At 41.9% G+C, this 123,283-nt stretch overlaps 13 protein-coding genes across 21 annotated transcripts in view; 6 read left to right on the forward strand and 7 right to left on the reverse strand.

Moving 5' to 3' along the window:
- Positions 1-5,842, reverse strand: part of ube2ib (ubiquitin-conjugating enzyme E2Ib) — a 9,869-nt gene extending 4,027 nt beyond the window's left edge. Inside the window, exons 1-2 of one of the 2 annotated variants that reach the window (XM_065007982.1) lie at positions 5,704-5,842; positions 163-296 (exon numbers count right to left, since the gene is read on the reverse strand). In XM_065007982.1, coding sequence (XP_064864054.1) covers positions 163-235 — 73 coding nt within the window. In that variant the 5' untranslated portion in view covers positions 236-296; positions 5,704-5,842. The remainder of the gene's footprint in view (positions 1-162; positions 297-5,703) is intronic. The other variant, XM_029629401.2, reaches the window with a different exon arrangement.
- Positions 5,843-9,834: 3,992 nt separating this feature from the next.
- On the reverse strand, positions 9,835-43,928 carry kctd5b (potassium channel tetramerization domain containing 5b). 4 transcript variants are annotated; one of them, XM_029629404.2, is made up of 8 exons: positions 43,443-43,926; positions 27,234-27,342; positions 26,989-27,080; positions 23,500-23,595; positions 23,209-23,313; positions 16,492-16,617; positions 15,151-15,218; positions 9,835-14,550 (listed from the first exon to the last, which is right to left on the reverse strand). In XM_029629404.2, the coding sequence occupies exons 1-7, from the start codon at positions 43,662-43,664 to the stop codon at positions 15,174-15,176; spliced, it is 795 nt and encodes a 264-aa protein (XP_029485264.2). In that variant the 5' UTR covers positions 43,665-43,926; the 3' UTR covers positions 9,835-14,550; positions 15,151-15,173. The 4 variants fall into 4 exon arrangements, with proteins under 4 accessions (XP_029485264.2, XP_029485266.2, XP_029485265.2 ...); XM_029629406.2 differs by lacking the exon at positions 23,209-23,313 and having other exon boundaries at positions 43,443-43,928; XM_029629405.2 differs by lacking the exon at positions 15,151-15,218 and having other exon boundaries at positions 43,443-43,922.
- Positions 43,929-44,526: 598 nt separating this feature from the next.
- Positions 44,527-56,747, reverse strand: pdpk1b (3-phosphoinositide dependent protein kinase 1b). Its single transcript, XM_029629403.2, has 14 exons — positions 56,609-56,747; positions 50,239-50,511; positions 49,948-49,990; positions 49,637-49,774; positions 49,342-49,486; positions 49,021-49,118; positions 48,808-48,883; positions 48,578-48,646; positions 48,329-48,425; positions 47,972-48,145; positions 47,565-47,788; positions 47,318-47,375; positions 46,901-47,053; positions 44,527-46,709 (listed from the first exon to the last, which is right to left on the reverse strand). Exons 1-14 carry the CDS (start codon positions 56,630-56,632, stop codon positions 46,596-46,598), a joined length of 1,686 nt encoding a protein of 561 aa, XP_029485263.1. The 5' UTR covers positions 56,633-56,747; the 3' UTR covers positions 44,527-46,595.
- An 865-nt stretch (positions 56,748-57,612) lies between these two features.
- Positions 57,613-65,584, reverse strand: tsr3 (TSR3 ribosome maturation factor). Its single transcript, XM_029629408.2, has 6 exons — positions 65,183-65,584; positions 62,709-62,919; positions 62,278-62,471; positions 58,815-58,982; positions 58,529-58,583; positions 57,613-58,408 (listed from the first exon to the last, which is right to left on the reverse strand). The coding sequence occupies exons 1-6, from the start codon at positions 65,301-65,303 to the stop codon at positions 58,240-58,242; spliced, it is 918 nt and encodes a 305-aa protein (XP_029485268.1). The 5' UTR covers positions 65,304-65,584; the 3' UTR covers positions 57,613-58,239.
- A 28-nt stretch (positions 65,585-65,612) lies between these two features.
- Positions 65,613-72,946, forward strand: gnptg (N-acetylglucosamine-1-phosphate transferase subunit gamma). Its single transcript, XM_029629409.2, has 11 exons — positions 65,613-65,775; positions 68,375-68,429; positions 68,537-68,604; positions 69,566-69,620; positions 69,835-69,918; positions 70,051-70,144; positions 70,330-70,444; positions 70,560-70,642; positions 70,932-71,057; positions 71,224-71,305; positions 71,452-72,946. The coding sequence occupies exons 1-11, from the start codon at positions 65,709-65,711 to the stop codon at positions 71,532-71,534; spliced, it is 912 nt and encodes a 303-aa protein (XP_029485269.2). The 5' UTR covers positions 65,613-65,708; the 3' UTR covers positions 71,535-72,946.
- Positions 72,947-74,138: 1,192 nt separating this feature from the next.
- On the reverse strand, positions 74,139-90,078 carry LOC115106559 (uncharacterized protein C7orf50 homolog). The gene is made up of 6 exons (XM_029629414.2): positions 89,978-90,078; positions 89,490-89,640; positions 89,229-89,363; positions 76,342-76,571; positions 75,979-76,060; positions 74,139-75,603 (listed from the first exon to the last, which is right to left on the reverse strand). Exons 2-6 carry the CDS (start codon positions 89,622-89,624, stop codon positions 75,433-75,435), a joined length of 753 nt encoding a protein of 250 aa, XP_029485274.1. The 5' UTR covers positions 89,625-89,640; positions 89,978-90,078; the 3' UTR covers positions 74,139-75,432.
- Positions 76,996-89,227, forward strand: LOC115106557 (G-protein coupled estrogen receptor 1-like). Of its 2 annotated transcripts, XM_065007984.1 has the most exons (3): positions 76,996-77,862; positions 80,874-84,135; positions 84,617-89,227. In XM_065007984.1, the coding sequence occupies exon 3, from the start codon at positions 86,418-86,420 to the stop codon at positions 87,429-87,431; it is 1,014 nt and encodes a 337-aa protein (XP_064864056.1). In that variant the 5' UTR covers positions 76,996-77,862; positions 80,874-84,135; positions 84,617-86,417; the 3' UTR covers positions 87,432-89,227. The 2 variants fall into 2 exon arrangements, with proteins under 2 accessions (XP_064864056.1, XP_029485270.1); XM_029629410.2 differs by lacking the exon at positions 84,617-89,227 and having other exon boundaries at positions 77,697-77,862; positions 80,874-82,363.
- Positions 90,079-90,570: 492 nt separating the features above from the next.
- LOC115106564 (ubiquinol-cytochrome-c reductase complex assembly factor 4) lies at positions 90,571-92,044 on the forward strand. Its single transcript, XM_029629425.2, has 2 exons — positions 90,571-90,762; positions 91,170-92,044. Exons 1-2 carry the CDS (start codon positions 90,674-90,676, stop codon positions 91,495-91,497), a joined length of 417 nt encoding a protein of 138 aa, XP_029485285.2. The 5' UTR covers positions 90,571-90,673; the 3' UTR covers positions 91,498-92,044.
- Positions 92,045-93,929: 1,885 nt separating this feature from the next.
- h3f3d (H3 histone, family 3D) lies at positions 93,930-96,357 on the reverse strand. The gene is made up of 4 exons (XM_029629423.2): positions 96,281-96,357; positions 95,021-95,162; positions 94,769-94,922; positions 93,930-94,381 (listed from the first exon to the last, which is right to left on the reverse strand). The coding sequence occupies exons 2-4, from the start codon at positions 95,146-95,148 to the stop codon at positions 94,253-94,255; spliced, it is 411 nt and encodes a 136-aa protein (XP_029485283.1). The 5' UTR covers positions 95,149-95,162; positions 96,281-96,357; the 3' UTR covers positions 93,930-94,252.
- Positions 96,358-96,459: 102 nt separating this feature from the next.
- Positions 96,460-99,382, forward strand: lg23h8orf33 (linkage group 23 C8orf33 homolog). The gene is made up of 6 exons (XM_029629418.2): positions 96,460-96,788; positions 97,446-97,559; positions 97,669-98,177; positions 98,267-98,357; positions 98,520-98,666; positions 98,966-99,382. The coding sequence occupies exons 2-6, from the start codon at positions 97,532-97,534 to the stop codon at positions 99,187-99,189; spliced, it is 999 nt and encodes a 332-aa protein (XP_029485278.2). The 5' UTR covers positions 96,460-96,788; positions 97,446-97,531; the 3' UTR covers positions 99,190-99,382.
- Positions 99,383-99,761: 379 nt separating this feature from the next.
- On the forward strand, positions 99,762-104,631 carry anks3 (ankyrin repeat and sterile alpha motif domain containing 3). Of its 4 annotated transcripts, none has more exons than XM_029629416.2 (16): positions 99,762-99,864; positions 100,182-100,396; positions 100,484-100,682; positions 100,827-100,948; positions 101,041-101,122; positions 101,252-101,369; positions 101,498-101,653; positions 101,803-101,928; positions 102,090-102,205; positions 102,315-102,482; positions 102,610-102,734; positions 102,913-103,054; positions 103,155-103,425; positions 103,547-103,618; positions 103,726-103,829; positions 103,948-104,631. In XM_029629416.2, the coding sequence occupies exons 2-15, from the start codon at positions 100,224-100,226 to the stop codon at positions 103,806-103,808; spliced, it is 1,953 nt and encodes a 650-aa protein (XP_029485276.1). In that variant the 5' UTR covers positions 99,762-99,864; positions 100,182-100,223; the 3' UTR covers positions 103,809-103,829; positions 103,948-104,631. The 4 variants fall into 4 exon arrangements, with proteins under 4 accessions (XP_029485276.1, XP_029485275.1, XP_029485277.1 ...); XM_029629415.2 differs by having other exon boundaries at positions 103,726-103,817; XM_029629417.2 differs by having other exon boundaries at positions 102,315-102,449; positions 103,726-103,817.
- A 219-nt stretch (positions 104,632-104,850) lies between these two features.
- On the reverse strand, positions 104,851-116,080 carry wdr24 (WD repeat domain 24). The gene is made up of 12 exons (XM_029629427.2): positions 116,025-116,080; positions 115,444-115,545; positions 115,072-115,133; positions 114,396-114,879; positions 113,162-113,339; positions 110,907-111,579; positions 110,671-110,780; positions 110,471-110,586; positions 110,234-110,338; positions 109,561-109,901; positions 109,069-109,253; positions 104,851-108,729 (listed from the first exon to the last, which is right to left on the reverse strand). Exons 4-12 carry the CDS (start codon positions 114,874-114,876, stop codon positions 108,561-108,563), a joined length of 2,358 nt encoding a protein of 785 aa, XP_029485287.1. The 5' UTR covers positions 114,877-114,879; positions 115,072-115,133; positions 115,444-115,545; positions 116,025-116,080; the 3' UTR covers positions 104,851-108,560.
- Positions 116,081-116,104: 24 nt separating this feature from the next.
- On the forward strand, positions 116,105-118,428 carry zgc:112496 (uncharacterized protein LOC541336 homolog). Its single transcript, XM_029629428.2, has 6 exons — positions 116,105-116,204; positions 116,520-116,692; positions 116,910-117,003; positions 117,199-117,358; positions 117,682-117,834; positions 118,074-118,428. The coding sequence occupies exons 2-6, from the start codon at positions 116,559-116,561 to the stop codon at positions 118,247-118,249; spliced, it is 717 nt and encodes a 238-aa protein (XP_029485288.1). The 5' UTR covers positions 116,105-116,204; positions 116,520-116,558; the 3' UTR covers positions 118,250-118,428.
- The last annotated feature ends 4,855 nt before the right edge of the window (positions 118,429-123,283 follow it).

The following is a 123,283-nucleotide window of genomic DNA, read 5'->3' on the forward strand; positions in this document are numbered from 1 at the left end:
GAACCTTGTGCTGGAGACTACAAAATGCCATTATAGAATGTGCAGTTGCCACACAACACAATGCCACAGATGTCTCAAGTTGAGGGAACGTGTAATTGGCATGCTGACTGCAGGAAATTCCACCAGAGCAGTTGCCAGAGAATTGAATGTTCATTTCTCTACCATAAGCTGCCTCCAACGTTGTTTTAGAGAATTTGGCAGTACGTCCAACCGGCCTCACAACCGCAGACCACATGTAACCACGCCAGTCCAGCTTCTTCACCTGTCAGATCGTCTGAGAAGAGCCACCCTGACATCTGATGAAACAGAAGTATCTCTGTCATGGCTGTGCCCCTGCCCAGTCATGTGAAAACTATTTAATAGGGCCTAATGAATTTATTTCAATTGACCGTTTTCCGTATATGAACTGTAACTCAGTAAAATTGTTACATTTATAGTTCAGTATAGACGCTGTAAACAGGTCAATCGAACTAGACCAAAACAATGGAATTACCTTGGAAACGTGTCGGGGAAAGATCACGAGTTTCCTTATTGTCCCCTGAGCAAAATTTGCCTAAATTTGGGCTAATGTTTATTTCACACTATTTTGAGGTATAAATCAGAGTACAATGCTTGTATGGAGGTCAACCCCAACACATATTCATGTCATACTTACCAATTAACTGCATTACAGTCAAATTTAATTTGACTACCACCACCACTGATTTCTGTATGCTTGCTATACTAACCAGCTTATACGAGCGGAGTAAGAATTTAGGAGTCACTTCTTCTAAACCTGAAAAAGGGACTTCTACATGCTATGCAGCAAGAACAACCAAATATATCCAAATTGGACTTACAGTGCAAGTATTCAGGCCCCTTGACTTTTTCCACTTCGTTACATTACAGCCTTATTCTAAAATGGATTAAAAAAATAAATAATCCTCAGCAATCTACACACAATAGCCCATACTGATGAAGTCAAAACAGGTTAGTAGAAATGTTAGCAAATGTATAAAAAAAGGAAAAAGTAAGATAAGTATTCAGACCCTTTGCTATGAGACTCAAAATTGAGCTCAGGTGCATCCTGTTTAAATGTATCATTGAAGGAATTGTCCGTAGAGCTCTGAGACAGAATTGTGTCGAGGCAGAGATCTGGGGAAGGGTACGAAAAAATGTCTGCAGCATTGAAGGTCCACAAGAAAAGCATGGCCTCCATCATTCTTAAATGGAAAAAGTTTGGAACCACCAAGACTCTTCCTAGACCTGGCCGCCCGGCCAAACTGAGCAATCGGGGGAGAAGGGCCTTGGTCAGGGAGGTGACCAAGAACCCGATGGTCACTGACAGAGTTCCTCTGCGGAGATGGGAGAACCTTACAGAAGAACAGCCATCTCTGCAGCACTCCACCAATCAGGCCTTTATTGTGGAATAGCCACTTCTCAGTAAAAGGCACATGACGACTCGCTTGGAGTTTGCCAAAAGGCACCTAAAGGACTCTGACCATTAAAAACATGATTCTTTGATATGATGAAACCAAGATTGAACTATTGGCCTGAATGCTAAGCATCACATCTGGAGGAAACCTGGCACCATCCCTACGGTGATGCATGGTTTGTGGCAGCATCAGGCTGTGGGGATGTTTTTCAGCAGCAGGGACTGGAAGACTAGTCAGGATCGAGAGAATGATGAACGGAGCAAAATACAAAGAGATCCTTGATGAAAACCTGCTCCAGAGCACTCAGGACCTCCGACTGGGAGGGGGGGGCGAAGGTTCACCTTCCAAAAGGACAACGACCCTAAGCACACAGCCAAGACAATGCAGGAGTGGCTTCGGGACAAGTCTCTGAATGTCTTTGAGTGGCCCAGCCAGAGCACGGACTTCAACCCGAACAAACATCTCTGGAGTGACCCGAAAATAGCTGTGCAGAGACGCTACCCATCCAACCTGACAGAGCTTGAGAGGATTTGCAGAGAAGAACGGGAGAAACTCCCCAAATACAGGTGTGTCATATCCAAGAAGAAGACTCAAGGCTGTAATTGCTGCCAAAGATGTTTCAACAAAGTACTGAGTAAAGGGTCTGCATACTTGCGATTCCCCCCCACCCCTTTTGGGAAAAAAAAAAAACACATTTAAGAATAAGGCTAAAACATAACGTGGACAAAGTCAAGGGGTATGAATACTTTCTGAATGCACTGTAAGTAACCACATTGGGCTGGTTAGCCCACGTAAATCATGACAGGTTTGACCAATATCCACTTTGTTAGATCAGATTTGTTGAATGTACGACAATCTGGTCAATGGAATGTCTGTGGATAGGTTAATATAATAGTTTAAACTGTTTACATGCTTTGCAAGAAGAACAATTTCCTTAATAATCCTGGCTACTGATGGGACTTCTGATAAATGCAGAAAATGTCCAATCAAAATAAACGTTCTACTGCACTGACCATGTCATTTTTGCGAATACTTTTTGATTCTGAGTTTGGACATATAAATCATTTCACAGTCGAAATGTATAAGACGCATACTTCCAGTTTCTCAAACTCACTTTACTTGCGCATAAGAGGGAGGCTTGCGCTACCCGGTGCCAGTACATGCACAGATCTAATAAACCACTGGAACATTGATTAAATATCCTAATACTTCGAAGGCCTCCCGGGTGGCGCAGCGGTCTAAGGCACTGTGCCACCAGAGACTCTGGGTTCAAGCCCAGGCTGTGTCGCAGCCGGCCGCGACCGGGAGCGTTGTCCGGGTTAGGGAGAGTTTGGCATTTTTTAATAAAAAGCCATGCAATCTCCATAAACAAAACATTGGCAGTTGAATAGCCCTTACAGAGCTCAGTGAGTTTCAACGTGGCACCTTTCCTACAAGTCTATTCGTTAAATTTCTGCCTTGCTAGAGATACCCCAGTCAACTGTAAGTGCTGCTATTATGAAGTGGAAACGTCTAGAAGCAACAACAGCTCAGCCGCGAAGTGGTAGGCCACACAAGCTCACAGAAAGGGACCGCTGAGGCGCGTAAAAAGCATCTGTCCTCAGTTGCAACACTCTACAGAGTTCCAAACTGCCTCTGGAAGTAACGTTAGCACAAGAACTGTTCGTTGGGAGCTTCATGAAATGGGTTTCCATGGCCGAGCAGCCGCACACATGCCTAAGATCACCATGTGCAATGCCAAGGTGTCGGCTGGAGTGGTGTAAAGCTCGCCGCCATTGGACTCTGCAGCAGTGGAAACGTTCTCTGGAGTGATGAATCACGCTTCACCATCTGGCAAGTCAGAGAGATTAATCTAGGTTTGGCAGATGCATAGTGCAAACTGTAAAGTTAGGTGGAAGAGGAATAATGGTCTGCGGCTGTTGTCATGGTTCGGGCTAGGCCCCTTAGTTCCAGTGAAGGGAAATCTTAATGCGACAGCACACAATGACATTGTAGACAATTCTGTGCTTCCAATTTTGTGGAAGGCCCTTTCCTGTTTCAGCATGACAATGCCCGTGCACAAAGCGAGGTCTATACATAAATGGTTTGTCGAGATTGGGGTAGAAGCACTTGACTGGCCTGAACTCTGAGAGCTCTGACCTCAACCCCATCGAACAACTTTGGGATTAATTGTGACGCTGACCGAGTCAGGCCTAATCACCCAACATCAGTGCCCAACCTCACCAATGCTTTTGTGGCTGAATGGAAGTAAGTTCCAATAAATGTTTCAACATCTAGTAGAAAGCCTTCCCAGAAGACTGGAGGCTGTTATAGGAACAAAAGGGTGGGTGGGACCAAATCCATATTACTGCCCATGAGTTTGGAATGAGATGTTCGACAAGCAGGTGTCCACCTACCTTTGGCCATGTAGCATAGATAGTTTATCATTTTGAAGTAGAACATTTGTTTGTGTCGTCTCTATTTTTGCGATTGTCCTGGCTGGAAGAAGGTTCAGTGAATGTGTAAGTCCATAGTCAAGTCAGTCTAACTAGGTAGTCAGGAAGAATTGGTAGCTAACTAACTACAGAAAAATGTACATCTACCGCGCATAAGTCATTTGCTAGATTAATACGATTCACATATCTAGCTGATCATTATCAAGTAAAATGTTTGCTTTGTGTAGATCTGGTTTAGTCTCTATTGTTACCAGTGTCCTGGCTGGAAGAAGGTTCAGTGAATGGGGAAGTGCAGTTTGAGGTAATACAGTAGGGCAAATGCTTCTCAATTGTAATGTTTTAATGCGTTCTCCACACACTCGTCCTCACAAGAACACGCTTGTCCTCACAAGAACATACTCAAGAGAATGTCCTTGGAGCATGAGTGTAGAGCAGAGTAGTCTGCATGTTACCATCTATGCCCAAAGCATGCAGGAGCCTAGACCTGCAAATTATACAACTGAAAATGCAAAGAATGATTCTACAAGCTTCTCGTTCACCATATGGGGCTTATTGAGCTGTCATTTGTGACAGAATTGTAAAAGTGTGCTTTAAAACTATTTACATTTGTTGATTACTATATACAAATAATACGATTTCTTGATACATTTTAAACAAGGTTTATTTGTGGCAGCAATCGGACTAGATTGTTAACGACTCGTGACGGAATGCATTGCTTGATTTGCGGTGACGGTGATAAACACAATATCATTTGCAATCTGCAACACACCAAAACGATTCATTTCGGATTTATTTTGTTGTTGCAGAAACTCATTGTATGCATGTTTCAGTTCAACAAAACATTGAATAATTAATGAATTGCATTTATTCTTACACATGAGATAAATTAACAGTTATTACCATGTATTTTTATTATGTTATTGCTGCAGCATGATTTCGTATATAGACTTGTTTCTACTGTATGTTTTTTTTACTCCATGTGTAACTCTGTGTCGTTGTAGGTGTCGAGCTGCTTTGCTTTATCTTGGCCAGGTCGCAATTGTAAATGAGAACTTGTTCTCAACTTGCCTACCTGGTTAAATAAAGGTGAAATAAAAAATATTTTACAGTTGTTTGGTCGGAGCATGTCTCCGGAGCCGCTGAGCCGGGGGAGCGCGTATTAAACATATTAGTCATAACGGCCAGCAGATAAACGAAATCCAAAAGGATCGATTCACTCAAACATCATGACACGTCAGTAAAAAAAAAAAGTCGTAAAAAAAAATAACGAATCGTCGAATAGTTAGCGAACTGCACATCACTAAGTTACATCATAGCTACTAGCTATTAGCATAACATCCGGCTGTTCATCTGTACCAGCAACAAGTCCAGCATGTTTGAGCAAAATCTCTCTGGTCCGCTTGTGGCTAAAACACGTTAGAAGGTAGCTAGTTATGTCAGCGACTATAGTCACGTAAGAAAGAAATAACTCAGAGCAAGTTCCAAGACAGAAACTGGCCAACAACATGCGCAAGTACCCTGGCTATTTGTGGCGCGCGGCTGGCAAACTGAAAAACCATAGACTTGCGCACTTGTCGTTGATTTTACACGTCGTTGTGGCAACGAGACTCGTTCTTCTCATCTGAAGCCATACATATTAGTTGCCATGTTGGTCCGCTTGCTTTGGCTTAAAGCGGAACCTCACACGAATTTGCAATACCACCCATGACTGAGCAGGACAAAGAACCTAGGGCTTCCCAAACTGGCGCACATTTACGCATCAACCAACTAGCGAAAATGGCGCAAACTCAGGCAGATAGTAAAGCTAACCTTGTATTGCGTAAATACAAAATTGTTGGGCGACATTCGCTTACCTTGCTGTATGGCTATAATGACTCGTATTATTTAACTGTATGAATGAATCGTCTTTTAATCAAGAAAAACCCTGGTGAAGTTTCCCTCCTGAAAAAGCACCCGTTCCTGTCCGGGCTAAATAACAGGACCAGTGACATAGGCAACCTCCCAACCGCCTGAAAATATTTATAATTAATTGGGGGTTATGGAGAGATTGATGTACCATCATCACGTTACTAGTTTGTGTTAATTGAAATAACTGACAATTAAGTGGCTACAACGTTCACAATGTGGTCTGCATTGATTTGGGCACAATTTGCATTCTTAAACGACAGTTGATGAACATGCATTTATTACTATGTTCCATCGTGTAAGTTATTCAATATGTGCACAGGAATTGGATAATAATTTTAGACATAGTCATATTCAATGTAATATAACAAATAAGTGCAAACAGGCAATTTTGTAGACGACTAAAAATTTAAAGGAGCAGCACAATTTTTTTCTACCTGTTGCCACAGCCACAAGTCAAAATTGGCTACATCCTAAACATTTGAGAGAGATCGTTGAAGATCCGACATCGAAATTGGATGTCTATGTCCTGAGGACCCCTTTTTAAAATTATTATAAAAAAATAAAACCATTTTTTAGCAGACGCTCTTATCCAGAGTGACTTACAGGTGCAATTTAGGTTTAAGTACCTTGCTCAAAGTCACAGCAACATATTTTTCACCTAGTTGCCTCTGGGATTCGAACCAGCAACCTTTCGGAGCACTATTACCATCAAGTAGGATTGGGTTTTGCTAGGTGGCAGATTAGTGAACTCTGGATCAGAAGGTTGCATGTTCAATCCCAGTCGGAACTGTTTTTAAAAATATTTTTCACACTATCCCAAACCTTAACCATTCAGAATGAGGGTGCAAATGTAACTCTTAATTTAGAAATAGGGTTGCACCAACATGGATTAACTCTTAAACGGGATTAAATCAAGGTGTATTTTTTAATCTTGTTGCACCAAATGTTAAACCTAGTTTTAAATTAATCCTAGTTAAATAAAATCCTAGTAAAATCCTAATTTAGTTTTCACTTTAAACCTAGATTCATTTTAAATCTGTTTCTCAATTAATAAAAAATAAAAAAAACATTTAGATTGGAGATTAATTCTAAACTGCCACTTTAGGTGGTTTAACTGATTAAATGGCAGCATGTCTACTGTGGAGAGACCAAAACGAGTTCCTCAGAGAATAATTAGTGACAGGTTGAATCCTGTTGAGTTTTATGATAATTAACTCATTATTAGTAGGCTATTTACGTGCCCATTTTGCACAACAATTGAATTGGGGTTAATGATTTGCCCATTCTTGGTACGAATGATGATGTTATGCAACATGTAACGGGGCTGATAACAAAAACATTGTAGTGAAGTAACGTTAGCATGAACGTTAGTTTTAACGTGCATTATAGGAATTTATATTTACCAGTTATTTATGCTTACTAAATATTGGTTGGTCAAATTGTCCGTCGTCATCATAGGGGATATGGAGAGGGGCAAACTGCTGGGGAATCATCTCGCATATTTTCTGGGCGATAGGATGAATTCCTTTGGACAGGGGCCCCCCTCCGGGTCCGGTCTGAAATAGCCCCCGCCTCACCTCTGCCGTATCCTTTCTCACTTTTGCTTTAAAAAAAATTCCATCACGCTTTCATCCGATTTGGGTCCTTCTCTTTAATCCGTGTTGAGCCATTACATTTGTCGAATAAAATGGCTCAAGTGTCTTCCTTCTTTTTGACAGTCGTGTTTGTCTGTAATTTTATCCTCCAGTACGTTACAAAATTCCTCCATCAGCTCCGACAACTGTTTTTTTTCTTCATAAAACGGAGAAATTTGAACTTCTTTGACGTGCCCCGACCAGGTGGCTAAATAACATGGCTAAATAACGTTAGGTAATGACAATAATACAGATTGTATGCTAGCTAGCTAAATTTATAAACTAGCTAGCTACAGGAGCTAACGAATTCGTTTTCTGTCTAGTACTGGCAAATAACGGATTTTATTTCAAATCAGCCAACCCATGAGAACATTTCACGGTGGAGTTGCAGTACTTCTAACGTTACATTGTTAGTATTTTATCAAGGAACAGCAACTTTGTGGCCTCATTTGTCAAGTAGGGTAGCTACTTCGTTTCAACTCACGAAATACCTCATATATTGATGTAACATGTCACTAATCATAGTTTAAAACCGTACTGATCCAGATTTAAATTTAGTGGTGAAGTGGTGCAACCCGTTTGGAGAACGTGGATGAACGTCTAAATTGTGCAAATTCATGAAAACAACAATTAGCTTTTTGCTCTAAATTGAAGATTAGGGTTAGGCATGAGGTTAGCAGCGTGGTTGGTAAAATTTGTTTAAAAAAAATCAGATTGTGTAGAAATAGACCGGGTATATGACTTCGTGGCTGGGGGAACTAGTGACGACACAGTACCAGCATTTTCAAATGAATAACACTAGAGGGCGCTATTTGTTTACGTTTACTGTATCAGTTCAATTTGGTAAGAGTGACCAGCAGGTCTGTCGTCTGTTAATAAATGTGAAGAGGCCGTCATTACATGAAGTTTGATGATTGCTCTTTTGAAACTATTGGCTTATTTGAATATGATTACAACATAAGGTGCTATGAAGTTTGGATGATCATTATTTTCCCTCTCCAGGTAAAACAGACATTGTGCTTTTGCACGGTGCCTAATTTGAGTCAGATTCTGCCCGAACAGCATCCGGCAACTCTGTTTTGGACAATGTCCTTCCGGAACCCATTTTCTAGGACCCGGTACCTCTTGTGGCATGAAAAATAACTATCACTTTTGGCAATGTACAAATTATAAAATCAGAGTTAGGCTAATTCAAGTGGACTCCTCCGTAATTCTCCTGGCAGCCCCCTAAAAAACGTTACGTAGAAGCGCGCCTGTACCTCACACAGGAGTATAATGAAATCCACTTTATATGATCTCGTTGTACTCTGATAGACTTGAGCCGCAGAACCCCTGATAAAGTGTAATACATTTACCAAAGTCACACAATTGCTCCTGCTTGTTCAGAAAGAAATGCAATAATTCGGACTACTACACCAGGAGTAGGCCTATAGTTTAGCCACAGATGGTCAAGCTTTTTTTGATTCCCTGTGCTGTGGATTGTGTAGCCCAATCACGAGTAATGCCTACAGTCGGGAACGTGTGACAAATATGTCAGTGAACAACAGGCCTTTCGCAATATTTCAAATACAGTCGCGGGAAAACAGTTTGGACAGCAAATTGATCCTGCTGAAAAGAGAAGACTAATCTGTCAGTAAGGCCATTCTACTGCCAATGCTTGTCAGTTTATCAACTTCCAAATTGGCCTATTGAGCGAATAGCATTGTTTTACCAAGTAAAACAAGAGAGATAAGCTTTTGGCACGAGCGCATCGGCAATCGCCGGTGAATGAACTGAGCTTCATTGGGTGAGTCAGTGAAACTGGAAAGCTTTAGAAGACTAATTTCCTCGTACTGTACAATGTGTGTCTCTCCACACACGCCTAAGTCCATGCTATTGATGGATTGAAGGACGATTGTATTTATCTCAGATTCTGTTTGTCAGTGTTAAAGTAGCCTGTCATTTCGATATTTTGTTAGGTATAAAATAAATATTCTGCTAAAGTCTCCAGGTATTTAAAATGTAGAATTGTACGAAATGCGTTTATAAAAAGGCCACATTTTCCCCGAACACTAGGCTACACATTTTTACCCATGTGTGCAACTTCCACAAGCGCCTCTACTCCACTGATCTACGCCAGTACCAAAAAATATGAGAAAAGCATTCAAAGCTTTATTATAAAAGGAGATTTTTCTTTTCTTCTCATGCGCACTGGAACCTCAGAGCACTCCGGCTCATTTTTTGTTCCAGCGCCTCCAAATGTACAAATTAAGCACTGCTTTTGCCACTAGTGACAGTGTTAGATACATTTTTGGACTCTTTTTGTTGCCTCGTCTTGTCCCATTTCCCCCAACGATGTAGTTTTTAATTTGAGCATTTTATTGAAGTATTTATGTACAAAATCTTACAAAAAAATCTGAGTGCGCTGCTACAAACTGTATAAAAAGAACAGAGATACACATGTGAAATGCAAACCATTTTATTGAAGTTAACCTATGCAATACCATACATCTATCCCAGTAACATTTTTACATTGCATAAAATCATGGTAATAGTCAGAAGTGACAGGTGTAGTGATATAATTATCTTCGATATCAAGAGCATTATAATTCTGATTATGGAACAAGTACATTCCATCTCCTCTGGAATAATAGGCCTGTGTGTGACTGTCTTCAATCATGCGTTACAGTGGACTGTGATGAAGTAACCAGCTGACTCTTCCCAATATACTGGGAACTTGCACATCTTACAGTAGACTGGAGACATTGGTGCACAAAAAGTGAAAGTTAAATGATCATGGAATGTAGTCGAGCAGTGTGTAAAATGGTGCTGCTGAGGAGGTAGTGCAGCCAGCTACTGTGATACAGATCAAGACCAAAGTACACAGACTGCTAAGATTAAGATGGAACCAAGCTAACTAAACAAAAAAAAGTACAAATCTCACAGCAACAATACTCATGAGACCAACACTAGTCTCCTCAAGCTGACTGAGCTAGTCACCATTTTCACAGGATGACTTTCACAGGCGGAAAAAACAAGATTGTCTCCAGCACTTTCTCAGTTAACCCATAACTAAATTCTTAATGTAAATTGGTCAGTACCATTAACAGTTGAAGTCGGAAGTTTACATACACTTAGGTCGGAGTCATTAAAACTCATTTTTCAACCACTCCACAAATTTCTTGTTAACAAACTATAGTTTTGGCAAGTCGGTTAGGGCATCTACTTTGTGCATGACGAGTAATTTTTCAAAAAATTCTTTACAGAGAGATTATTTCACTGCATCACAATTCCAGTGGGTCAGAAGTTTACATACACTAAGTTGACTGTGCCTTGAAACAGCTTGGACAATTCCTGAAAATGTTGTCATGGATTTAGAAGACTGATAGGCTAATTGACATAATTTGAGTCAACTGGAGGTGTACCTGTGGATGTATTTCAAGGCCTACCTTCAAACTCAATGCCTCTTTGCTTGACATCATGGGGAAAAAAATCAAAAGATCAGCAAAGACCTCAGAAAAACAATTAGACCTCCACAAGTCTGGTTCATCCTTGGGAGCAATTTCCAAGCACCTGAAGGTACCACGTTCATCTGTACAAACAATAGCACGCAAGTATAAACACCATGGGACCACACAGCCGTCATAACGCTCAGGAAGGAGACCCTTTCTGTCTCCTAGAGATGAACGTACTTTGGTGCGAAAAGTGCAAATCAATCCCAGAACAACAGCAAAGGACATTGTGAAGATGCTGGAGGAAACAGGTACAAAAGTATCTATATCCACAGTAAAACAAGTCCTATATCGACATAACCTGAAAGGCCGCTCAGCAGGGAAGTAGCCACTGCTCCAAAACCGCCATAAAAAAGACAGACTACGGTTTGCAAATGCACAAAGATCGTACTTTTTGGAGAAATGTCCTGTGGTCTGATGAAACAAAAATAGAACTGTTTGACCATAATGACCATCGTTATGTTTGGAGGAAAAAGGGGGAGGCTTGCAAGCCGAAGAACACCATCCAAACTGTGAAGCACATGGGTGGCAGCAACATGTTGTGGGGGTGCTTTGCTGCAAGAGGGACTGGTGCACTTCACAAAATAGAGGGCACCATGAGAAAGAAAAATTATGTGGATATATTAAAGCAACATCAAGACATTAGTCAGGAAGTTAAAGCTTGGTCGCAAACGGGTCTTCCAAATGGACAATGACCCCAAACATACTTCCGAAGATGAGGCAAAACGGCTTAAGGACAACAAAGTCAAGGTATTGAAGTGGCCATCACAAAGCCCTGACCGCAATCCTATCGAACATTTGTGGGCAGAACTGAAAAAGTGTGTGTGAGCAAGGCGGCCAACAAACCTGACTCAGTTACACCAGCTCTGTCAGGAGGAATAGGTCCAAATTCACCCAACTTATTGTGTGAAGCTTGTGGAAGGCTACCCAAAACATTTGACCCAAGTTATGCAATTTAAAAAGGCAATGCTACCAAATACTAAATTGGGTGTATGTAAACCTCTGACCCACTGGGAATGTAATTAAATAAATAAAATAAATAAATTACTCTACTATTATTGACATTTCACATTCTTAAAATAAAGTGGTGATCCTAACTGACCTAAGACTGGGAATTTTTACTAGGATTAAATGTCAGTAATTTAAAAAAAATGAGTTTAAATTTATTTGGCTAAGGTGTATGTACTATTCCGACTTCAACTGTATGTTTACGTAGTCGGTCCACGAGAGATTACCAGCTCTAACATTGACGTGGTAGCAAACCACTTGGAAATGTATATGTTAACATAAATTAAGTTAACTATTTACATGCATTTAAAGTCTATCTAGAGTGGGGCGTGCTTGTTCCCTTTTCTCCAGTTAAACAAGTCAATGTTTAGGTAAGTGGGGAGTGCAAGATCGCTGGAAGGCTTCAGAATACTATAGCAAATGTAAACATAGCCTAGCTCTGTCAAAACACACTTATTTAAATTGAACCTCTTTGCAGATTTCATAGTTTCCACTTTAAAAGCCCTTGCGTGCGAGTGTATGTATGTATGTATGTATATCAAAAACATGCATCCATCCAAATCACCTTTAATGATATAAAACTGTTTGTTACATGGAAAGAGTGTGTGTAAAATTAGTTGTGGGTCAATATGCGTTTCCTGCTGCACATACAGGGTACGTGTGCCTGCAACCAGAGTTCCAAAGTTCATGTATAAGCGGCACATAAGACATTGGATTTGGTCATCACTGGGAAAAGGAAACACTATCAAAAGTTGAGCAGTACCGCATCTCCGGTCAGAAACAATTTTTTGGTATAAAAAGTCTCCTGAAATGCAGCATTTACCCTTAAAACGGTGTTGCAGTGTAAGGAAAGCAATGTACACATCCTCCAACTAGAGCTTGGAATGCTGTGGTCTACACAATACAACATGTCTCAAATAATGTGTAGCCTTTCAAGACCAATACATCTTTTTACAACATAACAGTCAATGTCTGAGCCCAGGTATATTGCCCGTGTTATTGGATATCAAGAGATTTCAGGTGTTTTCTAAGTAAAACAGCGCATCAACCATTTGAACCTCGATTTACAAGTCTTAATATGCAGAGACCTATGTACAAACATTGCAAAACTCAAGTTATCAATTTAAATTGTCAAGACTTTCTAGCTATGATCCAGTACAACAACTTACATTTTAAGTTGTGTTTAACTATACAGTGTACAAAACGTGCAGTTTAACAGTTAAATATTAAATGGACTTTTTAGATTATGCACATCAACAAACCTAAAGATATTAACATATATTCCTTCACCGTTACCTTCAAAACATTAGCAAACCCCAACCTTCTCAAAAATATCTTAAACCCACAAATAAATGCTTTAAACAGAAAGTCCCATCTAAAATACAGAGGACACACCAGAAAAGGAAGCATTAAACTCGTTTGAAAACAAAATTAAGAATCCCGGTCTCTTTTGCGACAAATTTCTCAATAAGTATGCATAATTACCTTCTACTACTACTAGTACAGTACAGGTTTTTAGCAGTTTATGCTTGATAATAGATTGCTCATCATAAACCCTTCAGATCCTGGAGTGAGAAGGTAACAGAAACTCAAAAGTAGCCCCTGAGTGAATCATTGGCCGTGTATGACCATGGTCATGTTTTATAGCATAAAACATTATAATTCATCACTTTTAGTTAGAAGAAATTCGCCACTAATTCAAAAATGGTCCAGTGTAACTGTACAGGCAAAGACTCATATTTACATTATAAAATAAAATGGGAGGAAAAAACAAATAAACGTACGTCCCTCTTAACTGTCTTCTCCGTTGTGTGACAGGTTCTTCCTTGTCAAGGATATGTTTGCATCGTTATAGAGCCCCACAGTGGAGGTGTCATAATACCCGTTAAACAGGGAAATGGTTTCAAATCGCTTTCACACCAATCAAACCATTTTCCCCCATAGGTGATTTTAGAAACACTTAAAATAAAGGGCCGTGTTTTGTTTAGGCTTGATGTGATGTTTTGATGACCATGTAAATCCCTCTCGGACAAGGTGACTTATCAATGTAGTCGGTTCTATTTCCTCTCATATTTAAAAAATGCTAACTAGCATCAGAGTAGACGACATGCAAGACTACAAATCCCTACAAGCTCCTGCACGGCATCTCTAGCTGAAAACCTTTGCTAAACAGGTATTGTGTCAATTTCAAAAACTTGCACAAGACAGTTCACAGAATAGTCAAGTTTAAGTCATTTTGCCAATTTATTACTACATTTAGCCATCATTAGATAGTTCATCCAGAGCCTCTTACCGTTGCCTCGATTCAGCAGTCTCATCCAGATCCCCATCGTATTTGTTCTTTATGATAGCGACATTAGTAGTTAATTCGATTAATATTTGTGGGTAAATATATTGATAAAAAAGTCATCTTGTCCTAGAGAGACTTACACGGTTATCAAAACATCACCCCCAGGGTAAGCCTACACAAAACACAGCCCTTATTTTAAGTGTTTCTAAAATTTCCCCTATGGGAAAAATGAACGGTGGAAAAACAATTGTAACCATTTCCCTGTTTGACTGCTAGGTTTTATGGGCGTTATGACTCACACGATTGTACTCTATACCTGGTGCTTGTAATACTGATCATTCACATCCTGGATCCCCTCTCCTGAAGAATCTGCAAAGGGATTAATCAGTTAATGTTAGAACATATAGTAAAATATCCCTGGAACTACACAGCAGCAAGCTCAATCTTTGAGTCTGGTATCTGTGAATGGGACAGACCTACTAAATCTGAATATCAATTTATTGTACTATTTTTTTTGATGCATTTTTGTTTAATTTTCATTGAGAATCTAAAACAAAAGTCGACATGATTTGACCTCTTTCCTTCCCACACACAATGATCCAAGCAAACGAGTACATGTAGGTGCCACACACACACACACACACACACACACACACACACACACACACACACGAGGATAGGATGAGGGGTTTTCTAAGAATGCATGCACTTGGTTTCCATGCCAGCAATACAAAGCAAAGATTTGCTCATTGCTAAAAAAGTAAATAATGACAATTGCAGCCAACCTTAGTTCTAGAGAGACAGCGTTTGAAAGACTTATGAAGTGGTTGAAAGCCTTACAGGACCAAAAGCCCAGACATAATCAGCTTATTGATCAGGGTTGCAAGCACCAGGGCAAAGACACATGGGGGAGTCGTGGAAAGGTAAGATGGAGGGAGTCGAAGGAATGGAGGGCAGCTGAGCGCTCACCGTTGAGTCATAAGTGCTCAACCCTAATCAGAGTCATTCATTTCATAATCCGTCTCTTCGTCCTCGCTCTGAGCAACATGCAGCATGCAAATGGGACAGGAAAAAGACAAGACAGGCAAGTCTTACAATAATGAAAATGAAAGGAGAAAATGTCAGGGGTAAAGTGGGGTATAAAACAACAAGGTTGCGTAAATGTTACAAAACATTTACCTTCAAACCAACATCAGTCAAATGAAGACTCAAACAGGGGATGTATCACCAACTATTACTACAACTAATTGGGACTTGATTCTCAAAAGGGGTTCACTCACATTTCAGGTTCAAGACATGATCACAACAGAGGTACATTGAAGGGTCAGAGGATGGACTACCTTTCATATCTACTAAGACTCACTTGCAATCGATCCGAGCCCCCCCCCTTCTCAAGATGTCCGTTTGTGATTGCTTTGCACCTTAGTCCATTTAGTATACAGACGTACTGTAATAGGTGTATCCAAGTCTGTTTAGAACTCAAGCGAAAAGCCTCTGTGGTGGAAATGTACTGAAATTCCTATCAATAGGAAAATAAATCTAAAACTGGTTGTAACTAGACTACATCCATGTGACTTCTAAAACCACTGACAGAATACAAGACTTAATGTCAGCCTATTAGCAATATTTCAATAGAATTACCAAGTCTGGGACTAGCTAGAGTGTGAAGCAGGCCCCGGAGGACTGGGCCCACATGGGAACCAGCAGATGGGACTAGTAATTCCCACTGCTAGGCCTGCTGCTCTGCTCCCAAAGCCCTCAGAAAGAATGACATTCTCCACTAATAGTCCCAATAATCCTCAAGGCTATGCTCTTAACCTTCTAATGTGGATTCAAATGTTTCAGTTTTTCCAGTGTAAGGTCAAATCTAACAACTTCAATCTTGTAAAGCTGGATTAATGGATTTAGGCCTGCGTGTGGTCTGACTAATAACTGTACACTAAATGACCGTACTGTCCTTTTGATTTTAGATACAAAATGGTTGACAGTTCATTTGTAATGCTATGAAATGTATTTGTATTGGATTAATTGGAGGCTAATTCTCAGTAAATTAACACTAACCAAAGTCAATTACTATTTTTTTTTTTTAAATGTATACTTTTCAGAAAATACCAAATTCATCAACTAATTACTCTGTGCAGCAGTCCAAGCCTATCTGCTTCAAAATGGACTCTTCTATGAAGGTAGACATCAGTAAACAGGGGATAGTTAGTAAATGTGTTGCATTTAGACATTAGAACAATCCACCATTCAGACAAGCTTGTCATTGGGCTTACTTTCAGTGTACACACATCTTAGGATGGGGCTCACCTTGGCTTTCTCACTGGGCTCACTGTTTGGGCCATATGATTGGTTGTGCAGCTCCTTGGAGACGACACACAGGAACTCAGATTGGTCCTCGTTTCCGTAGTTATAAGAGGATCCAATGCTGACCAGCTGGGGGGGGAGAAAGAGAGTTAGCTTCAGAGAGAGAGAGAGGAAAGAGGATTACAGTGTACTTCGAGCAGATGTGAAGAGTTTGAACAGAAATGAAAAGCATTAGATAATACGTAGAACATACATGAGACAGAAACAGATCGGAACACAAAAGATGAGTTGGCTACAGACTCCAAATATGTAGAAAGTAATTCATGTGTGTGTGGGTGGGGGTGAGGGGTCATATTTGCTTCCTTAAGATGTTAGTTCCTTTTTTAAACGGACACAAAAACAGACAGGGATACCAGGACATTAAACAAACATGCAGACGGTGAGGTGATACGATGTCATGCAAATACATATTTGACAAGGTCAGACAAACACAAAAATGTTCCTCCACTCAGTCGAATGCTTTTAACTTTAGTGTTCAACCAGTCAGCGTGCGCACATACACTATATACACACACACAAGTATGTGGACACCCCTTCAAAAAGATGTGTGGATTCAGCCGTTTTAGCCACAACTGTATTAAATCGAGCACACAGCCATGCAATCTCCATAGCTTAACATTGGCAGTAGAATGGCCTTACTGAAGAGCTGTGATTATCAAAGTAGCACCGTCATTGGATGCCACCTTTCCAACAAGTCTACCCCAGTCAACTGTAAGTGCTGTTATTGTTGAGAAGCAACAAGTGGAAGGCCCCACAGGCTCACAGAAAGGGACTGCCGAGTGCTGGAGCGCGTGAAAATCATCTGTCTTCAGTTGCAACACTCACTACCGAGTTGCAACGTCAGCACAAGAACTGTTCGTCGGGGGCTTCAGGAAATGGGTTTCCATAGCCAAGCAGCATCACACAAGCCTAAGATCACCACGTGCATTGGCTGGAGTGGTGTAAAGCTTGCCGCAATTGGACTTTGGAGCAGTGGAAACACGTTCTCTGGAATGACCATCTGGGTTTGGCTGATGCCAGAAGAACGCTAACTGCCTGAATGCATAGTGCCAACTGTAAAATCTGGTGGTGGAGGAGGACTAATGGTCTGGGGCTGTTATTCATGATTCGGGCCCCGTTCCAATGGAGGATAATCTTAAAGCAACAGAATGCAATGACATTCTAGACGATTCTGTGCTTCCAACTTAGTGGCAACAGTTTGGGGGAAGGCCCTTTCCTGGTTCAGCATGACAATACCCCCTTGCATAAAGTGAGGTCCATACAGAAATGGTTTGTCAAGATCGGTGTTTAGAACTTCACTAACCTGCACAGAGCACTGACCTCAAACCCATCAAACACCTTTGGGATTAATTGGAACGCCGACTGCGAGCCAGGCCTAAACAGCCAACATCAGTGCCCGACCTCACTAATGCTTGTGGCGGAATGGAAGCAAGTTCCTGCAGCAATGTTCTAAAATCTAGTGGAACAACTTCGCAGAAGAGTGGGAGGCTCTTGTAGCATTAAAGGGGGGGGACCAACTATTGATGCCCATGATTTTGGAATGAGATGTTTGACAAGCAGGTGTCCATATACTTTTTGTCATGTAGTGTATGAGAACTTAACAGTGTACTCTGTAGGTGTGTATGTCTCAACATACAGACTCATTAGCCACTTCTGCAGGAGCCCTGTTGTTGCCAAGAGACGTCTCACACAGGAGGCAAAAGTATTAGGCTACTCTATAATCAATGCTAAACGTTAAAGTTAGCAGGTACTGTACCACACCTCCAGGTTTCAATCTGAATAATAATGATATTTTTGTTGTTGTTGCAAAACATTCCCCAATGAACACAAACCAGGACTGGGTGGCTCTGAAAGTAGGGCAATAGGTTAGCGGAGTGCGTATGCCCAGATCGCAGGACTCGCTGCTGCTGAGCCTTAAGCTAAAGGTCGAAGTGTTTTAAGGGGCTTCCCATCGGGAACCCTATAAGAAGATTAGTGAGATTCCTGCTCCGAGGGAGATCCAGTGTTCGTTCTTACCCCCCCAAAGGGATAGTGGGGCCAGGGGAGATTCAGAGCTTATCCACGCACACTTACAGCCTGCACACAAACCCCCTAAAACCAAAACCCTAAAAGTGCTGAATTGGGTCATTGCAATTACCAACTCGGAGTCAAAACAGACTGTCAAGCAGTAACTGGTGTTAATTCCCCAAAACAAGCATACATTTGAACATTACACATTTAGTCAAATTTGATGTTTTATGTTTGTGTTTTGAACAGTTATTTTTCTGCTCAATTTCATTCACAGCAAATTTTCATAAACATTTTCTGTTATTCAAAGATACTCAGAGGAATAGGAGATTGAGCTAAATTGGACATGGCGTTATGACCTACGTTTTGTTTTACACTTGGTCCCTTTCAGAAATTGTTGGTGAGCTCGGTTTGGGTTAAAGTTTGGTGCAATGCGAACGCTCCAAAATAATTCAGATCCCTCAAAAGAGCCCCTGGAGCGAGCCAAACTGAATCCATCTCGAGAGGTGGTCTGAGTTCGGTTGGTTTGAAGACCACGGTCCGGTTCTCTTTTTTAGTGCAATGTGAACCCAAAGCTCTCCAGGCTCGCTTGTCATTGTTACCACACCATGTAGTAGGCTACTGCAACACCGTTGTGCAGGTTGGTGGGGGAAAACATGCGTGCCGTTCGTGGACATTAGGCAGCAATTTAAGGATTCCAAAATAGGTATGTAGTTAAACAATGTTTAGATTTAGAGCGTTAGCTCTAAACATTTTTTAAAAGTTTGTTTATTCGATTGTGGGGCTTGAATAAAGTAACATTTAATAAAAACCACACAACTAGATTACAAAATCAACACAAGCTCTTAAAGGGGCAGTATCCTACATTGCACATACAATTTTCAAATACAGCATTCAATCTGCAGTTAATATTCTGCCATTTACCCTGTTATTTACCCTGTTATTTACCCTGTTACCAGTCATATTTACATTAAATATAATCATCTTTTGATTAGAATGGTCTTTGATGAACTAAAATCTATTATCTTCCAACCGGTTCTGATGGTATGGCTTGTCCTAAACATTTACCCATAGTGGATTGAGTCGATATTGGAAGATGAGCTTGGTTCATTTCTAAACACAGCAATGTGAATGTAAGAGTACTCTGACCACAACTGTTGAAGTAAACTGGCAAGAGAGCAGAGTACTCATTCAAAAAGGCAAGGGCAGTGTGAATCGTTTCGTTCTAAACAGAACCATTACTCTTTTAGTTCCATTCCACTGTTCCGACTAGCAAAATAAAGTTCTGAACCGGTTTGAAAAAAAAACCCAGAAGAAAAATACCCATTATGGTTTATATGGTTCCTTTTTAAAACCTCAAATTTACATTTAGCTCAACACTAAATGACGTCGCCAATCAGCGCAGATAGAGCAGCTTGCTATGGAGCGGGCAAGCTATTTTTATGCATTGGACCGACAAGTGTAGGGCGCGAGACGTGACGCGTAGGGAGAGGGTGGAGGCTTGAAGCACTGGCCATCTTGTTGTTATGACATGCATAATCTGAATTAGGACAACAGAATTATACCTACGGAGGAGCGGCTTCTATTGAGAAACTTTGAATGTCTGGACCAGAGCTGGCTAGCGAGCTAACATGCATGTGTGTGCAGCACCAGAATTAAAATAAAAACATCTTACCTTTTTGTAGTTAATACATCCACTGAATTAACTATAGTATCCTTACCTAGCATTGAAAAGGTTAATCCATTCTTCTCTATTAAACCCCCCCCCCCTAATTTCTGAAACACACTTGTAACATCAGTAGGCTATACTTTGAGGGGAGGGGCAGGTAGCCTACACATTTTTAGCTGGCAGGCAGACGCTGGAATAAGTTTAAGTGACAGAGTGAGGGCTTTGCATAGGCACTTTGTTGTGTTTGTGGGGGTGAAAAAAAAGCCTGAAAGTTAGAACTGTTATTTTAAAAGCATTGGAACTGGTTATTGTTCCGGGAACAATATAGATCACTTTCGTTCCCAGGTTTTCAGTTCTGTTCCTTGAACCAGTTCCAACCCCTGGTGTGAATAGAGGACTATATGTGAAAACAAAGATGTCTCCAGAGTGGCCATCAGACATTTAGTGCCAATTTTGCATTCGAAAGATCAATGTTTTCTATACCAAGTTGAGTGGACAGAAGCTAAATATGTATTAAAATGTTTGAGTTATATTTGTTTTAGTGGCTGCCAAAACCCCTAAAAGGCCAAATCTGGATGGCTCCATATCTCTTCAGGGTACATGTAGTACATCTACCTCTGTGCCAAATATGGTGCTTGTATCAAAGTGCCCTATTGAGTCAACATTTTCTGTTTAGTATACAAAATATTACTTTTCCTTCCTCCTGGAAATCATGGTAAGTTGTGTTTTTTTTGTCAGTTACTAATTGCTTGACAAAGTCCAAACATTTTAGGAGGCTAAAAAAATTTCACAAAATTGATTATTTTGACACTTTGGGGTCAAAATGGACTTTCTATCCACATTATTTAACCTGGCAACAAAGGCGCAGTCAGTTTGTTGCCATCGTCTTCCAACTTGAGACCCAAGAAAAAAAATGCAATATTTGACCATTAACATACCTACAATTTCAAGAAGCTATTTGGAATATATTTTCCAGGTCCTAGAATGTTCTGAAATATTCAGGGTACATTGATGTGAGTTACTGCTCACCTCAATGTACCCTACATGTAAAATAATTACAATTGGCAAAACATGTACTTACGGAGGTTTTCATCAGACAGCAATGACATACTAAAACATGGATGTTAGCTAGTTAGTTGTGTGGCACAAGAGATCGAAAACAACCTAATGTTATCTGCAGAAAACCCTCTTGGCACACATGCAGTAAAGAGATCAATGGAAAGCAGACCGTCGTGGCTAGAAGGACGCTGTCATTGGTGCCCAATCAAAAACAGTCAAATCCATCACGATTTGTGTGTTCTAACAGGCCCACCGTGTGGTTAGTAAAATCCGATTAGGATACATTTGGCTGTTTTCCCTAGATAATATTTAGAAGTCGTCCTTTTCGGGTTTATAAAAAAAAAAAAAATCTCTGCTAAATACTAACTCCCGTTTTTTATAAGCTGGTAGCAAAGCTAGCGATATAGAAAAATCGGTGGTGGTAGTTGAATTCGTTTGAGTGTAATGCAGTTGATGACATGAACAAGTTTTGGGGTTGACATTCACACAAGCATTATACTCAGATTTTTACCTCAACATAGTGAAATGCATAAACAATCTAAATGTAGGCTAATTTTGATGGGCGGCAATGAGGAGATTCTGGATCTATCCCCAAGGGGAACTCATGGGTAAGAGTTTGTTTTTGTCAATCTATTGTGTCTGTCTTTTGTCAATGGTATTCGTGTCTAACATAGTCATCCTTTCAAGTATTGCTCTGAGTGAAAAGGGAAATAGCCTGTGAGGATAACGACCATTATATAGTTTAAATACGCTATCTAGCTAACCATCCATGTTGAGTCTATGGGAATGCTAACTGCACAAATGTCAGCGTTTAAATGAAATGTAAAAAAGTGTATATAATTTTCCTCATGTTAATAAATCAATCTTTCAGATTCTATGCAGTTTGTTGAATAATTCGGAAAAGTGTGATTTATATTTAGCGACTGCTTCTTTGCAGTGTGTCAATGGGCCAGAATAGGCCATAAGGTGGAAGACAACAGTGTTCAATCAGGAACTGGGTCAAGTGGGTGGGGCTACATAAGTTGAATAGCCTAATCAGGCTTCAATCTCTTCCTTCTCTCATCAACTAGCATGGGTTAAAATCAGCCATACATCCCTTTGTGACAGGGGGAATGGCAGCTTGTTGTGTGCAACAGGGGGTGGCAATTGAAACATTTCTAGCCTGCCTATTTATGAGTCACAGGGTTGACGCGTTTCTCTCATCCTGCTCAGTTTTCCACCACAAAACACTGGAAAATGTCCAAAGAGTAGAACCAGCTCACCTGCTTTTACAGTAGGATTTGACTATTAGATGTTCAAATGTTAGATCTTTTTTTTAAAGGAATAGTTTCATCATTTTAAAAATGAGAGTTCAGTTCACGTAACAGGGTTGACCTTAAAATGAGGGACAGACGTAAATGAATCACTAATCACATGAAATAAATAATCTTCAGAAATGACTGTCAAAGCAACAAAATAACTAGGGCTTTATTTTGGGGATTAAGTGGGATAAAAATCGTCCTAGAAGTGACACAGGGTTGAATTTTTGCACTTTAGCAAGCCTTTTTTCATATAAAAAACTGATTTAATAAATTCTCGATGTGGTCTATATTAAAAGGGCACTTCATATAATGTAACAGGGTTTTAAAATACCATATTGCCACACAATGTCTATAAAAATAGCAATAGATCTTTGTGGAACAACCTGCATATCACCAACAAACTGAAAACAAAAATGTAAAGGGGGAGGGGTTAATCAAACAGACATAGAAAGGGTGCTGTGTTCACTTGGGTCCTTTGTTGAACAGTACACATCTTAAAATTGAAATCAACTCAAAATGGCTGCCTACTGTTCATAGAGTTGGGACAGAGGCCAAAAGGGTTGTGAATGGGTACATAGGGGACATGCAGTGACCAGCCCGTGGACGGAACATTGTGGGACACACCTCTCCGCTGTGGCTTGGGAAAGTAGACTCCTCCCCCTTCACCTCCCTTGACACAATCAGCAGAAACTCTGACTGCTGGGCCCGCCCGTAACCTATACTGACAAGCTGCAACAACCAAATCAGAGCACAGAGGGATGCCCGGATCACGTATAAGACACAGAAAATATAACAGTTTTTTTATGTTAATTTCCAATTCATGAATTGGATTGTTTGGGCGTTGAGGATTATGGGTCGAGGGAAGTACAAATAAAAGGAGGACATTTGGCTCCTCGTGGTGAGAGGCATCGTTACCTGCTCAAACTTCCAGCCGTCAGACATGGTGGACACCATCTGGGTGAGCTCCTCCTCCTGGCACTGCAGCACCCGGTACACATGTTTCACTGGAGCCTGGGGAGAGAGCAGGGAGATGAGAGGGTATTCGAGTTGAGTGAATTCTGGCTACACACACGATGGAGCAGGTGCATTGATTAACAGTGCACTCACAGCCAAAGGCCAGCAATCCCAAAGGGTGGGGTGGGGGTTATGATTTTTCAACGCCGATACCGATTATTGGAGGACCCAAAAAAGCCGATACCGATTAAAAATCAGCTGATTTTTATTTATTTGTAATAATGACAATAATACTGAATGAACACTTATTTTAACTTAATATAATACAATAAAAATCTATTTAGCCTCAAATAAATAATGCAAAAACAAAGTGTTGGAGAAGTAAAAGTGCAATATGTGCAGTGTAAAAAAGCTAACGTTTGAGTTCCTTGCTCAGAACATATGAAAGTTGGTGGTTCCTTTTAACATGAGTCTTCAATATTCCCAGGTAAGAAGTTTTAGGTTGTAGGACTATTTCTCTCTATACCATTTGTATTTCATATACCTTTGACTATTGGATGTTCTTATAGGCACTATAGTATTGCCAGTGTAACAGTGTAGCTTCCATCCCTCTCCTCGCCCCTACCTGGGCTAGAACCAGGAACACATCGACAACAGTCACACTCGAAGCAGCGTTACCCTTGCAGAGCAAGGGGAACAACTACTCCAAGTCTCAGAGCGAGTGACGTTTGAAACACTATTAGTGCGCACCCCGCTAACTAGCTAGCCATTTCACATCGGTTACACCAGCCATTAGGCTGATAGGCTTGAAGTCATAAACAGCACTGTGCTTGTGAAGAGCTGCTGGAAAAACGCACGAAAATGCTGTTTGGATGAATGCTTACGAGCCTGCTGCTGCAAACCATTGCTCAGTCAGACTGCTCTATCAAATCATAGACTTAATTATAACATAACACACAGAAATACGAGCCTTTGGTCATTAATATGATCGAATGCGGAAACTATCATTTCGAAAACAAAAAGTTTATTATTTCAGTGAAATACGGAACCGTTCTGTATTTTATCTAACGGGTGGCATCCACAAGTCTAAATATTATTGTTACATTGCACAACCTTCAATGTTATGTCATAATTATGGCAAATTAGTTCGCAATGAGCCAGGCTGCCCAAACTGCTGCATATACCCTGACTCTGCGTGCAATGAACGCAAGAGAAATGACACAATTTCACCTGGTTAATATTGCCTGCTAAACTGGATTAGTAGTTATAACTAGTGATTATCATTGATTGTTTTTTTATAAGATAAGTTTAATTCTAGCTAGCAATTTACCTTGGCTTCTACTGCATTCGTGTAACAGGCAGGCTACTCGTGGAGTGCAATGTTTAGACCGTTGGACTAGTTAACTGTGCGGTTGCAAGATTGAAACCCCTGAGCTGACAAGGTGAAAATCTGTCGTTCTGCCCCTGAACAAGGCAGTTAACCCACCGTTCCTAGGCCGTAATTGAAAATAAGAATGTGTTCTTAACTGACTTGCCTAGTTAAATAAAAAGGTATAATTTTTTTTAAATTTTTTTTTTTTAATCGGAACTCAGTGCCCAAGAATATCGATTTCCGATTGTTATGAAAACTTGAAAATCGTCCCTAATTAAATCGGCCATTCCGATTTAATCGGTCGACCTCTAATTCAGCCTAACTAATGCAACATAAAACTTGACAACTTTTTCCCTCTGGCCTCCGTTGATTTAGTCACCCTAATTCTGGCCATCCTACAAAAGGGTACACACACCAATAACTTTTGAATGGATTATGATAACCAGTGGTCCAAACCTCATGTCTATCTACATAATTAACAAACCCAGCAAAAAAATAAAAAGGTCCCTTTTTCAGGACCCTGTCTTTCAAAGATAATTCGTAAAAAATCCAAATAACTTCACAGATCTTCACTGTAAAAGGGTTTACACACTGTTTCCCATGCCTGTTCAATGAACCAGAAACAATTAATGAACATGCACCCGTGGAACGGTCGTTAAGACACTAACAGCTTACAGACGGTAGGCAATTAAGGTCACAGTTATGAACATTTAGGACACTAAAGAGGCCTTTCTCCTGACTCTGAAAAACATCAAAAGAAAGATGCCCAGGGTCCCTGCTCATCTGCGTGAACGTGCCTTAGGCATGCTGCAAGGAGGCATAAGGACTGCAGATGTGGCCAGGGCAATAAATTGCAACGTCCGTTCTGTGAGACGCTTAAGACAGCGCTACAGGGAGACAGGGCGGACAGCTGATCGTCCTCGCAGTGGCAGACCACGTGTAACAGCACCTGCACAGGATCAGTACATCCGAACATCACACCTGCGGGACAGGTACATGATGGCAACAACAACTGCCCGAGTTACACCAGGAACCCACAATCCCTCCATCAATGCTCAGACTGTCCGCAATAGGCTGAGAGAGGCTGGACTGAGGGCTTGTAGGCCTGTTGTAAGGCAGGTCCTCACTAGACATCACCGGCAATAACGTTGCCAATGGGCACAAACCCCCCCCCCCCAATCGCTGGACCAGACAGGACTGGCGAAAAGTGCTCTTCTCTGACGAGTCGCAGTTCTCTCTCACCAGGGGTGATGGTCGGATTCGCATTTATCGTCAAAAGGATTGAGCATTACACCGAGGCCTGTACTCTGGAGCGGGATGGATTTGGAGGTGGCGGATCCATCATGGTCTGGGGCGGTGTGTCACAGCATCATCGGACTGAGCTTGTTGTCATTGCAGGCAATCTCAACGCTGTGTGTTACAGGGAAGACATCCTCCTCCCTCATGTGGTACCCTTCCTGCAGGCTCATCCTGACATGACCCTCCAGCATGACAATGCCACCAGCCTTCCTGCTCACTCTGTGCGTGATTTCCTGCAAAACAGAAATGTCAGTGTTCTGTCATGGCCAGCGAAGAGCCCAGATCTCAATCCCATTGAGCACGTCTGGGACCTGTTGGATCGGAGGGTGAGGGCTAGGGCCATTCCCCCCAGAAATGTCTGTGAACTTGCAGGTGCCTTGGTAGAAGAGTGGGGTAACATCTCACAGCAAGAACTGGCAAATCTGGTGCAGGGTCTGTGAGGAGGAGATGCACTGCAGTACTTAATGCAGCTGGTGGCCACACCAGATACTGACTTACTTTTGACCCCCCCCTTTGTTCAGGGACACATTATTCAATTTCTGTTAGTCACACGTCTGTGGAACTTGTTCAGTTTACATCTCGTTGTTGAATCTTATGTTCATAAATATTTACACATGTTAAGTTTGCTGAAAATAAAACGCAGTTGGCAGTGAGGACGTTTCTTTTTTTTTGCTGAGTTTATTTTAACCATTGGCCAAAAGACACGTATCCTTACAGAAGGGATAAGAGTTTTGAAGAAATACAAAAATCAATAGTGTGCGATTGGGAAGTTCACCTACCTGTGATGTTTTGCAGTCTCGTTCCCTGATCTTGTCCTTGAGGAGCTTTATTAATGATGTGATATTGTAGAATTCGGCTTCCTCCAGGACACCTTCAAAAACACACATTAAGAATCCATTCTGGCAGGAATGAGCAACATCATAAAAACAGACTGCAACAGAGGATACTTAAGAGCTGACGTTGGAAACCAACAGCTTCACTGTGCACATTAGTAGCAACATTCATCTCATATGTCTAGTCTTACCTTCCTCTGCCAGCTCCCTGTTGAGCACCAGCTTGCCATGCCTCAAGTAGTTCAGTACCGGCCCAAAGTATGTGGGGTCTCTGTCTATGAGATAGGCACCAGTGTCATCCTGTAAATGGAACAGATAGAAAATAATTAAAGTCAAGATTTACAGTTCACCATTGTCGGACGAAGACCACGGAGTTGAGTGAAGAGAGGAAAACCACTGGACAGAAGTTAGAACACACGAAACCACACTGCATATATCAGGAAACAGAAACCCCAACATAAGCCCATATGAATGATGGAGGAAGCTACTGGGCTCATAATCCCTGCAAGTGTTGAGGAGTCACACACACACAGCCGTCAACGATCACTCTTAGCCTTTATTCCCAGAAGCACTCAGAGTTTGATCCTCTTGAGCTCATAACCAGTGGGCATTCCCATATTCCAGTAAGTACTGTGAATAGAATATCCTGCCTTTATGTACATATCTACCTCAAATACATTGTACCCCTGCACAGTGTTATGATACTGGTACTCCCTGGATATAGCTATTTTCTGGTATTTTATTCCTAGTGTAACCATTATTTTTAAACTGCATCATTGAGATGGGCTCATAAGTAAGCATTTCACAGTAGTCTACACCCATTATATTCGGCATATGTGACAAATAAAATGTTAAATACCACTGGTTACTAGTGATAAGTACTGCGATTAAAAAATATATATATAAAAAAATGTATTCAAAAATCTTTGTCTCCTGGGGAAATGAGTTGTTGAAACAATTAGAGCAGAACAGAATGAAATTTGGAACAGGAGACTGAATCCACAGAAGGGACCAAGAGGGAAAACACGAGTACACAATCTTCAATGCAAAACAAGACCGAACAAATTACACAACCACCCTCTTCATTCCATTGAAAAACACAGAAGTCATTGAGATAGTTTGTCAGCAATCTGCAGTTAACACGAGTCCACCAAGAACAGGGGAAAAATAGATAGTTCAAGTTACAATTAAATGGTGAGTGAATGTCATTCACCAAAAATGAGAAGGGGGGGGTGAAATCCAAAACAAATGTAACGCAAATCTCGTTAATGCAACAGGATGTGTGAGTTTGCATACTTTTTAGTACTTGGCCTCAGCGATCTAGACAAATTAGCTGAGGCATTGAGAGCTGGCAGCTGTCCCAACATAATTTACACAACACACGCTTCATTTTCATACTTTCCAGGCCTTGGTCAAACAAAGCTAGGCAAAACACACACCTCTTCCTTCGCCATTGATAGACTGCCATCCAACGTTGTTAAACCCATTAGGTCTTTCCAATAATGAGAAACTGTCTCAGAGCATTCTCTAAGGTGCTGAACCTGAAGATTTGTGGCTGACTAACCTCCTTTCCACGGCAAAAATACCCCACTGGACCCCCATGGGTTATGAACTAGTCCAAATGCTCTGCATATCAGTTCCTTAATATTCTTCTGCACACATTCATTTAACCATAGTTACAGGTGGAAAGTACAGGAGAACAGAAATAGGTCAGTTAATAAGACTCATTTTCTGGTGTAGCGGCACCTAAAAAAAAATCAAAAACTCAAACTTAAGTCCTGCTAAATTAAACAGATGCAAGTACACAGTGAAAACATTACTGTGCCATGTTTGTACTTTGTGTGCAGCAATGAAGGCTCATAGACAGTTTTAAGGACAGGCCACCTAGATTTAGAAGCAGGCCTCTGTGTTGCCATATCTGTACATCGTTTCAGTCTCTGGTTGATGCGTCAGCTCTGAGCTGAACAAGTGGCCTATCCTAGTGTTACGCACATGTCAAGAGTGTGCAAAGCCGTCATCAAGGCAAAGGGTAGCTACTTTGAGGTACCTCAAATATAATTTTGATTAGTTTAACACTTTTGTTGACTACATGATTCCATGTGTTACTTTATAGTTTTGATGGCTTCACTATTATTCTACAATGTAGAAAATAGTTTTGTTTTTTTTAAATAAAGAAAAACCCTTGAATGAGTTGGTGTGTCCAAACTTGACTGGTACTGTGCGTGTACATATTTTCGAAGAAGTCTGACCTTTTAACAGTTTCCCCGCCGGCCCCGCTTCTTCTACCACCATTTTCAAGGCACACATTCACTAGGCTCACAGCCGGTGCGCATTTAGCTGAACAATTTATGATGGATTAATGTCTCAAGTTCTAAAATGAACAACTCCTTTTAGAAGCCCCTGAAAGCTTTCCCTTCATAAGAGGCAGTTAAAGAGTTCCATCATGGCTGGGCTGGCAAAGGAAAAAAAATCACTCCTGTCCAAAGCACTCTCTGGGTGGGGAATATTCCTGTAGAGGAGGAGAAAACAGGAGCAACGTAAAATATTTACTCTGCCTCGGAAACCAGCAGTCGACAGGGAGACCGAGACACAGCTTACTGCTTCTCGATTACGCGATCGACTGAGCTGGCTAACTTCTGGAATGTTCCATCGCCATGCGGCCGGGCCACCAAGGCATGTACAGTCATCCATAGCATGTACAGTCATCCATAGCTAGCCTATTTTTGCAAGTGCCGACGTGTCACTGGTTCTGGTGATTTGTGGCATGGTGTTTAGAGCGTGGCAGTGTGAAGACAGCAGTGGAGGAGCAGGGAGCTGGTAGTGTTAAATATTATTACTGCCTCCCTTCCCCAGGGTTCAGGCGGGAACCCAGCGCTAAATGCGGGCCGCACATCTCACCCACGTGGAGAACGCCTTCTCAGCAGGAAAATAGAGAGGAATATGAAACGAATTAGATGCGAAAGGAACAAGAATTTAATGCAATGGAATTCTTGAAATATTGATGTTGCTCTCAAAACCGGAGAGCTGGAATGTCACTTGAGTGGCCCGGCATTTGGTTCAGATGAGTAGTCTGATCTCACATTAACAAAGGAAAAAGTGATGAGGTTCTGTAAGCTTATGGTCCGGAAGTCATTAGATAGCGGACCATCCACAACTTACCTGACGTCTGACCCAGTATACTTGGCTGATAAAATACTTGTTCTACCGGCACTTTAAATTAGCCAAGAACTGTGCACAAAAAATCAGTCAAAAATCAACTAAGATATGTGGCAGAAAGGACCCATAAGTGAGGTGATTATCTAATACTATTCCAAAAAAATAAAAGCAGGAAGAAGTGTCTTAAAATATAGATGCAGTTCCCTCTGGAAACAAGAATTTGGGAGAATCTTAGTTGTGGTGACCGTGCATGCAAGTCTACTACACCCCCCTACAAACTCTCTCCCTGGTTTACCCCAATGTGCAAAACAGGCTCCAGTCAACATGAATAATGCAAAGCGCCTTCTGAAGCGCATCAGCCTAGGTGACTGAAGACCAAGGCACTCATTTCCTGAGGTGGTAAACACAATACTGCATCGCCAAAAATAGAGCACTTGAATTAGCCATCAGTCTTTGGTGCTTCCTGTTCAAGTGAAGGGATGTGAAGTGACCCCCCCCCAAAAAAACTGGCCTTGCACTCCACCATGTGCAAAATTAATTCATGTATATATTTTTTTGAAAGGTGTTGGCTATAGGGCTGACTATGGTTGAAGGGAATAGCTCTTTTTATATTGAAGGTAGCCATTAGTCAAAGCTGCTGGCAGACAGGGATATGTAGTGCATTAGCCTGAGAGCCCAATCTGCACTTAGGCAGGGGATTGGGCTGGGCTGCTCCATTTATGATCAGCTGTTCACGTTTGGGCAAACCACCCAAAAACACACTGATTTAGGCTATTGAGAGATTAGGAGATTTGCATGAGCAAATGAAAATATGAAAGGAACTGAGAACAGTAAATCCAAGGGAATGTGTGGTAATGGAGATTAACGGTGCTAGTAGATGAGCGCAATGGAATATGATGGAGCATTACGAGAAACGAAACGCACACGGACGTTTTTTTTTAAACTGACAAAACAGTGCTGAGGCGGAGGTAGTGGTGGAGAGTCGACTCCAAAATAATTGATTCTTCGACTCCTTGCCCGTCGATTCCCGGTGTCGACTCCCATTTCTGGGTGTCAAGAATAGATTCCGCTAGGAAGACTTCTCGGCTCCTAGGAATCAGCATTTTTGCAACGGAGGAGAGTGTTCTCGGAAGTAGCCAACGGCAACTACTCAAACTCTTGCATCCTTCACAGCAAATAAACTTAGGGGAAGGGCATAACTAGACAAGTAGGCCACCAGGCAGACAATCAGAGCTGAGCATTGGTAATCAAAAGCTGTATTTCGCCATTTCTTGGCTTACAATAGTTTCGCAAGATCATTACGTAAGGGCTAATCAATGAGTAGGCTAGCGTAAACTACTCCACACGCAACAGACCGAAGACTGAACATGCACTCATCGTTCATAGCAAAGCGAAAGAGCAGGCGACAGCGAGAGAGAAGGGGGCAGGCAGACAGGCTATATACTCTCACAATGCCTCGTAAATTCACCAAAAGTATAGGATTAGACCATCAATGAGTATGGCAAAACTATTCTACACTGAACAAAAATATAAAACGGCAACATACAATTTCAAAGATTTTACTGAGTTACAAGGTAAATCAGTCAATTTAACAAAAAATTCATTAGGCCCTAATCTATTGATTTCACATGACTGGGAATACAGATATGCATCGGTTGGCGACAGATAAATTAAAGTAGGGGCGTGGATAAAACAAATATATTTAAAAAATGTCCGTATCTGGTGTGACCACCATTTTTGCAGCACGACATTTCCTTCGCATAGAGTTGCTCAGGCTGTTGATTGTGACCTGTGGAATGTTGTCCCACTCCTCAATGGCTGTGCGAAGTCACTGGATATTGGCGGGAATATGCTGTTGTACAAGTCGGTCCAGAGTATCCCAAATATGCTCAATGGGTGACATGTCTGGTGAGTATGCAGGCCATGGAAGTAGTGAGACATTTTCAGCTTCCAGGAATTGTGTACAGATCCTTGAGACACAGGGCTGTGCATTATGTTGAAACATGAGGTGATAACAGTGGATGAATGGCACGACAACGGGCCTCAGGATCTTGTCACGGTATCTGTGCATTCAAATTCCCATCAATGAAATAAGTGTTTGTTGTCCATAGTTTATGCCTACCCAAACATAACCCCACCACGGGGCACTCTGTTCACAATGTCGACGTCAGCAAATCGCGCACCCACACGCGGTCTGCCCAGTACAGTTGAAACTGGGATTTATCCGTGAAGAGCACACTTCTCCAGTGTGCCAGTTGTCAAAGGTGAGCATTTGCCCACTGAAGTCTGTTACGACACTGAATTGTAGTCAGGTTCAAGGCCCTAGTGAGGATGAGGAGCACGCAATAAGCTTCCCTGAGATGGTTTCTGAAAGTTTGTGCAGAAATTATTCCGTTGTGCAAACCCAGTTTCATCAGCCATCCAGCTGGCTGGTCTCAGACAATCCTGCAGGTTAAGAAGCCGTATGTGGAGGTCCTGGGCTGGCATGGTTACATGTGATCTGCAGTTTTGAGGTTGATTGAATGTACTGCCAAATTCTCTGAAACAACATTTGTGAGAAATTAACATTAAATTCTCTGGCAACAGCTGTGGTGGACATTCCTGCAGTCAGCATGCGAAATGCCCTCTCCCTCAAAACTTGATACATCTGTGGAATTGGGTCAAGTGACAACAATACACAATTTAGAGTGGCCTTTTATTGCCCCCAGCACAAGGTCCATCTGTGTACTGATCATGCAATTTACTCAGATTATTGATGTGCCACAACAGTCAGGTGAATGGAATATCTTGGCAAAGGAAAAATGCTCACTAACAGGGACTAAAGAGAATGAGAGAAATACGATTTTTGTGCACATGGAACATTTCTGGGATATTTTATTTCAGCTCATGAAACATGGGATCAACACTTTACATGTTGTGTTTATATTTTGTTCTGTGTACATTGTGCCAGTGAATTGAAATTGAACAAAATGTATGTTTAATTAGGCCTAAATGTGCAATAAAAAGTATTGTGCCTATAGTTTATTTAATAAAACCCTGGCTGTTAATTTCCTAGGCAATAGATCGCTAAGCGACTGAGCTAAACTTTTTGGAAAGGGCAAGTTCACTTCCTCATCCAGTCTCAAACGCAAATACTGTTCAGCAGCTAAAAATCTATTTATTAGGACGAAAGTCTACCATGGTTCGCTAAAATAATGATTATCTCAATTCCACAATTTAAATATTATGGGGACACATATAGGCTGCTTGGCAGCCAAGCACGAGTTATTAGTGTAGCCTATTATCTATCGTCTAGACATGACCTTGAAACATCTTCACGCCCAGTTACAAAAACCTCCACTCCAAGCTGCTGTCATAAGTGCAAATTGAATTTTTAAAAAAAACCCACAGGTGGCAGTTTGGAGAATTCATGGATTGTGTTTTAAATGCTCAAAAGTACGGTACAATGCGCACATTTTCCTTATTACAAAAATATATTGTGCAAAATATGTTGTTCAGTTACTATTAATACACTGACCCTCAGTGACTGCCAGCCGCGGCAGCTCCGCCTCAGTGGGCGCAAAGGCCGTGCAGATCGTGCGCGAATTGCCAGCCATTTGCTACGAGGGGGAACTGCCCATAGCAAACAGCACAAAGTAAATGGAACGTCCTGGTGCAATCAGTCAGAACTTCTGGAGCTCCGCTCTAGTCTCCTCCCAAAGAGTCTCTCGCACGTGACCGTAGGTTGAAGATGGGAACCTAAACGTGACTAGATCTGGTCTATCAGATGAAGCTAAAGCAAAATGTAATTAACTTGTAAATAAATAAAAATCATAGAAGCCTGGGACCTGACAACTACAACGAACAAGAGTCGAAGGATTGACTAGCTAGAGCCTTCACATCGCGGATCGAGTAGTACAAAAAAAGCATGAACAATTTTAATGTGGTTTGTCAGGTTCTACTGTAGGTGACAGGGCAAACATGTGCAGACTATAACAGCATGTGTATCAAAGCATGATCAAATTAATTAGCCAGCTAGAGTAATTGTGCGAAGTAGAGAATTTGTTAAGCAGCTAGCTAGCTATATAGTTAGCTCCCATGCCAATGTCAAGACTTTCTAAACTCATAACTAACCCGGAAATATGAAGTTACTTCAGAATGAACGTTAACTGGTTAGCGCATCCTGCTTTTTAACATTAAGTTAGATAAAGTTTTCACTTGCATTTGCGTGCTTGTGGCGTTCTCCCGAATGCTCTCGTTCGTTCGTGAGCTGTCTGCTCGTTCTAAATAGTATAATCTATCCTGTTCAAAACAGTGGCAGCATGTGCAGCAGTGTTCAGTCGGTTTTTGACATACCAAAAGTTTAATAGGTGCATTGATGTTGTTCAAATGCACAGATCACTTTATATTTCTTCAAAATTAACTACCGGTAGTTCGAAAACTAGCATTACATTTCTGTCATGCTGCTTTGTTGACAACCACAATCTCGCGTACGGGGTATTCAGCGGCCGCAGCTGTACTAATTCCGTCCGAATAGGCTATAGCCTATAAACATGGCAAATAACAGGCTCATCTGCATAGAGTGCGCTGCATCATCCAATGGGATCTGTCAAGGCTGCGCCCAGCAGGAATATTCTAGTTCATACACCTCACCTATTTTCAAACAAAATAGGCCTTTATAAGTTAATAAGCTAAATGGGCAGCATCATGCTCATGCCAGTCCGCTCTAGAAAGCAACATGTGTCTTCCAAGTAGGATTGCAATAATGAGGTGGTTTGAACGTGTATGCGAACACAGCTGTTTCAGCGTGTTTTGGGAGTCAAGCAAAAAAAATATTCTGGAGTAGTTCCCCCCTAGGCGGAGGGGAGAAGTGACATGCAAACTGCTGCTGACAGATGGACGAACAGAGTAGGGATGGGCATTGGGCACGGTTATTCGAATACTACAATATTCATTTATTTTTGACAAAGATTTTAGGCCCATTTCAATGAAAAGGCTGTCTAAAATTAAATGATCTCTGTGACATTGCTACATACAGGGATAGACCATGACATTACAAAATGTTAGTAAAACAAGTTAGTGCCCCCCATAAACAATAAGTACCGGTAGCCTACACACTTTCCCGTGTGAAGCTTGTTATTGTTGATCAATCAAAGCAGCACTACTGTCAAGAGGCTCCATGTATGCAAAATTGAATTACAATTACACAATTCAGTTGGCTAAATGAATAGGCTACAATGATTAACCCACAGGTAGGCTGTTTAATATGAGTTGTAGACAAGGACGCGAGGAGCGCAGCAAAAGCCTCAATTAGCCTTGATAGCTGGCTCACTAACTTAACTGGCTAGTGTAGCTAGCTTGCTTCTTTAAAAAAATAATATTTAATGCAGTCAAGACAGACACTCACAGCAACAAGTTTGTCCAACTTGCGAGTTGGTTTGGCTACTTTGTGTCAGACACGCCCAAGTGTACAACTGCAGCCCGCAATTTGGGGCCTTCCTGCATCAACTCAACCGTGTTCCAGATAAAACCGTGCCCGACAGGCGGGGACAGGTCTACGGGTTGCCCCCGTCCCCGTTTCCAGCTAGCACAGAAGGCGGAGGGACACCGTGTGCTAGCTCGCCTACACCTCCGTAATACCGGAGTCATCTTTGCTCCTGCATGCCGAACACTTGCCCTCAACATTAACAGAATTGCAGGAAAACAATGCCCGACACCCGGGGGCAAAGGACACTACCGGTGTGTACTAGCTATAGCTTGCTGCCGTTGTCGACTGCCTCTTCTTGTGGGGTTTATCAGCGGTTGGCATCCAACGTTATGGTGAATTACCACCATCTACTGTATGGAGCGCCACTGCCTATGTACTGTAATGAAACAGCAGGGAGCAGGTCTCGAACCCTCGACCTTCGAGCCAGAGGTCAGGCGCGCTATCGACTTTGCCGCAAAAGCATGCTCATGCGGCATGGTCGATTTCCGCGCTTATAAACCCAGGGTCGTTACACTACCAAAGTCATAGCTTAAAAAAAAAAAAAAAAAAAAAAAAAGAGGATGCAGATGTAGGAATGCCCACATACAGGAACTCCGAATTTCAGACTGCAGTTCCACCCTTCAACACTGGCCCATGCTCTTATTGAGGGTGGGGCAAAATGCTTGTGTTCTTATCTCCAACAGTGCAGTAGTATGTAACAATACACACAAATCTAAAGTAAAATAATGGAATATATAACTTAGGCTGAGAAATGTCAAGAGTGGCATTGACTGAAATACTGTAGATACGCATGAGTAAAGCAGTATGTAAACATTTAATAGTGTAACACTAGTCACTTTAAAAAGGGACCAATGATTCCATGTCTATGTATATAGGGCAGCAGCCTCTAAGGTGCAAGGTGGAGTAACCAGGTGGCAGCCAGCTAGTGATGGCTATTTAGCAGTCTGATGGCCTTGACATAGAAACTGTTTTTCAGTCTCTCTGTCCCAGCTTTGATGCACCTGTACTGACCTCGCCTTCTGGATGATAGAGGGGTGAACAGGCCGTGGCTCAGGTGGTTGTTGTCCTTCATGATCTTTTTGGCCTTCCTGTGACATCGGGTGCTGTCGGTGTCCTGGGGGGCAGATAATCACAGAGGGCAAACTCTTGGGCAGACCGCACCACCCTCTTGGTTGCCATACCAGGCGGTGATACAGCCCAACAGGATGCTCTCAATTGTGCATCTGTAAAAGTTGAGGGTTATTGGGGCCAAGCCAAATTTCTTCAGCCTCCTGAGGTCGAAGAGGCGCTATTGCGCCTTCTTTACCACACACCATAACAAATGATCAGTGATGTGCACGCTGAGGAACTTGAAGCTTTTCACCTTCTCCACTGCGGTCCCGTCAATGTGGATAACAAAGGATCAGTGATGTGCACGCTGAGGAACTTGAAGCTTTTCACCTTCTCCACTGCGTTCCCGTCAATGTGGATAGGGGCATGCGAGCAAGTCCCCATTGAAGAACATTTAGTTTTTTAAAACACGCATTCCGACTATCCGGATATGCAAACAAAATTAACGATATAATAGTGTAATCATTTCAAAATGCCCAACCTTAGAACAGAGGCCCCTGATTCTCACCCAATACAAGCATACAGCCCATTCAGGGAGGGGAGTGACATCATCCCTTGGCTCCCCACCACACTTGGAAAAAGGCTAGAACATGAACTAAGCCAGTGAAAGAGACATCCACACAAGCTGCTCCTTACAGACCAGACACACAGCCAGAGGGTGAAGGGGACTAAGGATGGCAGTCAGTGTGTGTGTGTGTGTGTGTGTGTGTTTAAAAACAGAGCTAAAGTGGGAGAAAGGATAGCAAGACTGACAAAAAGGAGAGAGATATGTTGGATATTACGGCATTTTCAGGGCAGGTTACTAGGCCTATTAGAAACAGTAACAAAGACAGCAAAATAATATTTCTTTATTTTTGCCATTTTCTATCTGGCTTTTATTTCAGCTGTCAGTCAACTTCCCTTGCACCATGACAAGAAAATCTAAATTGCATGACAATCTTATTTGTAGCTAGGCCTACCTCTTCTAGCATTCTTCTCATTTGAAAAATGTCACAGCAGAACAATATTGGTCTACATTAACTCACGTTAACATTGAAAAAACAAGTGCATGCATTTCATTATTATCATTGTGTGTGAGCAGCATCACACCAACTGGTGCTGCCCATACACAACTGCTTCTTCCTCTATGCCCAGCGGATGAATAGGAAATTCATCACACGTGGCTGGAATGTCATTCATGCAAGCATTCAAACCAGTTAGCCAACGCAGTTGGGCACTGGTTCATTCCTCGCCATACAGTAGTCAATCCCTTATGCCGCATTTCCATTGAGGATTTACCCAGTGTTTCAGCCAAAAAGCTCAGACTTCGGTTTCCATCTACACAGGCCGGCACCCCGTCTCTCACTGGGCCACGGCTGACGGACCAGCTGACTTGGAGCCAACTCAAGGCCCTGGGTACTTTTCAGCTTATTGACATAATAGCCAACTCGACTGGGTCGCACACGTCCCACAGAATGTGGAACTCCTGTTTGTTCAGCGCACTGTTGACATCTGACACCGGAAATCCACGTAGCACATTAGGGCAAAATAAAGGAGCCCCATTCATTTTCAATGAAGGGAAGATAAGTTGGAAGGGGACCATTGGGCGATAATAGCATGTAAGTAGTATCATTGAATTAAACAACAACTTGCGTTATGGATGTGACATGGACAGGCATTCTTGGGAGAATGACACATTAGCAAAAGTCGGTGAATCTCAAAGTCTAAAAGGTCAAATATTAATAGCCACTTTGAAAGTAAGGCTTGGCTACACACAAAACCAATGAAAATATACAACAAAAAAACATAGACTTGAGGAAAATGTACAGTCGTGGACAAGAGTTGAGAATGACACAAATATTAATTTCCACAAAGTTTGCTGCTTCAGTGTCTTTAGATATTTTTTAGATGTTACTATGGAATACCGAAGCATAATTACAAGCATTTCATAAGTGTCAAAGGCTTTTATTGACAATTACATGAAGTTGATGCAAAGAGTCAATATTTGCAGTATTGACCCTTCTTCAAGACCTCTGCAATCCGCCCTGGCATGCTGTCAATTAACTTCCGGGCCACATCCTGACTGATGGCAGCCCATTCTTGCATAATCAATGCTTGGAGGTTGTCAGAATTTGTGGGTTTGTCCACCCGCCTCTTGAGGATTGACCACAAGTTCTCAATGGGATTAAGGTCTGGGGAGTTTCCTGGCCATGGACACAAAATATCGATGTTTTGTTCCCCGAGCCACTTAGTTATCATTTTTACTTTATGGCAAGGTGCTCCATCATGCTGGAAAAGGCATTGTTTGTCACCAAACTTTTCCTGGATGGTAGGGAGAAGTTGCTCTCGGAGGATGTGTTGGTACCATTCTTTATTCATGGCTGTGTTCTTAGGCAAAATTGTGAGTGAGCCCACTCCCTTGGCTGAGAAGCAACCCCACACATGAATGGGCTCAGGATGCTTTACTGTTGGCATGACACAGGACTGATGGTAGCGATCACCTTGTCTTCTCCGGACAAGCTTTTTTCCAGATGCCCCAAACAATCGGAAAGGGGATTCATCAGAGAAAATGACTTTACCCCAGACCTCAGCAGTCCAATCCCTGTACCTTTTGCAGAATATCAGTCCGTCCCTGATGTTTTTCCTGGAGAGAAGTGGCTTCTTTGCTGCCCTTCTTGACACCAGGCCATCCTCCAAAAGTCTTCGCCTCACTGTGCGTGCAGGTCCACTCACACCTGCCTGCTGCCATTCCTGAGCAAGCTCTGTACTGGTGGTTCCCCGTTCCCGCAGCTGAATCAACTTTAGGAGACGGTCCTAGCGCTTGCTGAACTTTCTTGGGCGCCCTGAAGCCTTATTCACAACAATTGAACAAGTTATCACCTACTGAGTAACAGAAAACACTGTTAAGTGTATTTTTAAGATGAGGCTTAGTTTTGATCGAACACCCTTTAATCTGCCAGCACAGGCTCTGTGAAACAGTACCCCATCCCTATAATTGTCCACAAATTCACACAGGGACTGAACAACTTGACCTGCAGCCACCCAAGTCTGGTCGTCCTTGGCTGGCAAGATGTACACAAATCGTTCCTCCTCAAGAACTGCATTTCAACAGCATCCGAGTCAGTCTATCTGTTACTAGTCCCACAAACTGCATGTATGTATGTATGTATGTATGTATGTATGTATGTACGTACGTACACACACACACACACACACCAAACATTAGGAACACCTTCCTAATTAAGTTGCACTCCCCCTCTATAAAAGGCGTCGAATGCGTTCTACAGGGATGCTGGCCCATGTTGTTCTTGATACAGACGGGAAACCGGTGCGCACCCAGCAGCTCTTAACACAAACCAGTGCGCCTGGCACCTACTACCATACCCCATTCAGAGACACATTTTCGTCTTGCCCATTCACCCTCAATGGCACACATACACAATTCATGTCTCAATTGTCTCAAGGCTTAAAATATCCTTTAACCTGTTTCCTCCCATTCATCTATACAGATTTTAAAGGTGATTTAACAAATTACATCAATAAGGGATAATGGCTTTCATCCAGAGTCACCTGGTCAGTGTGTCATGGAAAGAGAAAGTGATCTTAATGTTTTGTAGACTCAGTGAATACCTCTAAACCTAGACTCAGTGATTGATACACTGATTTCATTCCCTTGTTTGAGCTAGCTGGACTCATTCCTTCTCTCTACTGTATCTTGACATATGTCATTTTGCTGATGTCTTTCCTATTTAGGGTTCATCTTCATTTTCGTTACGTGAAACAGTAAAAAGGTTTAATTAAAATATAAACTACCCCTGGTGCAGGGTTTGCACTTTCATAAACATTTCTTGTCAGATCGACAATCACCTCAGGCTTGACAGCTGCAGTTCACAAGCACGTGCAGGACAGACTACACAGATATATTGTCAATGACAGGGTACCCTCAAGGAAGTAAACAAACTCAGCATGACCGGTGAAATTGTATGGATTTTTAAGAACTTAATTATGCAATGCTCCAGTTAGCAGAACAACATGATTGCAGTCCTTATGATAACGTGAGTAGACCCAAAATAGATCACACACGATAAAAATGGCCAGCTAGCTTGTTTGCAAACAAGCACACTTCGGAAGCAATCGAATGGGCATGAACATTTGATCATGATCGCGTGATACAGTGTTGCAGACTAGTGAGTCATTGATCATGTCCGTTACGCTTAGAACGAGTAAGTTACTGACAGAGAAAGGAAACCAATTACACATCACCTAAGCACTTGATTAAAGTTAGCTTTGCACAGAAAGTTTGTATACAATCATAATTGAAACGCGTCCACAATAACAACCTTTCCTCAAAAACGTTACGATTGTAACACTGCCTGTCCAAATCAGCGTTATTTCTATACTAGCACTCACACATTAAAAAAATATATTGTTTCATTAACCTTCCGACTTGGTCAGAAACACAGGGTGACAAATGATTACCAAAACAAATTTTGTGAGCCATTGCCAAAAGCTATGAAATCTGGTTGACTGAAAAAACGTATTTTGAGACTGTATCCTACTTTGTAGTAACAATAACATTCAATTTGACAAATGTAGTCTTTAAATACACACATTCAATGTAAATATGAATGTAGTTTAATTAGGAAATAAGCTATTTTGTTTTTTCATGCTCAGGTTGAACTTACAATTTAAAAACATTGCAAATCTACTATTTAAAGCACAAAAAGGTAGGCCACCATTATGTCACCCCCTGAAATGTGCAGTCAAATACATTTTTACCTGGCCAAATTCTTAAAATGGCCTGCAAAAAAAAAAAAAATAAAATAGTTTCACACTCCCCACTATTTGTTTCTGCAGTGAGGATTCACCACATTTAGTTAAAAAATAATGAACATATCTGCAGAAAAACATTGTTTTAAACTCAAAAAGCAGTAGTAGCTGTATGCAAATCACAGCTGAACGGCTCTTTCACAGATGCGATTCGGTTTCCCGACGTTCACCAAAAAGACCGTTCGACCCATCACTTAAAGCTGTTATTAACATAAAACACTGGCAGCAATTGAGGTTTAATTCTCAATGGAAAATACCAGTGTCCTTAAACTGGACACCAATACAAAAAACAAATACAATTAATTATGGCACAGAAAATACACATTTCAATAAGGTAATATGCTATATTGTTAAGACTTATGTAGGCACTCAATGCCAAACTAATACCCAAGCATTGTAACAAGTAGTCAGAGTAAAGACAGCACTGGAGGGGACGACTGGCGAGCCATTTCAGGAAGCTAAGATGACAATGCATGATCATTAAATGTCCTAGAGCTAATTCTAGTTAGTCTACGTTGTATCAACCAACTCTTTACAATGTTTGTAGCTACCTTGGTAACTAGAGAACCAGTTCTGCTCCCCTGCTAGCTAACAGTACCAACTAGATACTTGTGTGTATGTGGACACCCCTTCCCTTCGAATTAGTGGATTCGGGTATTTGCTGACAGGTGTATAAAATCGAGCACAGATGCATGCAATCTCCATTGACAAACATTGGCAGTAGAATGGCCTTACTGAAGAGCTCAGTGCCTAACAATGTAGCACGTTATAGGATGCCACCTTCCCAACAAGTCTGCCCAGGCCAACTCTAAGTAATGTTATTTTCAAGTGGAAACATCTAGGAGCAACAACGGCTGAGCCGTGAAGTGGTAAGTGCACATAAGCTCACAGAATGGGACCCCCAAGTGCTGAAGGGTGTAAAAATCTGGAAGCAATGTCAGCACAAGAACTGTTCGTTGGGAGCTTCATGAAATAGTTTTTCATGGCCGAGCAGCCGCACACAAGCCTAAGATCATTGTGCGTAATGCCAAGCGTCTGCTGGAGTAGTGGAATCAAGCTTCACCATCTGACAGTCTGACGGACAAATCTGGGTTTGGCGGATACTAGGAGGAGGACACTACCTGCCCCAATGCATAGCGCCAACTGTAAAGTTTGGTGGTGGAGGAATAATTATCTGGGGCTGTTTTTCAGTTCGGGCTAGGCCCCTTAGTTCCAGTGAAGGGAAAGCTTAATATTACAGCATACAATGACATTCTAGACAATTTCGTGATTCCAACTTAGTGACAACAGCTTGAGGAAGGCCCTTTCCTGTTTCAGCATGACAATGCCCCATGCACAAAGCAAGGTCCATACAGAAATGGTTTGTCGAGATCAGAGTGGAATAACTTGGAATGGCCTGCACACAGCCCTGCCCTCAACTCAATCAAACACATTCGGAATGAATTGGAACACCGACTGAGAGCCAGGAATAATCGCCCAACATCATAACCGACCTCACTAATGCTATTGTGGCTGAATGGAAGTAAGTCCCCACAGCAATGTACCAACATGCTGCTTTAGCGGGATGGACCATAACTCCATATTAATACGCATGATTTTGGAAGGAGATGTTCGACGAGCAGGTGTCCACATACGTTTGGTCATGTAGTGTACGTCGTTTGACGGCTGTCGGAATCTGGAATTAACGTTAATAAACTAGCTAGCTAGTAGCCGTTTGCAATCGGTCATAAAATATCCCTTTCACTACATTATACCATTACATTTGCAGACTACCTAGTTAGGCGAACCCACAGACATTGAATTATTCACCATTGACACAAGAAACCCGGAGAAGGCTAGCTAACTCGGCTAACATTACCTTATCAGAGTCGAGGTCGGGGTCAGCCTGGCTCAGTCCGTACAGAAATGATTTCGGATCTCGGCACAGCGTATGTCGTGTTGTTAAGAAATACGTTCCCCCCACGTTCAATCGAACCCATTTGGATGCCCCGTTACTGGTTGAGTGGGTTTTTTCCCCGGTAGAATGAGTCAAACACCTCCGATAAACGGAACCACAAGTATCGGAGCTGTTTTCTGCCATCCCCTCTTCTACGCCCTCCGGTATGACTGGGTGAGGCTGTTGACAGGAAGCTTTTCCTCTCCAGTAGGCTCCACGCCATTCACTGGGCTGCGTTCAGTACGAAAAAAACGTAAAAGGTGATGTTCTGAACGACCAGTTAAAAAAAAAAGAGGGGATGAGTTGTGGATTCAAAATGCACCGCTGCCCGTTAAATAAGTCACTCATTGCTTCCAGACACAACATCCAAATGGCGCAAACGCACCTCATAATCCCGGAGTATCAAACTCACCACGGCGAGCCGAAGCGTTTTTATTTTCAACCAAGACCTAGACTACCAGGTGAGGCGATTTCCTTACTAATTTGTGACCTTAATTCAATCAAGTACAAAGGTGGAGCGAAAACTTGCAGACAGTCAGGCCTTTGTGGAATGAGTTTGACACCTAGTTTGTTCAAGACATGAGCAGCTATAAAAAGAACCGGTTCAAGAACGTGGGGCCGTGTCGTTCAGTACAAGCAGTTACGAAACGCAGCATACGTTTAATCGAACTGAATGCACCCCAGGCGATACCACTCCTTTTCCTCCATCTACTAGAGGCCTACCACACCACTTATAGCATAATATGCAGTGAGCAAAGGGCAGAAAACTGTCAAACGTATCTCTGAAATACATAACATTCCTATCAATGTACACAACATATTATTGAAATCAGGATACAATAGACCTACTTACATTTCTAGAGCTATGTTGGAATTTTAACACTTTCTTGCAAGCCTTTATATTGTATCAATTTAACACTATGCAGAAAACTGATGGACAGATGCATGACTGCTGAAACATTACACATGTATTATGTCTGGTTGTAACAGAAGACAAGAGGCATGGTTTTATTGTATGCCTAAATCCCTACATGCTTTAATTACTGGACTACCAAGCATTACGTGGAAAATTCATCATTCAACTACTGACCTAGCGCACAAATAATCAGAGAGAGAGAATGAACAGATTCATTAAATTATCAGAAATATGATTAAATTACTGAGCAAATAGAAAATGTATATGATATAGTAAGAAAAAAAAGCTGTAAAATATTATAGTTTACAATAATTATTCACATTCAAAGGCTTTACATCTCAATACATACACAACATGGCCCCTGAACATGACTTCAATCCAAATATGATTCATATATTAGAATTTAAATAACACAGAATGAACTAGAGGCTAAACAATAGCCATCAAATAACCTTATACAAGAATAAAAATACAAAAACTGTATCCTAATATCATTGCATTTCTTGCTTCAGAGTTCAATAATACATTGTCTGTACATCACAGTTCTAGTCGGTTACAAACCAGGTAGAGTATTACATACAATGTAACCGACTGCCGCCCAACTTGATAAAAAAAAAAAAAAGTCTAGCAAGAGAGCAAACACTTTCTATAGTGTTTCCTTACTTTAGAGAGATAGATACAGCAATTTCATCTCTTATTTGGATCAGATACCATTTAGCTGACATCAAAGCACGTTCAGCCCAAACCAGAGGCCTGCGGCTACTATTCACTCGCTCCAGTCACAAAAGGCAAATCAATCGCTTGATACATGGGCCATAATTGGGCCAGGTATCACATTGTAGAAAAACCATAGGAACACTCCCAATGAACCTTAACCCAAACAAGGCAAAGCTGCCAACTTGCCCTGGGCCTACAGCTTTACTGTGATTGCTTCCAAGAAATGATAGTATAGTATTATGGATGTAATGCTCTGTTGATGCTTTCCTTATCACCAAAGCTGTTCAACATGGTGGTCAGCATTAGATTTAGTTTTAAACAGGACATACTTAAGATGAACCGACAATCCCCACCCCCAAAAAACTAAAAGTATTCAAACCACAAAGAAATAGCCAGTGAATGGTAAAGAACAGCCAAATAATTCAATAATATTAGCCATGGTTGCCAATGCAGTCAAAATACCCACCTTAACTTTAATAAAACTACATCGCCAGTGCCCTGGGAGAGAAGCAGACAAGGCTGAGCTACAAAACTGGCCGTGCAGGAAAGCTAAGCAGGTCTTATGATAAGAGAGTACAAGCTAGTGGCATGTTCACCTACCCCGTATTGGCAATGTAATGGATCTACTATTAGGGACTGTCCTCAGTCTCCGGAGAACCAATGCTGAAGCAGAGCTACGCCTCACTTTGGGGACAAGCGATCCACTCCGAAACATTAACCTACAGACCCAAACTGAACTGCAATCATTAAGTACCAAGAGCCTTGAAAACCAATTAAAATATTATACTCTGTGGACAATGGGGGTCAGACTAAAAATATAGTTTATTTGGTTAGTGCCTGGTTGCAGTGCGATACTGAACCAGGCAATAGTCTGCTCTAAGTATGGAGTATGTGAAGTTCAGGTCTGATCACAGAGGCATACAATGTTGGATTAAGAACTGGGTTGAGTGTCATACTGTGTTGGGATAGGCTCTGGTATACAAGTGATGCTGGATTGTGTTTTGTGGTTGAACAAGGAAACCAGTCCTTGCACTCAGGTGGTCCGAATGGTACCTTATGCCAGTGGAATTATACAGACAAGCCTTTCCTCTCCCTTTCCCTTGCAGAATATACAAGATGCCGATGTGCATGGAAGCAGTCACATCAACACGTGGAAAAATGCATTTAGAAGCCTCACAGAGAGCACAAAGAACAAGCAAAGCAAACCTTTAAATCCCATGGTCTTTTTTTCTCCCTATTGGTTCTGCTTATTTCAGAGAAGGAAAATAAACAAGGTCTAGATGCCATAGATGCTAGCGTCTCTAAAATAGTTTTTTTCTTCTTCTTCTTTTTTTTTTTTTTTTTTTTTACATTGCTGTGAAGGGCACTCAGGAGGGTGTTACTCTGCTCCGTGATCGGCCTCAGAGCTAGGAGGAAGGAGTGGCGCAGGAGGAACTGCTCTCCTATAGACCAAGATTTTGGTGCTTGTGATAGATCTTTCTCCACACTTCCTGGATCTTCTTACACCACTTGTCTGCATTTCCACTCGGGTCCATCAGATAGTATGTTCGATTGGGCTGTAAATAAATGCCAACAAAGATCAAATTTTAAAAAACCATTAAAAGCTGAGAAAGTCAATATAGTCAGAAGAGACCAGAGTTTGTGATCATGTCAGTTTGAAGCTACAAACTGTTGCTTTTTGCCAGTATACTTTTTTCTACAGTCATTACAGTGTCGTCAATAAGTGTTAATTGCAGTTAACATTTACCGTGTGAACAAAGAAGGTCTTAAAGTTCTTGGCCTCTGGACGCAGCTCAGGGGACCAGGGGATCTCCCCCTTCAGGACCTTGTTGACAGGGTCCACGTAGTACAGGTGTGGCCCTTCAGTGAGGAGCAGCTGTCTCCGTCGAGCAAACAGGCCCTGCAATGGAATCATGAGACATGGCATGAGATCACCACCAGAGGGGGCTAGTTCTAAGAGAGTGGCATTACACACCAGAGGTGGTATTCCCCTTCGCTGCTGACCTAGAATCAGCTTTCTCCGGCTCAAACAAGTGAAACTACACACAAACACTGCTCCTCATTGTCAACAACTAAACATTTGGTAAGTTCAAAGTGATACTCTTATGAACTTACTTACTATGAAAACTCTGGAGATGTGATGTAAAATTTGGCTTCCACTCACCTTCCGTTTATCCACTGGGCCCATTTTCAGGATCAAATTATTCTCAACAAACTGGTGCCTGCGTAAGCCAGTAATTGTAAGGGTTATAAGCAAGTACTTCCAAGCAAAGCTAAGCGATGTAAACAAAAAAGTTCTTACAACACACTTCAAACTATCAATGTACATTCCAACGTCAAATGTTCATGGTCAAACCGAATTTAAAAATAATAATAATTGCAATGAGAGAGTTCCTCAGAGTGGGGCTCACCAGGGGTTTCCACTCGTCTGTTTGTCCAGCAGCAGCTGCTTCTCCTCCTCGGAGAACAGCAGGTCCAGCTCAAACGAGTTGTTGTCCAGGTCGTGGATGTACTGCTCGATGTTGCTGCTGGACCTCTGCGGCGCTGGGGGAATGGTCTCAGGCGTGGAGAGCGAGTGGGACGAGCTGGACTGGGCCACCTGCATGCTGCTGAACTGGCTCAGGAGGTCATCATACTGGGGAAATACAGGAGATGGGGGCAGAAGGTGGTTAGTTGGATTATTGCATGGGCTTGTACATGACACAAAGATATAGATCCTATGAATTAACAGGATTCTTGAAAAATCACCACAAGCCAATATGACACGGTGGCCAAGTTTCTTGTTGCCAAGTTCTAAGTATGGGTGGAAGTGTCTCACGTTTCCATAGCAGTCCTCGTCATCCTCAGACATGGCTGGCAGGTAGGGGGTGAGCTTGGGTGGCGTCTGCACATGGAGGTCTCCCCAGGAGATGGTCTCGAAGAACGGGTGTCCCCTCAGGGGGTCGTACCCTCCCATCTCCTCGCAACCGATTCTCTTGGAGGGGTCCAGCGACTGAGAGAAACAGAATCGCATTAATATACACAAACACACTGATCCATAGCCTTCTAATTTTACTACAATTTATTAATCCAGTCTGGATAATCGAGAGATTCACCATAACATGTTGTAGAATCCTGTACTACAGTGCTCATATTACAGAAATACTTTGAATATATTGATGAAAACAAGACCTACCAAAAGCTGTTCAACAAGATCTTTCGCTTTGGGGAAGAACTTCTCTGGAAATTCATACTCCAGCTTGATTATCTTCTGGAATATTAGGTACTCGTTTCTGGTTGGAAGTAAGCACAGAAGGACAGTTTGTGAAGTAGAAGTAAGAGCAGCTCCATAAAACGTAATATCCAGATGAGTTTATCACAAGTTTAGTACTAGCCTAAAACAAAAAAGGTGAGAGGCCACAAGCAGACATCGTGCTCTACTTACCCAGCTCTGAAGGGTGGTAGCCCAGCCACCAGCTGATAGACTATGCATCCCAAGGCCCAGAGGTCAGAGCTGAAACACACAACCAGTTGATATCAATATGATATCCTATCGGAGAAGGACAGAAATTCACTAACTGCATGGGAAAACAATGCATTGGCACAACACTGAAAAGGAGTAGAAGAAAACCGAGTGAGTTATGAAGAGGTCCTCCATGCTCGAATCCCAGTTACCTCTTGCAAGCAGATTTCTCTGTCAGCAGCTCTGGAGACACATACTGCGCAGTTCCTACAAAGGAGTTCGCTCTCGCTGCAAAACAATAAGAGGATGTGACTGATCAAAACGGTAAAGAGATCAAATTTGGGTATTAAACTAAAAACATCAAATAAGGGAATGTTCAGGGAGGAATAAATTGCAATTATTGCTTCCTGTTGATAAACATCTACCTTGTTTGCTATCGGAAGATAATTGCTTTGCTGTTCCAAAGTCTGTTATTTGGATGTGCATGTCTTCGCTCAGTAAAATATTCTCAGGTTTAAGGTCTCTGAAAGACAAAATAAGCAAATGTGAGGGAACCTAGTCAACCTACATTTTCAATAACAGAATATGGCATAGCAAGAAGGGCTCATTTGTGTTAAGTGGCAGCAAGTTTACAAGTCTAGTTATTCATACAAATATTGTAAAATGTCATGTTAAAATGTATTATATAAATTGAACTAGAATATCCTGTAACATATGACAGGCTTACCGGTTCAGACATTTCCTACCTGTGAATAATCCCCTTCTCATGCAAATATTCTAGTGCGCAAACAATTTCCGCCGAGTAGAATCTAGTACAGGTCTCATCAAAAGAACCGATTTTGCGAATATATTTCAAAAGCTCTCCATTCTTAGCATAGCTAAGGCCAAAATCTGATAGCAAGTTGTTAAGGAAAACTTCACGTCAAAGGAACACAAACAAGAGACAAAACATTTGAATCATACAGACAAGATAAGTTGCTAAGCAAGTGGGTGATGCAGCCAGGCTCCGAGTCATCGTGGTCTCGTCTTATTAAAGGATACACAACTTTTCATCATCTTGAAATGTAAAGTAGAGTTTGACAAAGAATGGGTGATCTAGGTTTGACATCACATCCCTTTCTCTTTTCACGTACTGTGCCTTGTTCTCCTTCATAATATGCCGCTTCTCCAAAATTTTTACTGGAAGAGAGAAAAATTAGGGGTGAAGTTGAGGGTAAATAGCAGAAAAGAAAACACAATAAACAGAAACTTTGCACTTCTGACAATCCTTAATCTGAGAAAATACCATTGAAGAGAAACAGGTATTGCACATGGAAGCGGAGTTCGACGTGAATGCCTACATTTCAACTTACTTGCATATTCTTTTGCCGTTGCCTGTTCTCTTGCAAGGACAACCTAGAGAAAAAAAATATACAATGTTTGAAGAAAATATATTTCTACAACTAAAGCAGTAGACCACTTCATCACCCTGGTAAATGAGGTGCCAGGCTAATTTAAAATCCATTGAAACTACTCAGCCATTCCTTTACAATAAACATTAATTGAAGTTGAGTCACTGGAGTATATGACTACAAAAATGCTTGTGTGTAACACCATCTATCTGAGACTAATTCGTAAGTAAAAATGGAATGCAGGCTACATACGGTTGAGAACGAGCCCTCTCCTAGTATCTTGCCGAATTTGAAGTCCTCTGGCCTCTTTTTGCGCGGCTGGGGGGCCTGCCGGAGCTCGGAGCCCTGGCTGGTAGGCTTGCCCGGAGCCCGGGACTCAGAGGTGGGGCCATCCATGCTAGGACAGTGGCTGCTACTTGCGCCTGGGATACCAAGTGGCGAGCAGGAGTCGGGCTGATTTCTTACCATTGATGGATGTGGGCAGGAACAGATGACAACGCTGGATTGAATGGGCACAACATCATACTGTAAGGTAGAGGAGAAAGGGGCGACATTAGGTGACTTACCCACAGCATAGGCATGATTGTCTGTCTACACTTGGGGCTATCTAAATCATCAAATTTTCTCAGTTATGTGAATGATTGAGGACAACAACCAACCGAGCCACTGCCTGTTCACCCCACTATCATCCAGAAGGCGAGGTCAGTACAGGTGCATCAAAACTGTGACCGAGAGACTGAAAAACAGCTTCTATCGCAAGGCCATCCAACTGTTAAATAGCCATCACCAACACATTAGAGGCTGCTGCCCTATATACATACACTTGAAATCACTGGCCACTTCAATAATGGAATACCGGTCACTGTAATGTTTACATATTTTGCATTACTCATCTCATATGTATATACTGTATCTTAGTCTATGCCGATCTGACATTGCTCATCCAAATATTTATATATTCTTAATTCCATTCCTTTACTTAGATGTGTGTATTGTGAAATTGTTAGATATTACTGCACTGTTGGGAGCTAGAAACAAGCATTTTGCTATACCAGCAATAACATCTGCTAAACACGTGTATGTGACCAATCAAATATGATGTTTAATGTCTTGTCTCAAACACACCAATAGCGTTTTCCTGCCGAGAGTACTTATAAAATCAGTTTGCACTGTCTTCACATGTATAAACGCATGAAAATGTCTGCAGTCTGACAACTGTCAACAGTGCAGTGAACAATCGGTAGATGAATGGGAAATCCACATTCGGTGCGATGTGTGTAGTGTAAAGGGTTAAGTGGATAGGGCTAAATTGAAATGTTTCTAACAGAAGAAATATTGAAAGCAGATGCATAACCATGGTAGCAATTAAAAGGGAACAGTTTAGAGATTATGGAAAAAATGTGACTAATAGTGAGTACACAACCGTTCACCTGATAAGACTCAATCCAAACATTACAATTGATTTTATGTGCATTTTACATTTGACTGTACTTTTTGCCACATTTGTTGATAACGAAATCTGAAAATACACTGGATACTAGAGGTCGACCGATTATGATTTTTCAGAGCCAATACCGATTATTGGAGGACCAAAAAAGCCACTACCGATTAAAATCGGCCAATTAAATTTTTATTTTTATTTGTAATAATGACAATTACAACAATACTGAATTAACACTTATTTTAATATAATATATCAATCAAATCAATTTAGCCTCAAATAAAGAATGAAACATGTTCAATTGGGTTAAATAATGCAAAAACAAAGTGTTGGAGAAGAAAGTAAAAGTGCAATATGTGCCATGTAAAAAAAATGTTTAAGGTCCTTGCTCAGAACATGAGAACATATAAAAGCTGGTGGTTCTTTTTAACATGAGTCTTCAATATTCCCAGGTAAGAAGTTTTAGGTTGTAGTTATTATAGGACTATTTCTCTCTATACTATTTGTATTTCATTAACATTTGACTAATGGATGTTCGTATAGGCACTTTAGCATTGCCAGTGTAACAGTATAGCTTCAGTACCTCTCCTCGCTCCTACCTGGGCTCGAACCAGGAACACAACGACAACAGCCACCCTCAAAGCAGCATTACCCATCGCTCCACAAAAGCAGGGGGAACAACCACTCCAAGTCTCAGAGTGAGCGATGTTTGAAACGATATTAGCGCACACCCCGCTAACTAGCTAGCCATTTCACATCGGTTACACGAGCCTAATCTCGGGAGTTGATAGGCTTGAAGTCATAAACAGCTGCTGGCAAACGCACGAAAGTGCTGTTTTAATGAATGCTGTCGTGCCTGCTGGTGCCTACCATCGCTCAGTCAGACTGCTCTATCAAATCATAGACTTAATTATAACATAATAACACACAGAAATACGAGCCTTAGGTCATTAATATGGTCGAATCCGGAAACTATCCTCTCGAAAACAAGATGTTTATTCTTTCAGTGAAATACGGAACCGTTCCGTATTTTATCTCCATAAGTCTAAATATTCCTGTTACATTGTACAACCTTCAATGTATGTCATAATTACGTAGAATTCTGGTAAATTAGGTGGCCCAAACTGTTGCATATACACCGACTCTGCGTCCAATGAACGCAAAAGAAGTGACACAATTTCACCTGGTTAATATTGCCTGCTAACCTGGATTTATTTTAGGTAAATATGCAGGTTTAAAAATATATACTTCCGTGTATTGATTTTAAGAAAGGCATTGATGTTTATGGTTTGGTACACATTGGAGCAACGATACGCACCGCATCGATTATATGCAACGCAGGACACGCTAGATAAACTAGTAATATCATCAACCATGTGTAATTAACTAGTGATTATGATTGTTTTTTTTATAAGATAAGTTTAATGCTAGCTAGCAACTTAACTTGGCTTACTGCATTCGCGTAACAGGCAGTCTCCTCGTGGAGTGCAATGAGAGGCAGGTGGTTAGAGCGTTGGACTAGTTAACTAAGGTTGCAAGATTGAATCCCCGAGCTGACAAGGTAAAAATATGTCGTTCTGCCCCTGAAGGAGGCAGTTAACTCACCATTCCTACGCCGTCATTGAAATTAAGAATGTGTTCTTAACTGACTTGCTTAGTTAAATAAAGATGAAATAAAGGTGTAAAAAAATTAAATTTAAATTAAAAAATAATAATAATTTAAACTGACTATTCGGTGTCCAAAAATACCGATTTCCGAGTGTTATGAAAACTTGAAGTCGGCCCTAATTAATCGGCCATTCCGATTAATCGGTCAACCTCTACTGGATACATTCAGTAACATGATAAGAATAATGCGATCATAGCTGTGCCATTGAGGAACTAGAGCACGCACACTTGTTTTGTTTGGAACATAGCCCTGTATCCCCTACATCACACAATTAATGTTGTTAACACAATCCAAAAACAGTCCAGTAGAAATCACAATCTGGGTAAGGTGGGCATCATTTGAAAGCTAGTAATACCGCCAACATTAGAAAATAGGATCTTACATTGTTCGGCTGTCACAAGGCAATTCATAGAGGCAGATTGTAATTGTGGTACGCATAGAATGGAGTCATGAGGGCATTCAGATGCGTGGTCAAATTTTCTTCACAATACAGCAAACAGACTCATTCTGTTCAGAATGACCCAAGGTATAAAGCCATGTCATCTTTTAACAGTACATCAAACGTAGTGATCATAAAACTCATGTAATATACAGTGTCAACGTTTATGATATAGAAATGTGAAATGCACATTTGGACTCAAGGGTGTTTGGCTTGCTTGTATGACAAAGGTACTTATTATCCTCAACCTCTCATCATTCCAAATACATCAACTCCTCTTAATTAACAGCATTTCCCTCACTCAGACGAAAAACTATTACAACCGTTTCCAATAAGCAGGAGGGATAGAGGCAACTTCTTGCGGTGTGCAGCACTCAAGTTCAGAACGGCTGTCAGGAAGCGCAAACCCTGAGCTCTGAAGTCCTGTATAGCATATCTTACTGTACAGCCAATTTAGGCACACAGCCATTTTCAAACTCTATATGGGTAGGAGTGTAAAGGGCTACGCTATGCCATGTTCAGTTACAGTTCTTTAAGAGTGTAGGTGTGAAAAAACAGCTCAAACTCTGTTCTCTGGAGGGTCTGAGGGCCCCATAAGGAGGCAGGCTAACTCAACCTAGACATGTGCAGGAAAGCACACTGTACCAAACTGTCGACATGTGCATGAGAGAATCTAATAAAGACATGTTAATTTGGGGCGGCAGGGTAGCCTTGTGGTTAGAGCATTGGACTAGTAACCGGAAGGTTGCAAGTTCAAATCCCCGAGCTAACAAGGGAGAAATCTGTGGTTCTGCCCCTAGGAACCCACTGTTCCTAGGCCGTCATTGAAAATAAGAATTTATTCTTAACTGACTTGCCTAGTTAAATAAAGGTAAAAAAATATATATAATCCCCACTGTCAGGGGACAGTATTTCCTTTGCACTTTTGAGTCATGTGTTGTTTCTATACATTTTGTCATGTCTGGAAGACAGGTTGGCTAAGTGTAATAAGGATAGTTGGCAGGGCTCCAAGCCCAAGTCTGAGCACAGGTGAAGAGCATTATGTTCTATTTACAACCTTGGGCTCGTTCCACTCAAGACATGCTCAGTTGAGGATGAGGCAAAACTTCAAGGCAACAAAAATGACATTAATATAACGTAGGCATTCTTGAATCATCTAGCTATTTAGGTCATCGTGATCAGTAAGTGACCTCATACCTTATGCTCACTATGGGGCAATTTAATCGCAAGGGGTGGAGATGTATCTAGTTGACAAGACAATGTGAAGTAGATAAACTCCCGACCCAACCCTTTCCATGGAAGAAAAATCCCACTTACGTCCTCCAGTGAGAGACGTCAAATGGTCGACACCAAATGCTTATACGATTAAATTCATGACAATATTTTTTTTTTATTGACTGGTGCTCAAAAAACAATTATATCATGTGGTGCATTTTCCTAAGCAAATAGCTAACTAGCATCCCGCCTACCATCCTGTCATTAACTAGCTAGCTAATCTTAAACAAATTAGCATTGGATAACAGTTTGCGAATGTGAGCGAGGACGCCCAACGGTTGTTTCTTTTAGTAAGCAAGCATCACGAATGTTCAGAATCTTTAAAATGGCAAACATACAAGCACTATCTAAAGACCTATCACCGGCCAAATGAAAAGCTTTAGATTTTATAAATATCCAATCCAAAATTGTAAACTGAGTTAACATGCGAACGTTAGCTTGCTACCCAGTATATGCTGGGAAAGTAGAAGCTAGCTAGCTTTTTCAGCTAGTTAGGCAGTTTAGCAAAAGGGAGACATGTATTATTATTATTATTAGTCGAACACGGACAAATGAAATCTCGAGCGAGCAGCTACTGTAGCTCGTCGACCGCGACACACAACAAGGTGTGGCCAGATTGGTTCCTTATCCATCGGCGAACTACCTAACGTTACATCGTATTGATTCGGTTATGCAGCTAGGATGCGACATTACATGGGTCTCAGTCTGCTAACGTAACCAACTAGTTTGTTAGCATCATCGGCTAATTCTAGAGCTGACGCTTCAAGTATCAACAAGTTAGCGTCCTACCTAATTAACTAGTGGTAGTAAGTTGACACAGCTATCTAGATATCAAGTTACTTTCAAAATAGCTAACGTTAGCCCTTGCCCACTAGCAGTATAACTAACGTTAGCCATTTTAAAATCTAAATATTGAAAACATGAACTAGTTCGCAATCTATTTGCTTTGCTTGGTAGCAACGGTTAGCAAAGTTACTGTGTTGGATAGTCAACCGCCAAGTTGGCTGGCTGGCTAACAACCTGGAATTCAACTCACGTTAGCTAAAAGTAAAGCGAGCTAGCATGCTGGCAGGATAACTTCATTGACAAATTAGCTAATTTAGCCAAAAGAATAGCCGAAAGTATCTACGTAGTCGTTAACGTTACCACATTTCAAACAATGTAAAACTACCTAGCTATAACGTTAAGTTAATGTTTCTATTTGCTAACAAAACCAACATAGTAATAGTAATCAAGCTAACTGTTAGTCAAACAAGCTCCGTGAACTTGAAGTGAAAAAAAGGTTTGAAAACGTAACGTTAGCTAGGTACCTCAAAGGGATGGACCGCGTCTTGTACCGTTAGTTACTATTTGTCCCACTACAATTTGTCAAATCGAGAAGATTTAATCTAGCTAGCTAACGTTAGCAGTATTTAATTAAACGGCAATTTTCGTCCTCATGCTAGGTTAGCCAATGCAGCCCATTGGCACTGGAATCCGTTAAAATGGATTGGCTAAACTAGATAGAATAAGGACGAAAAAAGCAGTGAAAGCGACCATTTCCATCCATACATTGGGGCACGTTTTCAAACCATTTCACTAGAAGTTCACCAAGGTGCAAATATATTTTCATATGGTCGTTTCGACTATTCCTTGTAACTGGTCGAAATGTTTTGGTTAGCTAGTCAGAGGTCCTCGTACTGCTGCGCTGTTTTAAATGAGGGCCTAACACATCGAAAATGTTGTCAAACTGCCGCCAAACAATACATCTTGAGCAACGGCTTCGAATTGAAATTCGGAAGAAAGAGCCAATACTCACTATTTGACTTGTAGCTCTTGCCATGGAAGTTTTCCGCTAGTATTTATTTGGGGAAAAATGATTACAGAACCTCCATTAATGGCTGCCTCTGCACCTTCATTTTTCCAGCTGTGACGTCGTTCCACAACAATGTTACCGCAAAGACAGAAGATGATAGGCCTACTTCCCTGTATCCGCCCCCTTCGCATCGTTTCGACTGAACCTCGTCAATGTGAAGACGGCGATAGTCGTTTCAGGAAAAAATTCCAAAACGTCTAGTTCTATTTCAAATCGCATAACTAATAACCAGCAGCATACGAAATACGTTACGGCTATATAATAATAGGCCTTTACTGTATATAGTATTCACACTGCAGATGCTTCATGTCATGGTCTTCTTTCAAATGTTTGAAACTTAGTATGTCTAAGTACAACCCATGTTCAAATATATTTTCTACCATCCACACACTTTTCATACTCAATATCTTATCTTTGCTGTTGATGCCTATGTCATTGAATACCCATCTCTGCTACTTTTCTTGTTCATATTGTAGGGAATTCGGTGGGTAGCCCTGACAGGGACTCGAACCCGCGTCTAACGACTGTCAAGCTAACACCTTAACTGTTATGCATCTCTTGTCGAGGTGGCTACATTACCCCTTTTTTTTGTGAGAACGTGTCCCCACGATTCTCTATAACAAAGTTCCTGACGTGTACACACCCCCGACCTCCCACTTCTGACGCCAGTGTAGCAAATTCAGGGTGTAGCCCTGACCGGGACTCGATCCCAGGTTCAGCGACCGTCAAAACCAAGACCTTAACCGTTACACCTTGACGATGTCACTAAGTGTTGGGTTAAATTCGCTACAATATCCTATTTTTTAAACTCACATAATTGACACATAAACATGTATTAAGAGGCGTAATTGCGTTACATTCAATTCAATGTAATACTCGTCAATTCAATTTGACTGAATTAAGAATGTATAGACACTGTCTAAGGATACATGCACACAATAATACGATTATTGTTGATAGAGAGATTAATTTAATAGTTCGTTTAAAACGTTAACATGCTTTGCAAAATGAACGATTTCCCTAATAATCCTGTTTACATGGACACATCTGGAATCAGGCTACCTGATGAGAAATAAATGCATAAAAATCACCAATCAAAATAAACGGTCGCTGTGGTAGAACATGTTATTTTTGCAAAACCTACTCGATTCTGAGTTCGGACATATAGTTTGTACTTGAAAAGTATTTCCAAATGTATAGCCTACTTTCAGTTTTTCCAAACTCACTTCACTCCCTCAAGAGGGAGGCTTGACCTACTGGTGCTGGCAAATCAAATACACTACTAGAACGAGGATAACGCAGTTTATATGTCCTAATAATTCAAAATATTTTTCAGAAAACCAGGTGTTTTAATCGACATATGCTTACTTCGATTGTAACCATATGACGATTAAGATAAACAGAGTAAACTGTTTACATGCCTATTGCCATACTTGGCCAATTGCCATAATCCGTTTAATATCGAATTAGTGTCCATGTAAACCTACACAATGTTTAGTAAACAAAGGGACTCAATTTCACATAGTGAATAAGTCTTGCCATTCTCCTCAAAGTCCCCAGTATATCCACATTTTTCATTGCACTTTTGATGACTCTCCTAGCTCTTCCTCCTCATCTCCAGTTTCTCTATCCTTTCCCCCATCGTCCTCTTCCTCTTTGACATCACCGTTGTCATCTTCTGATGTTCCAGAACTTCCAGCTTCCTCACCATCACTCTCTGTATCATCCTCTTCCTCAGCAACACTAAACAAAGATGAAATGCAATACCATTTACCAACAAAGTTTGCATAACAAATGTGAAACTGAAATTAATTAAATATATTATGATTTTCAATTCAATACAAAGCAATGGGTCTTTATTACCGAGGGGGTCTGTTGAGATTCATGCATTCTCTCCCTGAGTCAACATCGAATGGATCTGCAAAGACAATGGATTAGACATTTTTGGTTCAAGACAGTCTCTGAAGAAATACACAAACACTCAAAGTAAAATATGTTAAAGACTAAGCTTTATATGTATGACATCAATAGTGCTCTCTCTGAAGGCATACCAGTCTTAACACCTTCTTGTATGGCTAAACATTCACCCCTCACTCAACTCCAAATATTTCCTGGGATTTGATCCCAAACCTCTCCAACAGTAACTTACCAAACTCTTCTTTCTCAGGAGGGGTGTTAAGGTACTCTTTCTCCACAGCCAGCAGCTCCTCCTCTGACTGACAAGCTGCATAGCGATCCAGCAGAGTCTTGTTCAGATCCAGAAACACAGTCCCCCACTTAAACTTCCTTAGCAGAATCACAGCCAGGTCCTGAAAACCTGCATTTAAGACATGTTAATTAATGATTGATCATGACGCTGCCAACACTTAACACTACTAAAGTAATCTGATGGTAAAACCAATTAATTTGTATAGATTAAATCAAATGTTATTCGTCACATACGCAAAATACAACAGGTGTAGACCTTACAGTGAAATGCTTACTTACAAGCCCTTAACCAACAATGCAGTTAAGAAAAATAAGTTAAGTAAAAAATTAAAATGTAAAATAATTAAAAAGCAGCAGAAAAATAACTAGCAAGGCTACATACAGGGGGTACCGGTACAGAGTCAATGTGCAGGGGCACAGGTTAGTCGAGGTAATTGAGGTAATATGTACATGTAGGTAAGAATTAAAGTGACTATGCATAGATAATAACCAGAGAGTAGCAGCAGCGTAAAATAGGGGGTGAGGGGGACAATGCAAATAGTCTGGGTAGCCATTTTAATTAGTTGTTGGGGGGTAGAAGATAAAAAGCCTTTTGGACCTAGACTTGGCACCCCTGTACCGCTTGTCGTGCGGCAGCAGAGTAAACAGTCTGTGACTAGGGTGGCTGGAGTCTTTGACCATTTTTAGGGCAATCCTCTGACACCGCCTGGTATAGAGGTCCTGGATGGCAGGAAGCTTAGCCACAGTGATGTACTGGACCGTACACACTACCCTCTGTAGTGCCTTGCGGTCGGAGGCCGAGCAATTGCCATACTAGACAGTGATGCAATCAGTCAGGATACTCTCAATGTTGCAGCTGTAGAACCTTTTGAGGATCGATGCCAAATATTTTCATGAGGGGGAATAGGTGTTGTCATGCCCTCTTCACGACTGTCTTGGTGTGTTTGGACCATGACAGTTCGTTGGTGATGTGGACACCAAGGAACTTGAAGCTCTCAACCTGCTCCCCTACAGCCCCGTCGATGAGAATGGGGGCATGCCCGGCCCTCCTTTTCCTGTAGCTCACAATCATCTCTTTTGTCTTGATCACGTTGAGGGAGAGGTTGTTATCCTGGCACCACACGGCTAGGATTCTGACCTCCTCCCTATAGATTGTCTCATCGTTGTCGGTGAACAGGTCTACCACCGTTGTGTCGTCGGCAAACTTGATGATGGTGTTGGAGTCGTGCCTGGGCATGCAGTCATGGAACAGGGAGTAATAGTTTGCAAAATTTCCTTCCAGTTCTCTCCTGCCTGTGACTGGAACGAATTGCAAAAATCGTTGAAGTTGGAGACTTATCTCCCTCACCAACTTTAAACATCTGATATCTGAGCAGCTAACCGATCGCTGCAGCTGTACATAGTCCATCGGTAAATAGCCCACCCTATTTACCTACCTCATCCCCAAACTGTTTTCATTTATTTACTTTTCTGCTCTTTTGCACACCAGTATCTCTACCTGCACATGACCATCTGATCATTTATCATTCCAGTGTTAATCTGTTAAATTGTAATTATTCGCCTACCTCCTCATGCCTTTTGCACACAATGTATATAGACTCTTTTTTTTTTTTCTACTGTGTTATTGACTTGTTTATTGTTGACTCCATGTGTAACTCTGTGTTGTTGTCTGTTCACACTGCTATGCTTTACCTTGGCCAGGTCACAGTTGTAAATGAGAACTTGTTCTCAACTAGTCTATAAAAAATAAACAGGAGGGGACTGAGCACACTCCCGAGGGCCCCTGTGTTGAGGATCATCGTGGCAGATGTGTTGTTACCTAGCCTTACCACCTGGGGGCGGCTGTCAGGAAGTCAGGATCCAGTTGCAGAGGGAGGTGTTTAGTCCCAGGGTCCTTAGATTAGTGATGAGTTGAGGGCCCTATGGTGTTGAACGCTGAGCTGTAGTCAATGAATAGCATTCTCATGTAGGTGTTCCTTTTGTCCAGGTGGGAAAGGGCAGTGTGGAGTGTAATAGAGATTGCATCATCTGTGGATCTGTTGAGGCGGTATGCAAATTGGAGTGGGTCTAGGGTTTCTGGGAAAATGGTGTTGATGTGAGCAATGACCAGCCTTTCAAAGCACTTCATGGCTACAGACGTGAGTGCTACGGGTCGGTAGTCATTTATGCAGGTTACCTTAGGGACTATGGTGGTCTGCTTGAAACATTTTGGTATTACAGACTCGGTCAGCGACAGTTTGAAAATGTCAGTGAAGACACTTGCCAGTTGGTCAGCGCATGCTCGGAGTACACGTCCTGATAATCCGTCTGTCTCTGCGGCCTTGTGAATGCTGACCTGTTTAAAGGTCTTACTCACAGCGGCTGTGGAGAGCATGATCACACAGTCATCCGGAACAGCTGATGCTCTCATGCATTTAATTTTTTTTCCAAAAACATTGTTTATTATTATTTTTTTACCCTTTTATCTCCCCAATTGGTAGTTACAGTCTTGTCCCATCGCTGCAACTCCCGTACGGACTCGGGAGAGATGAAGTTCGAGAGCCGTGCATCCTCCGAAACACAATCGCACTGCTTCTTGACACCATGCCCACTGAACCCAGCCACACCAATATGTCGGAGGAAACACCGTACACCTGGCGGCTGTGTCAGTGTGCCTGACCTGCCACAGGAGTCGCTAGTGCGCGATGGAACAAGGACATCCCTGCCAGCCAAATATTCCTCTAGACGACGCTGGGCCAATTGTGTGCCTTCCCATGGGTCTCCCAGTTGCGGCCGGCTGCGACATAGCCTGGGGTCGACCCCAGGCTCTCTAGTGGCACAGCTAGCATGCATGCTTCAGTGTTGCTTGCCTCGAAGCGAGCATAGAAGTAATTTAGCTTGTCTGGTAGGCTCGTGTCATTGGGCAGCTCGCGGCTGTGCCCCACTTTGTAGTCTGTAATAGTTTGTAAGCCCTGCCACATCCGACGAGTGTCGGAGCCGGTGTAGTATGATTCAGTCTTAGTACTGTATTGACGCTTTGCCTGTTTGATGGTTCGTCTGAGGGCATAGCGGGATATCTTATAAGTGCCCGGGTTAGAGTCCCGCTCCTTGAAAGCGTCAGCTCTACCCTTTAGCTCAGTGCGGATGTTGCCTGTAATTCATAGCTTCTGGTTGGGGTATGTACGTATGGTCACTGTGGGGACGACGTCACCAATGCACTTAATGATGAAGCCAGTGACTGATGTGGTGTACTCCTCAATGCCATTGGAAGAATCCCGGAACATATTCCAGTCTGTGCAAAACAGTCCTGTAGCTTAGCATCTGCGTCATCTGACCACTGGGCATTTGTGTTAAATCTTCTATTCAGGTAAATGCGATACGACACCACAGGTTATGAATCAACTGCAGAATAGCTCATGTCTTACCCACAATGCAGAAGGTGGCAGCAAAAGCCTCCACACAAGACAGCTTGCAGGGCTTCCCATAGTTCACTGGGTTGGCAGCAACCAAGTATGGTAGCAACCGAGGATGACTACCTATCATCTTATTGAAGGGCGTCTCCTCAAGTTTAGCCCAAGAGCAGTCAATGACAGCAAGTCCATTCTGAGCCACAATGTCCCTAAAAAATAAAGGAAAACACAGGACTCTGACTTCAACAGCACAAATACTTGCATATACTATTGCGATATGCCCCAATAATCTTGATTAGAAATTGATTGGTTGTGGTCGGTTAAACAAGTCCATGATCTCATAGACAGTGAAAGGGTAAAGGTATGGTAAAATTATATCCAGCCCTTTGATCTATCAGTGGTAATGATGTGCTTAGGGTTTTGGCCATGTCAAAAGCATCACTCACCTGTCTGCTGGTGAGACGTATTTGGTGCCCATGGGGCTCAGAATGAGTCCATGGAACCTCTGGTTGAGGCGTAGGTTGTGAACAAAGCCTTTGCGGACCAGCTTTCTTCCTGTGCAGCGCTTTGGGTCGCAGTGGCCCAGCTCCCACATGGCCAGGGGGCAGGGCAACTTCACCTGGGCAGCCTCCCCTGCATCATCAGGATGCAGGCTGGCTGAAACCGAGAAAAACCAACCAAGTTACCAACCTGGTCTCAGAGCATTTGAGTTGAGTTGAGTTTAAGTTTATTTTTACAGGGACAGTGCACATTAATCAACGTTTCAGTAAAAGTGCCGGTTTTAGCCAGCCGGCTAATTTTCAACCGCAGTCCCTGGGCAGGTTATTAAAAACAATTACAATATAGACAATAGCAACATAGAACAAGCAAGACATAGCAACATAGGACAAGCAAGACAGACAGACAGAGCAACATAGGACAAGCAAGACGTAGCATACAGACAGAACAAAAAGCAGCAATACAAAATTCATAAAAGCAACAAAGTGTTTCCACACCTCACAAGCTACAGACAACAGACAACATGGAAAGCGGCAACACACAGCTAGGGACCATGTTCACAAATCTGATTGACCTTTAGCCATGTCTTTAAGCATTTTGTGAAAGTGTGATATGTGGTGCAGTTATGTGTGTCTGATGGCAGTGTATTCCAGACATGGGAAGCTCTCACAGAGAATGCAGATTTACTAAAGGTGCTTTTCCTTAGGGGAACTATACAGTCACCTCTCATGGCAGACCTTGTGGATCTGCTGCCATATGTCTGGGTTTTCTGTTTAACAAAAATATTGAGTGGAGGGGGAGCCAGGCCATTAAGGATCTTGAATACAAGACATGCGTCGGTGTATTGCACAAGATTTTCCCAACTCAAGAGCTCATGCTTTCTAAGGATGTGACAATGATGATGGCTATTGGGCTTCCTATCAAGCACTTTGAGAGCCTGTTTGTAGACAGACTGAATAGGTTTTAATGTTGTACAGCAAGCTTGGGCCCAACTAGTCAAGCAGTATGTTAAGTGGGGGAGTATCATAGTTTCGAAGTACAGTTTTGCTACCTCTGTAGTCAAACAATTTCGTATAAATCGGAAATTAGCTAGGTTGAATTTGGTTATTTGAATTACCTTTTTCACATGCTTTTTAAAAGAGAGGTTGGAATCAAGTATGATGCCAAGGTACTTAAAATCGGATACCACCTGGAGCTTCTCCCCTGACACATAGACATCTGGCTCAGTAGCATCTGTTGCCCTCTTTGTGAAGAACATGCAAACAGTTTTTTTCACATTGAGATGCAAACACGAGTCACTGAGCCACTTTGTAACCTGGACCATTACAGTAGTGAGTTCTTGTGCAGCTTGTTGTTTGCTCTTTGCATGCACATATATCACTGTATCATCTGCATACATTTGAACTTCAGACCCAGTACAGACAGAAGGCAGATCATTAATGTACAGGCTGAACAGGAGGGGCCCCAGTATTGACCCTTGGGGCACGCCCACATCATAGCTACGAGTGGGCGACAGCTCATTGCTCACTCTGACACACTGAGTTCTGCCTTCAAGGTATGATTTCATCCATCTCAAGGCATCAGGGGAAAAGTTGAACTTGGACAATTTTGTGATGAGAATCTCATGGTTAACAGTATCAAAAGCCTTCCTTAGGTCCAGAAACACAGCCCCAACAGCACCCCCTTTGTCCATCTTGGACTTCACATTTTCCAGAAGAAAGCAGTTGGCCGTTTCTGTGGAGTGTTTCGCTCTGAAGCCAAACTGCATGGAGTGTAATGTGAAGGGGCTGTTGTTGAGGTGGGCAATCAGTTGTTCTGCTACACACTTTTCAACAACCTTTGACACCACAGGTAGTATACTAATGGGCCTGTAGTTACTCACATCAGTCATTACTCATTTCATATTATTCTATACGTAAATCCGAGGGACTTCATTTAGTATGATACGTAACGTTTGGTGTGGTTACATAAGACAGATGGTTACTTAAAGCAACAAACGAAAGGAGGGTGGTTGCTCACGGTGGATGGCTACGCATATAACAAATCTTATCACGGACAACTTTAAAATTGTATCTTCTTTTCAACTACTTACTACTAAGTATTTTGCATCTACTTAGCATGTTAGCTAATCCTTCCCTTAACCCTTTTAGCTAACCCTTCCACTATCTCCGAAATTGAACCCTAACCACTAACTCCTAGTAATAGATAATACGAATTGTAATTTGTAACATGTCATACAAAACAGATCATACAAATGAATACGTACCATACTAAACGTAACATATCATTCTAAATGGAGTCTCGGATTTATATACAGAATAATACGACATACTCTGAGACCAGGTTGAAGTTATATGATCACACATACACACAACATGACTGGTTAGCTGTGACACATGTTTCGGGAAGAGGCATACTGTACCTTGCAATGCATCATGCATCTCTTCTGTGAAACACTCAAGAGATTTCCCCTTCATCTTGTGTCGTTTATCTTTCCCCTTGTTCACTGGGCGCTCAAATTTACCCTGCTTCTTTCGCCCCATGTCAGAACTGTCAGACTCTCTCTACCTACTGTTTATTGACTGAGAAAAAAATGTAACGTTAACCTGACTTTGTAGCACTTGAATCAACTGGTCCTACAGAAGTAAACATCCAAGCAAGCTACCAAGATGACATAGAAAACATGTGTACTCCGCTCCTCTTGTTTTGAGATGATATTGTATCGCTTTAGTTGACCAAATAAAAGTATAAACAACAACTTCGTTCACTTTTCATGTGCTCACGCTGTACCAAGGAAGCACTAACACGCACGCGCAGACCGTGCATTATGGTCAGCTGACTTCTTCCCATGTTTCCCTAAAGGTCACGTGGTCACTACTTGTAAAAACAAACAAAAAATAGCCACGGATTATATAGCTAGTAAAGAAGTAAATGAAAGTCCACTAATAATGTATTATACATCGACTAGAATACTACATTTACTATGGATATATCTGCTCTGTCTTACCCTGCTGAGTAAGTATTTTTCACTTAATTCATGTACTCAAACAAAACAGCATCTGTCGTTTCAACGTTTATTCCGGGTTAGGTTTTAGAGGAGCGTATTGCGAAATCAAACATTGTAACCAAAATATGGAGCAGTTAAATATATACAGTACCAGTCAAAAGTTTGCACACACCTACTCATTCAAGTTGTTTTATTTTTACTATTTCCTACATTGTAGAATAATAGGTTAGACATCAACTATGAAATAACACATGTAATCATGAGTGATGAAGTGTTGCATCTGATGACCTGGCCTCCACAATCACCAGACCTCAACCCAATTGAGATGGTTTGGGATGAATGATTTGGACCGCAGAGTGAAGGAAAAGAAGCCAACAAGTTCTCAGCATATGTGGGAACTCCTTCAAGACTGTTGGGGAAAAACATTCCTCATGAAACTGGTTGAGAAAATGCCAAGACTGCAAGCTGTCATCAAGGCAAAGGGTGCCTACTTTGAAGAATCTCAAATAGATTTGTATTTGTTTAACACATGGTTCCATATGTGTTATTTGATAGTTTTGATGTCTTCACTATTATTCTACAATGTAGAAAATAGTACAAATAAAGAAAAACCCAGGAATGAATAGTTGTGTCCAAACTTTTGACTGGTACTGTATATATTTTCACATTATGTGGCTCTAGATTTTATTGTACATGTATATGCTTGTATATTCATGATTAACCCTGCTGACAAATTGTCGATCAAATGTTTAACTTTTTTAATTAAAGCTGCACTATGTATTATTTTTGGGTGACCTGATGAAATGAACATAGCAATGTGAGTTATAGATCTGTCAATCTCATTGAGAATAGATATGAAGCGGTAGGTATGTTCTATACGTGCCATTTCTGTACTTCCTGTGCTGAAGTTTAGTTTTTGCTTCTTTTACTTTTGGTTTTGTTCACCAGCTTCAAACTGCTGAAAACACAGTATTTTTGGTTATTGAAAATATATTTCACAGCGGTTTAGATAATACAATTGTACACAAACTGAAATTAGGCAAACTATTAGCATTTGAGCAATTTCACATTTATGAGCATGATTTGTGTCCAATTACATATTAGCAATTGGTATCAATACACACTAGTATTAATTATAAATGACATACATTTCCCCGTTTTTCGATCACTTCAAGACAGTAGCTTCAAACTTAGCCCAAATTTGTTCGTATTCATATGACTTTCCATGTCCATTTGCAATAGTTTTCAAAAATGTTACAGTTGGCTATTCATTGACAGCTGGAGCCATTCTGCAAATGATGGCGGTTCCTCTTTTTTCCAATGCCTTAAAATGACCCTTTTAACTATGAGAGAGCATTTGCGGTATTTTCCCAGCAAGATAAAGGCTGCATTTGTGTGTAGTCTGTTTTTATATTGCTCCTAGAAATAGAGAGAATATTATTTTCCAATATGCTTCCAGTTTAGAACACTTGACCAACATATGCGCAAGCCCAGCATCATCTGATATACATCTTCAACATTTGCTGTCGGTTGTCATTTTTGCCATGTGTATGTTTGAGTCCAGTAGGTTCTATTAATTATATAACACTGAACCATTTGTGTTTTAGATTCTGCACGGTTTAAAACAGTTTTTCCATACCCTTTCCCATTCAATTACTTGTATATGAATATTCACATTTTTACCCCATTTCTCTCTTAAGGGAAGTGTGTAGTGCCCTTGTTTTTAGTTTAAGAATTTATACACTTGATGCCAGGTGGTTTTTGGAATGGACATCCTTTATGAAATTTTCCAATACTTTAAACTCATGTTTATATTGAAATGGTTATTTATTCCGACTTGACTGCCTGAACAATCTGAATGATTCTAAAATGGTTGATAGAGCCGGCCTTTTCCTTCCGTTCATTCAGATCCATAGTTTTACCATCTTTATACAAATCCGCCACTATGCAAACTCCCATCTGTAGCTAACCTCTCCACAATACTGATCTGTGATTGATTTATTAATATGTGTGGATTGCTCCAGATGGTTGCTTGGAGAGAGGTACATATGGAAACTGTGTCTTTATTTCCAACAATTTTAAGAACATTCCAAGAAGCAGATCTTTTTGGATGGCCTTTTTTGCATAGGGAATACTTCCCAAATATCTATCAATCTAAGTGGCATGGGGTGGGATATTTCTTCAATTGCTAACCAACAGGGGGTTCTTTTGGTGGGTAGAGCCAGTATACGGTTTATCTTGTTACATGTAATATCTTTTAATATTTGGAAGTGCCATGCCTCCTTTATATTTTGACATCATTAGTTTCTCAAGGGCAATGCTAGGTTGCTTTGAATTCCATATACATTTAGTGATCAGTTCATTGATCTTCTTAAAAAAAACTTGCGGTAGATTGAGGCAACATGCTCAGTTTGTAATTGATTGTAGGAGCAACTCATTTTTTATTATTTCAATTCTTGCTCGGAATGTTAAAGAGGGAGGACCATCCCAAAAATGGTGCTTTAAAGGATTGCACAATAGCTTCTAAGTTCTCTTCAGTCTTCTTCTAATGTTTCTAATTTTAGTGTGGCTGCAGATGGTTTATTCTTGTTAAAATTCCTATTTTAGGCCCCTCTTCATTTGCTGGTAAAATGAAGATTGTTGAGGAACCAAATACATTTGGGTAAGTCATATGTTATTCTATAATTGCATTTAGATATGTTTCAAAAGTTAAATGTATAAAACATACTAATTCAGTCAGTGTAATGTGGTTCTCTCCTATTTCTCTAGGCTCAACAATCCCTTTTTGGCCCAAGGAAGTAGACTCCAGCCCAAGGTGACTCCAGGCCCAGTGTCAGGTAATAAGAATACGTATTACTTACTGGGTTAAGTACTTTATGGTCTGCAGACTGCAATAAGATATTATTTAGGTATTGCAGTACAGATTGATACTTTCACCAGCAGTGGGAAGGTACCGCAGTAGTCTGGTCCCTTTTCATTGTTACTCAGTAATCAAAGGATTGAAACAAGTGGAAAAAGAATTGCCTAATACAGAGGTCAAATTAAATCACAATACGTCACCAACTGGTTTACATTTGTGAAAGCAAAGGAGACGGTGCTTGCAAAGTAATGATCTAATTCTGTCAACACTGGCAGATCATGTGATTAATGAAGAATATACAGGTAACTGACAAAATAAAAAAACTGCCAACATAGTGTCTTAATAGGGCGTTGGGCCACCATGAGCCACAAACAGTTTCAATGCACCTCGGCATAGATTCTACAAGTGTCGGGAACTCTATTGAAGGGGATGCGCACCATTATTCCACAAGAAATTCCATAATTTGGTGTTTTGTTGATGGTGGTGGGAAATGCTGTCTGTCGCCATTCCAGAATCTCCCATAAGTGTTCAATTGGGTTGAGATCTGATGACTGAGAAACAAACACACACACACACTTTAAACCCCCTATGCTCCTTTGAAACCCCTCTTTCAAAGTCACTGAGATCTATTCTTCTAGCCATGGTAGCCAAAATAATGGGCAACTGTGCATTTTTATACATGACCCTAAGCATGATGGGATGTTACTTGTTTAATTAACTCAGGAACCACACCTGTGTGGAAGCATCTTCTTTCAATATACTTCATATCCCTCATTTACTCAAGTGTTTCCTTTTATTTTGGCAGTTACTTGTCTGTCTAAACTGACCATTCCTAGCATGCATTCAGTATGACCATACCTAGCACTGTATACAGTATACATACAGCCCTGTTTTTTACTTGTGCTCTTCTCATAACATTTCTAATCCTTTCTTTATAGGACCAGCACATCTCCGCCGACTAGCAGGAAAGTGCTTCAGTTACATAGAGTCCACGTAAGTACTGGGAAACTGAGCGCCTACAAAATCAACACCTAATTGCTGCAGTGAACATTATGGCAAAGTTTCGATCAAACTGTTTAGGACTCATCTTTGATTTCTGTTCCCAGTTTTACAATTGTTTGATTCACCGCTAGTCAAGGCTGCAAGATGACATGTGTAGAAAATATGTATATTTGAAAATAAATCATTGTGTTGTTATTTTGTTTAGGTATAAATATGAATTCTGTCCATTCCACAACATCACCCAGCATGAGCAGTCATTCAGGTGGAACGCTTACAGTGGCATACTGGGGTGAGTGGATCCTCCACAACACAATTTCAAACTGCACTCATCCTATCAAGTGAATAAGATTCATTTGAAGCATGTTATCCTGTGAATACATTATTTCCATTCATCAGTTTACACCCTTTGTCTTTCCAACAGAATCTGGCAGGAGTGGGAGATTGTGAACAACACCTTTTTGGCCATGTGGATGAGAGAGGGAGATGCCTGTGGGAATAAAAATAGGCAAACAAAGGTAATAAATTGCTTGTGCTCATTCCTCCCAGAGGCCAATTGACAAAGCAGGATTGGCGAGCGTTTGTGAGTAAAACGTGCAAACCCGGTCAGCGAGCGTTGTGAAAGGCCTTTAAAGACATTGCAGAGTTGAATGTTACGGTTACTGTTCTTTGTGAAAACATTTTTTCTCTCTCGTTTCACTAGGTCATTCTGACCTGCGGTGGAAGTAGCAAGTTGGCTCAAGTGTCAGAGCCCACTACCTGTGTGTATTCTCTAAGCTTTGAGACCCCACTTGTATGCCACCCACATTCTCTCTTAGGTAAGACGAGCAAAAGCAGGGACTCTTTAAAAAAATATATATATATTTTTTCATCTTAACGTTTTAAGATGGTGCTTGTTTACGTTCTAAGTCACACATGTGTCCTCTCATCAAGTGTACCCAACTCTGAGTGACAAGCTGCAGATGGAATGGGATGAAATTGAACAGGCCCGCTATGAGAACCTCATTACTGAGCAGGTACGACTTTACTTACTAACATAGGCATTGACCTTGCCCTTTCATAGCACTTATGAGTGTAGGACTACACAGGAGTTTAAAGGTGTTCGCAGACAAAGTGGCAGGCGGGATGGCCTAATCTATTTCAATGAGGCGGAATTCAATCTAGACGGAGAGGTCGGCGGTGCTTGAAAGCCAATTAGTGGAGAAAATAGGAATCAGGTCTATTTGGGCGATATCCACTCTGGAGTTTCACTTCTTGTCTTGAAAGCGCTTAAGAAGTCCTCTAACGTGTATGTGTATATTACAGGGCTACAATAATCTACTGAGGGATATTTTTGAGGATGCTGGTTTCCTAAAGAACCAAAAGGTAAAGGAGAAGCCGGATATCACAACTACCTCAAAGACGCATGATTCCTTGCAGAAATGCAATGAGGTAGGTTCACTGGAGAGAATCCAAAACCATTCGTGACCATGAGTAGTAATGGAAGCCCTGACATTTAGAGCGTTCAGCTAATGCTCTAGTTTAGCTATCAATATACATTAAATGTCATTGAGAAGTTGTATTAGTTTACATTTCTACGGATGCTTGTTTTATACAGGATGTCCGTAAACAGAGGGAAGAGATTGAGAGATTGCAAGCTCTCCTCACTCAACACAACATTCCCCATGAGTCAAAGGAAGGTGAGTCGGAGCATTATTATTCATGTACAAGTCCATACTTCTCCATGAATAGATGTAGGAAATGAATCCCTTCGTAAGTAACATGTTATGATTGCATTGGTCCATAATGTTAACATGTTTGCACCTTTCCCTCCCTCTACGGACAGCTAAGGCGAAGATTCCAGTGAGTGTGACTGTGCAAAATCGGCACCTGAGAGGGGACAACGGCCTCATCGCAGACCTACTCTGAGGATTCCAGACATTTACACAAAATATTGCAGACCACTAACTGAACAGCAGAGAAGGCAGATGTCACACAATAAACATGGCAGTTCCACATTAGAGAATTCAAGTAAAAAATAAAAAAAAGTTTATTCTAAATACAATTTTAGATAAACAACCATGTTTTCTTGACTGTGAGGCGTACCTGTACTCCCCAATGGCATAGCTACATCCTTAGAATATTTATTTTTCAACTCCATTGTCTGTCTGGACAGAAATCATACCTCTGCTATCAAAGGAAGTACACTGAAGATGTAAATTGTTTGATCCAGAAAATACATTTAAGAAAATGAAAAGTTACAGCCTTGAGCTAGGCAAGTCAGGTAAGAACAAATGGTTATTTACAATGACTGCCTTCCCTGGCCAAACCCTCCCCTAACCCGGATGACGCTGGGCCAATTGTGCGCAGCCCTATGGGACTCCCGATCACAGCCAGTTGTGATACAGCCCGGGATCGAACCAGGGTCTGTAGTGATGCCTCTAGCACTGAGATGCAGTGCCTTAGACTGCTGTGCCACTCGGGACCCCAAATGCCAATTATTTTGTCATATGACATTAAAAAGGTGCTTAAACAGGCTTCTTCTTGTAGGCTGTTTACATATATTCTTATTGTTTAACTGGAGATACGCCATCCCATCTGGTTTGCGCTTAGTGGGACAATAATTAGTTTTTCAACAGGACAATGACCCAACACACCTCCAGGCTGTGTAAGGGCTATTTGACCAAGAAGGACAGTGATGGAGTGCTGCATCAGATGACCTGGCCTCCACAATCACCTGACCACAACCCAATTTAGATGGTTTGGGATGAGTTGGACCGCAGAGTGAAGGAAAAGCAGCCAACAAGTGCTCAGCATATGTGGGAACTCCTTCAAGACTGTTGGAAAAGCATTCCAGGCGAAGCTGGTTGCTAGAATGTGCAAAGCTGTCAACAAGGCAAAGGGTGGCTACTTTGAAGAATCTAAAATATTAAATATATTTTGATTTGTTTAAAAATGTTGGTTACTACATGATTCCATGTGTTATTTACAATGACTGCCTTCCCCAACCAAACCCTCCCCTAAACTGGAAGAAGCTGGGCCAATTGTGCGCTGCCTGTTGTTTCACTATTATTCTACATTGTAGAAAATAGTAAAAATAAACTCTTGAATGAGTTGGTGTGCCAACTTTTGACTGGTACCATCTATATACACACTCTGGACTCCGACATTGCGCATCCTAATATTTCTGTATTTCTTAATTCCATGATTTACTTTTAGATTTGTGTATTTTTTAGATATTACTGCACTGTTGGAGCTAGGAACACAAGCATTTCGCTACACCCTCAATAACATCTGCTAAACACGTGTATGCGACCAATAAAATTGTATTCGAATTTTGATTTGAGTTTTAACGATGCTCCTACGAAGGTTCTGACGATTAATTTAGCCTTAAAATGCTTTTGGGGAACTGGGCCATGGGCTGATGTGTTTCTCTTACTGAACATGTGAGGGATTGTAAGGGACTTTAACTATGCACCCAGCGTCTCTATGGAGTGGAGAATGAAGATGGAAATATGTTATTATACAACAAGCCAAATGAAACTAGTTCAGACACAGGACAACCCTTTCGGCAAGGAAGAGGAATGGTAAAAAAAAAATCAATTAAAGGGAATGTTTCCAATTATGGGGACTGCCAAGGGCTTGAGGGAGGGATAGAAGGAAGGAGAGGTTGACGCTTAAAGCTGTGGAGGGAGGGAATGAGGGATGAAATGCTTAAAACTGGGTGTAAGGAGGCAGGGTGGGAAGAATGAAAGCGGAAAGAGCCATACATTGCAAGGAAGGACAGCAGTGTTGTGCCTGCCTATATATGTAGTGTCACTGCCAGCTTCAATAACCAAGTGATGTGTAGTGGTGGCCATTCACAGGCATACGCAGTACACCCACCAATCAGATATAGAGTATACTTACGCAATAAGGCCCGAGGGGGTGGTATGTGGTCAATATACCACGGCTATCGGCTGTTCTTATGCACGGCGCAACGCAGAATGCTTGGACACAGCCCTTAGCCGTGGTATATTGGCCATATATCACAAACCCACGAGGTGCTTTACTGCTACTAAAAACTGGTTAGCAACCTAAATAGAGCAGTAAAAATAAATGTTTTGTCACACCGTGGTATACGGTCTGATATGTTGGTAACCAGTTTCTAATCAGCCAATCAGCTTTCAGGGCTCAAACCACCCAGTTTATAATCACATTACCATTGAGAATGATTGAACAATTGAACGATTCATCTTAATTCCTATCTCTGCCATTATTTGGTGGAGAGAAGGATCAGCTATAGCCATCTACACCATATAGACAATTGCTGATAATTAATTCATACTCACCTGATGGCATGGAGTGATGGTCAAACATTGTAATCTAATGCCTGCCTCAGAGCACTCGTTAGTAAAGTTGCATTTGAAAATGATAGCTGGTCTGAGGCAGTTTTCTAAATAACTAAGTGCATCGTTAGATCATTTTTGCCTTCCCACGTCAACTTTATACACAGAAGGATCTAAGCTACAACATATGCGACAATGAAACACATTTGAGTTCATACGCTTTTATATCATTAAACAACTTTTTATGAAATAGTTTTGACAACCCTGTTTGTAAGCTTTTAAGTGATATCAAACTCAACCATTTATATTTTCCAGTGATGAAGACATGGATGTCTAATGGTAGGGTGGGGTATGCAAAATGGATGCAAATCTATGGTAACGTTTATGCTACCAACCTTCTAAAAGGAAAGGTGGAACTGTTATGCTTCTTATTATACTGGTACAATTGATGCTGGACCGGGCCCTTGTCTCCTCTCGGCATTGATCGCAGTCACAACTGAATTTATTAGCCATTGGCCAAAACACAGGCAGGGGCAAACTGCATACTCAAGAAGTAGTCTTGAAGTAGTCCCAAAAGTTGTATTTGTTGTACTGCAATAGTTAAACAGTGGCTTGATAGCAGTCTAGTGTGCAAGACTGAATTAAATGTGTTACTCTTGTAACAGAAAAATTGTTTTACTTCATATGCATTTTGGGGGGGGGGATTCCAACATATATTCTGTATATAGCCAGACAAACTGTTAAAAAGGAAACATCAGCTCCATCACTGACAGGTCAAACAAACATGGAGGATACAGATGCAGCACAAACGGGCTCATCATCCCCAGCAAGATGAACAATCGGCTTTAGACTGGAGTACTGTGAATGGTTAGAGTCACTATGCATAAGTTCCTGGTTACTAAAATTCAAATAGTTTGCCTAATTTCAGTTTATGTGACCAAACAAGCAAGTATAGTGTAGAGAATCATTGTACAATCTAAACCGCTGTGAAATAACCAAAAATATTGTATTTTCAGCTGTTTGAAGCTGGTGTACAAAACCAAAAGTAAAAACCAAAACTTAAGCACAAGAAGCATAGCGCACATAGAACAGATCTACTGCTTCTTAGACAAATGACAGATCTATAACTCACATTTCTATGTGAATTTGGTAGCGTTGCCCAAAAAGCTACATATTGCAGCTTTAAATGGCTCATCTACTGGCGAATGACAAGTTTGATTACATGAAACCATGGATATATTCACATTACATCATGTCATAACAAAACATACAGCATCACAATACTTAACAGAAGTGTGAACATAATATGGAATTCATTGGTATCACAATTCCAGCAACCATGGCTGGTTGCCATTTAATTTTGTATACACAGTGAATATACCACACTGCATTAATTGAGGAACCAGCAGATAAGAATCTAGTGAACTGACTATTCCCTTTGAGTGTGGTGGTGCTGTGGTGGTATTTGATTGATCATCTAGAATAATGGTAGTGGTTAGTCAGGAAAGCAGCTGGATGATTTCCCTGGCTCTTTGTATCCTCTGCTGGGCATCTGTGTCCTGTTCCCCCTCCCGCACCAATGTCTCAGCCTTCTGCACGGTGGTGTCCCTGGCCACCCCACGCAGCCCGTCCAGGTAAGACAGAAGCACAGAGAAGTTCTCATCTGGGATCTGTGGAGACAGAGAATGTGATTTTGTCCTTATGTAAGAAAAGTTACGGCCTCATTGACTTCTTAGGATTTTAAAATAAATAACTACCTAATTAGCATATTATAAAGGCTATATGTTCTTTTTCAGGTGAGATACAGGTACGGGTGTCATAACAGTGAGGGAGGGATATTTGCACAGAAAACCATGTCTGTTAATTGGCAGTTGAAAGGAGACACTCAACACAGATAAGCAACCTCTCCCAACAGGGGGAGCCCTAAGATTGCTCTTTGGGGGTTTAGGTTTGATTACACGCAAGAAAAGTGTTTGTAAAAAGCACAATCAATATCTGATTAGATGGATGAAAAGGGTTTCCACTCAGGTCTTAGGACAGTTTACCTTCTCTGAGTCAAACATGTGCTGTAGTAACCACGTCTGCCTGGTCTTCTGGAACTTCCACTCCTTACGGTTCTCAGCCCAACTGCAAAGATGGAGAAAGACAAAATAGATAAGCCAGAGCTCACCTTCAAGAAAGACCATGCTGTATTTAAGGTTGCAAATAAGCTACATTTTACTGTGATCATCCAGTACTGTAGCAAATTTGATTGCACAGTAAGTACTCAATTTGGAATGTGTTTGGGGACATTTATGTCCAACATACAGCAACATCAGCAGTGAAGAGTGCAATAAACAGAAGATATCCGTTTTACTTGAAGTCGCAGTGTGTGGGTGTGATTCATATGGTGCACTCTCCTCACTTACCAGGTAAGGTAGTCTAGCGCCTGTTGGGGAGCAATGGGTTTGGAGGCCTCATTTTTGTCTTCTGTCTTCCCTTCAGCTTTAAGTTGATCCTTTTGCTCCTTTTTCAGAATCTTCTTCATTTTCCTCTCGAGGACTCGTCTCTCCTCTGGACTCAAGTCCTCCTCTCCCTCCATCACTTTATCTTCCTCCTCATCTTCTGCTGCAGCTGGGACTATGATTGGCTTGGGACTCTGCTCAACAAAACCAGAGATGTCTTTTTTTATTAATACAAATGATTTCATAATGGGATTTTTTTTAAATCACACAGTCATATTTATTATTAATGTACTGGATAAGATTATTTTTTAAATACTTTTATTGGACTTAACTACATATCAGATTAATTTCATATCTCATTCTGCTAAGGGATGTAGGTAAAACATAAGTGAGTGGTGTCTTGCCTCTCAACCTTGCCTCAAGCTGGGCTGAGGCTACTTCCTGTCCCTTGGCTGTTCAAGGGCCATTTCCTGTATCTACAGCAAAGTGAGGCCAGCGAGAGACACATTCTGAAGTGCAATATGGTCAACCGCACCTCAGGTTAAATCGGAAGAGCTCCTTCTCGCATCCTGTCTCTAGCAAAGTGAAAATAAACAGCCTTCCATCACATGCCAATCGTTACACATGACTTTTCAATTAAAGAGTCCGTGCAACTTCAGCTGTCTCATTACTGAAATGAAGATCATAGTCCGTGTGAAAGTATATTGAGCCACTTTAATAGACTAAGGAGTAAGAACATTTCAAGCTGTTAGAACTAAAAGGAGCAAATAGGGAGAGAGCAGAAGAGAAGGTAAGAGAGCAGGGTGTCGATTCAAGCTACAGCGAGACCACAGACACCCTTCAGGCATTTCCATTTCTGTGTATTTACAGGGGTGAATCTGACGTACAGAGTTTGAAATAAGTCCAGTGAAAATAGTTCCATTGATGCTCAGAGCATTTTCCACTGTGAAAAAAGTCAATTGACCTTCTCCACAGACTTCATTTAAAAACTAAACAAAGCCATTGCGTTTCACTGAAACACTTTAGGAAAAATAGGAACTAGTGTCGAGAGGCAAAGGGCACATGTATCTTTTTACAAGAGAAGATTGATGAATTGAAAAGATGTAGCATTTTGCATTTAGTTTCTTGGAAAAGTAAACCCTATTACTTCCAAAAAAAAAAGTGTATTTTCATATGAAAAACACAGACACCTTCTCAGACAAACTCAAACAAGGGACATTTTATTTTTATGACTATAGAAACCCACAAGAAACAAGTGTGGGAGGAAAAGATTTTAGATCACGTGGCCACCACGTCATTCTCAGAATATGCTGGCTGGGTGTAGCCAATAAAAATACAACAACCTCTCCACTGAAACCTAATGACTTGCTCTGCTCGCCTATATCCACGCAACATGCATCAATCTCAGAGAATGAGACTTTAGATCGCCTTGGCAGACTGAGTTACTGAAAATAAAACAGAAGACGCCAGCCGAAAGTGAAAATGGTAAGCGGAAACATTTGTTGCTTTGTGTGCAGTGAGTTCCTCCCAACTTGAAGTACTCAGAGCAGGGTATGGGGAGGTCTATGTGGTGATAGTCCACAAACCAATGTCTTCTTAGATACTGTCTATGAGAAATAAGGGACTGGGAGGTTCTCTACACTGCCGAGAGAGCCAACACAGAGCTGGCAATGTGTCGTTTTTATATGTTGGAAAATTAGCCATTTCTGCAAAACTGAATGAAATGGTAACATCTTAGTGTGATAATACCCATAAATGTAAAAGTGGATTTATGTTTTTAGTCCTTTTTATAAATTAATTACAAATAAAAAGCTGAAATGTCTTGAGTTAATAAATATTCAACCCCTTTGTTATGTCAAGACTAAATAAGTTCAGGAGTAAACATTTTCACAACAAGTCATGTAAGTTACATGGACTCTATGTGCCAAAATTGTGTTTAACATGATTTATGAATGACTACCTCATCTTTGTACCCCACAAATACAATTATCTGTAAAGGTCCCTCAGTCGAGCAGTGAATTCCAAACACAGAATTAACAGCAAAGCCCAGGGAGGTTTTCTAATGCCTTGCAAAGAAGGGCACCTATTGGTATATCAATACAACAAGTCACTACAAAGATATAAGCGTCCTTCCTAACTCAGTTTCCGGAGAGGAAGGAAACCACTCAGGGGTTTCACCAAGAGGCCAATGGTGACTTTAAAACAGTTACAGAGTTTAATGACTGCGATAGGAGAAAGCTGATGGTGGATCAACAACATTGTAATTACTCCACAATACTAACCTAAATGACTGAGTGAAAAGAAGGAGGCCTGTACAGAATACAAATATTTCAAAACATGCATCCTGTTTACAATAATACTGTTTACAATAACTGCCAAAAATCTAGCAAAGAAATTAACTTCATGTCCTGAATACAAAGCGTTATGTTTGGGGAAAAGTCAACACAACCTGCATTTAAATTTGAGCCGATCCTGCTCCACTGAGTTTTGGACTGTTTTGTTCCGGGAACCCATTTGCAAGGATCCGGTACCTTTCTTCCCATGAAAAATTCATTTTCACAGTTTGCAATGTAAAAGTTATAATTAAAGCAAATCAGAGGTAATTCAAGTTGCCTCCTCTGTAATTCTCCTACTACCTAAATCACGCAAATGTGAAAACGTGCCTGATATTTTCAGGATGAACTTGGACCGGCCTCGGTTTATGCAACATCGCAGCCTATAGACCGACACGTGGCCATTGCTGTGGTGAGAGAGAAGCGCCTCTGTATCTCTCAGAAATAGAACAACATTAACTTTATATGATCTCTCTCCCACTCTCTGATAAGACATGAGGCTGCAATTCTGCTCTCTCCAGCATTGCATTTCATAATTAATTTCCTTATAGAATTATAGCCGTGGCAACGATGCTAGAGGTGACATAACACCCCATATAAATTGAAATACATTAGCCAAAGTTATATAGAATTACTGCGGTTTGTTCAGAAATAAATTCAATATTTCAGAAGACTACACCAGGAGTAAGTCTATCATTTAGCCACAGAGGATCAATAGCTTTAAAATAATAATAATAATCTATTGCCTAGCTGTGGATTGTGCGTAGCCCAATCAAAAGGCATGCCTACAGTTGGGAACGTGCGGCAAATCGGTCAGTGAGCAGCATTCAAACAAAACAGGCCTTTTGCAATATTTCAACGGCATTGTTTTACAAAGTAAAACGAGAGAGGCTTCAGCCATCGACGGTGAGTGAGATGAAACTGGAAATCGTTTTTTACACACCTAGGTCTAGGCTATTGATGTATTCAAGACAAGGTTGTTTTTCTTGAGCTCAGATTCTCAGTTTGTCAGTGTCAAAGTAGGCTGTTCGATCATTCCGATCATTTGTGAGGAATTTAAAAAATAAAAAGATGCTCAAATCTTAAGTAATCTAAAATTATATAGAATTGAGTGAAATTAGTCTATAACAAGGCACTTCAAATCGGCTTGAAAATCTATGGCAAGACTTGAAAACGGCTGTCTAGCAATGATCAACATCACACCTGCGGGACAGGTACAGGATGGCAACAACAACTGGCCGAGTTACACCAGGAACGCACAATCCCTCCATCAGTGCTCAGACTGTCCGCAATAGGCTGAGAGAGGCTGGACTGAGGGCTTGTAGGCCTGTTGTAAAGGCAGGTCCTCGCCAGACATCACTGGCAACAACGTCGCCTATGGGCACAAACCCACCGTTGCTGGACCAGACAAGACTGGCAAAAAGTGCTCTTCACTGAAGAGCCTGGATCTCAATCCCATTGAGCACGTCTGGGACCTGTTGGATCGGAAGGTGAGGGCTACGGCCATTCCCCCCGGAAACTTGCAGGTGCCTTGGTGGAAGAATAGGGTAACATCTCACAGCAAAAACTGGCAAATCTGGTGCAGTCCAGGAGGAGATGCACTGCGGTACTTAATGCAGCTGGTGGCCACACCAGACACTGACGGTTACTGTTACTTTTGATTTTAACACCCCCTTTGTTCAGGCACACATTATTCAATTTCTGTTAGTCACACGTCTGTGGAACTTGTTCAGTTTGTCTCTCAGTTTCTGAATCTTATGTTCATACAAATACTTACACGTTATGTTTGCTGAAAATAAACACAGTTGATAGTGAGAGGATGTTTCTTTTTTGCTGAGTTCAGAACTCCTCTGGATACCAGTCCAAACTCATTCAGTAACACCCTGTGAAAGCACACATGGCTTCTGACACCGGTTTTGATATTTCTTCATATCTATACGTTTCATCAACTCTTCATTTGGTGTGACTGTATTGGCATTGTTTATAATGTCGTCTTTGGTGTGTAACTGCAGAAACAAAGTAACTTGCTCAGTGACTGAACATTAGATGGTGATGTTATAACTGGAACAGTGTTGTGTAATGTCATCAATGAAAATTGGATTGCGTACTCACTTATTGTTCTAAATTGCCATGTGTTCTTTTTTCCCCCTCATTGGACACAAGGCAAATCAAACAGACTTTCTGCCCCAGACTGAGATGAGCACCGACATGCAACCCTTCAACACCACCTCAACATCCAGCCCCTTCAACACCTCAGACTTCATTGCCAAAATCGCAGCCAACGACCTGACATCCAGGGCCAACTACGTCTATGCGCTCTGTGCCGTGCTGGGCTTGGCCTCGGCGTGCATTCTACTCTACGCCTTAATTCGGTCCTACAGAGCCCAGAGGTACCTGGCCTGGCTGGACTCCCTGCTCTGGGCCTTTTCCAGCTCCCAGCTCCTTCTCTTGCTCCTCTCCCTCTCTTCCGTAGCACACCGGCCCAGCTACCTGGTGACCACACACATCGGCTGTGCTGCGCTCGCCTTCACCGTCAACATGGCATCCCTCTGCGGGCTGTTGCTCCTGGTGTTCATGGGATACGCCCTGACCTTCGACACACCAACTCACGCCCTGCTGAAGAGGCCTTGGGTCTGTGTGGCTCTGGTGCTTCTGGTTTCTATCCTGTGCTCCTTGGTGCTGGCAAGACTCAGAGGCCCCTCCAAGGAACTGCATTTGGAGGGCATATGTATTATAGACCCAACTGAGGCAGGAAGGTCTTATGCCATGGCGAAGCTTTGTCTGGGGTGCCTAATTCCCTACCTCCTCCTTCTGGGACTCCTGACAGGCGGCTGCGTCCGCCAATGGAAATCCAGCAGCCGGTTCCTCTCCGGATCAGAGGAAGGGCCGGTGTTCCTGGCAGTGGCTGTGGTGATATTTGTATGTCAGCTATTCCATGGCATTGTGCTGGTAAGGGGGGCAGGGATGCAGCAGGCTGGTGATCTCAGCTATCACGAGAGGGCGTTCATGCACGTGTCCGAGTTTGTGATGTTCTCTGGGAGTTGTGTGTGTCTAGTGTTAGTGCTCCTGCTGCATAGGCCGTGCAGGGAAAGCCTTCTGGAGGTGATCAGGCAACTCCGCGACTGCTGCCGGGGCCTGGGGGGCCGACAGACCCACAGACACATCATGGCCCCCCATATTGAGATCGCTGACACTCAGGACTATAACCCTTAGGTCAATAACCATCTCAGACATTCAGGAATATTATGCCTTTTTTAAGACCGCCAAATCTATCCTTATAAACGTTGATTCATATATATATATATATATTAGAAGCTGACAGCAAATAACTTAAAAGCAAGGATACTTTATGAAAGTTTAGTTGCTGATCGTTTACATTTAATTTTGGCTTGAATTTGAAGACTGTAAATAGTGTTACTCAGACAGTTTTGTTTTCCAATGTACTTTTTGTAACTTTTTCAATGTAATGATTATAATCTTATTTCATGTATGATCAGCGTACTGTTACTTCACCAACCAACTGACTTTTCTCCGGCAAATCGAACGATGTCTGTACAATTCATTGGTGACTTTTGCAATATGATGTTAGTGAAATTGCAAACGAAGAAGAGTAAAACGAAGTTGTGCAATGACAAATAAACCATGAAGAATCATTGGAAAGACTATTTCTACTAATTCAACTGACATGTGCTACTGTTTCTACACTTAGACTTGCTAAGACACACAACACTTCCAAGAAACAGACAGTGGCGGTGTTTGCATAAACATGTTTTACACAAAAACCCATTCAAACTCAATGTCACAATATGATGACTGAATAGTGGGAAAACACTGTACAAAGGAAATACAGTGCATTTGGAAAGTATTCAAACCTTCCCTTTTACCACATTTTGTTACGTTACAGACTTATTCTAAAATTGATTCAATTATATATGTTTTGTCATCAATCTACACACAAAACCCTATAATGACAAAGCAAAAAACAGTTTTAGACATTTTTGCAAATGTATTACAAAAAAAAAAATGAAATAGCTGATTTACATAAGTATTCAGAGCCTTTGGTATAAGCCTCAAAAATGAGCTCAGGTGCATCATCCTGTTTCCATTGATCATCTTTGAGATGTTTCTACAATTTGGTGTCCACCTGTGGTAAATTAAATTGATTAGATTAAATTAATTGAACATGATTTGCAAAGGCACACACCTGTCTATAGAAGGTCCCACAGTTGACAGTGCAAGTCAAAGCGAAAACCAAGCCATGAGGTCAAAGGAATTGTCCATAGAGCTCTGAGACAGGATTGTGTCGAGGCACAGATCTGGGGAAGGGTACCAAAACATTTCTGCAACATTGAAGGTCCCCAAGAACACAGTGGCCTCCATCATTCTTAAACCAAGACTCTTCCTAGAGCTGGCCACCCGGCCAAACTGAGCAATCGGGGGAGAAGGGCTTTGGTCAGGGAAGTGACCAAGAACCTGATGATCACTCTGACATAGCTCCAGAGTTCCTCTGTGGATATGGGAGAACCATCTCTGCAGAACTCCACTAATCAGGCCCTTATGGTAGAGTGGCCAGACGGAACCCACTCCTCAGTAAAAGGTACATGACAGCCTGCTTGGAGTTTCTCAAAAGGCACCAAAAAAAGACTCAGGCCATTAGAAACTAGATTATCTGGTCTGATGAAACCAATATTGAACTCTTTGGCCTGAATGCCAAGTGTCACATCTGGAGGAAACCTGGCACTATCCCTACGGTGAAGTATGGTGATGGCAGCATCATGCTTTGGGGATGTTCTTCAGTGGCAGGGACTGGGAGACTAGTCAGGATCAAGGGAAAGATGAACAGAGCAAAGTACAGAGCGGTCCTTGATGAAAATCTTATGTAAATGTGATTTCTCCATTTTTATAAAATGTGCAAAAAATTATACAAATCTGTTTTTGCTTTGTCATTATGGAGCAATGTGTGTAGATTGATGAGGGGAAAAAAAAAACAATTTAATCAATTTTAGAATAAGGCTGTAACATAACAAAATGTGGAAAAACTAAAGGGGTCTGAAGACTTTCCAAATACAGTGTATTTACTAAAGGAATGTACTAAAGGGAAGCTTGCCAAAACATTGGTGTAAGTTTCTTTTGGACTGGATATAGTTCCTGCATCCTTAGGTAGTAGCCAGGGGCTTCCTATTCATAGATGGCAGAGACTCACCTGAAAATGGATTGACAAACTCAGATACATTTAAATACAGATCTCACAAGAACATTTCCAACAGTGAAAACATGTCCTTAAGTTGTTGTGTTGAGTAGGTGATGGCATATCTTTATATAGGGGAGAGTGGGTTAAGTTGAGCCAAAGAGTTAATTGAGCCATGCCTTGTTTCTAGGAAGCCATAAACAAAATGGAGTCTGAAGGAAGAAACCACATGGAGAGGTAAGCAAGTTTAGTCCAAAATGATTTTCAGAAAGTCAAATTAATTGGTGTTATGAGTTTCATGATGCTTGTATTGTTTTATAACATCAGTTGGGGTCTCTATAAGCTACAAGGTAGCCTAGTGGTTAGAGCATTGGGCCAGTAATTGAAAGGTTGCTAGATCAAATCCTCGAACTGACAAGGTAAAAATCTTTGGTTCTGCCCCTGAACAAGGCAGTTAACCCACTGTTCCTAGGCCATCATTGTAAATAAGAAATTCTTAACTGACTTGCCTAGTTAAAAAAAAAAAAAAAAAAAATGGAGGTTAAGTCTAGCATGAAGTGCATCCTTGTAGCTGTGTGGACTAATATAGTAAAAATGTTTGTCTTGGGGTAAGTTGGTCACCGTACTAATGATACAATTTTGTCCGTTTTATGCACACTTATTGCAATGTGTCATAGATATGAACAACAAAAAATATTGTGCATTTTTATTGTTACAGAGCAGACGTCATCATGCACTACGTATACAAACGTAAAACAAGCAAAAGTCTAGCCCCCCTTGTTGTTCTTGAGAGAGCAGCGACAGGAAGTGAGAGAAGGGGAAAAGTACATTCGAGTAGCAGCAAAGGGATACAACTTCTAACTGAATGACACTGAAGAGGAACACTGACAAAAGAATATGAACATGCACCTGCGTCAAAGAGGATATGATAGAGTAGCAGGGTCTTATCTGATCTCACTGACCAGTTTTATGGGTTGATTCGTGTCAAATGCAGAGAACTTGCCCATGAATTGGCACATCGAAATAACATCCATGTCCCAGACAACTGGTGAAGAAATGGAAGGGTAAGTGATATTGAACATAAATGTATGCCTACATTCAGATATAGATCTAAAATATATCACACCCCCATTCCATGAACTTTGACCTACCACTACCATCACAGACAACCACCATCCACTTACCCCAAGGTGGCTCAACTTACCCCATACACAGAGACCCATTATTGGACAAGCTATGTTTTCAAAACAGTTGTTTACATGAAATCGTATTATTTCCAGGGATACACAACATCCTGAAATATATGTAGATATCTTTGTTAGACATAACTGTTTCCCTTGACGTTGAATGTAAAAAAAAAATGGCTCAACATACCCTACTCTCCACCACAGCATACCAGTTCTGCCATCCATCTTGTTTTGTGTAAATATGAGGCAGTTTCCAGAGTTTCCCCTTAAGTTACCCATACCCAGTGACTCCCTTATTTATATATTTGAACATTCTACATAATGATCCACCCTTCGTGCATGGATGATTATACTTGAATAAAAATTCCTTCCATAGAGCAAAAACAGTAAAAAACTGTGTGAAAAATCATGAAGAATCAGTCTCAAGTAACAGAAAACAATAGAAGACCGGCTATAGCTGAGGACAACAGCAGAGAGAGAGGACTGTTTGCATACATCTCTATCTTACGCTGAGGAGCGGGTGACGTCAAATGACTTGGGGGATGAGCAAGTAAAGAAAGTCTACACAGCCTCAGTCGTTGGAAGCTAATGAGAATTGATTGGTGATTGTTGTTAAACCTCTACACGGAGTGAGAAAGATCTCGACATGAGCATTCTGGTAATGAAAACAACACAGGAAGTCAACAATGTAAGTTTGCTTTTCCTCTTACCTCGCCCTCTAAAGGGCAAGTGCTTCAGACTGGCTCTCTCTTATATGGTAAAGATATTGCCATAGAAATGTCCTCATCAGCCACAGTACAGGTAGTGTGCGGTTCCAGTTACCTTTGTTCCAAAATGTTTACTACTGCATAATTTTCATGCGTTCATTGATGGTTGTTCACACATCCGCAAGAACGAAGGACAAATCTTCTCAGATAAATAACAAGTAATTATTTTTGCTGTTGTTACTTAAACCAACTGAAGGGCACTGATACTACTGCACTTTTGGAGCTAGGAGCACAAGCATTTCGCTACACCCGCAATAACATCTGATAAATATATGTGTATGTGACCAATAAAATTTGATTTATTTGAGTTGACCCATTTCATTATTTATCCCCTTCTTAGCACCGTGAGTGAGCCATCAACCCTTCAACCTGAACCAAGAGAGTGTGTTTCTAGTGAGAAACAAAGTGTGTCTTAGCAGTGGTTATTATTGATGTGGGATTTTTACCTGGCAACAACTCCTTGATACCCCATCGTAAATGACAACTTGGGGCTAGAGTTCAACTGCAGGCTCAAAATGACAGCTTGTAACTTTTGACACAGACAGACACCAGACCAGACAATGACATGGAGGTGCGCGCGTACATGGACTATCCCGTTGCGATTTATAGCAACGTCACAGAGCAGTTGAATGGCTCCTCAGCCACCTCCTCTGGGCTGGCAGGAGAGGAACCTGACCCCTACCAGCATTACACCATCAGCGTCTTCCTCTCCTGCCTCTACACAATCTTCCTTTTCCCCGTGGGCTTCATCGGGAACGTCCTCATCCTGGCCGTCAACCTGAGCCACAGGGGCCGCATGACCGCCCCCGACCTTTACTTTGTCAACCTGGCGGCTGCCGACCTGGTCCTGGTGGCTGACTCCCTGATCGAGGTGTTCAACCTTAGCGAGCACTACTATGACATGGCTGCCCTGTGCACCTTCATGGCCCTGTTCCTGCAGGTCAACATGTACAGCAGCGTCTTCTTCCTGACCTGGATGAGCTTTGACCGGTTTGTGGTGCTGGCGGGCTCAATGAGTCTGGGCAGAAGTATGCCCCGGGCCCGCCTGACCTGCTGCCTGATCTGGGTGACCTCCGCCCTGCTCACCCTGCTGCCCTTCACTGTGGCCCAGGTGCAGCACGCTGGGGAGCTCCACTTCTGCTTTGCGAATGTATCCCAGATCCAGTGGCTGGAGGTTACGCTGGGCTTCCTGCTGCCCTTCTGCGTGCTGGGCCTCTGCTACTGGAGGATCGCCCTGGTTCTGGTGAGCGCTCAAAGGGAGCACAGTGGGCTGCAGCGGCGGCCACAGAAGCGGAAGGCTTTGAGGATGATTTCTGCGGCCGTGTTGGTGTTCTTTGCCTGCTGGTTACCGCAGAACATGTTTGTCAGCGTGCACCTGCTTAGAGGCGATGTGGATGGAACGCTGTGGCATGACTACCCTCTGACGGCCCACATGGTCAACCTGGCTGCCTTCTCCAACAGCTGTCTCAACCCGCTGGTCTACAGCTTCCTGGGGGAGACCTTCCAGGACAAGCTAAGGAGCTTCATCAAGGAAAACATCAGCTGGGCCAAGTTAGACAGCTCCTGCTGGAGTAGCTAGCCCCTCTAGCCTACCCACTGCAAGCTCCTGCCCCCATCCCATACTTAAAAGTACAAGTCCCACCACACAACCTCTCCAACGCTCCTGCTGCCTCTACAAACCAGCCATCCATCCTTCAAATCAAAACTCACCAACATACGTGTGCCCTGGACAGCTAAGTGGTGTGTCTGATTTCAATCACTTTCTGACCTCACTCCTTTTGACTTAAATCTTTCCATAGATAGTTTTGTGTATATATAATGTATGGGGATACCCCTTCAAATGAGTGGATTCGGCTATTTCAGCCACACTGTTTGCTGACAGGTCTATAAAGTCAGGCACACCGCCACGCAATCTCCACAGACAAACATTGACAGTAGAATAGCTTTACTGAAGAGCCCAGTGACTTTCAATGTGGCACAGTCATAGGATGCCACCTTTCCAACAAGTCAGTTGGTCAAATGTTTGTCCTGCTAGAGCTGCCCCGGTCAACTGTATGCACTGTTATTGTGAAGTGGAAACGTCTAAGAGCAACAACGGCTCAGCCGCTCACAGAATGGGACCAGTGCGTAGCGTGTAAAAATCGTCTGTCCTCGGTTACAACACTCACGACCGAGTTCCAAACTGCCTCTGGAAGCAAAGTCAGCACAAGGAATGTTCGTCGGAAGCTGCATGAAGTGTGTTTCCATGGCCGAGCAGCAGCACGATTCTGTGCTTCCAACATTGTGGCAACTGTTTCTGAAAGGACCTTTCCTGTTTCAGCATGACAATGCCCCCCTGCATTGTCAAAGCAAGGTCCATACGGAAATGGTTTGTTGAGATCGGGGTGGAAGAACTTGACTGGCCTGCACTGAGCCCTGACCTCAAACCAATCGAACACCTTTGGAATGAATTGGAATGCCAACTGCTTACCAGGCCTGAGTTCAGTGCCTGAACTCACTACTGCTCGTGGCTGAATGGAAGCTTACAAACAAGGTTGTCAAACTATTTTCTTTAAACATTTTTATTTGTCATTTTAAACTTTAACGTCTAAAAAAAGCTTAAACTCTGATTTTCCTCATTGTCGCATATTTTATAAGTTTAGATCCATTTTAGATAATCTGAGGTGTTTGTTGTGTCCACCATCGGTTGAGACAGCATACTCTGTGAATATAAGGGTGGGTGTCATTTCAATCATAGAAATAGAATGGATATATCCCTTCAACCCACTACAATTGAGCTAGTACATAGTTGAAATATAATATAAATTGACATTTAGAACTTCCAATTACTACCACAAAAATGGGTGCCTGTCCACCCATCGTCAAATGTCTACTTAAATGGAAATGTATATTCTATTATCTTTATTTCTATGATTCCAACAGGTTTCCTAGAGAAGATTGAAGGTGTAATTTAAAACTGATATTCCCATTCAAATAAACATTCTCTGATGTGTGGACCTCCAACCATTTTTGTGCTACCGTTTGAAAGTAAAAATGTTTCAATTGTATTCCCATTTTAGAACATTTATCAGCAAAAACATGACACCCACCACCCTGTATTGAAGGGCATGCTGTGTCTCAACTGATGGCGAGCACAACAAAAATACCTCAGATTATGTAAAATAGGGTCTAACCTACAACATAAGCAAAATGAGAAACAGAGTGTTCAGATAATCTCATAATTATAAAAATATATATAATTCTGATCACTTACATGGGAAAAAAATGTGTAGAAAGCTGTGTGTGTGTGTGTGTGTGTGGCCCCATCTACTGGTGTCACCATACAAAAATGTTTCTGTAAATTAAATGAATAAAGCAGGAATATATAGCAGTTTACCCCAGTAGTTTTGTTTTTCTTCTTCCGCTTCTTTTCCTTCTGTGCATCATCTGCTTGTTGTTTGTGTTTCCTTGAATTTGTCACCACGTCCTCTGAAGTGTTCTTTGACAATGTGGGGACTGGTATAGGAGCCTCCTTGGAATGTGCAAGACCTTATTTTAATATCTCATCATGATGAACTCAGCTTACAAGAAATGACATATGCCTCTATGCAATCTTTTTTAAATGTTAAAATCACCATATTACTGTTACCATACTTGCCTCAATGTCAGTATTTTTCCTTTTCTTTTTCACTTTGCTTTCATCAACGCAGACATCTCTCTCATTTGAATTCAACTTCATCCTTTTGCACCCAATTCTTTTGGGATCTGATTCACATGATTTACTCTTTGCCATGATAGCCAACTTGTTCCTGAAACATAATTGCATAGTTAGCTAGCGTCACAGTACAGTGTTAGACAATGGGCATACTGACATTCTGTCAAGGTAAAAGTCATGACTCTCATGACGTTTAGCTACAATTTTACTTTGAAAACTAGCTCATTATTACTAACTATGACACTTGCACTGACTAGTTAGCTAGCTATTATAACGTTAGCTATCAACAGTGCTAATTACACCACACTAACGTTATAAGCTTGCCATTTAGTTTCAGCATCTTTGACATGCTTTATTGCTTCATGTTAGAAAAAATGACAGCAGGTTACATTCAAAAGATGTTAATAACTTACTAATAAGAATAAACTTACGGTAAGAGAATAATTGTACTCGCGTTGACCTCAGCAGCATGAACACCAACATGCGTTTTGCGAATCAGGAAGTGTTGTCGCTTAGCTTGTTGTGATTGGTCAAATAGTCATTTCAGTTCGGTGATTGGTGATTTGAGATTAGTTATATTCCTAAGTGTGCTGGGACTTGTAGTCTCAAGGTGAATGTTCTTGCAATTTCAATAGATGACGATAGATGACAATATTGTCCAACATTTTATGCAAGCACAGTTTATTGCATTTGTGATCTTTAGCATTTAGGATTATAGTATACAATTCAAGGCCTCTTCGCTCTTTCTCTCCTAGACAACGGCTTTTATTTTATTTTTTATTTTGCAAAGGGTAAAGTCTACAAAACGCAGTTCACTCAATTCAATTCAATTCAAGGGCTTTATTGGCATGGGAAACATGTGTTAACATTGCCAATGCAAGTGAGGTAGACAACATACAAAGTGAATATATAAAGTGAAAAACAACAAACTCTCACTCCATCTTCGCCCACTGCCGGTTACTGGGCTTTCCTGTTATCACCATATTTGGTCGTGAGTGGAAACGTCAGCCGGATGCATCACATTTATACATCCGGTGAAATATCTTGCTCGTTGTTATATGTGTAACGAAATGTTACATGACCTGCTTCGAATTGAGGATTTTGCCATGACATGACCATTCTACAAAATGTCGAGAATAGGACGTGTTTTGTCTAGTTCGTCACAATATTCTCTGTGTCGTAGGATTGTGATTGATGGTATCAAGACAAAGCTGAGGTATGTACAATATGAGAAATATAGCCAGATAGCTATTTATGTTCACTTTAATGGACAGTGAGTGGTTCAATGACAATGAGTCAAAACTGACAGAGGCAAGCTAGCAAAGTAGTACACATTTGGTTCAGGTTTTAAAATCATCACTCGCATGAGTGTTCCCAATGTACTGTCATTGGTTATTTGACCTTCCGATTTGACTTGGGAGCTCTATTGGAGCTTCCGGCACCTCATATTTGATCAGTTAGGCGTGATTTACGCATTAGTTAACAGGGATTGCTAGTTAGCTACATTTCCTGCGTCAGTACTATTGTATTGAATTCAATTTCTTGATATTTTGTAACAGTTGTCACTGGCTTTTTAAGTGTTTTTGTAGATTCTAAAAAGTTTGCTTTCCTTTTTCTTTTGAGATTGAACCATATACGGACCCTCTGCTTGACCTCCCATTGCCTGGCTAAGTCAAAGAAACCAGCAGATGAGGATGACGAGGAGTTTAGTCAACCCATCAAGTTCTCTAGCAGTAAAGCCAGTCACAAGACTTGGAATGTAGACCAGTCCCTGGGAAGCAAGTATCAGCGGCCGTGGTGGAAAGTCCTCCCCATCAGTCTCTTAGGGGTGAGCTTCTTGCTGTGGTGCGCACTGAGGGGCGAGACGGTTATTGATGAACAGCTTGAGAAGAATCTCTATGAACAGTTACCTGGCTTACTCTCAGATGAAGAACAAAGCAAATCTAGATAATATTGTGCAATTTAAAAAAATGTATAATTTAAGACTATTAATTTGAGCTAGATTAGGCCTTGTCTATGGCATGCACAATTGGTGTATGCTTCCAGGCCGATGAGCAATGTTCATAAGATGTATTGTAATGTTCTGGCTATTGTCCACCTGTGTCCATAAGTGCAGAGGCTCAATAGTTATGGTCCAAAATCCAATTGTCATTACATTGTTCATCAAGATTAGACTATCTATGATGAACATTTGGTTGTCAGAATGGTGTGAAGGTAACATTGATGCAGTATATACTTGACATACAATGGCAGGTGCCATTACCAAGCCTCTGCAGAATGACATGTACACTAAGCAAATCTGAGTGAAATTAACCAAGTTGTTACATTGAATGATGTTTTGCAGATGCAGAAATGTAATTGTAGTATATGTATTTGAAGAAATGCCTTTAGTAGAGCCACTTGTTTTAACATCTGGTTTTTAAATGTTCTTTAACTGAGCATGTTTGCTTTGTATAAGTAATTTTGCTTGAATTAAAATGGCCTCAATTTAGTCCTAATTACCAGTTTAGGTATACATTTCCATCCAATTGGCGACAGGTTTGTGCAACTATTCTATCATCTCAATTTTCCCCACCAGAGGGGTTTCCAAAATGATTTGAGTAAAATGCTGTGTGGTGTGGCGCACAAAGCATTTTGGCGTTCAAGCTTCCACATACCAAAAGGTTTAGGGGGATCCATCACATTTTCAACTGATTGTTTTGTCAAACATGCTCACTCTGGTTTTTGCGCATGCTCGCCAATAATGGAAAGTGTTGGCTATGGACAGGGTTGGGATTACAAAAACGGCAACTAAATCCGTTACATTACCAGCAAAAATATTGTACTCAGATTACTTTTGAAAAACTAGATTCGAGAACTACTTTTCAATTCAAAGGATGTTTGCAAAAAATACTTTTCTCAATTAAATTTAAATCAGCATCGAAAAAGCACATTTTAATTGGTTGCACCTTAGCGAGTCAGACACTAGTGTCTTCGGTTCGCGGGAAAAGAGCAGGAATATGCATTTGTAGGCTACAGCCTGTTATGTATATTTGTTCCATATGACAAACCGGGGCATAGGTTTTACGTTTAATGAATTTACTTCAGCTAGAAAACTCCATGTTTAGCCATGCAAGGCATTCCTTAACCATCTGCCTACCGCATAGCCTGGCTGGGTAACGTAGTCTTAACACACAGCCCAGGGTATGTCTTCCGATGGTGCGACTGCTGCGGGCATCCAAAGATTATCCAACTGCAATAAACGCTTGGCGGTAAGGATGACAAGTGTAGTCTAAGGCGATACCGATATCACTTGATCTACTTAGCACACTGCATTAGCTATTTGCGCCATATGGATTGTGGTAGCGGTTCACAAATATAAATGTCTTTAAACCCAATGTTTGAATTCGATCACTGAACTGCCTCTAATACCAGTGACAAGAGCGCTCTTGAAACAGCTGAACAGTGCGGATCCCAGCATATTGAATGAGGATTTTATAGCTCAAATTCATGCAGATAAATTCCGTAGGGCAAACGGACACATGCTCAAACACATTTGATACTACAATTACATTTCTTTATAATGCCCCGAGCTTAGTTGGGACTCCATGAGAACTTAAGCTTGTTTGAATGTTTATCAACATTGAAATGTAAACGACTCCTGTATAGCCTCAACGTGGTTAAAACAATGTTGATATCATGGATGGTCAGTCCTTGTGTCCATAGCTGTTTAATGAGCCTGGTTACATTTCTAGGGCTATCCGTTTTCTACCGAAGAGGCGGGGCGTCCATTTTGTATCTGCCCTTTATACAGCTGCATATTTAAAAAATGTCGCCAACAAAAAGGCATGCATTTGCTATAGGCATAATGTAACATGGCATTAATTTTCACATGTGTAGAGCACTTAATTTGCCTTTAACCTAAATGCTATTCGACGTAGTACTTACGTAGCATATCGCATGAGGTTTACAGCAACGTGGTTTAACTTCATGCTTAAACGAGTTCAACGCATTTGTCGCAAGTCGTTGGCCCAACGGAATGAATTGAAAGCAAATTAACCCGTTCGGTTCAAGATTCAGTCTTCACGGCAAGTTCCGTATTAGCATGTTTTACTTTCGGTTTGGTACACCAGATGAAAGTATTTCTGGTTATGGAAAATAGCGATTCTTTACACGTCAAAACAGAAATTGGGTGAATTTCGAATTTCAGCAACCAGGAAATTGCTGAGTGATTACATTTTATAAACAAAGATCACACCATGTCAAAGAAATTGTAAATGTGCAACTCTACAGAATTAACGTTACAACGCCTGGTCAATGTCTACTACCCCTCACTCAAGGTATACCAAGAAAGTACACTGTCAGCCCAGAATGTCCATAAAGGAGGGGGTAATAAACCAAACATGAGGTAGTGGAAAGTTTATTTACAATAAATGGCCAAAATGAGATTAAAACAGTTCTACTCCACATGACTCATGCACATTACAAGATGACCTGAAGGTATCAACCATTTCTAAAATACACTTTCAAAACCTGAGAGGTTAGGAATGTTTGGCAAGACACTTGCTACTTCTGTACTATAAATCACAAGCCTTTATCCTACCAATGAGACATTACAAAATTAATTGAAACTAGTACATACTAATTCATAGTTCAGAGAAAACACAGCCCAACCATGCCCGCCCACCTAGTTACCCTCCAAAGAGAGAGTTCAAAAAGTGTTCATATTATGCACGCTCGCCTCGGATTCGCCTGGCCAGCTGAATGTCTTTGGGCATGATGGTGACCCTCTTGGCATGGATGGCACACAGGTTGGTGTCCTCAAACAGGCCAACAAGGTATGCTTCACTGGCTTCCTGTAATTGGAGAAAACAAGCATTTCTCAGAAAAGTAACAATTGCATCTTAATTTAAAGGGATACTTGGATTTTTTAATGTGCTCTTTAATTTCTGAGTCAGATTAATTTGTAGAGACTATTTTTATGTTGTTCCAGTATGAAGGAAGTTTTGCGAGCTAATGCTAACTAGCCTTGGTGCTATGACTGGAAGTCTATGGTACCTGCTAGCATGCTCCCGAAGTATCCCTTTTAGTGCAGCAGCAAACCATTACAACCAAGTCCACTCACGCTCACCACTTTGGTTGGTCCAACAACACTTTAACATGGGTAATTCTAAAATTAGCACCCATGTGACTAGACCCAACAAACTTAATCTGTTCCAATCCAAATCAAAAAGTTAACTTGCCTGCAGAGCGCCAATGGCTGCACTCTGGAAGCGGAGGTCAGTCTTGAAGTCCTGGGCAATTTCACGGACCAGACGCTGGAAGGGCAGCTTCCTGATCAGCAGCTCAGTGGATTTCTGGTACCTACGGATTTCTCTCAGAGCCACTGTACCCGGCCTACACAACACATTTAAAATAAGTATCTGCAGGCCAGTCAACATTTGCCCAGAAGTCCAACACTGCAGAAAATCGAGAAGGTCCAGGTGAAGTATTACCTGTATCTGTGAGGCTTCTTCACACCGCCAGTAGATGGTGCGCTTTTCCTTGCAGCCTTGGTGGCCAGCTGTTTCCTGGGCGCTTTTCCGCCAGTGGATTTACGGGCGGTCTGCTTAGTACGTGCCATGGCTTACTTGACTACTGAAAATACATAAAATTCAAATGTGTAAGGCACAAGGTGGCAATAGTATTAAAGTATGCGCAATATGATCCTTAGTCAAGGTTACTGAAGGCCAGAAAATTGACCCGTTGAGACATGGCTAGTGTGGGTGCACTAGATTATTGCAGTAAAAAGGTATCAATTGACATGCACCTAAAGTCAATACCGACAATGGACTAATATTAGCTTCATATACGGGCCTCATACTAACGCCGCCAAGCTAGCTACCGCAGCTAGTAGGAAACGGCAGCCATAATAGAAGAAAATAAAGCACCAAAATGACAAATCGAGATCGGCATTGTGTAGTTCCATAATAACGTTCTGTGGAAAATATAATTATACTCGTGTGGAATATGCGATAACTAGATATCCACTTGATAACTGGCAAGTCGGCTAGCCAGGAACAGGACATGGTTGAACACACTGGAAGCAGGGCGCCAACTATCTGAAGCAGTGGCGGGTCAATTGAAAATAACGTTAGCTATCCTAACTAGACATTTTACATAGCTAACTACCCACGGCGTGGTACTAAAACTACCATCAAAATCAGTAATTAACTACTCTTTACTAGATTGTTAAGGGCAAACCAAACTGAACGCTAGTTCAGAAATGTGCGCACCAACTACTGTTAATCTGCTATTCAAGCCACCATTACGCGGCTTGTAACCTACACGTTTCGTTCATCTTCAAAGATGCCAGGCAGCTGCCCATTTTGTAACATGGCGCCTACAACGAGGAATCATATTCCAATTGCCACACAATGGCCTTCAAGGCCTAGTTGAGGTAAATTACCGTACTCAGCGAAAATCGTAGAACACACAACACAATCAAAACGAGTCGCTTGTATGTCGCAAATCGTAAACATTAAAACACGTTATGCTTGGTAGGTACTGTAGTTAACTGTCGAGACAAACTAGTTCTGTTTCACAGTAACGTTAGCCAACGTTGGCTAGCTAACAACAAAACCTCGCTTGATGGTTTTGGATACCTACATAATATCAAAACGAACATTGACATAAAACGAACATTGACATGAACCACACACCGTATTAATTTAGATAAAATCACCAAAACAGATTTTCAAATGTTTTTCAAATACCGTCTTGAACCGCTTCGGTGACTGTTCGTTAAGGGGAAACCGCACATTCTATTTATACTTTTTTTGTCTGATTTGTAGACCTGCCCACAAACATCAGCAAAACGCTTTGTATTGGTCAAACCAAAATGACGCAGTCTTCTTTACTAATTGAATCACATTTCTAACAAGTTTATCCAAGCGAAGTGTGAGACTCGTTTAATGATAAACAACATACCGGTAAACAAATTAAACGTAACACTTTAGTTAATTCTCAATCTAGAAAGTGGCATCTGGCAACAACAAAAATATGAAAAGCGGAACCAAAAGTATTTGGAAACTTTGCCGGTTCGGAATAACGATGGACGTGTACACAATGCTTGATTACAGGCCCGGTTCATACATAGCCACAGTTAGGATTAGTCACACATGTATTTGATACAGCTCAGTGGTGCATGCATGTCGTTTCGAAGAAAGTCTGCCAAACATTTTTATTTGGTTGCTTGAAATAGCGTTGTGAATCTTTTCAAAGGTGAGCATAAAGGCCTTTTCTCACCATGTCCGTTAAAAAAAAATCAATACGACGCCATTCACACCAATTGTGAAATATCGTCCTGCTGCAATCCGGCCATTATTTATTCGAAACAGGTTTGATTTTTGCGTATTTTCGCTTTCCAAAAAAACATGTTGACCAATAGGAATTGTTTTCAGGGACACGTGATCTTTATCACAAAGGTAAACTTGTCTGACAGACTGATCGTGTTCGTGTCTCAGCACAGGGAAGTATATGATAAACAGCATGTAAACTTTTGCTTGTTTTATTTTTTTTAACCCCATCATCATTTGACAAACTGATTCTAGGTAACTGTAACATATGCAATTGTGTCTAGACATGGCAACGCAAGCACATTGAGGGAAGCGCAGGAAACTGCTTCCCAGCGAGCATTGCCTACACTCAGCAGCCGTAGCCAGGTAGACCTAGATAGACCTAGAGCTATAGGCTTAGCTTGGTGTTATATCATTAGCCTATATCGTAATAAACAACAATTCGTACAAAAAAACGCAACAGACTTGGTGAGAAAGGGCCTTAGGGGTGCAAAAACAATACTGATCATCCGCTAGTTACACTTTATGTCATGTTCAGCTATGTCATGATGCCATGTTCAGCTTTGGCATAATATTTCTGCAGCAATCTACATCTCATTTGAGAGAAACAGAAGCTATATGAGTGTCTTCAGAGTTTGTCACCTGGAAATAGCTGGTGCTGAGTGAATCATGACAGAGCATAAGACACTGGTCATAGGTAGGACACAAGTCATTACAATAAATTCCTTTACATTATTATGCATTGTAGGATGTTTTAATACTGTGTCTCTGCATGTGCTTGTATTTGTGTCAATGTTTTGGAGCAGATTTTGAGCCCCGGGTGAATGACACTGCCCAAGGTGAACAGAACCAACAAAGCAGAACAGAGAAACAACTCTGGGTACGCAGTGAAAACTCTTTCACTTTCAACTTCTTCCCTGATGGTGCACCAGCAGCACAGGGGGCAGAAACTGCCCTTTCAGATGTGAAACACCAGTTTGCAGGATTACAGACAAAAACATCCACCGCTTCTACAGAACAGGGTTCTGGTTTTGCATTCAACTTCCAAATCCCTGTTAGTATACCAGGGGAGATGGAGAAAGAAATTGGCACACCAGTACCCTCAGGGCCTGTAGCCCTGAAAGAGCCCAAAGAGGAAAAGCCTCAGGGCCAGAACGTTCAACAAGTAATTAAAGCACCTGAGCCAACCACATCTTCTAAAGCCAAGAAAAATAAGAAATCTGGTCATAAGAAAATTGCCAGCGAAGGACAGCAAAAACAGATGACAAACTTGACAGACACAGAAGGGACTCGTGGGGAGGATGGCACAATGCTGGTGAGTGATGGTGTTGTTTGAATTTAATATTTACATTTGATTCAGTGTGGCTGGTGTATATCAGTTCAACTTTTGGTTGTATTTTTCAGACTACAGAACAGCAGCTGAAAAGAGAGCTGGACTGGTGCATTGAGCAGCTGGAGTTTGGCATGGCTACTCTGAAGGCTACACCAAAACAGAGTGGGTGTAGTTTAGACTCTATAATCCAGTTGATCTCTGAAGTGTACGATAAACAGTATATTCAAATGTGAGATGTTCATAAAAACAGTGAAGAAGTAGATTGTTATGAGATGCATAAAAAGTTTGATGTGGGATTATATCTTGAGTCTTTGCTGTCTGTAGAGGAGGAGGCCTCTCGTGCCCTTAAGACGCTGCGCAGCTCCAAAGCCCCTCTGGCAAAGAAGAGGCAGGTGATGAGGGCCATGTCTGGGGACTACAGGAAGAAGATGGAGGAGGAGAAGCACAAGCAGTTCAAATTGATTCATGCTGGTGAGTGGAGCGAGAGAGAAAGTCAGATATTAGTACAAATCACATTTTATTGGTCACATACACATATTTCGCAGATGTTATTGCAGGTGTATTGAAATCCGTGTGTTCCTAGCAGTTCCTAACAGTGCAGTAATATCTAATATCTAACGATACAGCAAGACACATAGAAGTTCAAATTTAAACAGGCTTGAAGTGAAAAAAATAAACATGCAGCTTACACTAAAGTCAGACCAGAAATACTGCAAATGATGATAGATAGAAATATGTAGCAACTAAGTATTTATCTTTTTATATTGCAGCAATGACATCGGCTCAGGTCAAAGTAGTGGCAGACCCTGCTAAGAAGTCTATTTTCCACAGGAAAGCGGAAGGTAGAACAGAGACTCTACCCTTAAAATTAAATGCAAAGAGTCAACAAGATAATTTACAGGCACAGACTCCAAACACAAGTGTGCTGAACCAGGAGAACTCAACTTTTGTCTTCACTCCTGCTAATGAAGAGTTCTGCTTTAACTTCCTCTGATTTGCTCTGGGGAAGTATTTGCTCAAGAAATCAGTCTTACTCTATAGAGGAATACAAATGAAGCCATTTTTAAAGTTCTTTGCTTGAATGCTCTCCATCTGAATAATGGTTTCGGTTGATTATAATGCTATTGGTTGTGGTTTGATTAAGTATTGTAAACCTTTTGATTAATAAAATTGATTATTTGGGTAAATATCTGCATCACGCATGAATTCATTGAAGTTACATCAATCTACGACCATCTCTACATTTATTGAAACTGAAAGGTTAGCATTGTCCAGCAACAATGGTCTTGAGTTCAGGAGGGAGAACAACGTTACAAATGTGCCCATGGGGCAGCTTCAGTGTGTACATTTCATGCCATAGTTTCTCTTGCTACTTATTTAGTGTATCTCTATCAATCAAATACTGTATGACTGGGGTAAATATACTGTGAGGTTGAGGTTCAAAAAGTTTCCACAAAACCCTGACTGTTTCTGGAGCTAGGAATCATGGGAAATGAAGTTACCCACCCAAATGTTTACTTTAGGCATTAAGTTCTCAAAGAAAAATGACTACAACTACCAGGAATATTGACTGCACAACTTTGGGCAGTCACCCGAGCAAATGTAATTGTAACACAAGCAAACGAGAAGTCTTGAAGACTAGGCAACTGAAGAAAAACTCGTTTTTACGGTAAGTTTAAATGCTTAAACTATTGCTTAATATAACTGTTGTTTCTTCTGTCCAACAGCTCTGTTAGTTTTTTACTTTATGCGTGTGATTCTATATTAAAATGACTAGATAAGCTAGCTAACGTTAACGTAGCTAGTTAGCTGTTAGCACCATCCAAAAAGGGGCTACACATTTGCTTAGCCTGTTTTCTTAGCTAGCTACATGACAATGACAGAAGAGTAGGCTACAACACATATAGTATGAGACCAGGCCAAAGATTGCTCGCTAGAAAACATTCCTCCATGGCATCCTTTCTAAATTGGGTATCTTGTGTGCAGATTACAGCCGTGCAGTGGGAGCTTGCCTGGTCTGGGTTGAGAATGTCGGAGTTGAGCGACGAGGCGAGTGAATCGGAGCAGTTTGGTGTCAGTCTCTCCCTGTGGCTAGGGGACATTAACACTTTAGTACGACCTGAGGAATTGGATGTTCCCCTCGACCTCCACACCGCCTGCTCTATTGGCCAGTATGATGTGGTATCAGAGTGTATTAAAAAGTGAGTACCTCATCAATTGTGTTTGTGAGAGAGACTGGATGCTTCTCAACACTCATTGATAGTAATTTCCTGCTATGTCTTTTTTAGAGGGGAGGTGAATTTGGACAGCAAGAACATTGGTGGCTGGACTCCCCTGATGTATTCCTCATATATTGGGCATGACAACATTGCTAATCTTTTGCTGGAGGCTGGAGTGAACGTTAATGCCACCACTGGCAAAGGTCTGACACCCCTTATGCTGGCAGCGAGCTGTGGGAATGAAAGCATTGCATACTTCCTTATACAGGTCAGATTTACTTTTCTGAATCAACAATTGTTCAAATTTTCACCATAAATAAACTTTAGTTTAGGTTTAATTTTAGTGTAATGGGTGGTGGTGGTTTTATTGTACACTATGAAACAATTTCCTAATTGTTTTATCTCCCAAAAGCAAGGTGCTGAATTGGAGCTGAAGGACTCTCGAGGCTGGACAGCCCTGTACCACTGCACCAGCACTGGCCACCAGCAGATGGTCAAGTTCCTGTTGGATAGCAATGCCAATGTCAATGTGAGGTGAGTATTGTCAGTCAAATTAATACAACCACAACCATCTATGTCCCACTATTCAATCATGACGTGTGTAATGACACGTTTCTCACCTGCAGAGAGCCAGGGTCTGGCTTCACTCCGCTGATGGAGGCTGCTGCTTCTGGACATGAAATCATTGTACAATGCCTCCTTGACCATGTGAGTAGGTTTCCGTTTGCTAGTATTTACAGTACTGTCATTTTCATATGTTAGTCTCAAATACGTACCTGATGCAAATCTGTTGAAGGGGTACTAAACCTAGTTTGTATATGATAAATCTGGTCTCAGGGTGTCAAAGTAGATGAGCGGAATGCCAAAGGAGAGACCGCCCGTGCCCTCGCTATGATGTACGGCCACACAAAGATCGCCAGCCTCATTGACATGCGCTCTCCTAAAGCCAAAGCAGGTGCAGGGGAGGACTTGCATACTAAGAAGATTACTCTTTAAATCTGATACCTTTTTGTACCTCAACTTTTGGAACAATTGTGGTGGAGCAGTATAGGTTCTCATTGCACCTACATTTGTCCCCCACAGGACACTTTGAGGACCTGAGCTCGTCGGAGGACTCTGACAGCAGTGCTCCCCCCAGACTGAGTCGCTTGAGTCGCAGCCGAGCCAAGGGCCCCAGCATCCACGATGGGCCTCAAGCCATCGCCAAATTCAGAGTGGGTGGCCCCAGCAAACACTCAGGTAGCGTTCTTTAGGTTACTTCTCTATTACAGCTGTATCTATTCCACAGAAGAAGTTGAAATGGTTCTGCTGAATCCAATTACTGCTCTGCTGCTAGATACTGTCCTGTTGGACCTTGTTTGATATAGCTATTATTCACATTCCTATAGAGCCAGCTGTTGCGCCCCCGGGATACATTGCATTCCGTGATGTCGGGGAGCAGAGTGAGGGCATGTGTTTCCGTGACGTCACCTCGCCTATCAACGAGCTGGATGGTCAGAGCAACAGCAGCAGAGGTATGGCTACATAGTTAAGCACACTTAACTGTTCACTTATTTGTCACTAGATCGTCCTAGAACAGCAGCAACTTTACACGTTTCCTCTACACAGAAATACCAGTCTACACTTCTACCCATTCCTCCATGTTGCTAATCCAGCTGCTGTGATTCCACTATAGATGAGAGCCCCTTCTTTGATAACGACATGCCCACCATGAGGAGCAGCAGTAGCAGCAGCGAGGGACTTCCCCGCGTGATCGGACTTAGCCGGGAGGGCTCGCTGGAGAGTAACGAGGTAACCACACACGGCACGGTGACTGCACATTGACGCATTCACATACCACAATGGTGATTCCATTGAGCCCTTTTGTCCTCCATTCACAATGTACCTTTGTCCTTTTTAGGACTCGGATCAGGCTAAAAAGAGCTGCTCCCGCCGCGCAAACAAGGGTCATCACGGTAAAGGCAAGGGTCGCCATGGTAGCAGCAGTGAAACGGTGCAGCCCGGTGGCCCAGGGAACTGTGGGATGCGCTCGCCTGTAGGTGGTCGTCCCAACTATGCAGGTCCCAAGGCACGTGTCAGTGTTGTTGGATCACTATACATTCATGAATATTTCATGCTGTTCAGTGAGTTCTGTTGTGTTTTCCCTCGAGCAGTGTCTGATCTATACCTGACCTTTGACCCCTGCCCTCTTGTAGGATCTGGCTGAGTTCCTGGAGCAGATTGGCTTTTCCAAGTACCTCCCCCTGTTGGAGGAACAGGACATTGACCTAAGGATATTCCTCACCCTCACAGAGAATGACCTTAAGGAAGTGGGAATCACGTAAGTCGCCGTGGTCTCTCACGTACCTAGCTTTGGCTCCGAAGCTCTCACTCGTAGTGTCTGTGACATATCCACATTCTATCGGCTACTGACTTTCTGTCCATCTCAGACCTACTCTAGGCACTATAGAATATCGCACGTCTCTCCATTCTGATTTACTTAGTTTTCCCCACTGCAGGCTTTTTGGACCCAAGCGCAAGATGACCTCAGCGATTGCACGTTGGCACAGTAGTGCCCGGCCACCTAGTGATGCTCTGGAGCAGGCCTACGCTGACCAGCTGGAGGCTGAGATGCAGGAGATGGCCATTCAGCTACATAAGGTGTCTACACGATAAAGAAGCAAAAACTAAACAAAACATTATTTCTAAACCACTTCATCGCTCCTCTCCTCCCCCAACCCCTCTTTCTTCTCTGGTGTAGCGGTGTGAAGAGGTGGAGGGCCTGCAGGGCCAGATGTCTCAGGAGAAAGAATTGCGCACAGTGATGGAGGGATGCCTGATGGAGTACAAGATGGCCTGGAGGAAGGTGCACACAGAGCTGGTAGACAACCACAGGCTGGCCCAGGACATGAATGCCGTGCTAGAAAAGGCCCGCGCCTGCCGCTGCGAGCTCCTGTCTCGCCTCAGTGCCGACGGCAACGCCAGTCCTTACCACGGCGACGGAAAACTGAAAGGCGATACTGATGGAAAAGGTGGGTGGCCGTGAGCTGCATTGTTGGATGACGGGTCATTTGCATGGGCACAAAACCAAATATCCTTCTGCCACTCCTTTGGAAAGCAACTTATTATTTCTCTTCTCGTTCTTTCCCTCAGGTGGAGAAGGCTTGAAGTCCACCAGTATCTCGGAGTTAATGACAACACTGGATTCGTATGAAGAGGAGCTAGGTAGGACAAACTATCGCAGGTTTTCAAATCTATCCAGTGCTTGGATGCTAACCATTGTTATGAGAGCTACTGTTGTCTGAGTGTGTCTGGTTGTTTGATCCTGCCAGGGGAGACCCTCCAGGCTGTCCTGCAGAACCTGAGAAGACTGAGTGTCCCAGAGAAGGTCACAGACAGCTGGGAACAGCCTTAGGCAGTACTGGTGAGTGTCTGGGTGGGTATAGACGTTAGGTGCTAAAGCAAACCAACATGAATGGCTAACCATTCTTTAGGTAGCTAGGACCCAATCAACATGAGTAAGAAATTCTGGGTCTCAATTCTGTCTTCAAAAGGCTTCCTGAAAATGCTGACGGAGGGTGAACATGCCACCCTGAACACACTCAATGGAGTGGGCCAGACCAGCTGGCCTGACTGGATACAGTGGGATGAGGACCAGTGTTCCCAGGCGCTCCCGAATGGGACAGGGGTTGTGGCCTCTAGCCTGGCCAAAGATGGAAGAGGCCATTGGCAGCTACTGCAGGGATATGACAAACGGGCAAGGGCAGCTGTCCCTCACATGCCTGTGCTGGCGATGGTGGACTGCTTCAGTTGAATTAGGAGGTGCAGTCGGGGGAAAGCTGATAAACCAGCAAGGCTGTAGATCCTATACTATATGTATGAGACACATGCATGCTGTGATCAATGATGCAGCCAAACAAAATAAAGATCACTCATGTTTCTAACTAACCTGATCTTTAACATGAAGAGAATAAATGTACATGAATTGATCATTTTAGATTTTTATTTTTAAATATGTTTTGTTGCATGTTAGTGTCGTCCTGCTGAATGTAACCTCCCTTGTTAATCTTTCACCACACCTGTGTTACTGTCTTCTATAATGTTTAACTGTGTTTTGTGGGATGTTTTATTTTTTTCAAACTTTCCATTTTATTGTTCATGTTCATATGTTAAGTATGACTTCAGTGAATGTAGTGTGTAATCAAAAGCGCAATAAATATTGTCGTGACAGTCTAAAACCTGTGCATTATTAGGTTAACTTTCCAGGCAATTTTATCTTAATGGTAATTTCTCAACATAGTATACCAGTCTTACTTTCATTATTAATTACATGTTTAATTAAGGTGTAAGCACAATTTAGTCTGTCTAATCTATTCCTTTTCAAATTCTAGTTCTGTAAGCATTATGGCAATATGTCCCATTCAAAAGGTCACTCACTGACTGGTTTATGATACAGCTGAGTTTCAAAATATTTTATTGCCATAGAAAACAGTGCTGGAGATTCCTTATTTGATGAATAAAGGCCACATCACCAAGACCGACATCTTTATCGCTATTTACATACACAAATTATCCATTTAGAAGAGCAAACTGTTCCACCCAGCTGAGCAATACACAATAAAAAAATGTTTAACATTTCAGCAAATATACAGTACTAGTCAAACGTTTGGGCACGTCTACAAATTCAATACTTTTTCTTTATTTTTACTTGTCAACTTTGTAGAATAGTGAAGACATCAACACTATGAAATAACATGGAATCATGTAACCCCAAAAAGTGTTAAAACAAATATTTTAGATTTTTCAAAGTAGCTAGCCTTGACAGCTTTGCACACTCTTGGCATTCTCTCAACCAGCTTCATAAGGGAGTCACCTGGAATGCATTTCAATTAACAGGTGTGCCTTAAGTTGATTTGTGGAATTTCTTTCCTTTGTGTTTGAGCCTATCAGTTGGGTTATGACAAGTTAGGGGTGGTATGCAGAAGATACAGACCAAGAACAGCTCAAATAAGCAAAGAGAAACGACAGTCCATAATTACTTTAAGACATGGTCTGTCAATCTGGAAAATTTCAAGAACGTTGGATGTTTTTTCAAGTGCATTCGTAAAAACCAAGAGTTATGATAAAACTGGCTCTCATCAGGACTGCCACAGGAAAGGAAGACCCAGAGAAATGTGAAATTAACTGCATCTCAGCACCTCACAGAGTTCAAGTAACATACACATATCAACTGTTCAGAGGAGACTGTGTGAATCAGGCCTTCATGGTCAATTTGCTGCAAAGAAACCACTATAAGGACACCAATAATAAGAGACTTGCTTGGGCCAAGACACACGAGCAATGGACATTAGACCGGTGGAAATCTGTCCTTTGGTCTGATGAGTCAAAATTTGAAACTTTGGGTTCCAACCGCCGTGTCTTTGTGAGACGCAGAGTAGGTCAACAGATCTCCGCATAGGTGGTTCTCACAGTGAAGCATGGAGGAGGTGTGATGGTGCTTTGCTGTAGACACTGATTTATTTTGAATTCAATGCACACTTAACCAGCATGGCTACCACAGCATTCTACAGCGATATGCCATCCCATCTGGTTTGCGCTTAGTGGTACTATCATTTGTTTTTCAAACAGGACAATGACCCAACACACTTCCTGGCTGTGTAAGGGCTATTTGACCAAGGCGAGTGATGGAATGCTGCATCAGATGACCTGGCCTCCACAACCCCCCGACCTCAACCCAATTGAGATGGTTTGGGAAGAGTTGAACCGCAGAGTGAAGGAAAAGCAGCCAACAAGTGCTCAGCATATGAGGGAACTCTTTAAAAATGGTTGGAAAAGCATTCCAGGTGACTACCTCGTTAAGCTAGTTGAGTGTGCCAAGGGTGGCTACTTTTTAGAATATAAAATATATTTTGATTTGTTTTTGTTACTACATGATTCCATATGTGTTATTTCATAGTTTCGCTGTCTTCACTATTATTTTACAATGTAGAAAATAGTAAAAAATAAAGAAAACCCCTTGAATGAGTACGTGTGTCCAAACTTTTGACTGGTACAGTACAGTGTGTATGTATGTACGTACACACACACATATATACATATATATACATATATACATATATATATATATATACATATATATATATACATATACACACATATATACATATACACATATATATACATATATATACATATATACACACACAGTTGAAGTCTAAAGTTTACATACACTTAGGTTGGAGTCATTAACACTTGTTTTTCAACCACTCCACCAATTTCTTGATAACAAACTATTGTTTTGGCAAGTCGGTTAGGACATCTACTTTGTGCATGACAAGTCATTTTCCCAACAATTGTTTACAGACATATTATTTCACTGTATCACAATTCCAGTGGGTCAGAGGTTTACATACACTGAGTTGACTGTGCCTTTAAACAGCTTGGAAAATTCCAGAAAATGATGTCATGGCTTAGAAGCTTCTGATAGGCTAATTGACATCATTTGAGTCAATTGGAGGTGTACCTGTGGATGTATTTCAAGGCCTACTTTCAAACTCAGTGCCTCCTTGCTTGACATCACGGGAAAATCAAAAGAAAGCAGCCAGAAGACCTCAGAAAAAAATGTGTAGACCTCCACAAGTCTGGTTCATCCCTGGGAGCAATTTCCAAAAGCCTGAAGGTACCAGGTTCATCTGTACAAACAATAGTACGCAAGTATAAACACCAGGGGACCACGCAGCCGTCATACCGCTCAGGAAGGAGACACGTTCTGTCTCCTAGAGATGAACGTACTTTGGTGCGAAAAGTGCAAATCAATCCCAGAACAACAGCAAAGGACTTTGTGAAGATGCTGGAGGAAACAGGTACAAAAGTATCTATATCCACAGTAAAACAAGTTCTATAATCGACATAACCTGAAAGGCCGGTCAGCAAGGAAGAAGCCACTGATCCAAAACCGCCATAAAAAAGCCTGACTGGTTTGCAACCGCACATGGGAACAAAGATCATACTTTTTGGAGAAATGTCCTCTGGTCTGATGAAACAAAAATAGAACTGTTTGGCCATAATGACAATCATTATGTTTGGAGGAAAAAGGGGGATTCTTGCAAGCTGAAGAACACCATCCCAACCGTGAAGCACGGGGGTAGCAGCATCATGTTGTGGGGGTGCTTTGCTGCAGGAGGGACTGGTGCACTTCACAAAATAGATGGCTTCATGAGGAAGGACAATTAGGTGGATATATTGAAGCAACATCTCAAGACATCAGTCACGAAATTAAAGCTTGGTCGCATATGGGTCTTCCAAATGGACAATGACCCCAAACATACTTCCAAAGTTGTGGCAAAATGGCTTAAGAACAAAAAATGGTATTTGAGTGTCAATCACAAAGCCCTAACCTCAATCCCATAGAACATTTGTGCGCAGAACTGAAAAGGCGTGTGCGAGCAAGGAGGACTACAAACCTGACTCAGTTACACCAGCTCTGTCAGGAGGAATGGGCCAAAATTCACCCAACTTATTGTGGGAAGCTTGTGGAAGGCTACCCAAAACGTTTGGCCCAGGTTAAACAATTTAAAGGCAATGCTCCCAAATACTAATTGAGTCTATATAAACTTCTGACCCACTGGGAATGTGATGAAAGAAAAAAGCTGAAATAAATCACTCTCTATACTATTATTCTGAAATGTCACATTCTTAAAATAAAGTGGTAATCCTAACTGATTTAAAACAGGGAAATTGTACTAGGTTTAAATGTCAGGAATTGTGAAAAACTGAGTTTAAATGTATTTGGCTAAGGTGTATGTAAACTTCCAACTTCAACTGTATATATACACACACACATACATTATTGTGTTCACTTAACTTTGAGTTTCTGTCATTGTCAAAGGGAGCACTGAATAGGCCAGCGGGCTCATCTCAAACTTTCAACAGTGCTCCATATGGTAGGTACATGATCCCTCGTTCTCCTCTCCGACTGGTTTAATGAATTGGACTCCAGTTTTACCGGCCTATCTTCCAATACAATCATCTTGCTACCATGGCCACCCCCCTGTGGACCCCAGTCTTTGGAGAGGCCAGCCTGGAGTGTGAGACCCAGGCCAGTGTGAGCCAGGTGAGGTGCTCTCCCTCTCACAGAGAGCTGGCTGGGAGGGGGTGGAGCTGAGGGTCAGGTGTACTCACACAGGTGTCCGCAGCCAGCCGGGCAGTGAGAATTGCTCTTTAACCAGTTCATCACGTGCTCCAGGTGCCCGCCATGACTGCAGCCTTGGCACCACACAAACAGCCCCTTCACCACATGGTGGCACACGGCACAAACACTGGCACACTGGTGGCACCTGGGGAACGGGAAAAGAAGTTGAGTGGCTATATTGCACAATTTTCCAAATGTCCTCTTGCCTGGCTCCTCTCTAAGTTTCTTCCCAGGTTCCTGCCTTTCTAGGGAGTTTTTCCTAGCCACTGTGCTTCTACATCTGCATTGCTTACTGTTTGGGGTTTTAGGTTGGGTTTCTGTGTAGCACTTTGTGACATCTGCTGATGTAAAAAAGGGCTTTATAAATACATTTGATTTGAGAGTATCTAGAAATATGTAATTTGCCATTTAGTTGCACTGTTTCTCATTAGGTTAGTAACGCTTCACTTAACCATTTACTGTGTTAGGTAGGTCAAAGTTATACCGGTCACAGATCCAGCCCCTGTTGCTCATGGGCCGTTTGCAGTTGCTGCAGTTGACGTGCAGCGTGGTGGATGTCTGGTTCAGACAGGTGATGGCGCTGCAAGTGCTCAGCTTGATGACCTCGTTGGACACGTTCCACAGCTCGAAACGCTGCAGCAAGTCAATGTAGGACATGTACCAGTGCTCCTGAAATAGGGTCACCGCTATTATTAGAACATGCAGAAATAAACAAAATATTTGTCCGCTTGGAACACATGCAGATTACCAAGACTCTAACCTCCATCATTATTTAGTCAATCAAGCAGTTATTTGTAAACTAAATCAGCTATGTTAAATCGTTCAGAATTCTCAAGAGCATCCAAATTAATTTTATGCAACACAATCATTGAATTTGTATTCTGGTTCAGGAACCGACCATACATATTCTCAACATTATTCCTATTAGAAAGCTTCAGTTCTTCACCATGACAACTGTTATATCCCTAGCTCTGACCTGAGTGAGGTCGTCGATCTCCTTGCGGATGCGGTCTCCCAGGACGATGAGCACCGAGACCGCCATCTGCACGTCGCCCTGCTCGGCGTAGTGGCTCAGCATCTCTCTGACCACGGGGCAAAAAAAGCGGGAAGGGAGGTGGGGGCTGAACAGCGGCTGCGAGATGGCGATCAGGGAGAGGGACTCTATGGGCGTCAGGCACATGACCTCCGCCTCGTTGCCGCTGGCGTGCGGCGAGTCGGCCTTGTCCTGCTGCAGGTGCTCCGGGACCGAAGGGTTGTCCATGATCTCGTGGCGCAGCGGGAAGGCCTCCTGGGGGAGCGTGTACTCCTGTTCTTCCACTGAAAACACCGGAGAGAGAAGAATAATGCTCAGAAAGTACTAAGCCTAGATCATAGACTAGCTATGAAACATGGCTGTAACCTTCATTGAAATGGCATTTGACATATAAGGTTAGTGGAGGCTATTGGCTACATCAAAGGTCAAATAGGGGGTGCTTATATTTATCCCGTTTCACTGCATGTACAAGTGGGTAACCTGTACGAGTGTGAGGTGTGAAATGGAAATGTTTTTTTTTTTAAATCAATGTATTTCCCCAACTCCCCCTTGGACACCCTCAGAGTCCAAGTCATCAGTGTTGAATGTATACGACCTGTGTTGGGGTCAGACTCACCGGCCTGGATTTCGTGCTCCATAGAGTAGAGGTCATCGTCATCCAGCTCAGCGTCACCAAACATGTACTCCGCCTGTCCCTCACTCCCCTCGGTCTCCTCATTCTCTGCAGTGGGACAAATCTCTGTATTGTTTACTCATCTATTGCATCCATCATAGTAAAATGTGGTTCACAAAAACAACCTATATGTTGATTAATTTCTTCGGTCAAGTGAATGTTTTTAGAGTTTACTCTCACCGTCGTTGTTGCTGTTGATGAGCGAGTTCCCAGGCTCCAGGTGAATGTTGTCCTGTCTGCTCTCTCCTTTACTACGGTCCAGCCTGCTCTCCGTCCCCATCTCCTTCATACTGAAACTTGGGCGGACACAAAAACAGGATTTTAGTTTGTCCACACTATTTTTCAGCTTATGCGTTTTATGTAAAGCCTGTGGTCAGTACCTGTTCATTAAAGGAAGGTTGCCCAGTTTGCTGATATTATTTGGACCAGGTGTCGAGAGGTTCGCTGGATCTGAGAACATGAGCCGAAGCATCGTCCATGTAGTAGAAACCTTCAAATGGGGAAATATGAAATAGGTTTGTTAGTGATCCTTAAAACTCTACTTAGTTCCACAACAATGTTTAATTGGATATGTGTAAATGAATGCAGCTCATCTCTGAGGGGAAGACTGACCAACCTGAGGTCTGTTGAGCTCCTTGGCCACCTTGGCATTGTGGTCGCACAGCTCGGCGAAGGGTTTGCCGCCGAGGAGGTAGAGGCGCGCCGTCTTGACAAACCAGTCCATGCGCCTGCTCTCCAGAGACGACTCGAACACGCTGAGGGCGCTGGACACATGGGCAAACTGCTCCGTCAGATCGGGCTTCTTGAAGAAGAAGATTGGGTAGCGGCGGTCGCCACCCGGGTAGGGTTTCCTGTTGGAGTCGCCACTGATGAGGCTCTCCTTGGCGGCGAAGGCAAGGTCGCCAAACAGGCCGAAGCACAGCCCCTCGGGGTTGGCCCTGTCCACGGGCCGGCTGGCGTCCTTGAACATGTGCTGGTAGAGTGTGCTGTCCTTGGAGCCTGACAGCAGGAAGTAGGGGTCATGCTGGTGGCGCCACACGATGCCCGTGGTCACGTCCTTGTGCTCCTCGAAGGTGGCAAAGGGGATGAAGGGCCGTCGGACGTCCCACACGTAGATGTTGTGGTCCACCATCATGGAGCAGGTGGCCAGGTGCCACTTCCTCTCAGGACGCCACTTGACCCGTGCCACCGAGGCAATGGTCTGGACGCAGTAGATCTCTTTGGCCCGGTTGGTGGTCATGTCCCACACCTTCACCATCTTGTCCCGGCCACCAGTGGCCAGCCAACCCCTGCAGACAGAGGTCAATACATTAGCAAAGTGGCTGTTGATTAGAGGTCAACCGATTAATCGGAATGGCCGATTTCAAGTTTTCATAACAATTGGTATTTTTGGACACCGAATGTGGCCGTTTTTGTTGTTGTTTTTTTACACCTTTATTTAACTAGGCAAGTCAGTTAAGAACACATTCTTATTTTCAATGACGGCCTAGGAACGGTGGGTTAACTGTCTTGTTCAGGGGCAGAACGACAGATTTTTACCTTGTCAGCTCGGGGATTTGTTTTTGCAAATTTCCGGTTACTAGTCCAACGCTCTAACCAACCTGCCTTACATTGCACTCCAAGAGGAGCCTGCATGGCAGGCTGACTACCTGTTACGCGAGGGCAGCAAGAAGCCAAGGTAGGTTGCTAGCTAGCATTAAACTTATCTTATAAAATACAATCAATCTTAACATAATCACTAGTTAACTACACATGGTTGATGATATTACTAGTTTATCTAGCGTGTCGATGCGGTGCCTGTTAATTTATCATCGAATCACAGCCTACTTCGCCAAACGGGTGATGATTTAACAAGCGCATTCGCAAAAAGAGCACTGGCGTTGCACCAATGTACCCAACCATAATCATCAATGCCTTTCTTTAAAATCAATACACAAGTATATATTTTTAAACCTGCATATTTAGTTAATATTGCCTGCTAACATGAATTTCTTATAACTAGGGAAATTGTGTCACTTCTCTTGCGTTCCGTGCAAGCAGTCAGGGTATATGCAGCAGGTCGGGCCGCCTGGCTCGTTGCGAACTGTGTGAAGTCCATTTATTCCTAACAAAGACCGTCATTAATTTGCCAGAATTGTACATAATTATGACATAACATTGAAGGTTGTACAATGTAACAACAATATTTAGACTTAGGGATGCCACCATGTGTTCCTGGTTCGAGCCCAGGTAGGGGCGAGGAGAGGGACGGAAGCTATACTGTTACACTGGCAATACTAAAGTGCCTATAAGAACATCCAATAGTCAAAGGTATATGAAATACAAATGGTATAAAGAAATAGTCCTATAATAACTACAACCTAAAACTTCTTACCTGAGAATATTGAAGACTCGTGTTAAGAAGAACCACCAGCTTTCATATGTTCTCATGTTCTGAGCAAGGAACGTTAGCTTTTTTTACATGGCACATATTGCACTTTTGCTTTCTTCTCCAACACTTTGTTTTTGCATTATTTAAACCAAATTGAACATGTTTCATTATTTATCTGAGGCTAAATTGATTTTATTGATATATTATATTAAGTTAAAATAAGTGTTCATTCAGTATTGTTGTAATTGTCATTATTATAAATAAATTAAATAAAAATAGGCTGATTAATCGGTATCAGCTTTTTTTGGTCCTCCAATAATCGGTATCGGTGTTGAAAAATCATAATCGGTCAACCTCTACTGTTGATTCAGGTGAATCAACAGCCACACTGTAAGCAAGAATGATTATTGTATCTAAAGAAAATGCACTTTAGATGAATGGTCAACCAATGCAAACATCAATGCATTTTCAACATGTCTTTCTCTAAAGCCTCTCCCTACCTGTCATCGGGGTGCCAGTCACAGCAGAACACAGGGCCGGTGTGGGCTGTGAACATCCTCTCATACCGGTCAGGCCTCCGGATGTCCCACAGCTGGACATTACCGTTCTCAAAGGAAGCAGCAAAAGTAAAGTAATCCTTCATGCTGAACTGAACATCTCTAACACTCTCCGACTGACCTGAAAAAAATAACATTGATAAACAGGAATGTTCTCAGGCCAGGTACATTACCATGTCGTGCGACTATGTTGTTTATTTAGTAACTAATACGATGCTGTTTGTTTTGTATCCCAGAGGCATTCCTGGACATGAGCAGGGCCTGGTTTCCCAAAAGCATCTCAAGGTTAAGTTCATGATTAGAACCTTCGTAGGAGCATCGTTAAATCACCCAGCTGTTTCCCAAACCATCGTTTCCCAAAACAAGTCGCACTTCAAAAACTATTGTTATTTACCAACTGCCACAGACCACTCATAGAACAGCATCGTTAGATGCTTTTTTTGCCCTTCTGCGTCACTTTATACACAGAAGATCTCTGCTCAACATAGAATCAAGTTGTTTATCTGTCTCTCTGTGACTGCCGATAACTTCGGAAAGAAGTTGACTATAAATACAAAGTTGCCAATGTCTTTGCAAGTGACGGAGAAAAAGATGTTCTAAATGGAAACTGAGAACTGCATTCCTACATAGGCATATACATTTAAATCATATGGGAATCAATTTCATGTTCAGTCAATTGAGTTCTATTCGATGCTACACTGTCTGTAATTTTGCCTCAATATATTTAATGTGTAACAACATGTGCGTAATGATGTGCCAAATTAAAATAGGAAATTTAGTGCATTATAGGGTAAGCATTAGAATAAGCCACCTCAATATTTTGCAGCCGTAAGGTGATAACTCTAGGAGCTGATCTGTCGTCAGTATTGTGGAATAATTATTATGTTAAGGTAAGATTTGAATGGAGAAAGCGGATCAAAGAGCAGTGCTGCCTTTCTTCCTATCAGTATTGATACATGCTCCAACAACGCACTCAGCGAACGTTTTTTCTGCGTGGTGTTTTGGGAAGCGCATGTTACATCTTCGGCCGTTGTAAGAATGATGCATCGTTAAAACACTTGTAAGCCTAAAATGCATCGCTATCGGGAAACCAGGCAGGTATTTCTACACTCCACTCAAGGTGTTACTCCTGGGTTCAACCTCAAAAAGTGCAAGAACTATCCACAGACACACATACCTGAGAAGGTGCTAACGGACTCCTTCTTGCGCAGGTCGAAGCACTTCATGTAGCCGTCCTGGGAGCCACTGAGCAGCATGTAGACTTCGGTGGGGTGGAAGCACACCTTGTTGACCGTGCGCTTGTGCTCGGTGAACAGCTGGTCCTGCTTGTTGCGCGACGGCTTGCCCAGGTTCCAGGTGACTACCGCCCCGTTGGTGGCAGCCGTGGCCAGCAGGTTCTCCTCCATCTGGTGCCACATGACGTCGGCACAGCTGAAGTTGAGCGAGGGCTTGCGGCCCACTCGCAGGTTGAGCTTCTCCACAAACTGCTCCTCCTCCAGGCCGTAGATCTTGAAGATATTGCGGCCGGCCACCACCACCTGTGTGGCATCGCGGCACACACTGATGGCGTTGGCGGGCGCGTCCAGGTGGCAGAACATGGTGCGTCCGCTGATGGGACTGCCGCCCAGGGCTGTGGTTACCCGCGACATCTTCTCCATGGCCTGGTGGGGGACAAAGAAGGGTGGTTGGGGAAATTATATTGGGAAATTCCAAAAGAATGCCCATAGTTTCGCCAGAAGATGGCACTGCTACTATGAAGAGAGCTCAGTTTGGTACTTGAGCTGTGCTGCTGGCAGTGGTCTGTCACATATTTATAAGACCCTGTAATCTCTCATTCATTTCAATGGACTTACTCCAAACAGCAGCAGCGATCCTCTCTGCCTCTAGAGAAACACAGAGGCCTCCTCATACAGTCCTGTCAGAGGTCACCAGAGAAAAAAGTGTCATTATCCTCCACTTCAACAATCATCCACACGTATATGTTAATCTTAATCCAACCAACCAGCCACAACCTGATAGTACCTAGGCCTAACCAGTATCTACTTAGACAAAGTCCCTTCCTGTTCAGGTGCTGAGGTCCAAGATGGAGCAAAAACCCTGACTGTCATTGCAACTCTTCAAAATCAAATGATCTTTAAAGAGTAGCTACACTGATACGTCACTGAGGCTGAGACAATTACTGCAACCAGATTAAACATTCACAAGTTACAACAAACAGTACTTACCTACAACCCAATAGTCTTTTATAACATGGCTCAAGAGAATATTCACCCCACTTTGCCCGAAGTGCATGGCGGACTGCTTAATGCTCCCAGCTCTCCAGATTCCTGCAGATTAGAACAGAGGGGCACATAAAACTAAAATGACCATTCATTGCTGAAAACAATGTAACCACTGAGCTTTGCAATGTTTGGGGAAGTTTACGACCTGCCATTTGAAATGTTTATAAATATTAGCTAGGATCTGGCTAGGATAGCTAACGTACCTAGCTATATTAATTGTGTCGTTCACGTTCTCGATATGACCTCACAACAAGACTGAGACACAGCCAATGAATGCATTTCAATAAGGAACATTTGTCTTCTAATTTGCAAGCAGACATCACCTGGGAGCTGACTATAAAGCTTGCTAGCTAACGTTAACTTGCTAAAGTACTTAACGTTAGTTGCAACATAGCAGTCGGATGACATGATGCTAATTATTTTACTAGCAGGTTCAAAATATTAGTTGACGAGAAAGGTACTGTTATTTCCCAATATAAATGTTTTCAGTGCACAACAATTGGCGCTAATTTTGGAGGACTGACCTTGCTTTTGAAAAAAAAAATGTTGTTCACTGCACTGGAGAACCGGAAGTTGTAACTGTTATTACCATGAATCTAGCGAAAACAAGCATAACAAAACGGAAGTACATGTTCTGAAAGGAATTCATTCATCCTTCATACTTTGTTTTGTAACATTTTATTACTGTTCTATACACGTGGATGGTAAGTGTTTTTCTACCTTTTATTATTCTGACATCATGACTTTGAAGTCGCAGCTGAATGCATGTTTCTTGTTCTTCCCATACAGTTTCAGTTCATGCACCTATATCTATTGAATAGGCTATTTTGGGCCAGAATGAATATCAAAACAGAGAGTAGGCCTATTGAACTGTGAACTGAGAATGAGGCTTGTTCTGTTCTCCAATGTATATAAAGGTTTAGATAGCAGCTGCCATCTGCAGTGTGTCAGGGGAAAAGGCCCTCCTCCCTCAGGAGTTTTGAGGAATAACAACATTCCCCTGTGTAATGTCCACTCAGGTCTGAGATGGTTTTGGCCCATTAACCCTTTATAAAGCAATGAGTGGAGCACTATTCACCTGCGAAGACCCAGCTGTCTGGAGAAAGTTATATGGGAAATACTGGGAGGTAGTGGAGGCCAAGTCCCTTGGGAAGGGCAAGAAGTCTGGAAAACTGCTTCCCTTGGATAAATGGTAAGTGTGGCACATATATGATCCCATTACCAGGTATCAATGAAGAGCAGACTATCATCACAACTACAGTCAGTCTGTCACATTAATTAACATAAACACACATAGATTTGAGCTTTCAATTTACCAGGACGGGGAATCCTTCAATGACATTTATGCATGCCTTTTGATTGATGTAAGTAAACATGGGATATTTAGTCTGAGCCTCGTCTCTGGCCAGGTATCAAGAGGAGCTGCCTGTAGCCATCGCTGGGCGTGCTTATAAATACGTCACCCAACCAGAGCTGGTGAAACTGATGGAGTGGAAGCTCACTGTAAGTAGTGCAGATAGATGCATAGCTTTATTGACTAAGTAGTAAGTGAATGTTTCTGATATTCCAGGTAATAATTTGAAATTAAAATAAAATAAAAAATTCTAGTAACTATACTTTCCTTACTGTCCATGACCAAAGAAATCTCTTTAAACTCCCTGCTCCCTGACTGGTTGTGAAATGTCTTGTCACCTGCAGAGGGGGAAGTTCCGTCCGCGGCTGCAGCAGCTCGTGGCCTCGAACAGTGATGAGATGGTGGAGAAGTGCTCTAGAAAGGCCTTCAGTCTCCTCCCTGACGTCCAGGCAGCCATCACAGAACTCAGCTCTCTCAAAGCCCTGGGCCCAGCCACCGCCTCAGGTTAGCAGAACCCAGGGGCCGTCTGTCTGGTTCGCAGAATGAGAAAACACTTTTTAGGCAATTTTTAAGACTGACAAGACCGAGAAGGCTGACATGTTTTCTTCCTTTCAAGAGTAGAAAAAAAGTAACCTAGACAATGTTGGTTCAGTCACCTTAATGGGAAAAAATTATTTAGGCATATCAATCTCATATACAAAGCTCACAATGCAGGACGGAGGTTCCCAACACTCTGTTAAAGCATAGTTAATATTCAGGAAACTACAGCGATCTGGTAAGGGGCACAGTTTAACTTGGACTATCTTTGACTGGCCTTTGTGTTCCAGCTGTATTGGCAGCAGGAGCTCCCGAGCAGGCTGCATTCATGGCCGACGAGGCCGTTGGAAGTATCCCTGGACTGGGGCCCATCCAGTACACACCCAGGCACTATGCTCTCTACCTGAACAAGATGGCTACACACACACAAACACTTAACAAAGGTGAAATAGCAAGTGTGTGTGTGTGTGTGTGTGTGTGTGATGCACATTTGTGGATACATATTTAGTGGGTCCAAATATTATCTATCTGCAACATTGTAGTTTTGCTCCATGTGCATTAGGCTTCCTCCTGGTGTGTGTGTGTAAGAGACAGAAAGGGGGGAAACTATACCCGGGATGTGGTAACCCCATGCCGTAATCTATGCTGACGTTGTTTGTTGACCCGCCTCCATCTTCCTCAGTGGACAGCGAGCGGGACTGGACCCCCCATAGGGTGGAGCTGTGTTTGTGGGCATGGGCGGTAGCCAATCAGCTGCAGCTCCCCCTGCTGAAGGATGTGAATCTAGAGAACAGCCTTCCCAATAAGTCAGACCCGGAGACCAATGACAGGCCAGCTAAGAGACAGAGGACCAAGTAAACTTTTTTTCTTCAGAAAACTACCTTGTAAAGCCTTTAATTTAACAATAGAGAATATGACTGGGATGAAAGAATGTCAGGCTACCTCAACATTATTGCAGTAGTGTTTTGTCTTTACGGTATGTCTAGTTTTACAGTGTAACGTGCAAATAAACTTCAAAATTAAATCTTTAAACAGTATTTAGTTAGCATCTGGTGCTTGGTTAACTCACCCCATGTACCCACAATGTGTAGTGCCACTTGATGATACTTTTGTATATATAGTGTATGTGGACACCCCTTAAAAAAAAAAAAAAAATTACTAGGCAAGTCAGTTAAGAAAAAAATCTTATTTTCAATGACGGCCTAGGAACAGTGGGTTAACTGCCTGTTCAGGGGCAGAACGACAGATTTGTACCTTGTCAGCTCGGGGATTTGAACTTGCAACCTTCCGGTTACTAGTCCAACGCTCTAACCACTAGGCTACCCTGCCGCCCCAAATTAGTGGATTTGGCTATTTCAGCCACACAACCGTTGCTGACAGGTGTATAAAATCAAGCACACAGCCACGCAATCTCCATAGACAAACATTGGCAGTAGAATGGCCTTACTGAAGAGCTCAGTGACATTCAACGTGGCACTGTCAAATGATGTCACCTTTCCAACAAGTTAGCTTGTCAAATTTCTGCCCTGCTAGAGCTGCCCTGATCAACTGTAAGTGCTGTTATTGTGAAGTGGACACGTTTAGGAGCAACAATGGCTCAGCCACGAAGTGGTAGGCCACACGAGCTCAGCGTGTAGGCCCAACACTCACTACTGAGTTCCAAACGGCCTCTGGAAGCAACGTCCGCACAATAACTGTTAGTTGGAAGCTTCATGAAATGGGTTTCCATGGCTGAGCAGCCACACACAAGCCTAACGTCGGCAATGCCAAACATCGGCTGGTGTGGTGTAAAGCTCGCCGCCATTGGACTCTGGAGCAGTGGAAATGTTTCTCTGGAGTGATGAATCATGCTTCACCATCTGGTAGTTCGACGGACAAATCTGGGTTTGGTGGATGCCAGGAGAACGCTACCTGCCCCAATGCATAGTGCCAACTGTAAAGTTTTGTGGAGGAGGAATATTGGTCTGGGGCTGTTTTACATGGATCGGGCTAGGTCCCTTAGTTCCACTGAAGGGAAATTTTAACGCTACAGCATACAATGAAATTCTAGACGATTCTGTGCTTCCAACTTTGTGGCAACAGTTTGGGGAAGGCCCTTTCCTGTTTCAGCATGAAAATGCCCCCGTGCACAAAGTGAGGTCCATATAGAAATGGTTTGTTGAGATCGGTGTGGAAGATCTTGACCGGCCTCCACAGGGCCCAGACCACAACCCCACCTTTGGGATGAATTGGAAAGCTGACTGCGAGCCAGGCCTAATCACCTAAAATCAGTCCCCAACCTCACTAATGTTCGTGGCTAAAGGGAAGCAAGTCCCCGGAGCAATGTTCCAACATCTAGTGGAAAGCCTTCCCAGAAGAGTGGAGGCTGCTATTACAGCAAAGGGGGGGCCAACTCCATATTAATGCCCATGATTTTGGAATGAGATATTCGACGAGCAGGTGTCCACATACTTTTGATAATGTAGTGTATGTACAAGGTGGCTCGTATAATAAATATAGCGGTGGGATGATGAGACATTTCCACAGTATTGTTCTTTATTCGTATTGTTCCTAAATTAAAGCAAATACAATGAACAGTACAAAATAAAACCAAAATATATACAATAGAAAATGGTTCAGTTCAGAACATTTAAAAAGTACAATACATCATGAAATAATTAATGAGGACTTTAATATAAACTATCCATATTTACATTAAATTTAGTTTTCATTTGTTTCTTGGTGACCCAGAGAAAAATAGCCTCTTTGTTAATTTTTTACAATTATTTTTTTGTAAAGCTGTATTGGTACAACCTCTGGTCTGGATTTGGAAACTTAACTGCTGAAGCTTGGCACCATTTTATCAATGAAAGATAACAGCCAGTGAAAACTACCACAGCAGCACACATGACCTTAAACCAAACTGCCTCAATTATCCATAATATTGTACCATATTCTGCATTCAAAACCTCCATATACTGGTATTATAATGGTCTAGAGATGGATGAAAACAACTTGGATAACTGTTGATAGTTGTATGTTGGTCAAATCATGTGTGGATTCCACTGATATCAAGTTTCTTTGTATTAGAAGGATACTGAGAAAGTAATGTGCTGGTTTGCTTGCTTCGATTCTTATTGAAAATAAGTTTATCTGGCTAATGAGCTACAGTAGCTTGCCTCATACAGTACTGCATTACAGTACCCCATGTTCAAGTAGTACACTGCTGACACATACTAGGAGAAGGCTTGGTCACAAGCATCAGGTTAAAGCAGATACTGCATATTGATATCATTAAGGTTGGTTGATCTACATATCCTTAAAATATAAAGATCAGATCAGTGATACAGTGCAGTGATCCTCCTAACCGGATGCCTTTAATCACACACAAACGCAACAGCCAAGTTTAGGGTGTAGATGCATTGGATGTAACGAGGCATTATCCGTAAGAGCACAACGGATTGTGGTAAGAAGGTAATACCTATGAGAGCATCAAATAAAGAGCAAAATGGCACTATAACATATTGGCACAATGACATGTTCAGTTTATCACGTTACAACAAGTGCAAAAAAAAAAAAAAGCTCACCTATGACAAAACACATGGGGTCTGGAATATCTAATAACAGTATAAATCTCAAGTATGCTTGCTACAAAAGTTGTTGCATTTAGACACGGACAAGCAGAGAAGGAATGAACAGGGAAAGTTGTTCGAGAACGGCTCCATAGAATGATGTCAACTAAGGGGTTTGACGCATCCAAGGAAAATGGAGGGCACGTGGCAAGATGGTACGTTGGTTCCACTCTCTTTTAACGGTGACGTCCTTTAATTGGGATGTGGTTCAACAACAATACTACCTTCAAGGTGATAGGCTATTCATGGACACTGACAAATATATGAGGGGGGGTCATCACACCGGCCACTAAAAAGGTGGTGGTGGTGTTCTAATAAAATGGATCACATGATACTGTATGATTGGCTGGCTGCCCCTATTCTACTCATGCTATTCTTCACCAGGCCCACCTATGTAGATGAAAACAAAAGACAGCAATCAAATCAACATCATGCGGCCTGTCACATTTACTGAAAGAAGAAGAGATTTTACACTGGTGGAGCCCCAGGTTCTGTTAGAACTGAGCCCTGCGTAACAGCCATACATCACGTCCGACGCCCGAGGCGTTGTGATGGGCACACGACAAGATATGAAGGCACACACAGCTGCTTTACGAACCCAGTGGTGTTTTATGAGTTGTGCCGCCTCCATTCCTCTTTCTCTATTCTCCCTGCATCGCTCACAGTCACACTTTGGCACACGGCAAAGTTGTCACATATCAGCCTGTAGATGACACTTGCTCCTTCATTACGGTGTTAATGCCTCTCCCCCCAGATCCTCGGCTGTCTGGATGAAGCAGACAGCTTCATAGCCAAAAGGAGAGTGAGATTGGATGGGCTTTTGTAGAAGATGTGTTGTTAGTGCTGCTGTCTTTGGAGGCGGCCTAGGGCCAGGTAATTTGGCTTACAGATGGATAATAAACCACTCCTGACGACTTTTCTCTGCCTGCTTAATTAGGATATATGCGCTTCTTATTTCCCCTGACGGCTGCCTCATATGCCATGGTGAAAAGAGAGAGGAAAAAATGAGCATGTCGATGAATACAGAGTTGGAGACTTATTTGAGACTGATCATACATTAAGATCAACTAACTTAAAGGGGCAGTGCAGTTAAAAACGTCATTTAAAAAACACTAGGAGGTCGAAATAACACTGAAATTGTGAAGATTATCATAATGCCCTTTTACTGTAAAAACTGTTTGGAAAAAAATCTGGTGGGATGGAGTTTTTTGGCCCATATCGTGACATCACAGTCAACCATGGTTTGCCAGTGCTGTGATAAGATTTGGTTTTAAAAAATGAATTTGAAGAATTTATATGCACTGTATGTTTGTTAGCTAGATAGCCAGCCAGATTTAGAGGAATGATTACATTAATTAAAAAATTAACTGTCAGTTTGCAATTCAAACAATGCCGTCAATCCACAGCCATACCCTGGCTGAAATCAGTTATGTTGTAAATTCAAGTACTGATATTGTATCATATAATAGCACTCACAGCTTTCCAAGTAAACAAACATTTCTATGGTCTATTTTAGAGGCTATTTATACAGAAAATTGGTATAAAACCTGTATAAACTGTATATATATATATATACAGTGCCTTCAGACCCCTTGAATTTTTCCACATTTTGATAAGTTACAGCCATATTTTAAAATGGGTTAAATAAAACAATTTCCTCATCAATCTACACACAATACCCCATAATTAAATGTTTGCTAACTTATTAAAACCAAAAAACAGAAATACCTTATTTACATAAGTATTCCGACCCTTTGCTATGAGACTCGAAATTGAGCTCAGGTGCATCCTGTTTCCATTGATCATCCTTGAGATGATCTACAACTTGATTGGAGTCCACCTGTGGTAAATTCAATTAATTTGACATGATTTGGAAAGGCACACACCTGTCTACATAAGGTCCCACAGTTGACAGTGCATGTCAGAGCAAAAACCAAGCCATGAGGTCAAAGTAATTGTACATAGAGCTCCAAGACAGGATTGTGTCGAGGCACAGATCCGGGGAAGGGTACCAAAAATGTTCTGCAGCATTGAAGGTCCCCAAGAACACAGTGGCCTCCATCATTCTTAAATGGAAGAAGTTTGGAACCACCAAGACTCTTCCTAGAGCTGGCCGCCCGGCCAAACTGAGAAGGGCCTTGGTCATGGAGGTGACCAAGAACCCGATGATCCCTCTGACAGAGCTCCAGAGTTCTCAGAGTCCTCTGTGGAGATGTGAGAACCTTCCAGAAGGACAACCATCTCTGCAGCACAGGGGCAGCACTTGGGGGCTGTCAGACCA

The sequence above is a fragment of the Oncorhynchus nerka genome, linkage group LG23 (assembly GCF_034236695.1).
Source record: "Oncorhynchus nerka isolate Pitt River linkage group LG23, Oner_Uvic_2.0, whole genome shotgun sequence".
Classification (NCBI taxonomy): Eukaryota; Metazoa; Chordata; class Actinopteri; order Salmoniformes; family Salmonidae; genus Oncorhynchus; species Oncorhynchus nerka.

Coding starts and splice junctions, on each gene's coding strand:
- gnptg (XM_029629409.2), top strand. CDS start 65,709: ATGTATTATACATCGACTAGAATACTACATTTACTATGGATATATCTG. Junction 69,621..69,834: donor TTCAGTTACATAGAGTCCAC/GTAAGTACTGGG, acceptor TATTTTGTTTAG/GTATAAATATGAATTCTGTC. Junction 71,306..71,451: donor TCCCCATGAGTCAAAGGAAG/GTGAGTCGGAGC, acceptor CTCTACGGACAG/CTAAGGCGAAGATTCCAGTG.
- wdr24 (XM_029629427.2), bottom strand. CDS start 114,876: ATGGAGAAGATGTCGCGGGTAACCACAGCCCTGGGCGGCAGTCCCATC. Junction 110,587..110,670: donor AACCTTCCTTTAATGAACAG/GTACTGACCACA, acceptor TGTCCGCCCAAG/TTTCAGTATGAAGGAGATGG. Junction 110,339..110,470: donor CATCAACAGCAACAACGACG/GTGAGAGTAAAC, acceptor GTCCCACTGCAG/AGAATGAGGAGACCGAGGGG.
- LOC115106564 (XM_029629425.2), top strand. CDS start 90,674: ATGTCGAGAATAGGACGTGTTTTGTCTAGTTCGTCACAATATTCTCTG. Junction 90,763..91,169: donor GGTATCAAGACAAAGCTGAG/GTATGTACAATA, acceptor TTTTCTTTTGAG/ATTGAACCATATACGGACCC.
- pdpk1b (XM_029629403.2), bottom strand. CDS start 56,632: ATGGCAAGAGCTACAAGTCAAATA. Junction 49,991..50,238: donor GAGAGGGCTCGTTCTCAACC/GTATGTAGCCTG, acceptor TTTTTTCTCTAG/GTTGTCCTTGCAAGAGAACA. Junction 47,054..47,317: donor GCCCAGTGGATAAACGGAAG/GTGAGTGGAAGC, acceptor ATTCCATTGCAG/GGCCTGTTTGCTCGACGGAG.
- lg23h8orf33 (XM_029629418.2), top strand. CDS start 97,532: ATGACAGAGCATAAGACACTGGTCATAG. Junction 97,560..97,668: donor GCATAAGACACTGGTCATAG/GTAGGACACAAG, acceptor GTTTTGGAGCAG/ATTTTGAGCCCCGGGTGAAT. Junction 98,178..98,266: donor GGGAGGATGGCACAATGCTG/GTGAGTGATGGT, acceptor TGTATTTTTCAG/ACTACAGAACAGCAGCTGAA.
- LOC115106559 (XM_029629414.2), bottom strand. CDS start 89,624: ATGGCAAAGAGTAAATCATGTGAATCAGATCCCAAAAGAATTGGGTGC. Junction 76,572..89,228: donor AGAAAAACAAAACTACTGGG/GTAAACTGCTAT, acceptor TTTGTTGAGCAG/AGTCCCAAGCCAATCATAGT. Junction 76,061..76,341: donor GCGCTAGACTACCTTACCTG/GTAAGTGAGGAG, acceptor CCATCTTTGCAG/TTGGGCTGAGAACCGTAAGG.
- kctd5b (XM_029629404.2), bottom strand. CDS start 43,664: ATGGCAGAAAACAGCTCCGATACTTGTGGTTCCGTTTATCGGAGGTGT. Junction 16,618..23,208: donor TCCCAAGCCACAGCGGAGAG/GTGTGTCCCACA, acceptor CTCCCCCCCCAG/CTGGTCAGCATTGGATCCTC. Junction 15,219..16,491: donor AGCCCAGTGAGAAAGCCAAG/GTGAGCCCCATC, acceptor CATGTTGCTCAG/AGCGAGGACGAAGAGACGGA.
- anks3 (XM_029629416.2), top strand. CDS start 100,224: ATGTCGGAGTTGAGCGACGAGGCGAGTGAATCGGAGCAGTTTGGTGTC. Junction 100,683..100,826: donor TTGCATACTTCCTTATACAG/GTCAGATTTACT, acceptor ATCTCCCAAAAG/CAAGGTGCTGAATTGGAGCT. Junction 102,206..102,314: donor GCTCGCTGGAGAGTAACGAG/GTAACCACACAC, acceptor TGTCCTTTTTAG/GACTCGGATCAGGCTAAAAA.
- tsr3 (XM_029629408.2), bottom strand. CDS start 65,303: ATGGGGCGAAAGAAGCAGGGTAAATTTGAGCGCCCAGTGAACAAGGGG. Junction 62,472..62,708: donor TACGTCTCACCAGCAGACAG/GTGAGTGATGCT, acceptor TTTATTTTTTAG/GGACATTGTGGCTCAGAATG. Junction 58,983..62,277: donor TGCCACCTTCTGCATTGTGG/GTAAGACATGAG, acceptor TCTTAAATGCAG/GTTTTCAGGACCTGGCTGTG.
- h3f3d (XM_029629423.2), bottom strand. CDS start 95,148: ATGGCACGTACTAAGCAGACCGCCCGTAAATCCACTGGCGGAAAAGCG. Junction 94,923..95,020: donor AAGAAGCCTCACAGATACAG/GTAATACTTCAC, acceptor TGTGTTGTGTAG/GCCGGGTACAGTGGCTCTGA. Junction 94,382..94,768: donor CAGCCATTGGCGCTCTGCAG/GCAAGTTAACTT, acceptor CTCCAATTACAG/GAAGCCAGTGAAGCATACCT.
- zgc:112496 (XM_029629428.2), top strand. CDS start 116,559: ATGAGTGGAGCACTATTCACCTGCGAAGACCCAGCTGTCTGGAGAAAG. Junction 117,004..117,198: donor TGATGGAGTGGAAGCTCACT/GTAAGTAGTGCA, acceptor TGTCACCTGCAG/AGGGGGAAGTTCCGTCCGCG. Junction 117,359..117,681: donor GGGCCCAGCCACCGCCTCAG/GTTAGCAGAACC, acceptor TTTGTGTTCCAG/CTGTATTGGCAGCAGGAGCT.